Source organism: Ctenocephalides felis, unplaced genomic scaffold (assembly GCF_003426905.1).
Source record: "Ctenocephalides felis isolate EL2017-DRISC unplaced genomic scaffold, ASM342690v1 CF-g0.4_SCAFFOLD_01492, whole genome shotgun sequence".
Taxonomy (NCBI): domain Eukaryota; kingdom Metazoa; phylum Arthropoda; class Insecta; order Siphonaptera; family Pulicidae; genus Ctenocephalides; species Ctenocephalides felis.
In genome coordinates, this window is record NW_020537646.1 from 32,581,267 (window position 1) to 32,725,445 (window position 144,179).

The 144,179-nt window shown below is 28.5% G+C and overlaps 12 protein-coding genes and 1 long non-coding RNA gene across 17 annotated transcripts in view; 5 read left to right on the plus strand and 8 right to left on the minus strand.

Moving 5' to 3' along the window:
* Positions 1 to 1,346: 1,346 nt before the first annotated feature.
* Positions 1,347 to 5,734, plus strand: LOC113371655 (deoxynucleoside triphosphate triphosphohydrolase SAMHD1). 3 transcript variants are annotated; one of them, XM_026612300.1, is made up of 10 exons: positions 1,347 to 1,517; positions 2,275 to 2,449; positions 3,590 to 3,773; positions 3,849 to 4,004; positions 4,189 to 4,300; positions 4,380 to 4,527; positions 4,879 to 4,947; positions 5,013 to 5,178; positions 5,247 to 5,440; positions 5,537 to 5,734. In XM_026612300.1, the coding sequence occupies exons 1-10, from the start codon at positions 1,490 to 1,492 to the stop codon at positions 5,691 to 5,693; spliced, it is 1,389 nt and encodes a 462-aa protein (XP_026468085.1). In that variant the 5' UTR covers positions 1,347 to 1,489; the 3' UTR covers positions 5,694 to 5,734. The 3 variants fall into 3 exon arrangements, with proteins under 3 accessions (XP_026468085.1, XP_026468087.1, XP_026468086.1); XM_026612302.1 differs by lacking the exon at positions 1,347 to 1,517 and adding an exon at positions 1,834 to 2,097 and having other exon boundaries at positions 5,537 to 5,733; XM_026612301.1 differs by lacking the exon at positions 1,347 to 1,517 and adding an exon at positions 1,834 to 1,997 and having other exon boundaries at positions 5,537 to 5,733.
* On the minus strand, positions 5,727 to 12,526 carry LOC113371130 (zinc finger protein 883-like). The gene is made up of 14 exons (XM_026611776.1): positions 12,400 to 12,526; positions 12,192 to 12,326; positions 11,981 to 12,101; positions 11,746 to 11,918; positions 11,420 to 11,672; positions 11,218 to 11,356; positions 10,003 to 10,151; positions 9,738 to 9,933; positions 9,347 to 9,491; positions 9,191 to 9,281; positions 8,034 to 8,200; positions 6,478 to 6,538; positions 6,267 to 6,413; positions 5,727 to 5,916 (listed from the first exon to the last, which is right to left on the minus strand). The coding sequence occupies exons 1-14, from the start codon at positions 12,433 to 12,435 to the stop codon at positions 5,831 to 5,833; spliced, it is 1,899 nt and encodes a 632-aa protein (XP_026467561.1). The 5' UTR covers positions 12,436 to 12,526; the 3' UTR covers positions 5,727 to 5,830.
* LOC113370572 (growth hormone-regulated TBC protein 1-A-like) lies at positions 12,400 to 15,995 on the minus strand. Its single transcript, XM_026611261.1, has 7 exons — positions 15,894 to 15,995; positions 15,650 to 15,834; positions 15,324 to 15,590; positions 14,744 to 14,926; positions 14,565 to 14,677; positions 14,024 to 14,164; positions 12,400 to 12,527 (listed from the first exon to the last, which is right to left on the minus strand). Exons 1-7 carry the CDS (start codon positions 15,911 to 15,913, stop codon positions 12,495 to 12,497), a joined length of 942 nt encoding a protein of 313 aa, XP_026467046.1. The 5' UTR covers positions 15,914 to 15,995; the 3' UTR covers positions 12,400 to 12,494.
* A 141-nt stretch (positions 15,996 to 16,136) lies between these two features.
* LOC113369946 (protein TFG-like) lies at positions 16,137 to 18,305 on the plus strand. The gene is made up of 9 exons (XM_026610572.1): positions 16,137 to 16,252; positions 16,319 to 16,460; positions 16,677 to 16,787; positions 16,849 to 16,989; positions 17,095 to 17,174; positions 17,235 to 17,403; positions 17,602 to 17,676; positions 17,870 to 17,972; positions 18,045 to 18,305. The coding sequence occupies exons 1-9, from the start codon at positions 16,199 to 16,201 to the stop codon at positions 18,262 to 18,264; spliced, it is 1,095 nt and encodes a 364-aa protein (XP_026466357.1). The 5' UTR covers positions 16,137 to 16,198; the 3' UTR covers positions 18,265 to 18,305.
* Positions 18,306 to 18,427: 122 nt separating this feature from the next.
* On the minus strand, positions 18,428 to 26,765 carry LOC113369947 (general transcription factor IIF subunit 1). Of its 2 annotated transcripts, none has more exons than XM_026610574.1 (13): positions 26,581 to 26,765; positions 26,380 to 26,514; positions 23,932 to 23,993; positions 23,735 to 23,869; positions 23,558 to 23,659; positions 23,139 to 23,207; positions 22,315 to 22,442; positions 22,112 to 22,240; positions 21,614 to 21,725; positions 19,815 to 20,056; positions 19,524 to 19,611; positions 18,781 to 18,903; positions 18,428 to 18,635 (listed from the first exon to the last, which is right to left on the minus strand). In XM_026610574.1, exons 1-13 carry the CDS (start codon positions 26,593 to 26,595, stop codon positions 18,428 to 18,430), a joined length of 1,548 nt encoding a protein of 515 aa, XP_026466359.1. In that variant the 5' UTR covers positions 26,596 to 26,765. The 2 variants fall into 2 exon arrangements, with proteins under 2 accessions (XP_026466359.1, XP_026466358.1); XM_026610573.1 differs by having other exon boundaries at positions 19,794 to 20,056.
* Positions 26,766 to 30,441: 3,676 nt separating this feature from the next.
* Positions 30,442 to 31,074, minus strand: LOC113370232. The gene is made up of 2 exons (XR_003366557.1): positions 30,865 to 31,074; positions 30,442 to 30,796 (listed from the first exon to the last, which is right to left on the minus strand). It is a non-coding gene; the product is annotated as an uncharacterized LOC113370232 (long non-coding RNA).
* Positions 31,075 to 35,807: 4,733 nt separating this feature from the next.
* On the minus strand, positions 35,808 to 41,088 carry LOC113370689 (pancreatic triacylglycerol lipase-like). The gene is made up of 11 exons (XM_026611383.1): positions 40,958 to 41,088; positions 39,732 to 39,941; positions 39,569 to 39,677; positions 37,580 to 37,742; positions 37,363 to 37,466; positions 37,152 to 37,279; positions 36,621 to 36,761; positions 36,457 to 36,555; positions 36,272 to 36,383; positions 36,055 to 36,179; positions 35,808 to 35,972 (listed from the first exon to the last, which is right to left on the minus strand). Exons 1-11 carry the CDS (start codon positions 41,028 to 41,030, stop codon positions 35,839 to 35,841), a joined length of 1,398 nt encoding a protein of 465 aa, XP_026467168.1. The 5' UTR covers positions 41,031 to 41,088; the 3' UTR covers positions 35,808 to 35,838.
* A 613-nt stretch (positions 41,089 to 41,701) lies between these two features.
* On the minus strand, positions 41,702 to 43,620 carry LOC113371131 (peptidyl-prolyl cis-trans isomerase-like 1). The gene is made up of 2 exons (XM_026611777.1): positions 43,596 to 43,620; positions 41,702 to 41,994 (listed from the first exon to the last, which is right to left on the minus strand). The coding sequence occupies exons 1-2, from the start codon at positions 43,618 to 43,620 to the stop codon at positions 41,702 to 41,704; spliced, it is 318 nt and encodes a 105-aa protein (XP_026467562.1).
* Positions 43,621 to 44,848: 1,228 nt separating this feature from the next.
* Positions 44,849 to 49,670, plus strand: LOC113371132 (gustatory receptor for sugar taste 64f-like). Its single transcript, XM_026611778.1, has 11 exons — positions 44,849 to 44,955; positions 45,115 to 45,152; positions 45,212 to 45,265; positions 45,327 to 45,518; positions 45,581 to 45,766; positions 46,281 to 46,429; positions 46,494 to 46,616; positions 46,686 to 46,840; positions 46,906 to 47,068; positions 49,387 to 49,479; positions 49,569 to 49,670. Exons 1-11 carry the CDS (start codon positions 44,849 to 44,851, stop codon positions 49,668 to 49,670), a joined length of 1,362 nt encoding a protein of 453 aa, XP_026467563.1.
* An 849-nt stretch (positions 49,671 to 50,519) lies between these two features.
* On the minus strand, positions 50,520 to 55,372 carry LOC113370189 (protein spartin). Of its 2 annotated transcripts, XM_026610861.1 has the most exons (11): positions 55,216 to 55,372; positions 55,002 to 55,149; positions 54,190 to 54,402; positions 53,794 to 53,986; positions 53,455 to 53,583; positions 53,179 to 53,367; positions 52,852 to 53,052; positions 52,650 to 52,771; positions 51,923 to 52,053; positions 51,418 to 51,500; positions 50,520 to 51,018 (listed from the first exon to the last, which is right to left on the minus strand). In XM_026610861.1, the coding sequence occupies exons 2-11, from the start codon at positions 55,125 to 55,127 to the stop codon at positions 50,834 to 50,836; spliced, it is 1,572 nt and encodes a 523-aa protein (XP_026466646.1). In that variant the 5' UTR covers positions 55,128 to 55,149; positions 55,216 to 55,372; the 3' UTR covers positions 50,520 to 50,833. The 2 variants fall into 2 exon arrangements, with proteins under 2 accessions (XP_026466646.1, XP_026466647.1); XM_026610862.1 differs by lacking the exons at positions 50,520 to 51,018; positions 51,418 to 51,500 and adding an exon at positions 51,747 to 51,832.
* Positions 55,373 to 55,681: 309 nt separating this feature from the next.
* LOC113371134 (complex III assembly factor LYRM7-like) lies at positions 55,682 to 57,633 on the plus strand. Its single transcript, XM_026611779.1, has 3 exons — positions 55,682 to 55,810; positions 57,227 to 57,455; positions 57,527 to 57,633. The coding sequence occupies exons 1-3, from the start codon at positions 55,790 to 55,792 to the stop codon at positions 57,631 to 57,633; spliced, it is 357 nt and encodes a 118-aa protein (XP_026467564.1). The 5' UTR covers positions 55,682 to 55,789.
* Positions 57,634 to 81,184: 23,551 nt separating this feature from the next.
* On the plus strand, positions 81,185 to 86,661 carry LOC113371135. The gene is made up of 6 exons (XM_026611780.1): positions 81,185 to 81,286; positions 83,438 to 83,574; positions 83,639 to 83,740; positions 84,074 to 84,188; positions 86,083 to 86,222; positions 86,494 to 86,661. Exons 1-6 carry the CDS (start codon positions 81,280 to 81,282, stop codon positions 86,659 to 86,661), a joined length of 669 nt encoding a protein of 222 aa, XP_026467565.1. The 5' UTR covers positions 81,185 to 81,279.
* Positions 86,662 to 120,553: 33,892 nt separating this feature from the next.
* Positions 120,554 to 144,179, minus strand: part of LOC113370017 (glutathione S-transferase 1-like) — a 24,420-nt gene continuing 794 nt past the window's right edge. Inside the window, exons 2-7 of the mRNA XM_026610658.1 lie at positions 131,135 to 131,279; positions 130,981 to 131,055; positions 130,728 to 130,853; positions 130,152 to 130,239; positions 129,969 to 130,084; positions 120,554 to 120,794 (exon numbers count right to left, since the gene is read on the minus strand). Coding sequence (XP_026466443.1) covers positions 120,636 to 120,794; positions 129,969 to 130,084; positions 130,152 to 130,239; positions 130,728 to 130,853; positions 130,981 to 131,055; positions 131,135 to 131,279 — 709 coding nt within the window. The 3' untranslated portion in view covers positions 120,554 to 120,635. The remainder of the gene's footprint in view (positions 120,795 to 129,968; positions 130,085 to 130,151; positions 130,240 to 130,727; positions 130,854 to 130,980; positions 131,056 to 131,134; positions 131,280 to 144,179) is intronic.

Below are 144,179 nucleotides of genomic sequence, written 5' to 3' on the forward strand. Positions count from 1 at the left end.
ATATTTGTTTATCTATGTATCATACTGATCACCGTTGATGTCCCTACTTAAATACAATATATTTTCAGAACATGATATAATATTGTTTAGGATTATATATGTTAAATGAATTAATTCAATTTATACAATTGCAGATATTGTAAGTTTGTTTGAAATATATCAATTCGAAATCGCATTGTTTTTATTGAAAAGCGAAAACTATTTCGAAATTCGAAACGTTTTAACGTTTATAAATCTAGATTTCTTATTGATTAAAACGACTTGTCGTAGTCCAAACAATCTTTCGAACAGTTTTGGATTTCGAATTGCGGCTAAAACGTGGACGATTTTTTTTTACTTTTCTGATATTTACAAAGAAACGCTAGTCCTCATCGAGTTACATCGAATGGCTTTAAAATTTTTGAAAATGGTCTAGCCGTTTTTGAGAAAAAGTCGATTTATGGCAAAAAATCTGTTCACATACACACACACATGCACACATACACACACACATGCACACATACACACACCACACACACATACTTTTTCCAAATTTGGTCTCATTTTCAATTTACAAACTCAATTTAGATAAAAAAAAATGTCCAAATCCGTTTAAGATCGAAAATGTGTAGTAAAACAAATGCCGTGTAAAACGAGAAATAGGTGTATTTAATTCTTGTCTTTTCGGGAATCATTAAGTTTATATTGTTTTTTTTTTAATACAAACATTTTCAAATCATTTATGCCTTTTTGCAACAAACTTCAATTGGTCAATGATAGTGCGGCAATATATCCGTCAGTGCCCTCGATTTTCATAAATTTAAATCCGGCCCTGTGTGTGCGTATATGTATAAATGTGTGAGCTAGCGTGAACTTAATCACAATAGCTCATAGAATCCTATTGATATTGATGAAGTACAAAAAATATATACAAAAGTGCAAAAGAAATCCATTTTAATACAAACATCGCACGCTCGTGTATTGCGTAACCTAAAAATTATCGCAAATATTTTTCTGAGCACAATAACAATTGATAAGAAATGTTTTCACTAACAATAAATGAATTCGGATAAGTCGTGATATATAAATAAAAATGAACGATACTAGTTTTTATGCGACATATTCTAGTTTACTTCATAGATAAAACAGGACGCAAAACTAAATTTTACTGTTGACGCGGAATTTGCATTTCCTATTAGATAAAAATAAAACACTAATGCTACTCTTTACGCTTACGCATATCTATTTAAAAATCTTTTTTCTGAATTAAATTTTAATTTTAATAAGTGTTTATTATTATCACACATATATTCCAGGAACCTTAATCGGTACTTGAAAACTTATTATAAATAGTTAAGAGGCGTGTAGAATTTTTTAAAGGTCTTATTGATGTAACAAAAATATTGTTCTAATTTTCTACAATTGCGCAAGCGTGTTAGTTTTATGACACGGTTTCTATAAGCTGGTGTTCCCTCAGTCATAGCAACATAATATAAATTTAAAATACAATATGAGTGAGAAAGCTGATCTTGGTGAAGGTAAGTTGATAATATTGTAATTATATTCAAAAATTGCTGGTAAAAATTATTACATAAAACTCACCTTGATCGATGAAGGTTTATATTCTGTATTTTTTGGCCTCTTTTATTAAAACCGTGCTAAAATCCATGTGTTCGTTGTTCCTGATTTAAACTCACACTAACAAGTAACTTGTATACATAGCAACCCATAGCGACATTAACTGCACATAACCTATAAAAGTCAAAACCGTGTCAATTTCATCAATTACTTTACAAGGACCCAAGTAATAAACTATAGTAAATTTTTAAATGATTTTTAAATTATTACCTTGTGTTAAAATATCTAAAACATGTCTTTCTATCTGATGATTGACGTTTACTAAATGCAAACCCAAACCACACTGACATTGTGCATTCTTTGCAACTGCACTATAAACGATGACATTTACCAAATAGATATGAACTAGTCATAGATTGTTTAAAACTAAAAATTATTTGGTAAACATTCTATGGCCGCATTTTAAATTTGTTAAAATTGTGTATTTAAATACATATGTAACCACAAAAGTCAATGTGAATTTTATACAATGTTACTATGGTTACTATACACTTTTCTTTTACCTATAAATGTGTTCTTGTTGTAATATAAATACCAATATACAAAAAAATAATCATTTCTAATTTACACTTGGTTTTAATAATAATTGAGCTTTCAAAAATATTTTCTATCTTTTATTACACATAATTTAACTTAATATTTCAATTACCTTTGCAGCACAGGCGCCTCTCAAAATGAATGATTCTATCCATGGTCACATGCAATTCGATCCTCTGATTTTCAAAATAATTGACACACCAGAATTTCAAAGATTGAGAAATATTAAGCAGCTCGGTTCATCCAATTTGGTTTATCCTAGCGCAACACACAGTCGCTTTGAACATTCTATAGGGTATTTATCATTGGTATTTTATGTATTAAGAGGTATAAAAAATGTAAAAATATTCTGCGTAACTAACATGAGAATAACAGAATTTTGGAGAATTGTTCAGTATTACAATACGGTAGTATTAAATAATAAATTTATATGGACATATATCCTGTAAAGCTTATTCATTGTATAGTAGAGACTGGACAAATTATATATAAACCATCACTCAATAAGTCCATAGGATTATTGACATTTGGATATTGAAATTTTGAATAATTTGCTACGAATATTTAATAATATGAAAAATTTATGGTATATTAAAGATTATGGTAATAGTAAAGTCCACATTTCAACTTTGTAAGAATTATTCAAAATTCCAATGTCCAAATATAAATAGTTCCACAGACTTATTAAGTGATGGGCTATATACTTACATAAATAAATAAATATATATAAATATATATATATATATATATTATATATATATATATTTATTTATATATATTTATTTATGTTATATATCTCTGTATAAATTTATTTCTATATCTAATATTTATATATCTATCTATCTATCTCTTCTATCTCTAAATATATATATATATATATATATATATTTATGCTATATAAATATATGTATATATACATATGTTAAAATATTTTATAATAATTTTAATGTTGAAGTATTATAATCAGGACAATAATACATTAAATAAAAATTGTAGAAATTAATAAAATCTTTATCATTTCCATTCATTTCGACATATTATGAAATCTACAATGAAATATAAATTGAAAGAAACTAATAATTGGAAGTCGTAATATAAAATAACTAAACTACTTACATGACAGTGAAAAAGAAAAATAAATCTGACTAATATATAAAAAAAGTACAATTGCATGAATTAGACTTGCATGTAAACTCGAATGTTCCTAATTAACAAATGATAATAATAATATTTCACACTATTTCTTGTGGATTTAAATCATTGTTTAATCTGAAAAAATATTTTTTTGATTTCAATGAACAAGAAATAGTGAAGTATTATTATTATCACTGCTTAACTAGGTATTTTTACTTGATGTACTGCCCTAAATAATTTGCTTCACTTATTTCAAAATCAAAATTACATTAAAAAAAATTAACACATATAATATTTCTAGAGTATGCCACCTTGCTGGTGAAATGCTGAATAATCTCGAATTGCATACAGAAAATCTTACCATTTTGCCAAAGCACAAAATGTGTGTTAAAATTGCAGCTTTATGCCATGACTTAGGACACGGACCTATGTCTCACTCATGGGAAATATATGTTAGAAGAAATCAACCTGAAGACAATTGGAGTGTAGGTTTTCAAGCAAATCTAAATTTAATTTCAATCAAAATTAAAACTATCTTAATAAGTAAGATCATGTTTTAGCATGAACAAGCATCTGTATTAATGTTTAAGAAATTATTAGAAAATATTAACCACGATTTATCATCCGAAGATATTTCAATGATTGAAAATTTGATAAAGGGATTCGATGAGGAAAGTGATTTTACTGTAGCTCCTGAATTACAATATTTATATGAGGTGAGTTGATAGTATAAAACAAACATGCCAATGTTGCATACAACTGTTGTAGTTATTTGCTAAAAAAATAATATAGTGATTATCCCAAAATGTAATGTTCCAATATATGATATAAATTTTAACACCTACTTGAAGATAATACTTCCACAGTTCTCTTTTTTTTAATTCATAAATTTATTTTCAGATAGTAAATAATAAATATTGTGACATGGATGTTGATAAATGGGATTACCTAATCCGTGATTCAAAATACACTAATATTCCAACCGGTTTTGATCACATGCGATTATTATCAGGAAAGTGTTCTGAAACAATTCTAGACTAGAGACTTATTTCAGCTAATTCAATTAAAATTTGCATAATTCATTATTTTAGGTGTTAAAGTTATTAAAGATGTTGATGGCACAAGTCATATTAGTTACAGAGATTCTGATGCTATTAATGTATCTAGAATGTATATGGACCGTGCTAATTTACACTTTTATTGTTATAAACACAAAGCTGGTCAAATGGCAGAAGAAATGTATGAAGAAGTATAAAATATTAAGCTATATATTATGACTTGAAACATCATGATAACATAAAATTAACATCTCAGATTTTCAAACAAAAACATTTACAAACTTCTCCTTTGGGAAGTTAATCAAATGAAATGGTTATATTTTTATAAAAATATTTATCAATTACTTTCTACAACTTAAAATAATAGCTTATTTCTAATTGTATGAGTAGTTTTAAAACTAAAGTATAAAATTCTTAAAAAATCACAATTAATTTTTATAAAAATCAAAATAAATATCAAATAACCATGCAAAACACAATATTTAATATATATATATATATATATATATATATATATATATATTTCCAACAGGTATTTTGATGCAATTGCCTTAGCTGAAAATGATCCAAAGTTGAAAATACGACTACGATCGGGTGAAGAGTAAGCAATTTATATTCTCAGAATTATTTAATTTTATTCTTGAAACTAATCAATAACTATTACAGGTACAAATTTTCAACTGCTCACAGGAATATGGTTGCTTATGAACAATTAACAGATAGTATAATAGAGAGAATACTTTGGTCAGATTGTGATGAAGCTAAATCATTACTAAATCGAATATTGATAAGAGATTTCTATAAAGTCATTTATAGAAAAAAATTTAGCAATGTAACATATAATTGTATTTAATATTTTTTTATCCGTCTTGCTTAAACTTATATAGTTTTTTTTTTTAGAAAGATGATTTAGATAGAATTGAAGGTGCAAAAAACCACATCTTAAAATATTTATCTGACAAGACTAAGTTGAAACTAGGTATGAACAAAAGAACTATGGCAATGGGAAATAATGGTAAACTTAAAAATACACCATTCCATAACAAATATGGAGAAAAAGTAATTGAGCAAGATTTGCAGTTATTTAGCCAATCGTAAGTTTCTTATTAAAATGAACGATAACCAATTACTTTGGGCTTTAGATCTGTTTATGTAGTTCTAGCCTTTACAATATACAAGATATTTTTTAGAGGTAGTCCTGAACAATTCTGGTATGGGGAAATACTAATATTTAGTAAAGAAAATAGAACAGCTTCAACCGTGTGCAGAAATGTAATAATTGATAATGAAGCAAACAAATGTATTAATGAAATTTTAGAATCAAGTCCTATACGAAATGGAATTTAAAATTTTATTCATATACCGTATTTTTATGTTCTGAGTTTTTATTTAATATTTGGAGTACAAATATATATATAAGAAAATGAAATTATATAATTAATAATAAAAATATTTAGTTATTTTTATAAACCAAATGTTTCATTTTATTTATTAACAATATCCAAAACTTGATTGTCAATTACATCTGTAGCAATCTCTATGGACTTCGAAGTGTGGCTCTTCATATGCACTACAATTGAAATTAAATATTTTGTGATATATGATTATCTTTAAATTGGAAAATATTAAACAAAATATATCACAAACAAATGATTCTAAAAATGTATAGCTGTTTCAATTCTTGCATCTATTATTTTAATTAATATAATATATAATTCTAACTCATTATTTTTTATATCTTTTTGTTTGGACAAAAGATTAAGATTTAATAATCTGTTCAAATATTATTTCAATTATATATAATAACAAAAACAATTAAAAAATTAAGACTAGATTTCATTTCACTAGTTCAAATTATAATTTATTTTGTGTACCATAATTTAATTAATTTATGAAGGATTATTTATAATAAGCACTTACGGTTTAGTTCTGTTGAAGTATAATATCCATTTTGACAAATTGCACAGCAATATGGGCGTTCACCAGTATGCCTTCGCATGTGACCTTTAAGTGCACTGCTTGCAGCAAAAGATTTATCACAAAATGAACAATCATATGGTCTCTCACCTAAAAATAAATTACTTATTTAGTTAAATGATAATTTAAAAAAAAAATGTCAATGTATATTTACCTGTGTGATAACGCATATGCACTTTTAGATCACCAGACTGACAGAAACCTTTTAAGCAAACCTAAAAAAAATAATCAACTTTTTGAAATTGAAAATAAATTCGCATAATTCAAAATAAAGATAAAGAAGTATAAAGAAGGTCAGTTGCCAACAAAATAAATAAAAAACTAAATAACTAAAAATATATAAACTGAACTAGTTGTAAGTGGCGTTTTGCATCAAAGCAAGGTACATAAACTTCCCCAACATGTATAAATAAATATTCGACTTGATAAATAAGAAGTGAGATATAGCAACTATTAAAATTGTGATGATAAAATTTTTAACTGATTATAAAAATAAAGATTTCACTTTTCATGTAAAACTCATCCACGCTAATTCCATTGATATTAATCCAATTATTGCATTATTCTGAGTTGTTTTAATTAAACTACTTCTGAACACTTCTTAGTTAAACTTTTGTAGACCCATAAGTTATAAGATCATAAACTATGATGATGATGATTTCTATTTTTATTTGTTATCTTTTGAACATTCAAAATCAGTTCAGTTTGACGAAAAAAATTGCACTTATCTACTAATTATAAAGAAACGATATTGGTCTTGGTGGTGGATGACCTCTTGCTCATGCGTACGTTGCGTTTATTTATTTATTGGACAATCAGTAAATACAATAATTGCCTATAACTCTTTGTGAAGTGTTGATATCTAATGATTTATTTATGAACTAAATACACTATACTATGTACTAACTCATATCGACTAATAATGTACTCATATTATTTATTTATGACAATTGTGTGGACAAGTGTAGAATGAGAAAAGGCTTTGTTGGCTTGTTATATTTGTACTAAAATTCGGTCCTCGTTTGAAGATGAAACAATTGATCGTTTATATTTTTTAAAAACATATTTTAATAAACAAAATATAACTTCTTAATTGAATTTGTTTTCTTCTTTAAATATATAATTCCATATGAGCCCATTATACGTAAAGTATAACATAAAAGTTAATATATAATTGTTTACTTGCAAGTTTTTTTTTGTATCTATCTAACTCCTATTCTCTATGTGATAAAATATTTAATATGTACTCATTTTAAAACAATAATAATGCTAATATGTCAATATAACAACTGCAGTAACTAAAAATTTGACTAGTAAATTTATCATTGATAATACCGGTATTAAGACCGGGATCCGATATTACAAATTTCAAATATCGAATACCGGTATTCAGATTTTAGTACGGTATTGGAAGGCCTACTTGAAATGTTGACAAATCATAAAATCAGCAAATCTTATTTTCTGAAAGGAACAAATATGGGGAGGTTCCCATAGCACTCGAGACCTTTTTTGTAAAACATACCAGTAATTGTTACTACTACTAACACACTGAAAAGTAGCAAGAACCTCGGAAAACTGATGGGTAATATGTATACAACATTGCTCAAAAGTTCGAATTCAAAAATTAATTATTATAGTATATACAAAAATTAAAACATATTAAAAAGAGAATGATTTTAAGAATATTATTTCGAATAAAAAGATATAAACCTCGCACTGATACGGTCTTTCCGTGGTGTGCGCTCGCATATAATGAGCCCGTGCGTGTTCTGGTCTATTGAAGCTGCGCGTACATCCAGGATGCGAACAAGGATGTAACCGTACAGAACCTGTGTGGAATCTGCTATGCGCCTCCAGTTGACTTCTTAACATGAATGCTGTAGAAAATATATGATATAAAACAACTAATAACATAACTCAAGTGCAGTAAATTTGTTTTGTTTGAAAAATTTCGCCCTGGCACATTCCGCTATAAAGAAACAGCTAGGCCAATTGTCTCTCAAAATCAACATGAGTCCTTATCAGTGTTATTTGATAATACAAGATAAGATGAATAATTTAACCAAATTTAGTAAAGTGAAAACAGAAAATAGGAAAAATAATAAATACAAAAACAATAACAAATAGTTATAATAATAATAATAATTATATATGTAAGTAATTGAAGAAAAGAAATAAGAGAAAGATCTAGAAGAATCAAATAATAACAATTAATTAGTGAATATTAAGAAAAATGAACATTTGTATGTATCGATTGGATTTGTATGTAAACTTCTTCTGCGGGTAGTTTATGAAACATAAAAATAAATCATTTCTGTTCTGAAAAATATGTAATAATAACGCTTCGCATACACTTAATTAGTAAAATGTTATATTAACCTAACATGACCTTATGTAAGTCAAATATATGCTCAGATTTACGATTTGATAAAATTGTATTTGTAGTAACAATAGAAAATATATTCTATTGTGGGTACAAATACAAATTTATCAAATGCGTAAATTTGGGAATATTTTTAACTCATACTATAGTATACACAGAAAACAAATGAAGTAGTGATTTGACCATAAAATTAATTGAGAATTACTTAACTCAATGCATATACCAATCTCTAAGTAACAGTTGCACTGTCAACTATAAGTATTGCTACTTTGAATTTTATTTTTGCGATTTCATTTTTTCAATTACTGACAGTAATATTAAAATATGTGTGTAAGTATTACTTGTACCTAAATTACTTATTCTAATTTTTGTAAAACAATGAAATATAACTAAAAGGACTTCTATAGGTCTATACCGTCTACATGGTTCTACAACAATGAAATAGAACAAAATAGAGGTCTACATTTTTGAAAAACATTCTTACCTCTTGAACAAACACTGCATATATATTGAAAAGCATGGACTTTCATATGTTGTTTCAATTTAAGATTTGATTGAAATTTTGTATCACATACCTACAATAAACTTTAATCAGATTAAATTAAAAAAGTATACATAAATAAGAAGAAAAAACTATTACATTGCAAGCATATGTAACTCCTTTGATTACTTTGTCATCTTTTCTTAATTTTGCTTGTTGCTTAGCTTGTTCTAAAAGAATTGGATCATCACATTTTTTATGAACTTCCCACATATGTTTTATTAATATATGCAGTCTTGTTACCCTAAAAATACAGCATGAATTACATGCAAAAAAATAAACTTATGTAGCCTAGCATTACTAATATGCTATTTGATTTGGTATGTAAAATCTTATAGAGCACACTTTCTAACTCGAATATTTGAATATGTGGTGTGCAATGCTATTATAGATTTATGAATAGCACTTGATTAAGAACTTTTAGGAAAAGAAAAATATAGTTTTGTAATTTCAAATAAATATTATATTAGCCATTATAAATATCAATTACCTTATTCCACATTCTGTGCAAATATGAGGTTTACCATCACTAGCAACTTTATCATCTCTTTTTCCACTATGACAAAGCAAATGTGAATCCAGACCTTGTTTACGATTAAATGTTTTTCCACATTCTTGACAAATGTAAGGCTTATCCCCAGTATGAATACGCATATGTAACGTTAGGGCATATTGTTGTCTAAATCCTTCATTTTAATCTTAAAATCTTAATAATTTGTTCAAAATCAGATTGTTAAAAAAAAGCTTCTAGTTACCTTTTCCACATTCATTGCACAAGTAAGGCTTTTGCCCAGTATGAATTCTTTCATGATTTTCTAAATGATGAACTTGATTAAATTTTTTAATGCAATACCTGCATTTATATTTTTTATCTGATTCTGCTGTATGACATGTTGCATGCAGTCTACAAAATAATAATAAAAAACTAACAGTATGGATACAATGGGATAAATTTTTACTTATTTTTAGAAAAACCAAATAACACACAACAATATTTACATTGTTATTTCAGCTGTAAGTTATTAATACAATTACTAACTGTACGAAAACTATAAATGGATATATAGTTGCATATGTAAATCAATTTGCCTTAGATTTTATACAAATATCTCTTTATAAAAATATCGTTTATTTAATTTATCTAATAGTAACATTATTTTGAAAAATATAGAATTATTTGTATTATATATATATATATATATATATATATATATATTTTGTATGATTCTGAATTTGATGTTGACATATGTATTAACAAAGTCTAATAATCGGGCATAACATCAATAAAAAACATGAATTTCTTTCAAAAATTTATTTTAAATCCATACGTTTAGGCTATAATCCTAGCCTTCATTCAGTGGAAACTAAAATTAAAATTAAAAACTAAAACAATTGAATTGGAGTGAAAAGAAAAAATAAAATAGTAATTAGTACTTACAATTAGTTGATCTTAGTGTTAAATTCGAAAATTTTAATAATCCATGGTATTAGGATATGGTAATGCACTACACTATGTATTATAAACATTAACTTGAAATTACACAATATTTTCACAAAACTGATTTGAAAAAATCACAAATGGATAGTGTGTTATTCGTAGACTGGTTGAAGATGTAATGGAGAAAGACATTTTTTTAAAAAATATTTTTACCAAGATTCTGCACATGTGTGGAACGAATTGTAAAACCTTTGCACAAACGCTTTTATTGTTTTGTAAGAAATTTGGAAATGTTATCTAAATAGAAGAGATTTGTGTCGCACAGCGTGTTGAGCTCATTCCGTTTATTTATTGTCTTATTGTTATAAATAGTTAAAAAAGATCCCTCTATAATTCTTCGTTTAAATAAATTTTGTTCAAATTGTAGTACAGTCGGATTAGAAAAGTCCATATTGTGTTTTAAAGTGTATATATGGTCTGCATATATATATATATATATATATATATATAAATTTATTAAAAAATATCATACCTGAGTTTTCTCTGATTGAGAAAAGTTTTATTACAAACATTACAAATGTGTGTTTGTAAATGCTGTTTCCTAACATGTCTATCCAAATTAGATTCATTACAAAATGACTTATTGCACGAAGAGCACCCATATTTCATGTCTATTATTAATTACACATTAAATACTTGAATACAATATTCAAACATAGAACATTAATGCAAACCTTTAACATGCAGTTTCATATGAGATCTTAATTCTGATAAAGTTTCAAAACAATTTCTACAACTTGGACAAATATGTTCTCTCGAAAATTCCACTTTATCTTCTGAGACCAAAATATCATTGTTTAAAGTTGTATTTTCTGAGGATTTGGAAGTACATTTTCTGTTATGTTTTTCAAGATCTGATAAAACACCAAAGGATTTATTGCATATACTGCAAGTATATTGTTTAGGTCTCTTCACATTCAAAGTGAACTATAATTCCAAATTTGTAGTTGCATTAAATGAAAATAAATTAGTGATTTCAATCAATAAAATATATATCAACCTTGTGGAATTTTCTAATATGTTCATTGTATTTAATTCTCCAATGAAAAGAAATTTCACAATCAGCACAATGATAGGTCTTTTGTTTTTTTTCAACATGATTTTCACAAGTCTGTACATGTGATGCAATATTATCATTATCATTTTTAACATCATTCTCCTTAAATTGTGATTCTGAAACAATTTTTTTTACACTATTTTAAACACTAATAAATTGTGCATTCAACTCAACTCACTTGTACTTTCTCCAAGGATTAATAATGATGCATTATCATCTAATGTAATTTCATCTATAATTACTTCTACGGCTGCATTATTTTTTATTTTTATTCCATCCAAATGCAGTTGATGGGCCGACTTGATTAAAATTAGAACACATTTTATAAAATTGAGAATTAAGTATTAAAAATATATTAAAATTATATACCAAAAATATATTTCACTTACAATATTATTATCAATTTTATATTTTCTTAATAATTCCTCGGAACTTTGGCACTGAATGTAAAACAAATATATTTCTTTAAGTTTTTGCATACAATCCATACAAATATGCTTTGGTAAACCATCTTCAGGTACAATCTATAGGCACATGATATTTATTTGTATTATTTGAAAACATATTTATTTTATACCAAATATTTAAATGATTTACCTCTATACAGCAATTCAAATTTAGAACATCCTTCATTGAAATTATTTTTTGATCTTGGATGAACACATCATCGTATAAAGATATAGATTCGGCATTTAAATTTCCAAGACAAGTTCGGCATGTTTTTTCTAACGAAAAAATCTCCGACATATTAACACGTTCTTAGAAAATTAATTATAATAATATCATTAACGTTTAACCAAAATCTGTGTTTATATTGGAGATGATTTATAGCGAATATATCATCATAATCAAGATTCTTTTACAAACTTGAATAGCCAAACTATTTATAATTTTCACTTTATATAGCATGTTCCAAAGTAAATTTAAAAAAATATATTGGGTTATAAAACTAAATAACTAATAAATACAAATTATAAAAAATACAATTAGAATTTCAATAATTGTTTAAAACTTATTGAAGGCTTTTAACACTCGGCATTGTTTTTCTCGTAATCTATTGAAGTTGAATCATTTCTTAAAATGCTTATCGGTTTCGATAGAAATTATTTCATATAACTATAACCTAACTATTTATAAGCTTAATTAATATGGGTTTATTTCGTTAATTACAATTTATCTATATTGCCGATTAATATTTTCAAACTTATTAAATATTAATTGAAATAGCCTAATAAATTGTATACATATCATTTGACAAAATAATAATATTTTTATATGGCACTTGACAAATGACAAATGAAATGGGTAAATACCAGTATGACCACCATAATAAGTTATTTCAGCGAAGTTCACATTCAATTGAATTAACGAAATAGCAACCAGATTCGAATTGAATTTTCAAAACCTAAATTCGGAATAAGCTGAAAAATAAGTTAAAGATTGTGAAATATTTCTTTTATGAACATTTTAAATGTTTAATAAAATTTCCTGAGTCGTTTGACTGCTATTTATCTACAATTGAGTATTTAAAAACCAAACAACTAATAAATTCTGTAATAATACTATAATTGATTCACATGTCTCTTTTAACATTTTCTAGATAAAGATAAATGCAAACAACTGTTAAAAACAATTATAAAGATATAAATAGTATATAATCAAATTATTGTCTGACAAATGTCTTCGTACTAAAATGAAAGTGCTATCGCGTTGCTTATAGGTATTAGTGGACGAAATATCGAAACGCGGTTGCGCTGCGTAGCAATCAAACGATAACTACTAATTTTTTCAGCTTATAATAAATATTGCACGTGTATATAAACATGTAAACTCATGTAAAAATATCCATATCATAAATATATATCCCATTCATTTTAACAAACAATGAAAGTACCAAACATATACCAAACATATATCTTTTATTAATTTAGATTTTTGTTAAATTGGTTGTAAATATTATATATATATATATATATATATATATATATATATATATATATATATGAGTATATGATACAATATTTACACATTTATGTCATAAAAATATTTGAATGAAAAACATTAATATAAATTATGGTATTTTCTTAAATTGTTCTCGTAACTCATTAATTTCACTATTTGTAATTTTTCCAGGGACAACAAATGCATTCTATAAATAAAGTTCATAAATATCCAGCGGCTTAAATATTTAATTAGACCAATTATAAAAATATTTATTTACCTTCATAAATTCATGGCAATCTAAAACAGAATAATTATCACCCACATTTTGAAAACATTGAAATAGAGATGTAAAATCTGATGATTTCATAATTTGGGATCGAAGTATGTGCACTAAAGTTAAACCAGCGCGAAATAGTATCTAAAAATATAATTATTTATTAGCGCATAAGTTTGAATTTTAAAGATATAGTATACTATAGTATACTATTGTGCATTTTATTACTTGCACTTAGAATTCACTAGAAAAATCATAATTTGCTACATTTTGAATACACCTTATAATTCAATGGAAAAATCATAATTAACTACATTTTGAACATATACAAACTACAAAAATTCTTCAATTAAAATCTGTAAGAACACATCAATATGTACATAAAAAATAATAGCAAAATGTAGTGATTGAATTTTTAAATGTTTTTAATTAATAAAATTGTAACAGATCATATAAAATATCAACTAAGCAGTTAATTGAAGTTAGTTTTAGTTTTACTAATTTGTTTCTTATTTTTTTAATTAACAGGAAAAAGTAAAAATACCTTTGATCCTTCATAAAATAAGCAGTCCCATAATCTTAGTACTGTTTCTGTGGGTAGAACTTCAGCAAATAAACAAACAAACCACTTTGTAAAGATTACTGGCCAAGGCATTCCTGTACAAAAATCATTTCATTTAAAACACATTACCTAAATTTTCTATGTCATCAATAAAATAATACCTAGATCTACTATATGTTTGTATACATCAGGAAACTTTATACGTATTAATTCTGATAAAACTTTTATATCAACAATAAGTCCATCCATTGAACGTGTATAATATGATGGTAACAGATCCTCCACTAAATATTTTAGTAAGAAAAATGATGAACTTTCACAATCAGTTATTAACAATAATAGACCTAAAAGATATAAATATTAGGTGATAAATTTTATAAGAATATAAACAATCGATGTAAATGATAATAACATTATTTAGTACATTTATGAAACATAGGACAAATAATAGGATATAAAAATACTCTAAATTATCAAAAAGAAGAAAAGATTGTAACCAGAGTAAAAAATGAATAAACTAGTATATAAATATTTAAGTGATAATTATATAAATAAATAATATAAGCATGTAAAATGTTAATATTTTACAATAAAATTATATCAAGTTCATAATTTGTTGTGATAAAAATATAAGCAATATTAATCAATAACTCAGGAGATTATAAAATTAAATGAGTTAATCCAATGGTCATCTATTATTTTTAAACCGATAAGAAATAAAAGAATATGTCATATAAAAACCTGCTATATAATTTAATCCTTGACAATATCCTACATTTTTGTTAGCATTTGCATAAGCAACTAGTATGTTGCAAAGTTGATTTTGTCTATTAATTTCTTTGTTAAAAAAAATATTGGTAGGAAAAGTCCGAGGTAAATCAGCCCGTATTACTTCAAATAATTCAGGTTCAAGACTAATATGTAAATGGCTTTTGTAAAAATTTTGTGATGCATTTGTGTCATGACTGACTCCAGCAATAGCTAACCACACACATTTTCTTTGTGAACCTGTAATTGAAAATGGGTATATAATTACAAATTTTAACGCTTTAGGTGGAATGACTTACTCGGTATGCCCTTTCTAATGTATCGCTTCAACAATTTACTTCTTTTCAAACCAATATTTTGGTTTAATAGTGTTTGCCATTTCTTAGATCTTCGTGCTAAAGTACTTAAGTAATTTGAAAAAAATTTCTCGTATACTTCATAATCAAAATTTTCTGGTCTTTCAAATCCATATTCATCAGTGTTACTATATAGGAGAAATATTGATTGAAAATACTTTTGATATTTAAAAGGACCATTACTTACTGAAAATGAGAAATGGCCATAAGAAAATGATGAAGCTATATCAATAATAATCTATGGAATATGAAATATTTAACATAATTAGAGTAGAAATGAGAACTAGTATTACAATTATATTGTCTAGACGACCAAGCGCACTTTTAAATTAGAATAAACCAATTAACCTAAATTTATTGTGAAATGTCATTGAATGACAATGACGCGATATGCATTAGTTATGTTGGTATTAGATTTCTACAAATAAGTAAAGCAAATTGACGTTTTACATTCCAAATAATATTTTTTAATACGAATTTTAAATATAAAAAATGACTGAATCTGAATTTCAACAAATTGACCTAAGTGGCAAGCTTATTATTAAGGTAAAACTTTCATCAAATTTTTGATGTCGTTAAAAATTCATCTATAAATAAGTAATTAATGTTTAGGTTCAACTTGGCAATGATATACGCAGAATTCCTATTCATAATGAAGCCCTAACTCTTGATGAGCTTGTGCTAATGATGCAAAGAGTATTTAGAGGAAAATTATCATCTAATGATGATATTACCATCAAATATGCAGATCAAGGTATTAGACTGGGAATGCCCAACAAACTGGTTGCTTAAAAAAAACATTTACTCTATATTTTTGTATATTGCATTAATTTTATAAAAAAAAAGTTCACTATCATTAGGGCTTCCAATACCATACTAATCTGAAAACTGGTCTTTGATATTTGAAATTTGTAAGCCATAACTCATACATCATTCACTTATTCATTTTTTAAATAGACTTATATTTCAGATGGAGATTTGATAACTATATTTGATAGTTCTGATTTATCATTTGCTATTCAGTACAGTCGTGTTTTAAAGTTAAAAATATTTTTGAGAAATAAAGATACTCTAGAAAATGGTAAGCCAATACATTATTGTCAACTACTGTAAAAATTTACTTATCCATTTTCTGTCTTTAGATAATTTTGAATGTTTTGATTGTTCTGTGATTAAAAAAGAATTATGTGCAATACGGGACCAAGTGAATCGATTGCTGGATACTTTAAGTAGTGCACATAAACCACATTATGTCACGCAAGGAAATAATAAAGAAATCAAAGGTAATTTCAACAATACTTAAAATAACTATTCACGATTTACGTTCATCGTCACTATTCAAAATTCATTATATCAAATAACTAAACTTGTTAAATTATATTTACCAGCTGCTTCCAAGGAATCAGAACATGAGCATCAATCACAAATTAAGCCAACAGCTGTTACTAAAGACTTCGACCCCATACAAGTAAGTTACATAAATAATCTTTTTTTATAATGGTTTATATTAAGTATATCTCTATTTAAGAAAAGTAAAGTAAAAGAGGCAGTAGTAGAAGATAAAACACCAAAAAATACACAAATAAAAACAAATGCAACATTACAAAATAATGTTGAAGTTAGTAAGGTTGATTCAGCTTTTAATTATCCACAAACTCATCTTCAGCAAAATGTTGGAACAACTCCTGCTTTACAAGGTATATATTACTGTGATTGCAATTATGTTCTCTCAAATATCAAATATATCCTTTACCAAAATACATAATCATTTCCATGAATTAAATATCAATAGTAAAATGTTATAAATTCACTTCAGATAAACATTTAAAATATCAATCTTTACAAAAATAAAATGTTGACTAGTAAATATTATTAAAAAATATTCCAATTAACAGGAGAAGTTCCACTAGTTAGCAGCCGTATATTTCCACCTAGTAATACAAAACTACCTCAGCAAGGAACTACAGGGGGTAATTAAAATTTTAATATCTCATTAAAGAAATAACTATTTATAAGAAATGATCACTGTGGGAAATTCAGTTTTTTTTTTTATTAATTTGTTTTCGGCAATAAGCACTTCTTTTTATTCAGTACTGCAATTTTATATGTATGCATAAATGCTTTATTCAAATTTTCTTTTCTGAACCCAACATTATTTTGCAGCGATTTCAATTGATGGAAATATTGCACAGCAAAATTATGGATACATGCAACCACAACCATCTAATGTAGCATTTTCTGATTATTCCCAGTATAATCAATCATGGTAAGAATAACATAATATTATTATTAAACAATTGTTATATATACATATTTGTAATTCTATATGTATGCTTAGTATGCCGACTAGTATGTCCCAGTATTCTATGCCAAATGATACAAAACAAAACTTACCACCTCCAACATCGGTGTACCCAGTTGCAGCTGACATCTCTCAACATGGAGTTCACTCCAGTTACAATAATATTTTGTACTCAAATCCAGCTTACCAAATACCACAACAAGTGCCAACATATCAAATGCAGCAAATGGGATTGTATCAGGATAATAAACAATGAAATAAAAGAATCCATACCGATATAGTAAATAATTTGCCCAATTATTTTATGGACAATTAGAAAAAAATATATATTCTATATCTTAAAACCTATATATATAAAATGTCAAATTTATACAAATTCAATTTATTTTATTTGCTTTAAATGTATATATAAATATATACTATGATTTTATACTCAAGTACATCTTTCCTTTAATTGTTTGCTTAATAGGATTTATTCTCTTCAGAATTTGAGTCATCATTTCAACAAGTTTATCACTTGAAACACCAGTTTTTTTAGATTTGAATTTTGTTAAAAGTTCAGTTGTTGTCATCGGTTTACGCATTAAGTACCTTCGTACAGCATCTTCTGTTATACCAGTATCATTACTAAAATAATAAAATAAACATTTTTCAAATGAATGTAAACTTTGTAACACCATAAAGAGTTTTTATATTAATATCTTATTATTGATGATGTAAAATTGATCACTCATCAGCAGTCTCAATATTAAAAATATATAAATATCCTCACCTTGCTGTATTAAAAGTGGACATATTTTCCATTCTTGGTTTCTTGGCTAAAGAATCATTATTGCCCTGCGAACTTTGAGCAGATTGAGTTAAACTAGGAGATCCTGACCTTGAATTGGGTGCACTAAAAATCGAATATAAAAATGTATAGTTAAAATTACAACTAGTTGCGAATAGCAATTTGTCTTAAGGAAAGTTGTATGAGCTTCTCAATATGAATGCATAATTAACTTAGTGAATAAGAATAGAATTTCAACTATTTATGGAAAATTTTCAAATTATCAGTATGATTTCTAATTGATATCTTGTTAACATACCTATAATAACTGTAATTGTATAAATTAAATTAATTTATTTAATTAAATTAATTTTTTGTTCCAATTAAAATCGCTGAAGTGAGTGCAATTCCAAATTAGATAATTTTTTATAATTAAACCACCTATCATAAGCCTAAAATATTTCAGTATTTTATTCCATACTATAAAAACTATTGTCATATAAAGTTTCATCAAAGAAACGACTTCAGTCCAGCCATTTGAGAAAACATCCATCAAAGGTCAAAAATCGGTGCATGATATAAATATACACACACACACAAACTTTTTGCAAATATTTTTGGTCTCATTCAGTTCAGAATGACATGAAATGTTGAGAAAACAAAATTAGCAAATTGAAATTTTTCGAAAATATAAAGCTCTCCTTCAAAAAACTTAAATATTATTCTATTCTATTATAAATTCTCACCTATTATTTTCCTTAAAACGTTTAGTTTGAGATTTCTTCCTATCTGAGTCAGAATCACTGCTATCAGAACTGAAATTATCACTCGAATCTAAAACATAATACATAATAATTTACACACAAAAAATATAATATTGAAATGATGTAAATATGATTTTTTTGTAATGTTTACTTCAGTTAAAATACATATGCAATAAATGGCTCATCAAGGCTGATTAGCAACAGGCATTTAAGTTTTATAAATATACTAGAAAATTTAACTATTTTAAAAACCTGATATGAATTTATATTTACCTTTCTTATCATCTTTCTTGCGTTTCTTTGGATTCTTTTTCTTATCTTTGACATCTTTCTTTTCTTTATTATCTTTGTCTTTGGCATCTTTATCAGCATTTTCTTCATCTTTATTGCTTTCTTCGCCCGATTTGTTCTTCTCCTCTTCAGAGTCCTCATCAGACGTCAAGAGCTTTCTCAAAGCATCTTCTTCAGCTACTGATTTTAATTCCTTATTAGCTTTGCCCTCATGGTCTGTATCACTGAATGAAAAAAATAGTTAAATATAGAATACAATGCATGTATATTTGTTGTATATAAAAATATCAAATAAGTACACTAATTTTAAGATAAACCCACATTTTTTTATTTTTTACTTTCTTATTTCTTTTTTTAATTAAACAATATACCACCAATGCAGCTAAACCTTGTTTTCGCCGGGAACTCATCATAATAACTAATAATATACGTCGTTTAATATACACTAATAAAATCGTCAATTGTCTCACAAGAACTAACCTGAAAAACGAAGTTTACTTCTATAGCCTTGTTGTCAAATTTACACTCTACCTAGATTAATATATATTAATATATTCAGCCACAAGTGTACATAGCTTTTTAGGGTGTCTAGGTAGAATTGCTCTAGCACCTCTCACCTACTTCTCTCCTAGAGTACGAAAGTGCTCTCGGAAGAGAAAAACTCTTTACAGTGTACAAACAACGGTAAAGCGCTCAGCTAGAGAGTCTACAACACTCTACCTGGATTTTTCTCTACAGTGTAAAGCCGCCTTTAGTGGAAAAGGTATAATTTAATTTAAAATACTAGTGCATGTCATCGTGCTTTACGGCAAATTGCTGGAACTTGCAATACCGCAATTAACCCTCCGTCGGTCGGATATCTATTTACCTTCGAACGGTCGAAGTAGTCTGGCTGGACCACACATTTTTTCGTCCTGATTTTTTCATTGATCGACAGCTAATGAAATTTTAGGAAAAGTCCAGAAATTTCAAGTCGATAGGATTAACTAAAAGTTTGTTTTTTTTTAAATTTCTTGTATTTTACAGACGAAATGTGAATAAATATAAATAAATAATTTAGGCGATGACGCTTATATATTTTTGCAAGGAAAGTAAATAAACAAAATCTAATTTAAGGGGGGGGGGGGGTTTATCTCATATTTCATCATGCTTTAGTGGACCCTATCTCATAGTTTTAAGAATCATATAAACTGATGCTGCATTCTCTTAAAAACTTCAAATAATATACAGATAACGAAGATTTTTGTTCTGTACCTCTGAAACGGCTAGACCTGTCTTTGCCAAAAACTAATCGGCATGTCTACCCGAGAATACAAATCGAATATTTTTTGAATCGTTGAAATCGGTGCTCTGAAAATGTGGACCAAAATTTGCATTTGCACATACATAGACTCTCACACATCGTACATGGAGACAAGAAACAAGAGATAAGCAAAAGGGTTAGTTGGTATTATTTGTGATGAACCCAACATACCCAGACAAAAAACCTGGTCTGGCATGCGTAAATGCATCTCTTTTGCATTTGGATGGCATGCTCTTATGGATTGGATGAAATGTTTATTTTAATACAAATCTTTATTTTTAAAATAAAATATTAAGAACCCAAATAATTTTAAATTAAATATTATTGTATAACATATAGCAATTACATTTAATTAGTTATTGTAATAAAACATGAAAAAATGTAATCATGATTTTAAGAATTATGACGCAAGGAATATCATCAAAAATGGTTTTCTATCTAGTTACTGACTTGAAATAAATAATGGAAAAATATTTACCTATCACTGGAATCTGATATATAATCCAATTCTCGTCCTTCCTCATCACCATCATCTGACTCCTCAAAAGCTTCATCATTAACCTTTTTCTTTTTCTTCTTAGCAGCCTCTCCTTAAAATAAGTATTTTCATTATAATTTTTACTAAAATAACAATGATAGTAACGCATGATTAGCTACTTATTGATTTTAGTGCTAAAATTAAAATTATAACTAAAAGTGTTTGATCAAATTAACATAAATAAATTCTAAGCTCACAAAAACTAAGTTTAACATATTATCTGAACTAGTTATAGTTGTAGTAAATTTATTTATTGTGATATAGAAAAATTCCCTTTTGTATATTAGTCTTAATTTGATTTCCTTAATCTTAAATTTAATTGGTTCAAATAGTTTTCTAAACAAAAATAAAATAATCATTCGGTAGGCACATAAAGGTCGAGAATATTTATAATAATAAATTCTTCATTTATATTACGATTTGTATCTAAATACATACCTTTTTTATTCTTGCCCTTTCCTTTCTTGGAGTCTCCGTCACTATCATTTTTCTTCTCTTTGTCTTCATCAGAATCTGAAGACTCATCATCAGAATCCATCCATTCATCCATTTCAGATATTTTTAAATCTATAACATTCTTTATTTAATTTCATTTCATTCAAATTTCATAAAAAAAGGTATTATGTAAAGTTTCATTTTGCCTTTGCTTTTATTTTTTGAAGAACTTTTCTTAGTTTTTGCTTCATCTGGATCTTCAGCCTCAGGATTTTCATCTGGCTTCAAACGTTTTCGCATCATCAGTGAGAAGTAGTTCATTACTTTATTTCTCCTAAAAAATATGGTACATATAGATTATTTTTGAACTTAATAGAAATGCAACATGAACTCTAAAAGAGCATTTGGAATGTAAACTTAAAGAAGATGGAATATACTGACAAAATAAAACAAAAAATAATCTACTTTACACAATATTACAAGTCAAGTTATTACAAGTAATATTGACAAGTATATCAAGAAAAGAATGTCAGAAGTTTATCCATGGAAAAATAAATGAGCGATAGGACTTTAGTAATGAAAATTGCAAGTGATACAACAATAGTGAAAACGAAAAAATTCAAATCTTAAAATGAAAAAAAAAAATACTGACAAAATAAAACAAAAAATAATCTACTTTACACAATATTACAAGTCAAGTTATTACAAGTAATATTGACAAGTATATCAAGAAAGAATGTCAGAAGTTTATCCATGGAAAAATAAATGAGCGATAGGACTTTAGTAATGAAAATTGCAAGTGATACAACAATAGTAAAACGAAAAAATTTCAAATCTTAAAATGAAAAAAAAAAATGTTAAAAACATAAATTAAATTATAAATTATATAAAGATAAGAAAAGGTACATCTACTTCAAGATAAGCATAATATAATAATAAATATGTGAAAATGGACAACCAAAATGAATACCAGAAATAATTCAATAAATTAGACTATTTAACTCCCATGTATGTACAAATGCATATATACCTTCCAAATTCTTGTTCTGCCTCTTCAGCTGATAGTGCTTTATATCGTTGAATTGGTTGAAAGTTGTACCTGTGCATTAAAATTTTTAACGATATACTCTTTAAATCTATAGGGAAAAGGCTTGTAAGTTGCCACTGCTTGTAATTTGCCACCCCTGCTGGATTTTGACGTTCCAGCATGGACAATACCAAAATTCCAGCTGTCATCGATGGCAAATACATCATAACCAATTTCATGCCATGGATTAAAGCTTTTGAGGTCCTCTTTCCAACGGTACATTCACATCAAGGATATGTGTACTCAATGTCGAGATATAGGCATAAAAACGATGGGGTGGCAACTTACAATCCTTTCCCCTACTAAATAAATAAGAATTGAAAAAAAAAAAATTAATAAAACATAATATTTATATCTTTTACCATTCCTTTAGAGGATATGCATCAATTACACCATCAGGTCCATGAGTGAATACATAAAATGCTGCATTTTCAGAAACACCTCCTTCACGAATGCCTTTAAATCTGAAATTATATATCATGTTATTGAAGAGATCCAAAAACATGTTACTTTGTTAATTAAGTGGTATTTTTTGGTACTTTTTACCGCCTTTTCCACCAGCTTTAAGAATCCATGGCTGATCTTCTGGTTTATATTTCTTGGCAACTATACCAAACTTTTTACGCCTTGCTTCTTCTTTTAGTTCTCTTCCGAACTCAGATCCTGCACCAAACCTGAACCAAATAAAATTGACCAAATAATAAAATAATGATACATAACAGAATGTAATACGTACTTGGGCTGCTCTTCTTCTAAACCCTTAAATTCTTTCATGTTATTTTCCCGTTCCATTTTCACCTAGAAAGTAATAAGTTGTACAAAAATTAAACATAATTCGCTAAAATAATTTTAGTGAGGTTCTCGAACATAAATCAATTCTTCAAATGATAGAATTACTATAATGAAATCTGTAATATTGACAAATATTAACAAATATTATATTATTAACAATATCAGTATGAACTTAGAATACAAGAGCATACAATTAATTTTATTGTACTAAGTAGAATAGTTGAGATATAACACCTCTGTAAAAGTTGATTCACTAAATACTTGCCAATCACATAAAAATCATTATATTTAAAAACTCCCACGTATTTCTCTAGCTGAAAGTAAGCTTAAAAAAATTTCTTCTACATCCAAAATAATGACAAAATGTGTTTTTGAGTTATTACAATGGTTTTACCCCTTGTTATGTCTACAATCAAATAACCTAAGGCTACAAAACATATCAAATTGTCAACTCTTAGTCTAGGAAGCCTATGGAACGTTCTCGAAGAAGTATCAAGTAGATGAGCATTGAAAATTATAACAAAAAACTCTCTCGTAAATCTACAACAACTGGTATAAAATTGATTTGCACAGATTTTGGAATCGATCAATCAATAAAATTACAATTTATCTAAAATTGAAATTGTTGGGGCAAAAAGAACCAGTACAAAAAAGGGGTTACTTTTCAAGAATTCATAAAACAATGCTATAATCATGATTTTATAATAAATATTATATTCATTTTATTAAGTAATATACATTACATGAATCATATGATTTTTTTTTTGTCATAATTAACCGGTAAGTGCTACCTAACAGCGTTTTTTGCAAGATATCCAGGCAGTTTTCTGTACTTCAGATCCGTGCATTATTTTGTGCAAAAAAAATTATATTTGCGATTACTTGCTTTAAGAGAAAAGATATTTACGTATTTACCACATGCAAAGTCATCTTTATTAAAATTGTATGTCTATTTCATTTAAAGAATCTTTGTTTAAGACTAATTGACTATGTGTTTGGATAAATATAGAATTTTTTATCCATAGAATGTACGCACTCGAATAATAAGTATCAAATTTGTTATCTTTTGCATTAGTTTCATCACATTTGTTGAGCTTTATTGCAATTTTACTAATTTTAGATTAAATACAGTTTAATTTTCATAGATTTTACTATATTATTTCTTATTTTATTAGGGTATTGCTCAATTCTGAAACCGTGTTAGGGCAAACCTATGCTTTAAAAGTACCGTGTTATAAGGGGAATGGTATCAATTCTTAAACCGTGTTAGAGCAAATCCGTGTTATAGAAGTACCGTGCTATGCAGGGGTTACATGTATATACATATAAAGGTTAACCTTAAGCATCAAGATTATCAATTTGAATCCTGAATAATCACTTCAAAGTAAATGGAAAATAAAAGCAAAATACCACAAAGTGTTAAGATGAGCTATGGGAAATATGTTACAGATAGGGCTTACAATACCGGGATTCCGTGATCCCGAATACCGGGATCCCGGACAATTTTTGTCCGGTATTCAATACCGGTATTGATAGCAAAAATACCGGTATTTTGGGGTTACCAAAATTTTGTTTGAAATTTAACTTACATAATACACATACACAGTTTTCAAACTTGTCTTTGTCGGTAAGATAAAGCGATTGTTTATATATTATATTCGACCTAATGAATGGAACCCATTTATAAAAATTATTAGTCGACCACATGCATTGTCCTCATATCAAATTCGTTTTCAATGATTTTTAAACAAAATATATAATCAACACGTTATAATTCTCTATATTGTATATCTTCCTATCAATCATTCGTATTTATTTATTATTTTGTTATAACGAAAATTTACAAGTCAAATTATCGAGTGATATATAGTTGTTATATAGCATATGGATATAAATATACTATACTAACACTTGCAAGTACTAATTCATATCAACATGTACTCGGATTATTTCTTTATGACAATTGTGCCGACAAGTGTATAATGAAAAAAGGGTTTTCTCGCTTGAAGATTAAACAATTGATTGTTTATATTTTTTAAAAACATTTTTCAATAAGCAATACATGATAATTAATAATAAGTTATTAATTGAATTTGTTATCATACAAGTTAATATATAATTGTTTACTTGCACGTTTTTTTGTATTTATCTACTCCTATTCTCTATGTAATAAAATACCGGTATTACAAATTTCAAATACCGAATACCGGTATTCAGATTTTAGTACGGTATTGGAAGCCCTAGTTACAGACAATTGGCAATTTTTAGTGCAGCAACCTAATTATGACAAAACATACTATAAATTTTTTATACATAAACTAAAAAAATATTGAGGGGACGTAAATTGTATTCATTTCTAAATTTTGTAATTTATTTAATGAATTACACTTACGGTACTATTCCAATCATTGAAATTGACATTTAAAGTTGCATTAAATCTCATGACATGATACTGTTTCCTTGCATTTTTAGGTACTCGAATTTTGTATTCTTGCACAGAAGTATTTCCAGACGAATTCTGAGATCCCTAAAATATAATTAAAAAATACATATAGTTAAAATCATATAATACATTTATTAAATATTTACTTACTCCGGCACCTGACATTTTTTACTTGGCGAAGTAAAATATTGGTAACGTGTATTAAATTAAAATATTATTTATTATTTTTCAATATACTTGTTCGAAAATAACGCAATACTATAATAGTTTATTGCCAAGTTTCATTAAGTGACAGCGCGAAACGAAATGTGCATATGCGCACCGAAGATAAAACAGGTTCTAAACATATGAAGTGCGGTTAGGTGCGATGGCGCATCAACGCATACGAAAAAACGGTGTCAAAACGGAAAACTACAAACTATAACGACTTTTTCGACTCGACGTTGGTCACAGCTAAGTGAAATACGAATATGTAGCACGTGGTATCACGCTAGAGCGTAAAGCGAAACAGCGCTAAACGAGGCTATCTTAACATGTAAACTAGTGGGGCGAATGGCATCTAGCCTTAAGGCAAATTGCTGAAACTTCCCGTACCAAATATTATTGCTTTTTTAAAAACGATTTACATTTTTGAAAAAAATTGACTTCGAAAAAATAAAGTTTTCTTTATTTTGACATATTTTGGTAATTCTGAACTTTTTTTCAAAGCAATCGCACTGCTTTAACTGCATAGAGACAAAATGTCAAAGCACGTAAGCGCCGCGTCGCCGTCTAACGAATAAACATTGGTACGGAACCCATAGGAATGCAAACAAAATTTATACTTATTGTTAAAATCTCTATAAAATATCTGATAATTTGATGTGCATATGTCTAATGATCATTTTTGGCCGCCAAATGGCATTTTCTTTTACTTTTTTTATTAGATCTCCGAAACCGCTAGACCTGCTTTTATGAAAATCACTTCTTCATCTTGTCAATACAAGTAAAATGTTTTTTGAATTATTAAAATCGGACGTTCCGTTCTCTTAAAAACTGAGTTACCGATTTTGGCACTTTTGCCCCGTATCTTCGGAACGGCTAGATCGGCCTTCGCCAAAAACTAATCAGCACGTCTCCTGATCAATATGAATCGAATGTGTTTTGAATTATTTAAATAGCTTCATCCGTGTTCTCGAAATCGTCGACAAAAATTTGTATCCGTACACACACACACACACACACATACATACATACATACATACACACACACACACACACACACACACACACAAACATCAATCTTTTCTAAGGTATGCCAAAAAGTTCAGAAGGTTTTGAAACGTAAAGATATATAAAAAATTTCATTTTTTATTTTTTTGCGATTACTATAACTTGCCCTACGGGAAGTTAAATATATCAACCTTTATCTGTTTATCTACTAGAACGAAACATAAACAAACACGCGTCAACAAATCGGATGAGTCGTTCTTTCAAAAGTGCTATCCTTAACACTTTTTGCTCCGTATCTCCTAAACCGCCTGGCCTGCATCGCAAAAATGTAATCAATTATTCATCCAATTGACACGAATTAAAAATCGGTTTTCTTATTATTTGTCTCGGTTTGGTTCCGGTAGGAAAAAAACGTTTCGCATCAAAAATTCTAAAAAAAATCAGCAATTTTTACAACAATCGTTATCAGAAATCCCAAAACACATACGAAGGACATGTAAAAAGTAAGGTTCCCAACGTTGCACACCCGCGTGAGATATTAGGAGAAATCCGGCAGCACCATTCTCATTGTTGATCCTTTCCACTCCATTCCAACTACCTGGAAGATCACTGCAAAGCTTAGTGCCAGTCTAACAGCCAGTGCTGGATTTACAGTAGGGGCAGTCGGGGCTACTGCCCAGGGCGGCAAATTTTCGGGGGCGGCAAAATTTGGATAGTGAGAAGAAAATTATAATTAACTCACTTTTTTAATAACATTTTTAATTTCAAGAAATATAATTAACAAAACATTATGCAAATGCAATGCAAAATTTGGCAATTTGGCTAATATAAAGATTCGTAAGTGAGTTGAAACTTTAAGAAAAATATGTTCTTCAGATCTCGAGACCTCTTAAGATGACGAATTTGTGCACTTCCAAGCTCATAGCGCCGAAAAAAATTAATTATGTGTCTTACGGCAAGTTACTGAAACTTTCCGTACTGAAAATTACATTTTATAAAAAGCTTTAAAATTTTTTGAAAAATGATAAAAATTGAATTCAAAGAAAATTTTTTTTATATGTCGAAATTTTTTGAAAATTATTAAGTTTCATCTATTAAACTTATTAAAATTAAATTTTATTTGAATAATTCGATTTCTATTGATAGCGAGACGTGCTGATTAGTTATTGGCCAAGACAGGTCCAACTGTTTCGGAAATACTGGCCAAAATGCCAAAAATAATAATACCGATTACTATGGCAAATACTTTTTCTTAGGACTAATCTCAGTACAAGAAAGCAAGCAAATTATTAAACTAACTTTTGAATAAGTTTCAATTTAAATAATTGGGATACTGATATTGTTATGGTATCGAACCAATATTTTATGACAAAATATTGCAAAATCAATAATATTATCATATTATTATGGATTATAATGTTATGTCCAATTACAATATTCCTATTACTAATAGTAACATATGTTACAAGTACTAAAAATCAGGTCAGTTCTATATTAGTAACATAAAAATTCAAAATAAAAAAAAATGATGGAAAAAAATACAATTGAACATAATATTATGATCCATAATAATATGATAATATTATTATCCAAACCATACACTTGTTCAAAACGTAATATAGACGTTCTTAAAATTGGACATTTTCAGATTGAAAAACAAAGATTATTTTAAAAGTTTTATTATATTGAATATTTGGACATTTAACATCAGCGTATTTTACATTTTTCATTACACATTTATATATTAATTAAATATAATTAATAAAATAATTAAATTGATAATCATTATACTTATAGCTAAGATGCAACTATTTTCCACACCACCCAGGAGGTATAGTTGCCAGGCGCGCTTTTTTTAATGTGGTGTCGCCGTACAAATTGAGTACAGCCCTAGTCCACTTACAAAATAACTTAAATTAATTAACTAAACCTAATTTAAGCCTAACTTAAATGACCCAAATGTAACATGAAAAATACCCCGCGAGATGATTAAATGTATATGAAGATCTTCTTTAGGAAAAAACCGTAGACGATGCAAGAACCTGCTAGAAATTAAAGGTAAAATTGTAATGTACTTTTGTAATTAAAGGTAATTTTGTAATGAAGAGAAAAAAAAGAAAAAAAAAAGAAAAAAAAAAGTATTTACATGATGTACCCCCCTAAGATCCACCATGTAAATACTTTAACTTCATAGGTTCCCAGCACTATGAAGCTTATAGAGGAGTGCATTTATAAAGGTCATAAAATTGTGTATTAAGTATTGTTATATGAATTAATTTTAAATAATTGTGAAAAAACGCGAAATCTATGCAAACTGGAAGGTCCTTGCCGTCTTCCCCACCCATTTTTAAAATAAAAAATAGTAAACTACCAGCCTAATGTATTCTAACCTAATTTTAACTTAATAATATATCCATGTGTACGTCCTCCAATTTTGTAGTCAATTTTCTGGTTGGTTCTAATCTTGTATGTATCTTCATCTCGTATGGATCTTGATGTTGATGTTTCACTGTATGTATCTTGATCTTGAATTATATCTTGATCTTGATTTGTAAATATTAAGGTTTTGCACTGTATATATCACGATATATCATTGTACACAACACTGTCTGGCACTGTATTTAACACGATTTTGCCCAAAATATATCTTATTTATAATATGTATATAAATCCGTCCACGAATCAAATATAAAGAATGAAAACGTAAATGGGGCCCCGATAAAATAATAATATAGTATATAATATAATAATAATATAGAAAATGATCGCAAAAAAACTAATATCTTATGATCTATCGTCGCATGCAAGTAAGATACATATCTTAATATAACAAAATAATATAGAAAATGATCGCAAAAAACTAATATCTTATGATCTATCTTAGCAAGTAAGATACTTATCAACATAACGTTCTCCTGGTCGTGTGCTCCTGGTGGTGGTAAAGTGGTCCATCCTACTTAGCAAAGTGATCTATCTTAGTAAGTAACAAACTTATCTGAATATAACAAACGTTCTTCTGGTCTTGTGCGCTCCTGGTTGCAAAGTGGTCCATTCTATCCTTGTACACTGGTAATCACTAACGTCCTGGTAAACATTCTTCCGTTTTAGTAATAGTGTTTTAGGATCTATTCCTCTGGTAACTTCTGTGTTCAACCTAAAATTAAAATTTTATTTAATTCTATCAATATTAAAAAGATTTGTACATAGCTCAGAGTTTCTTACCATGTCCTGAAAATTGCCAAGTTCAACCACTTATAAATTCAGCATCTTCCACCAGGAGACTCATTGTGCGACCAGTAAAAGTAAAGTTAATTCTTGAAATTGTGTTCATTACATTACGACACGAAAAGTAATCAAAGTAAGTTGAAAACATTATAATAGAATTTTATAAATCTAAAAAAAAATTATTTTTTTCCATGGGCCACTTAGCGAAATAATTAAAAAAATAAATTTAATAATAATTGCAAACAAATAATATTAATTGTTAAATTATGTGCATGGGGTTGCGGTGCTTCTGGGAAAACAACGCAGGGGTCCATACACTCAGAGATACAAAACAAAAATTATTCAATTAATAAATTAAATTTATATGTGAAACCCGACTACTTGGACCTGCCGTGGGGGGTAGGCGGCAGGAACGTAGCTTCAAACGCGCAATTTTCATCATAATACGATTCGTTCGTTTTTCGAAAATTAAAAAAAAAAAAAAAAGTGTGGACCATGTACTCGAAATAACGCAAAATGGTAAATAAAAAATTACTTTTAACACTATATCAAATAAACTAAGTTACAATTAATATTAAAAAAGTTTAATGCACAATAAGCCTCCGAAGTTATTATTCACTGCACATAACACTATTGGCACTGTATAAAATCTGAAAAAAAACGAACTACATTAAAAATTAATTAAACAACTACATTAAATAATTATAAAAAGTCAATTGCAAATAATTCCAACATAAGTTCAGATATAAATTTTAATGTTGTAATAGTTTTCTAATTCTAATCTTTTTTTCATTATTATTGACTTTGTAGTCAAATATATCAGCCATTTTCAATTAAAATTATTTTGTACAATTATTATACAATACTCATAGTTTAATGTTATAAAATTTAATAAAATTTATACAGGTATTTATTAAAATTATACATATATATGTATAATTTTATTAAATACCTTTCAAATTAAATTTAATTATTAAATAATTATTACATTTATTTGAATATACATTTTAATTTAAATATTGAATTATTAAATGGAAAATAGAAATAAGAACATATGCAGTATATATTTCATATGTTCTTATTTCTATTTTTCATTCAATAATTCAATATTTAAATTAAAATGTATATTCAAATAAAATATAAAAAATTGAATTTTATATCATAAAATCATACCTAAATTCTACAGTTAGAATTATTTATATTGTTTAAAATTTTGTATATTGTATAAAATATATACAATATACATTAGATACATATGTACATACATATATCTGTATATATGTACTTGCGCTTTGATTTGATTTATTTTTATTGAATTATAATTAAAAAAAGTTTGAAAATCATTTTTTATTTATATTACTGGATTTACATTATTTTCAATATTTTAATATAATTTTGGCCAAAGAGTTATTTCAAAACCATTACAGAAACTCTTCGGCAAAAATTATTTTGAAATAGAAAAAATAACATAAATCAATTTATATAAATAATGAACGGTTTCCATTTTTTTATTTATAATTCATTAAACAAAATTAAATAAATCAAAACGCAAGCAAACACCATGCATAAATCATATATTCAAGAAACTGAATATATGATTTTTTTTAGAAATTACTTGAAAACAGTTTTAGAATAATATTAGTTATTATAAATGACTTACCTTTCACTGTAGTAACTCCACGAGGTCTCAACACAAAAAGACTTAACATTGTTTCTGTGCCAGCTTTTATGGGGGCAAAAAGGCGCCAAAACAATATAAATCGTTACTCGTCATACTCGTTATGTCGTTATGTTTATGTCGTTACCTACATATATTCAAATTCAAATCTTATATTTCTGTCATAGATCGTTATCAATGATAAAATCATTTATCTTTGGTTGTTATCTTATCAATAAATAGTTTTTGGTATTAGGCAATTGATAGCGCTAGTGTTGGCAAAATCACAGAAAACCTGTCATTGTTTATATACATTTGGATTTTTGAAGAAAATAAACAAATAAATTCAGTCTTAAAAGATTTTGAATATCTTTTGGAAAGATTATAGTGATTATATGGATACATATACCTAATTTTAATTAAGTCATAATTTAGTACACTAATATAAAGTGAACCTCTGGGTTTTCCTTTTGAAATTAATTGTCATTTGTCAAATTAATTATTAAATTAATTAATATGTAGACAGATTGTAATTTATAAGAAAATAAAAAAATAAAAAATGACTACATGAAAAATTTGTGTACTTGGTATGAAATTATATATACTAAAGATAAAATTAAATTTTAAAATCAAAATATATTTTCAATTTATTCAAGAGTTCTATTATACATGTATAATGCAGTGCAGTGCAATTTATTCAAGTGTTCTAAAATACATGTATATACAGTGCTGGATTTACAGTAGGGGGAGTCGGGACTACTGCCCAGGGCTACAAATTTTCGGGGGCAGCAAAATTTGGATAGTGAAAAAAAATTCTATACCATATAATTAAATAATTTTTTTAATAACATTTTTAATTTCAAGAAATATAATTAACAAAACATTATACAAATGCATTGCAAAATTTGGCAATTTGGCTAATATAAAGATGTTCTTCAGATCTCGAGCCCTCTTAAGATGACGAATTTGTGCACTTCCAAGCTCATAGCGATGAAAAAAAACTAAATTAGTGACGCACGTTCGAAATTTTTTGAAAATTATTAAGTTTCATTTATTAAGCTTATTAAAATTGAATTTTATTTGAATAATTCGATTTCTATTGATAGCGAAACGTGCTGATTAGTTATTGGCCAAGACAGGTCCAACTGTTTCGGAAATATGGGCCAAAATGCCAAAAATAATAATTCATTTTTTGAGAAACGGAACGTCCAATATCATTAAAAGAAATTTACATATATAGACAAAATGGAGAACTGATTAAGTTTGTGAAAGGCAGGTCTAGCGGTTTCGGTAACCCAATAAAAAAAATTGAAAGAGAAACATTTGGCGGTCAAAAATGATCATTAACCATATGCACATAAAATTATCAGATATTTTAATAATTTAAATTTTGTTTACATTTCTATGAGTTCTGCAAAATTATTTATCTGTTATTCTGCGAGGCGCCGCTTACTTACTTACGCAGGCCGATCGCTTTAATTTTTTTTTTAAATTTTAATTTTTGGTACTGAAAGTTTCAGCAATTTATCTTAAGGCACGATGCCAAGCATCACTATTTACACTATGTAATGCGTAATAATTTTTTTGCAATCAAATAGTTATTTTAATTTTAGAAAAATGATATATATAAACTATTTTAAGTAAAAAATTTAGGGATGGGGCGGCATTTTTGTCAATGCCCCAGGGCGCAAAATTTCTAAATGCGGCCCTGCTAACAGCCATCTGCGATGGAGCGCACAATCGCCGTCACCGCCAAGTGTGAAATCCGTTCTTGGTAGTAGTAGCTTACACCTATTGAAATTCATAGACAGTTGGAAGAAGTTTATGGCAAAACTTGCATCAGCGTCCAGCACGTCCTCAAATGGTGCAGGGAGTTCTCCGAAGAACGCACAGACGTTCACGACAAGCAAAGGAGCGAGAGGCCATCGTGTTTTGGGACCAAAAAGGAGTCTTGCTAACCGAGTTTATGCCTAAATGGTCCACTATAAATTCGGACAGGTGCTGCGAGACGCTAACGAAACTCAAAAGAGCCATCCAAAATCGCCGGAGAAGAAGACTGAGCAAGGGCGTGGCGGCGGAATTCTTCGAAGCTGGTTTTCAGAAGTGGATAACTTTTTAGAAAGAAATGCGTCAAAATATCTGGCGACTATGTAGAAAAATAGTTTGAAATATAAGCTTTCCCATGGTATACATATTTATCGCAATAAAAAATGCCTCAACCCTGAAAAAAATGTGGGAACCTTATTTTTTACATGTCCCTCATATATACATCACATATATAAATATATGCTTTGGGTCTTTGGTGAATGTGCAGAAAATCGACTATGCAGATATTCAATTCATTACTATCCCACACAGCACAAGCGCGAGTCAGTCTCGAATTGGGGTTCTACCAATCCACCTGATAACGCCTCACTCCCAACCCCGGTCTAATTATATGTTTTATTATTTTCATACAGGATAGCAGCAGTAAACCCTAATCCTTTATTACTCTATTACAAATTAAAATAATCCACATTATTGTCATGCATCCTGTCCTTAAATATATCATCCTACAATTAATTTATATTTCCAAGAAACTCGGATCACCTATACCCGGTATAATTCTACGTTCCACGCAATCACCGGTAAATACCTGATTGGTTGATAAATGCAATAGCCACTGATTGGATCCAAAATTGTAATGGGATGTCGCTTAATTGCACAAAATGAGCCAACCAGAAAAATAATATAAAATTATCAAATCTTTGTAATCAGTCTTAAATCAACACTCAAATCAGTAATATCTCAAACTTCAACTAAGCAACAAGTCTAAATTCAGTATTCAAACAAGTAATAACTTAACCTTACATCAACATATTAGTTTAACTAAATAAACAATAATTAAAACTACTTAACATCTTTCTAATTTAATTGGTCTGATATAGCAGTTATCTAAATATATCTGGTTCTTCGAAAATATAAACAAAGTGTAATTTTTTAATAGAGTTCGGCAGCATCTCGGTGGTTCACGAACTTCTATGCATCTTTTTAATCTATCTTGTCACAATACAATTGTCGCACCAAAATGAACCTAATGTACGTTACCAGTTGCGATATTGGTCGCCCTAATTGGTATATTATAGGTCGAACATAGTTCGATCAGAGGTCAACCTTTGGCATATATGTTAATAGATGAGATTTTAAATTCAAAATCATATGCCGAATTAAAAAATAAATATAGGGTATATATTTATTGAGAATAAAATCACCAGATATATGATTGTTCTATTATATTTATACAGGGGCCTAATAATCTATACTGTCATTTATTTTCATTTAGCAGCATCAAACAAATTTTGTTCTGCAGTTTCTTCCTCTTCTTCTTGTTCTTCCTGTTTTTTTGTTTTTACTGGTCTCCAGTCACTAAACAGGTAAGTCTTTAACTTAGCAGTTTGCGGATTTGGAACTGAAAAAAATATTAAAAGAAAGACTAATTAAAGATTATTTATTCGATTCATATTTCAATTCAAAATATTATAGTAACTAACCACAAAACGGAACTTGATCAGATGTAATTACGAAGAAGTTTCCCCTTGCAGGATTCAGTACAGCCTTCATCCCCATTTCAGTACATGTTTGCTCAGTGCAAGGTTGTTCCAAGACATGCTTAGCACTGAGTAAAAATACATATTGAAAACATAAACATAAAATTGACAAAGAACAAAAGCCAACACCAAATATTTTATCTGATTCAATTTTTCTCACCCATAATAAGTCATATTCCACTTATGTCCGATGAACGTACAATTCTTACTTTGCAAACTTTCAGTAAAATACATGTATGCACGACCGTGACTACAAATGGCCCTTTCCAGTTCTAATTTTTTTACATATTAAGAAATATTTGATTTACAGAAAATGAAATGTTAAACAGTAAAATTTATACTCACTAGCTCTAGAAATTGGAAGCATCTTTGATAGAAATGTTTTTTTACCAAAAAAACATCCTGGTTGTTTCATCCCGCCATTTGGATAGAAATCGGCATGACCTATATTATTTGATATAGTATAATTTCCAACAACTAAATAATAATGAAAGATTTAGTATGTATACCGCAGGGTTCTGGTAAACCGAGTCCAATTCTCGTTTGTAGTCTTCCATTAGTGTGAATAACGTCAACAAAATCAGCATCAGTCTCATCTAAGAGCACATCTAAATCCGTAGTACGAAAGCATGGTTGAGCAGGATCTAGGCCTATATTTTGCATTATATATACATTATCTTTTTTAGAAATTTATTATGTTTAATTTATCATTTATAATTATTTCTACGTTGTAGAGATGTTTTTATATATCTTTTATTTTATCACCTTTTATATATTTTTCAATTACTTTCAATTTACAAATAATTGCAAAGTATACATATCTATATTGAAACAAGTTACAGTTTATAAGGAAGATGACCAAATTCATCTTAATGAATTACAAAGCTCCAATAATATCCAAATTAATAATACAAATAGAAACATAGATTTTTGTAACTGTTTTAAGTCTAGTTTTTTATGTTCCCAAAAAATTAAGGTCAGTGCAGATATATATTAAAATTACTAACTCATTTCAAAATTAAATTTATTGAAATACATACCTGTAATTCGCGCAACGCCCCCAAGTTGAGAAGCGATATAAGAACAAATATGAGCTCCTAAACTATGACCAATCAAATGAAATTTCTTGGTCGATACATTGGTAGCTGCTATCAATTGGCGCATGAAACTAAAGTGAAAGGATTCGCAGCGCATATAGATAATCATAAATCCTATTGGAAATAACTTGCCATTAATTGACTAACGGAATACCTGGTAACATCAGCACCCACTCTCCTTGTGTTAGCAACAGCTCGCCAATATTTCCAGCTGTTTCCTCCAGCACTCCAATCCACTACCAAAACATTGACATCTTCCTAATAGATAAAATTTTAACAAAAATCTCAATTTTAAAAATAATTGGATAGATATAATTTGGAATAAAATTATTCGGAATACTGTTTATTGTTACAATTGGAAGATAACTTACCCAATCTAATAAAGCTTGGGTCATTTCAAGAACCCAGGACGCCGCACCATGGCTCAAAAATCCATGCACAATTAAAATAGTTTTGATGCGATTGGGATCATAATCCGTCCATTCCAAACCAAACTGATCGCCCATGTGCATTTGCATACGAGTTGTTTGTTTCCTGTCATTTATAAAACAATTAATTTAATAGTAATTATAAAGATTTAGCATTAACTAATTAAATAGAAAACGTTATGTGAAATTTCAAATATTTAATAAGACAGTCCATTTTTGAATCAGAGTATTAGGACGAAACGGATGGAAGTACCTATTTTGGAATATATCGGCACCACGCCATCATAAATAACAACACGTTTATTCAAATTACTAAACTCTGATAATATTAAAAAATACATCCGGGCTGCCAAAAATCACTAAAAATATACTTGTTATCAATGTAATTTCAGACTTATATAATTCGCATTTAAGATAATTTACTAACAATAATGTTTTACTAACAAAACGTTTAATAATTATTATTCTTAATATATATTGTCATAGACAATCAATTTATATTAGGTTGTCAAATACCGCTTTTTTGCTCTTGGTTTATAATACAAAAAGGCGGAAGGGAGATATTTGACAACCTAATATATTATCAGTGATTTACTAAAATTTAATATTATAGTTAAAAACATATCACTTTCATAGTGAAAACATATCATAGTTACAGTATTATAACGTAATTTTTAAGAATATTTAATAAATATCTTCGTTACATTTCTAAGCAACTTAAGCTTAATTACTGAAATTCTAAACATTTTTTGTATACATTATTACTAAATAGTACATATACGTTATGCAATTTTATGCTCAAACATACCAATTTTCGAGGTTTGATTTTCAAAGATAGAAAATCAAATTTTTTAGCGAAAACAAACTTCTTCGAAAAGTAATAAAATTCAAACGTTATTTACAATCATTTACTTTGACAATTGCAATGTAGAGTCGATTACATAATAAATGTATTTCAAAAAAAATATTGTAAAATTTACCATGGCGCGAATAGATATATATGATTCATATGCTCAGTTGAAACACGACCCCTATTCTTATTAGCATGATTAAAGTATTTGTAAAACTGAATTGTAAACATAAAACCAACAAAATGCCTTCATTGTCAACCCAAGCAAAATGTTTTTTGAATGATTTAAATCGGATGCTTTGTCTCTCAAAAACTACAATTTGTGCACATTTAGCTCCGTATCTCCGAAAAGGCTGTACCTGTCTTTGTCAAAAACTAATCAGCACGTCTTCTCATCACTACAAATTGAATGTTTTTTTAATTATCCAAATAGGATCCTCTGATCTTTCAAAAACTTAATTTTCATTTTCTGCACTCTTTGCTTCGTATCTCCAAAATGGCTGGACCAAAAAACTACCAGCAGTAATCCCCATAAGTAGGAATAAAATACTTTTTGAATCATTCAAATCGGTTGAGCGGTGCTCCCAAAAACGTCGACGAAAAATTGTATCTACACATACACACGCACATCCAGTTTTTCTAGGGTATGCACGAGATGCTCAGAAACATTTAAAACGTAAAGACATGTAAAAATTTTCATTTTCGATTTTTGGACAATTACAATACAGGATGTTGAAAATATAACAATCGTTTGAAATTGATAGCGTGCAATTTTAGTGCCTAGTTAAACATCATAACATCAAAATCTACTAATATCAAATTTATCAAATCTACTAATATCAAAAAACCGCATGTCTCTATGATAAATACATTTCGAGGAAAACAAAAACAAATACCTGGCATTTTTTGTAAAAAAAAGAACAACCTCCTTAAAATTGTTCTAAAATATTTTTAATAAAAAATGTAATATTTAAATCTTACGTTTCATTCTAACATTTGAAATTTAATTTAACAATTGTTAATCATATTCCTTTTCTAAAAATTGTGTTTTCACTATAATTAAAACGTATAAAATATTTTACCTGGTACTCAAATAAAACTTGACATCGACTTCTTCAGAACTTTGTGGACTCAAATTGAACAACCATCGTAGGCGCGTCGCTAACCAGCCAAGACCAAAACAGTCGACTTCTAAAAATTAATTCATGAGTAAAATATCAAAGAAAATTGAAAATTAACCATCACCTGTAGGAACCACTGTATCATTGTAAAACCTAGTGTAATTTCGGCTCCGAGTTTTACTTTTTTTAATAAAAGTTCTAGGCGTGGTTGAGTACTTCGAACTGCTGCTCTGTGTCGTTTGTGCTGTAGATGGATTTGTAGATATTTCTGGATTTGTTGTCATTAAGGAATCGAACATTTCAATATCTTCTTGACATAAAAAATTCTCCACATCTGAATTGTTGAGATAACAAAACTTTAATATTTTATAATTGCATTATTTACTTTCTCTTTGATATAAATAAATATACCTTAAGTTTATCACAATATTCTTTATTGCCTTGATGTATCATATCTTAGTTATACTACAGTTGAACATTTTAATTAAATGCTCTCTATAATTAGTATTTTACTTCTTAGTAAATTAGTATGAGTATTTTATTTCTTAATTTTAGTTAGCATTTTATAAATATTTTTGAACAAACTTGGCAAATAGGGTAATTTTGCTCAAGTTGTACCACTGCCCAAATCGTATCTCCGCTGTATTTTTCCGTCAAAGTAGAACTAGTAAGCAAAGGTTTACAATTGGAATGCTGGTGAATTTGTGATATGAAAATTAAACTTTTCATAAAGTTTCTACTAATATTTTTGGTTCAATTGTAACCCTACTGTGGAAAAAAAATTACAATATTTTGTCCTTTTTGCAAAAAAATAGAGAAATTGAATATTAAAATCTGAAGATCAAAGTTTTTGATAGGGAACTAGGTACCATACAAATTTACGGTAAAACGGTCACATTCACAAATCTCTCAATTTTTTCCAATCCTATAGTTAGTTTGCTGGGCGTGTCACATAATAATATAATTTAAAAACGAATTATCAGATTTTGCTTTGTAATTCAAATATTACTGATTTGAAGAAAAGCATGGTAATAATATATCACAATCTTGAAACTTTAAATGTGCCATTTCAATTAAAATATAATCAGTTACAGATTAGGTTGGCACTTGCATAGACTATTAAGGGAATTTATATGCGGTGTGCTTTGCAGTGGAAAAACTATTCATATATTTTTTTTGTTAGTTGTCCCTTTTACTTATATACCACATTTGCATTCAGTTATTTTTATACTAATCCTTTTATGCTAGAAATATATTTTATGGCAAAACAATGTTTACCGGGTCAGCTAGTATATATATATATATATATATATATATATAATTAAAAAAGTAAATACAAAATGTACATACCATCAAGATTGCAAACATGTTTAAATCCTTGAACAAACACTAAAAATAAAAAAACAAGTTCGTAACGAAACATTTTTCGATGTACTGAATTACAGAAAACTAAAATTGAAAACACAACTATATTTCGCCGTCATTGCATTGAAATAAGATCTAATTAACAAAAGAACAGTGAGAAAGCACTATAATGAATCATTTGCGCGTTTGGTAATTTTCTGTCGATAATGAACATATAGGTTACTCATTAACAAAAAACAGGAAAGGATTTTAAATTATATTTGATTTTAATAAAATATAAATAGAAAAGGAAAAATATATATCTATTATTTTCAATTGATATATTATCAGTTATGACTGAATCAATAATGGACGAGGAATAATGGACAAGGAAGCACTGAATTACCATAAATAAAGCTTTTTTTAAGCTTCTGATAAGTTTTTTAACTTGATGTCATCAATGTCGTCAATTAACAATCAATTTTGTTTTATATAAAAAAATGTTTTTGACAGAAAAGTCTGATAATGGAAAGTATCTAGTTCAAAGCTTCTAGATTTAACATCTAAAACATTTACTGTTTTTCAATATTTTTAACTTCCCGTAGGGCAAGTTATAGTAATCGCAAAAAAATCGAAAATGAAAATTTTTATATATCTTTACGTTTTAAAGGTTTCTGAACATTTTGGCATACCTTAGAAAAAATGGATGTATGTGTGTGTGTGTGTGTTTTTTTTTTTTTTTGAATATCATCAATTTTTTATTATTCTCGCTTTCAGTATTTTTACATCATCACAAGGTCTATCATTTTTATCACATTCCACAAGTCCTATCCTTTTAACAACATTCATCCCTGAGTACACTCTTCCAAATATAGTATGTTTGCCATCCAACCACTGTGTTGGAGCCAATGTGATAAAAAATTGTGAGCCATTAGTATCAGGACCAGAATTTGCCATAGAAATAATTCCTGCACCGGTGTGTTTAAGTTCTGGATGAATTTCATCTGGAAAAGTTGGGCCATAAATTGATGAACCTCCTCGGCCTGTGTGTGTATGTGTGTGTGTATGAATGTCGTGTGTGTATGTATGTGCGGATACAAATTTTCGTCGACGATTTCGGGAACACGGATCAACCGATTTGAATAATTCAAAGAACATTCGATTCGTATTAATAAGGAGACGTGCTGATTAGTTTTTGGCGAAGGCAGGTCTAGCCGTTCCGAAGATACGGGGCAAATAGTGCCGAAAACAGTAACTCAGTTTTTAAGAGAACGGAGCGTCCGATTTGAATAATTCAAAAAACATTTCACTTGTATTGACAAGATGAAGAATCGATAAAATTTTCATGAAGGTAGGTCTAGCGGTTTCGGAGATATGGAGGAAAAAGTAAAAAAAATGAGCCATTTGGCGGTCAAAAATGATCATTAGACATATGCACATCAAATTATCAGATATTTTATAAAGATTTTAACAATAAGTATACATTTTGTTAACATTCCTATGGGTTCCGTACCAATGCTTATGCGTAAGACAGCAACGCGGCGCTTACGCGCTTTATATTTTGTTCCTATGCAGTTAAAGCAGTACGATTGCTTTGAAAAAAAGTTCAGATCTTCCACACTATTTTTTTTTTTTAAAAAATTTTTTTTCAAAAAAAAGTAATTTTTTGTCCAATTTATAGTTTCTCAAAAATCTTATTTTTTCAAAGTAATTTTTTTTTCAAAAATGTTAATCGTTTTTAAAAAAATAATAATTTTTGGTACGGAAAGTTCCAGCAATTTGCCTTAAGGCACGATGCCTTAATTGCCTTAAGACAGAATTCCACTTACAACTAGTTTGGAATTTATTATTCAGAAAGAAACATCAAACAATACACAAACACACTCATATATATTCTAGAATATATAGTTCTAGAATATATATATATATATATATATATATATATATATATATATATATATGAGAATTTTACTCCACATGTTTCTTTCTGAGTAATAAATTCTAAAAAATATTGAAAAACAGCAAATGTTTTAGATGTTAAATGTAGAAGCTTTGAAACTAGATTCTTTCCATTATCAGACTTTTCTGTCAAAAACATTTTTTTATATCTAGAATCTAGATCCTCCCAAAATTTTGTAATGTAGTTATTTCAAACAGAAACAGTCATATTGCTCCTACTTTTGGTATTTCATTTTTAATCTCTAGCTAACATATTCAAAAACGGTTTTATTTCATAATAAATAAATAACAAAGTTTAGCACAGGAGGGAAGTACAAGCAACACGGGGTTAAAAGTGTTAACACTTTGCCGTCCGCACGTCTTGTAAAAATTTATTCGCTTGGCGCCGGTAGTGCTAATTCGTTATCACTTTGCTTGTCCCCGCCCTTTCTGGATATTATCGAAAAATTACAAATTTTTATGTCTTACTAATGTTGACGGGTGTAACTTTTTGTTATCTAAATTAAAACACCAATAGGATGGAAAGATTTCTGCCACTGGCCAAAGGAAGATACTGTGCTCATGACACCACTGTGGTGTCGCCGGCTGTTGAGAGCTAGTTCGCGCACGACACCACTGTGGTGTCGCCGGACGGCATAGTGTTAAAAAAACTAAAAAAAAGAATATTGCCTCAATATCGACTAACGTTGGCCTGAGCGATTAGTTGACATTATCATAGAACCGACGTTCGCCTTTATTTCTACAATATAGGTAATGACGGCCACAGAAATCCAATGTTGGCAATATATGAAACCGAGACTAATTTCTACATGGGTTACAATATTGACGATACTGAAATTCTAGTTTTCTAACAAATTTCAAAACAAATCTCTATAAATAGATACGGACTTGGACATATATTAAAACAATCGCAGAAAAATCACGTATGTACATTTTTTTTTCCAATGCTCACGCTATTTAAAATAGCCAAGGATGGACGATACTAAAAAAAATACTCACTATTATCTTATTAGTCTTTATTCTTTCAAATTCAAAACATTTTATTTTTCATATTTTATTATTAATAATAATGAAAATTTAATATTCCTAGACTTCTAAAGACGTGGATGTTTTGAAGGTAACCCAACGGTTGACCTATCTCTTTTGTAGTAATGCTATTAGTATTACTAAAATACTTAACTTGGGCACTTATTGCATATATATTTAGTTATTTGAGAAACAATAAAATCCGTAACTGTTAACCTTGAAATAAGACAAAGATAATAATAAATGTGTTATCAATTTCCAGTTTCCCGTTGCGGAAATATCATATACAGCAATTTTGAAAAAAAGTTTGGTAACATTTCTTTTAACATATAATTGTCTACCAAATTGAAACAATTTACAAACTTTTTGAATTAAAAATTACTAAAAAAAAGTACCTAAATTATTATATAAAAATTGCCGTGTGCTGCTGTGCCGCTGTATCCAGAAATGAAACACATAATTGATTCACGATTCGATTCAAAACTACATCCGAAATATTAAAAATAGAAAATGCACGAAACGAAATTTTCACAAAAAAATTATATAACTGTTATTAGAAAAAAAGTTGAAGAACAAATTATAGGTTGATAGGCCCTCAAAAGCAGTATTTGATTGTATATTCGTAATGTATTATACCACGTTTATAGGTTTGATATATCTTGGATCAAATCTTAATTATACATTAAATAACGACCCTTGGCTTACAGAATGATTTCATTCCAAATGAAATTATTGACAAGAAAATTATTGCCTACAAAATTCCGTATACTAATCTAAATAAAAATTCTTATATCTAAATAGGAGTTTTTAGAATGTATCACTTTTGCTTAGACGCGTTACTGATAAGTTATAAAGTTTACTATTTCCTAATTGAATTTTGTAACTTACGTGATTATTTTTTTAAATTACAAAATGAGAAAATCACGTAAAGTTTCCAGTGATGATATTGCTTTTTGGGTTTATCCTAAAGATATGGATTTTAAAATTCCAAGGAAATACAAGTTGAAAAAAAGATATAGGTATGCATCGAAATCACTATATTTATAAAATAAACTGTATCATGAAATATATCACAAAAAAAATCGTTCCATCATACAAAAAATCGTAAAATATAACAAACAGATTTCAATTGAAATAATTCCGTTCATACAGTTAATATCATGTAAATTATATTACAGCGACTTAACGATTGAAAGGATACAAAATTTGAATAAAGGTACTCTTATATAAAAATATACAGTACATAAAATACATTTATTATATTTTTTTTTGTAGGAAATTTTATATCACGACTACGCAGCACCAACTTGCATGAAGCAATTGGACCTAGTAAATAGCTTTCATTCACAAGATTTTATTTAAAATCATAACTAATATTATATTTCTACAGCCCTATTCACAGCTCAACTATTTGGATTAATGCCTATTTCTGGAGTTTTGTCTAAAAATCATCATAATTTAAAATTTCGTTGGTTTGCTTGGAGAACGTTGATAAGTTTAATAGTTTTATTTGGAAGTGGTGTTATGTGTATTTTAGCTACAATCAATTTGGCAAAATTTGGTGTAACTTTTTATAACAATAGTAAGTTATAAAAAGGATTATAATATTGTGGAACTAAAATTGAATAATTGATATTATTTTAGCTACGCTTGTGTTCTCAGTGAGTACGTTTGCATCTATTGTTTTATTTCTAAGATTGGCCTGTCGTTGGCCCAAACTTTTAGGCAAGTTTTTGGAAGCTGACCAAAAAATGGGCCCTGCGTATGGTAATATGCCATTGGGGTTGAGAATGTCACTATTAACGGGTAGCGTACTCATACCCTCTTTAGGTACATGCAAATTCTTTTTTCACGCTATATTTATTACAAGTTATAATTTATACCTACATGAACATTAAAATTGGTGGAATGTCATATCCACTAAATATCGATGTTTAAATTATAAGAGAGATCTTGCTATTTTAATATTATTAATAATTTATAATAATTATTATAAATTATATGCAGTTTTCAGAATATAAGAATATAGATGACATCCATATATGGATTTTAAAGGACTGCTTATTTTTTTAAGTCAAATTATTGACCTGAAACGTCGAAAAAATTTAAAATTAGCAAATCGGATTTTCTGGCGTTAAGAAACTTTTTAAGATGATAAACTAAAAAGCGTTATCAATGTTATGCGTCAACCACATATTTTTTTACTTGAAAAGCATTAAATTACACCTAATTTTAATTTGATAGATTCTTTAATATTCTCACTGTGTTTGTTTATATATTAGTTTAAATTAATATATGTACATTTTAATATTAATAAGTACATTTTAAATTTGATTATCCGTAGTGGAATTTTATTTATCAATAAACAGTAATTATTCCTATGCCAAGAAATGTGCAATTAGTGGTACTATATTAGAAGAATTTTTCAAAGTGAGCTTTCCAGAGGTATATATGTGGAATGGAAATAATATAAAATTAGCAGCAATGTTTCAGGTATTGCAAATTGCCAAAATATCCATTTTAAAATCTAGTAAAATATATTAATTTGATTTTTCAGATATTAAATATAGCAACGACATTCACATGGAATTATACAGATCTATTTATAATTTTGATAACAGCCGCATTAACCCAAAAATTTAAACAACTGAACAAACGTTTAGAACAAGTTAAATATAAGGTATATAAAATACTATTAGCAAAACTCGGATGCCTTTGTTAATATATAAACATATTTTTTTATTTCTAGGAAATGTCTGTACAATTTTGGAGAAATATTCGTGAAGACTATGTCTTGCTGTCAGAGTTAGTAAAAACAGCAAATGAAATTATTGGGCCTATAATACTTATATCATTTTCTAATAATTTATATTTCATATGCTCTCAACTTCTGAAAGGAGTTACGTAAGTTAGATCATGCCCAATAATTTCTTGGAAAATATTAATTTTTTATTTATTATTCCTATCAGACGTTCGAATAGAGACAAAGCTCAAGCTTTTTACTTCTGGTTTTCGTTTATGCTTTTAATGACAAGAACATTTGCGGTATCTTTATTCTCAGCAGAAGTCGCTCATGAAGCAAGAAGACCAGAAGGCGTCATGCGCACGTTGCCATCTACAGGATACTCGCAGGTAAAAAAATAACGTTAACAGTTAATGGCGGAAAGTCGCTATGAAATCACGCGGCACTCAACGTGTTAATGATTAACCGTTGAGGGCCTCGTGGTTTAAAGCAACTTTCCGTTTAGGCCCAGTTTTAGTAAAGTAAATGAAAATACTACAAATAACACGAAATTTGACCTAACAGGTTATAACATTTTGTGAGACTTGCGAGGGCCAAAGATATTTATGTTTAACGTGCTTCAATAAATTTATTAAATTCGGTAAAAATGTTAAATTTTTACTTTTCTTATACTGATAGTATAAAATTTATTTCAAAAATAAAGTTATCGCTTCCAATTAAATCTAAACATTGCAATTTCGAATAGAATTTTCTCAAACACATTTAAATTAACTGTAATTATATTAATTATATGAAACCGACACGTACTTGTATACTCTAAATTTGTAGTTTATTATTTTAAATTTTAATGAATCGACAAAGTTTGATTCATCACATCCTAAAGGCATTAATTTTTAACATTAATCTATTTGTCGTAGGATGGTAACATTTTAGTATGTTTTATAAGACCATGATATCTATTGCCCAAAAAAGTTTCATAAAAATCGGCAATTTGTTTTCCAACAGTTAATTTCAATAAACCTAAAACTAATCAGTATCATTTCCAACCAATATCTTTCGAACAGTTTTGATTTTTTAAAATCGATTCAGAATTAAGAGCTAAAACAAAAACGATTTTTTTTTTTACTTTTCTGCTATTTACAAATAAACGGCTCCACCGATTTTCGCGCTAGTCCTCATCGAGATACATCGAATGGTTTTTAAATTTTTGAAATCGGTCTAGCCGTTTTTGAGAAAACGTCGATTTACGGCACAAAATTTGTTTTTATATTATATATACACACAAATATTTTTTTCAAATTTGCTCTCATTCGATTCAGAATAGCTTGAAATGTCATTAAAATTGATTAATAAGAAGCAAGGGTCGACTCGGCACAGTAATAGCGTCGTCAATAGACGACTTCCGTACACACCTGCGAATCTCGACTATAAGCGATACTCGTACATACAGGTAGTCATAAGCGTTTACTTCCATAAACCCGAAAATAATATTTTAAAACAATTAACTAAAACCGTAAAGCGTAATATATATATATATATATATATATATATATATATATATATATATATATGTGGCGATATCAAGCAGGCTGGTTTTTATTTTGTAAAAAACAATCGGACATGTCATGTATATTTTTGATATCGAAATATTTTTACAGTTAATAAATTTATATTTTTTTATTATGTTGGGAGTTTCTAATTTAATATATTATCATAATCATTACGACTCCCACATTGGTGACCCCGACGTGATAGATGAAGATAAAGGAGTTTTATTTTTCGAAGATTTAAGAAAAATTGATTTTGACGCAGCACCATAATCACTGGTCTTCAGTGACGACCTATAAGGTATGTCCAGTCCAATCCATCATAGTTAACGCACTTACTATCTGGATCAGACTTCCGAGGTTACTCATTTGGTATACCCAGACCTCAGTGTTTATTGCTGACAGAAAAAATAATTTGGAGCCTGAACTTTTAATTGGAATGCAATTCAACCTCTCTTTCTCTGTTAACTCAACAAATCGTCTTATAATGCTACCTCCCATTATCGGTGACAACGACGAATCAAAACAAAATTTGACATAATTTATTGGATTCCACAATTCTGGACTCTTATGTCAAAGAAACCAATGATCCTGATTTGGATAAAGAGCCAACTTCTTTCTCTGATCGGAACTCATCAGATACGAATGCAACGCTTGCAGAAATGGAAACTGTACCCATAAATTATGCATTCTAAACATTAAGTTATTCTGATATAACTAATACCCATTAGATCGAGAACATTATGCAGAATATGGAGTTGATGGCAGGTCAAATCACCACATACGGTGGATCTGCTGACGAAACATGAAAATTTGTAATTGACCAGTATTACAACACTGGTCTGCTATAATCTGCTTTCCCACCACATTTTTATAACGTGTTTCCCTGTATTTTTTTTTAAACTGTGAGATCAACACTGGGCAGGGAGTGTGTGGCGATATCAAGCAGGCTGGTTTTTATTTTGTAAAAAACAATCGGACATGTCATGTATATTTTTGATATCGAAATATTTTTACAGTTAATAAATTTATATTTTTTTATTATGTTGGGAGTTTCTAATTTAATATATTATCATAATCATTACGACTCCCACATATATATATATATATATATATATATATTATATAATATATTATATACATTATGAATTACTTTACAGGATGCGCAAAGATTCTTGGATCATGTGGCTGCTAGAAATGTCCAATTAAGTGGAATGCATTTTTTTTACATATCCAGAAGAATTATGTTAACCGTATGATATATAAGCAAAAATTTAAGAAATCGATTTAAGATCAATTGCATCTTTTTAGATATTTTGAATACATATATTTTTTGTTTCAGGTAGCGGGAACGATAATAACATATGAGCTCGTTCTTATCCAGTTCAATCTCAGCGATCTAAAAAATACTAGAAATTATTGCCATGAATTCAATAGATTTTAAACATTTCGTATAAATTTAATAAAAATTATAGGTATAATGTAAGTATATATATTTTCAGACATTATTAACACAGCTATAAAACTATCAATTAATAACAATTGTTATTAACATATTAATATCACTCAATTTCAATAAATATATCAAATATCAGGTTATTAATATTATTAAATTCAAACTATTTTAGTCGTTTTTTTTTTAAATAATATCATTAGATACAAAATAATATCAAAACACAGCGATTCGAATCTCGTCAGATCTTCTTAAGATCACATATTAAAATATGAGACAAATTCAAAGCCTAACTACATGAATATTTCACATATTCAAATATAAATACAATATACATAATTTTAATTCATTCTCATAGCAAATGAACCAGAATTAAGCGCAATTTGCGTATGACTATAAATTAAGACGAGGGAAGACTAACCCAAACATAAAACTCAGTTGAATACAATATTGCTCATTCAAATGTGATTGCATTTTTATTAAGATCAAATTAAAAAATCTATTTTTGTTGTTGGAAGTTAGGCGTATGCTCCAAATTTAGTTAATTTTGAAACGGAGAGGAGCATTGATTAACCCTAAACACCTTTACAGAAAATTGATGCAAAAATACTCTTAAATATTATGTTTATACTGGTAAGAATTTGTAAATAAATATGGTTTAACATTTTCTATAATTCTTAAGATCTTCATACCGTTTAGATTAGCTCTAGATTATTCTAGGAGGATTAACCTTCTACTAATATCAAAATTTTTGTAGCGATAAAAAAATACTTCATATAAAAATATAATGGGTACAAGATTTATTGTTGAGTTACCGATGTTTTAAAGTGATTTAATAAATAAGAAGGATTTTATGATAATAAATAATAAAATAAATGATATTAAAACAATGAGATTCATATAAATTGGATTACCAAAATAATTTCCGAACCCTTCAATAAATTATTGATTATAAAAGTCTATTACTATTGTTAAAAAAGAGTAAAGTACAGTCAACTTAAATGATGGTTTTTGTCTAAAATAATAGAAATGCAATAGGGCAAGATCTCTAAAACAATACCAAATAAATTTAGAATACGCATCCGAAATGATATCAAACTTGAATTATTGTAAGAAAGCTTATACTTTTTTCAATTGAAAACCACTTATCTTAATCATAGATCTGCTCGTCTTTCAGAGATCTGCAACTGTTTACTGAGTTCTGAAAGATCTGGGTACATAACACTATCATCAATTAGATTGTCATCGTTTTCTGGTGACTTTCCTGATACTTCACTTTCGATAACAGCTTTGCCAGCAGCTTTGGCAGTTTTCTTGGCAAGTTTTTTGGGCTTAAGACCTACATAGGAAATATTTTAAAATAAAGTTAGAGGAATATATTCAAAACAATTGTGTAGCTTATTTCATTATATTGTTAAATTTTTACTAACTACATACTCAATTTTAAATAAAAAAAAATTCATGAGAACCTTAATTAATAATTAATTAATTTATATTGAATCAAAATCATTATGAAATTCAATATTATTCAATATTGCTGAGAATAAGGAGTGAATTTTTTTAAGTCGGAAAAGTGATTTACACGAGTATATATACTATATATATACTATATATATACTATATATTATATAGCAATGAAAGCGCAATGTTAATATTACTTCATAAAGGCATTTATATTTTTGTGATAAAATAAATTGTTTCTTATTACTAATATGTTGATTATACTAAAGTACATTACCTTGAACATTTTCAGAAACAGCAAGTGCATTTCCTACAGTAGATAGAGTTCCCGAGACAACTTCTCCAGCATTATGACCATATCTATTTAAAAAAATAAACAACCCAATTGATTAAAACAACAATATTTATTGGTATTCTTTATTAAAAAACCAGTTACTTTGGATATATCAAAATCAATTTCATATTTGATTATAAAATATATTATTAGTACAAATGTATAAAATTTTATGCAGAGTATAAAAAATATATAGTAAAATCTGTTTTAAACCCTTTTTAGGCATATCACATCAATATATAAAAACACCATGCATTTGCTTAGAGTATAATGCCTGGATATATAATTAAGATTAATAATTTATCCATTAAAATATCACAGAGGTTTTGTCAAAGCTCCAGCAACTTTAGGCCCGTATCTGTTAGAAGCAGTTTATATACAAATTAAAATATTTGTAGTTATTATAGAAAAACGCTTAGAATACAAACATGTTTGCCATTGTACTTACTTATGTTCAACCACTTTTACTGTATTATTTTTGAAGTTTTCGCCTAAAATGGAAGCAGATTGTTCTAAGCCAGAATAAACGGTAGCAAATCCTTCAACTGCTCCAGAAGCCATAGTCAAAATACCACCCATCTAAAAAATGTTGTAAAAAATCATTTCAATGTTACAAAACAAAATTGCGCATAAGAAATAAATAAGAAAGATATTAGCTATGCACAAAATAGCAAAATTTAAAAAATGCAATGCAATAAAACATCATTGCATAACACTATTGGCATTTATTATATTATTTGTCTATGAGTATTGGGATCTATGAATTGAATTTAAAATAAATATATTTTAAAACCAATGGGATAGTATACTGTATGATAATATTATACATATGTGATCAGTTCATTTAATTAAATGAGATTGCAGTAAAATGAATCAAAATTATTTTATAAATTGCACAATTGATCAGCAGGATAACTAATATTTACCAACACATTTAAAATTTTTAAATAAATATATTGTTATTAGTTTTTTGTATTTCATGTAAAATTCAAATTTCAAAATATATCAGGACTATTTTATCTTTAGAAATACTTAAGTTAAAAAAAAAATTAAAATTAATTTATTTATGACAAATAAGTGTTGTTGGCTAGTATTTATCATTTATTGATTTTTAATAATTTTTCATTGCTCTTATGGGATTTAAAATTATTTCTTAAAATAGCATAAGCACTAACCTTGCTCTTCGCATCTTCTTCAGACAAATTAAAACCAGATTGAAGCACTTTAGTACCTTGCTTTTGAATGTGAGGTGCCAAAAATCGTCCTAAGGCAACTGTAGCCAAACTCACTTTATCAGCTTTAAAAAATGATAAAAATGATAAAAATGATGCCATTAAATAATTTATGAACCAAACTAATTTGCTAACAATTATTTACCAACAAATCCAGTTACTTCAACAGCAGCACCAGTAACATTTCTGGCCACATTTATACCAGAAGTTACTTTTTCAGATACAACTTCTTGTTGAGCATCATTAGCTGGACGCATGTTAGAAATAATTTTAGGAGTTACATAATTCATGAGATTACTAGTTTTCTCAGCACCTTTGAGAAGTCCCCAACTCACATATTTTGCACCTAAAATTTGTATTAAAATTATTAGATCTATCAAAATATTTTATTAAATTATTGAGCAAATAACAGGACATGTGACTAAGATATTTTCTGGTAAAACAGTAAATATTAATTTGAAAAAAACATTACCGGTTGTAAGTCCATATACTATTGACTCAGCAGTAGTACATGGTTTCACATCACCAGCAGGAACTTCTTTCTTCACTGACAAAGAATGAGATTCAGCTCCTTGATAGACAATTCCATGTAATATATCTTCCAGAAGTGATAGTAACTGATCATCAAATTTTTCAGGTACAACCAAACCAATGGCATTTCCTAAAATAATATTTATATTTATGTTACTTAGTTATATTTTGAAACTATACATTACAGATTAGTAATTGCATGTTTTTTTATAGTTACCAGGTATAGTTGAAAATAAATCAGGAAAAATAAAAGCTTTAAACTTGGCCCTGTAGCATGGAGATACACCAGGTATCAATGGGTAAACCCATTCACCTGCTTTCATAGAATAAGTATGATCTCGATTATCTGAAAATAATGTAATAGCATCATTAAAAATTCTATTTCAATTATGTCTATTTTATTTGTCAAATCAATATATCGATAAATTGCTGATGAATAGTTATGAAGTAGATTTGGAGAATGCCATTTACATATAATACTTCTTAATTTTAACCATTTTATAAAAATATTTTTTGAATGCTATCAAGCTTGCTTCTTTTAAACTTTTAACATTACCTGTAATTTTCACTACACTCAATTCCGGTTCAATAGTATGAGAGGTTACTGTGCCATCAGCTTTTATTTGAAATATTTTCACATCATTACATTTAAATACTTCTACTGCGGTTGATTCTGATCGCAAAGTTGATGATTTGAGATTTTCTAGAGCCTTTGCTAAATCACTGTAAGTGATAGATCCTTCAGTTCCCTGATAACAAGAAATATTTTAGTTTAGTAACAGAATATTGACTTGGTAAAGCTAATTTTTAAAACATTACTTATTATATAAAATTACAAGGTCTTGATCGTCTTGATAGACAAACGAGTACAAATTAAAAAAAAAATACTATTGCCTGATACTAAAATAATTAATATAAAATTAGCAAAGTAATTTAATAAAGGTGGTTCTACCAATTCTGGTGAAGCGCTCTTCTCCTTTTCGTAAGCAGGTGATTTCATAATTTGAGTAATTCTCTGAAGAACTTCTCCTCTTGTTCCTTTCATCTTCTGCACCATCGCGACAGCTTCTTTGAAGCTATCATCCATAACATTTTCTGGGTATTCCACTGGTATTTTAAGAGCTTGGTCTATGTGATAGATTCCCAATTTGTAATATTTGAGAGCCTAAAAATAGAATTATGATTCAACTTTATATCGGCATTTGAATTTTGAGAGATCGATCCATAAGCTTAACCTTAAACAAATAAATAGTTGTCTTTAATAATATGTACTTTTCTTGATGCATGTAATAAACAATGACAATTCATTTCTTAAAAAATATTAAATATCACCCCAAACTGATATATTTGCCAGATATTATTTAAAAATAGTGTCAAAAAAACATCACATTGTATGGTTATATTTTGATAAATAATTAACGATATTCTTGATTATTATTACTAAGATACCTTAGTAATAACAATCAAGAATATCGAATATTCTATTACATATTACAATTAATTACAATGGAATATTCTATTACATATTCTATTACAATAGATTCAAAAAATATGTTAAATAAACATGCTTATAGTTAATTCTAATATTTGAAATCACCTTGTGAATTATTAGCTAGTAACATCTATGTTACTAGTAATATGATCATATTACTATTATTTTGATCAGAATTATTCTGGTAATATTAATAAATTAAAAAATATAAATATTGATAATGTATTTGCTTAATAATAATTAACATCTAAAAAAATAAATTGAATAGTTACCTCATGTGGTTTTTCATTTTCCTCACAAGTAATTCCTTTTTCAATATCAGTGAAAGCTTTAATATAATATTCCTTTATTTTCTCAGCAGTTTCGTACCAATGTCTTGAAGATGCTTGGTTTCCCATTTTGAAATATTTAATTTAATATCTATATATCAAATAACTTTTATAATAAAATAAAATGATGTAAAGTCAAATTTCTTTTTATAAATACCAATCTTCTGTGCAACACTAATAACAAATTGTGCAATATTCTACGCAATAACTATTTCTGTTGTAATATCAATGTCGAAAGAAAGCATGATATATGTTCAAAGTACAGAACGTTTAAGATTACACAAATAATTATTCAATTACTAATTTAAAATCTTGGATCAAATTATTAATAGACTTTCAACAGGCTTTTAACTAAAATAACAAATCAAAGTGTAATGTGATTGCAAAACTGTCAATGACTAATGTCACGTGTGTCACAAACGTCAAACATGAAACATAACATAACCTCACTTTTATATTTACTTTTTACAAAATTAATCGTACTAAATTAATTTTTATAAAACTTTCGTGTCAAAAAGTTTATTTGTAATTTATACATTTAATAAATTAATTATAATTTAAAATGTCACATTAAAATACAATGTACTTTGTTGTGTAATATGTCGCTAAATTGGAATCTAGTCATGTCAAATCTAATATAATTTTTTAAAACAATATTTATAAATTTAATTTAAAATTTTCAATCGATTTAATATAAAAATTGCTTAAAATTTGTGTTATATTGGAATAAAATGAGTAATTTGCGTGCACAGGTAATGAGTTTCGTAACATTTATAAGGAAATACCAAAATAAACACAGATTAACATAAGCTGTATGAAAATTTGTCCTACACTTTCATTTATAATATTTATTTATCTTTCTGAGGCCCACGTTACAAGATAGCCATATTGCCCATATTCTTATTATTAATACATGTGCATTAATAATTTCTTCATTAAATCATGAATTAAACGGTAACACACATAATTTTTGTCCCTACAAATAAAAAACAGGTTGTATTATCTCTGCATATTATTAATTTCTAATAAAAAAGTGTCTTTATATTTATTCGATTTTTTTTTGCAGCTGCATATCCAATTATCTATAAAATGTATTTCATGTAGATTCTCGAAAAACTTCCATTCTGATCAATGAAGTAATAAATTTCTTTTTCTTCCTTTCTTTTAATGTCACTAAGCTATAGTTTCAGAGCTGTTTTTTGTCACTATTTTAAAGTCTTATTTTTATATTTCAAATATATTTTCATGCAATGGTGTATCATATCGTTCACTCTCATCTGTGTTCAGTTTCACTAATTTACCAGCTTTCTCGTTTCTTTTTATTTTCACATGGCCCAACTGCCTTGTATCTTATATTTATATACTATTCATATAGAAAATATAGAAATAAATATAGGTTAAAATGAGGTATATAAAAATTTGTCCTACTACATTTATAATATTTATATGTTGAGGCTCTCATTACAAGATAGCCATATTCCTATTATACATACATACGTATATAACATTTCTTCATAAAATCATAAATTAAACTGTAACATACATATTTGTCAATGTAAGTAAATTAACAGGTTTCTGCATATCAAATTATCTATACAATATATTTCATGTACATGCTCGAAAAACTTTCATGATTGCACTTTATTCTGATCAATGAAGTAATAAATTGTCGATCTTCCTTTTAATGTCACTAAGCTATGGTCTTAGATTTATTTAATTAGCAGTTTTATTGTCACTATTTCAAAGTCTTATTTTTATGTTCTAAATATATTTTTATTCAATGATGTATTATATCTTTCCCTCTTATCTGTGTCCAGTTTTGTTAATTTATCTGCTTTTTTGTTTCCTTTTGTACTCACATGGCCCAACCTCTATGTGTCTTATAATTATATACAATTCATATAGAAAAAAATTGAGTGTTCAATTCACATTAGGTCAAATTACTTTTGTGTTAATATATTGAATGTTTACACATTTATTTTTTAATAATACAATTGAAGAACAAGCTAGACTTTGTCACCGTAAAATGACATGTGTTAATTTAAATTGTGTTATTTTGAAAAGATCAACTGCAATTTGTAACAAAAACAAATAATAAATAAAATTTAAAACTGATTACTGTATATGATTTTCTATTTGTAATTCTAAATATTAATTAATATGTTCAGCAGGTTCTACGGAGTTTCAAGGAACTACACCGGGCAAGGAAATCAGTTTTTGCTGGAGATGATGTAGCTTTGAAAGCTTGTAGAGATAAAATTAATGAAGGATTCTTTAAAAATAAACATGTAACTAATTCCGATTCAATAAATGAACTTTTAGTGTTTGCAAATGCTGTAGCAAAAGAATTACGCCAGACTGTAATACAAGCTAAAGAAGTTAGCCCAGGAAAATATGGTAATATATAACCTGATTTTGTATATGTTAAATTGCTTAGAAAAGTAATTAATTTTTATATATATTTACAGAAGCTAGAATAACAAAAGATACTCAACTACTTGATAATGTAGAATTTAAGCTTATGCCCGATGAAGCTTACAAAGTTTCGCCTAAATCAAAATGCAAGAAAGATTAATATATTGATGTACTGTAAAATGTTAGACTGAAATAAATTAGATTGTATTTAATTTAAAGGAGTTTAATTTTTCAAAATTCTTTAAATTTGTTGATTTGTATAAACGGAAGTGAAATTCCATTAACGTTTTAATTTGAATTTGAATATTTATTTTCTGCAAAAGAATTATGATTATCGGGTATGATTATGTTTAAATTACATATAAAATACTAAATTAAATTCAATATATAATACTAAATTTTTTTATTAGTCGTTAAAATTTCTTCTCAAGTAAATAATTTCCTGAACTTTATGGAAGAACAAGACATATATTTATAAATAATTTTTAATAATTAATGAAAACTCTAATTTTATAAAAATTTGACCCTTATTGACCCTAAAATTTGTTGTTATTTTGGCATTAATTTGTTGGTTTGGTATATATGTGTGTATATATTAATATTTTTGTTGGCTTGGCAGTTACGGCAGTAAAATCAGTTTCAATTACCATTAAAAAAACAGGTTGAATTTTTAAAGCTATTACATTTTCAAATATATAAATACATTTTTTTCAGATATACTAAATTATGTATAATTTTGCTAATTATGAAAAATATGATACATAATGACTTTATCTAAATTATCTTTACTGGCGTTTTTTCGAGGTAGAATCGCTACTAATTTTTATTCAGCGTTAGGTTTTCGAAGTTCGGTCATTTTGGGGTGTTTCATTTTTATTTTTATTTTTTTTTATCTTAGAGACTGAGATAAATGAATTGCCAAACCAAGAATTCTCTAATAAAGAACTGCTTATTGCAAAGAAGATGAAAATAGTGACCTGACCGTTTATAGAAATCTGCGAAAAACAAAAGTTAAGCCACCACAGAACCTGATGGTGGAAGATGTTTTAATGTGCCCCAAAAATTAGCTACAGATATTAATTTCTCTCGTTCTTTACCAAAACCGGCTGAATCGTTTTCAAAAGTTTAAAATCCATTCAGTATATCTCGATGAGATGTAGCGTTTATCAGTTTTGCGCGACGATTGACCAAGCCATTTCTTTGTAATTAGCAAAAAAGTGTCATTTTTTTGTCTACATTTTAGCTCACAATCGTGATTATTAAAAAATTCAAATATTCGAAAAACATTATTTGGGAATCGTGCTGGACGAAGATCGGCCAGACCGTTTCTTCGTAATGAATTGTTAAAAAAATACGAAGAATTCTAGAATGAGCTGCTGATATTAGATTTTCAATAATATGTAATAAAAAAATTGTACAGAACTTTAAACACGTTTTTCTCAAAATAATGTTTTTAAAATCGGTGACCAACATAACTCGAAAACGCTTAAATCAGATTATCCTCAAATTTTAACAGGATTTTCTTGAATATATTTTTTAGTGATAAATTGAGTGACTTTTCCTATCAGATAAATTTTTGGTTTTTATGAACAATTTGAGTTCAAAATTTCGACAAAAAATCGATTTTTTTAGAGAAACCGTTATTTTGCCAAAAATTATTATTTTTTTTATTTCTTTGATTAATTACATACTAGATTTATCATTTCTTTAGTGAAATCTTTTTGGTTTTTCAAATTCAGATAAATTAATTACTGCAGAGATAGAGTGGTCACTGCAAAACGTGTTTTTCGAGAGGTGCTCCCGCAGATTTGCTGTAGCTTTTTTTTAAAAAAATATTTTTACCTATAATTATTTTTAACAAGATATGCCTTTATGTGTATAAATTTTTGTATCAATAGATTTAATAGTTTACACAGAATTTTTTTTTAGAAAAATGACTTTTTTCGGTCGATTAATTGCGTATATAACCCCTTAAAGCAAAATGCCACTTACAATTGGTCTAATGGACTTGAGAGTTGGGTGCTGTTTAATTAGAGGTTGAAATTTGAAGTAAACTATTCGTACACATTCTTGTATGCTATTATATTTATAATATTTGTATGTTACAATTAATTCTGACTACAAATAAATCTGAAATAAAATTAGAAGAGCTAAATTAAAATACGATACATATACACAAATATCGCAATGAAGGCGTTTCTACCAGTAACGTCTGCATCTCTTCCTTCCTGGTATTTTGTTCATAGGTCCGTATGTTGTTCTAGCATCAAGATGCTATATAATATGTGTATGTATGTGAAGGATGTGGAAATGCAATTTCACTTTACGATCAATCAAACTGAAAACCGACTGGATAAGAACGAATTTTCCTAGATTTTCACGAAAAAACCCTCGACATACTTATATACATACATTCTTGCGTAGACAAACCAACACTGGCAGCATAATATACAATACATAACAATGAGCGAATACAAGACTGTTATGTGCAACCTGGGTGTATGTGAAACGTGAACCGGTGTCTGCCGAATTTATGTCATGTTTATGCCGTTGTATACTTTTGAGATATGAGGATTTTTTGGCATTGAGCATTCCACTGGTATCAAAACTTGGCCCAGGAAATAAAGATCCACGTAGACGGTTTTACTGCTTTTGAATAAAGATTTTATGAAAGATACGTTTTTTATATTAAATTAGATATAATTTGAATTTTACTACTCATTGAGGTGGGAAATTCTACTACTTGTACTTGAATATATATATTTCAATAAATGTAAGTACTCGTATGTACATTGCATTTTATAACATGATTTTTTACCCGTAAGTATAGTATCTATCATTGGATATAATAATTAATTCTGAACATAAAAAATAAATTCATATTTGGGTGACAAAGAAGAGAGGAAAGAGAAATTTTCCTCCAAAACAAAAATCACATAGCACATAAATATATTTATAATAATACATAATTATTCAAAAAAGAAAAACAAAATATTAGATTTATTCGCACTGAAGGAAAATCTGTGTCGAGCCAAGTATCATTTGCCGCTATGGGTCGATCAGTATATAGTTTGGCATGGCGTGATTGCCATATCAAATTACGTCCCTCGTAAACTGCCCGAGGCCCGCGATGTTAGTATTAGGATGATTCCCACATTTTAGATAAAAATTTTCAGTGAGCTTCAGTGAAAAATCTCTTCGATGTACATAAGTTTATATAGTCAAGATACCAATAAAGTGTGTAATTACAATAATTGAAGAGACCCTGTGCAATGTTTATTGTAAAAGTTATTAGTTACACTGAACATAGATACTCTTTATATTTCAAAGAACCAGGTATACTTTTATTAACTCCCCATAGGGTAAGTTATAGTAATGGGCCGAAAATCGAAAATGAAAATTTTTGCATATTTTCGCGTTTCAGAGGTTTCTTAACATTTCAACATACCTCAGAAAAAATAGATGTATGTGTTTGTGAGCATGTGTGGAGACAATTTTTCGTCGACGATTTCGGGGGTATGGATGAACCGATTTGAAAAATTCAAAGAGCAATCGATTGCTATTGATAGGGAGATGTGCTGCTTAGTTTTTGGCAAAGGCAGGTCCAGCCGTTACTGAGATACGGAGCAAGGAGTGCAGAATATAGAAACCGAGTTTTTGAGAGTACGAAGTGTCCGATTTGAATGACTTAAAAAATAATTTGTTTGTGTTAGCAAAACAATTGTTTTTTGAAAAAAAAATTATTTCATTTTTTTACAGGAATTTTTTTTATTGTATATCAAAAATAATTCAGATTCTAATTTTAATTTTGGCTAAAGTTCTGAAGCTCACTTATATACTATAAATAAATAATTTTAACTTTGTAATTCAGTTTATATAATTCTTGTAAATATTAAAAAATGTTACAGTATTTATAATGATTTAAAAACATTTAATATTTCTTGATCATTTCGTTACGGTACGGTAAGTTCCAGCAATTTGCCTTAAGGCAAGATGCCATACACCACTAGTTATTATTTAGGCTATATCTAGACCTTTAAAAACTCACTGAAAAATGATTGGTTTATAATGGTATTTATTTGTAAGATGTGTAGTAGTCAAGATAAAGTAACGAATGGTAAATTTCTTAAAACTAGCTTAGTACCTAAAGATGTAAATTATTTTATTGCTGTTGTGTAAAAGAGGTTTGATGTATAATATTTGTGAAGCAGGTGCGAATATTAATAATCATTTATTCAATACTAATTTTTCATTTTTGAAGTAAAACTTTTTTAGGCGCGACTTGGCTGTAAATCTGTAGAAATGCACCGGAAGAGCGTTATGCTCGAGTCGAGTGCCAATGATTCGTCATTCGCTCTCGATGAGATCATTTCTATACGGGTCGATTGTGATTGGTCGTCGTGCCACGTGAGCGTCCTTGATTGTATGCGCACGTCACATACACATCAAATAATTATAGTGAAAATGAAATTGACATTATTTTTCACAAGAATTTGAAATCGATTATTTGTTTTAGAGAAAATGTGACTAAAATGTTGCACTTATTGACACCATTCTCAATTTAATATCTATCAAAATTGTTTCAGCCTTTTAAAATTGAAGTGATGTTAACCATTTCTATGCTGTTGATTTAGATAACAATACATAAAAATTTTCATTGAGAAACTTTAAAGTCTCATAAGTCTTCAAATTGTGTATAAGGTAAGGGGCACAGTTTCTGACCTTTTTAGAGTGACGGTGGTGGTTAAACTATAATAATTAATATAAAACTTAACTTAATAAAGAAAATTATAATTTTATCTATTAGTTATTAGGATTTTTAAAAAAAAGTAATGTGCATAAAAAAATTATTTGAACTAAATTTAGATTTTAAATTGACGTTTTAAAAATTGACATTAAGAGCTCCAGTTTCTGACCCTCAGAATTCTTCGTGTGGCAGTTTCTGACCCTGACCGTAGCCCAATTTCTGACCCTCAAATTTAATCATGATTAGGTTATGAAATGCTTACTAATTTTAAATAAACTGAAATTATTATTAAAATAAATAAATTAAATATTTATTCTAAAAATATACAGTTTGTTAAAATTTAACGTATAAATAGTTCAAGTCTTGTTATAACATATTACACAAACAAAAAAATTAAAATTAATTATTTAAATAACTTGGACTTTTTTTTATTTTAAGAGCTTTTTGTTTCTTTTTTTCTTCAAGTTTTTCTTTTTTAATTATTTTTTCTGCCTCCTTGATGGCTTTATTTTTGGACCTTTCAGCTTTTTCAATTCTTTTTCTTCTTCTAATTTTCATTTAATTAATTGTAATTGTATAATTGTATAATAATAAAAATATTAGTAAACTAAAACAGTCATAATTTAAGCGTTGATAAAACTGACATTTTTTTATTAATAATTTTATCACTTAAAAGATGTATTTACAAGATTTAAATACAATCTTTCATTTATACCAATGAATATTAAATGTAAATTTATCACTTTACTACGAAAAATAGTAAAAAAAAAATAAGATAACAATAAATATTATTATTTTTACATTTAATGAACAAGTGACTAAAAACATGTGACAGATAACCTAGCTTTTAGAAGGTTAGAATTGCAGGGTCAACAACTGTGACATACACTTAAAACTGAGCCTAGTTATTGACCCTCAAATTTCAGTAATAAAACTAAATTTAATATGTTTTATAAATATTTTAAAATAAATTTTAATTAATTATTGACTTATTTGTATATTTTTAGTTAGATTTTTGTACTTACATCATAATTAGTGCACGAACTCAATTGTCGTAGCTCCTTACATAAACTGTTTAGACTAAAGCTAAAAAATGGCTTCCACAGTCACTTTTGGTTTAAAAAATCTTTTTTATTTAGTTAATATTTTTTATATTTTTTTAATTGACATTAATGAGGCATAGAATAAATTACTGTCAATTAAGAAAAAATTTATTTTCACATTAAATGTATAGTTTTTTAATTAATTCCAAAAAAAGTTGAAAAGGTCAGAAACTGGGCCAGGGTCAATAACTGGGTCTTTTACCTTATATACACAAAGAATAAATTTATTTGAATTTGAATAACTGTAACCCAGAACCCAGATAATGGATTGTAACAATTTTTCTGGTAGAAATATATGCTGTTGAAATGAAAAATGAAAGTTTCACTAAGTTTCATATTTTCAATAATAAAATGAAAGTGAAATAAAATAGCTACTCATTTCCTTAAACTTTCCTGCGGCTAAATGATTAGAGGTATGGACTTAGAGAAGTTCCAGGTTTGATATAGTATCGTATTTTTTTTACTTGAAAATGTAGATAGAAATATGTTACCAAGTGAAAATAGCTCTTATCCGATATTGCTGCATCTAATCAAAAGTCATCAGTACTAGAATTTATAATAATAATAATTCATCGAGTAACAATGGGAGAACCGTTGAGGTGCCATCTACAAAATAAGAACATCAAAAAGTCGACATTAAAATTAGAATTAAAGAGAAACTTACTTCGTTACTCAAATAATCCGTATGATTGAATTGAATTATCAGAATCATTTGTGTTATTATAATCAGAATGCCAAAATGCAACTCAAAATTCTGTGCTTACTGGAGAATGTAATATTTAGAACTAAGTTTCACCATATTTAGAACCAAACTAGACATGAATACTAATTGTGCAAATCAAATTACGACATGCAAAATATTCGTTTTCTGTAACCTGACCTGTAAAGTCTTTATTTTATTAAGTGAATCAGTATTGTAAAATTTCACAAAATCAATATCGAAATTGATGGTGCTTTCAGCCAATTTTCTGTGTATGCCGTGATTAACCAATGACATTTTAATTAAATTAACAGAAAATTTAACAAATAATTAACTAGGATCAACAAAAAGTTGATGGAGAAGTAATCCCGACATTTACGACTAGAGTATAAACAATGCTCTAGTCAGGAATAATTTTGTCGTTGTTTTTATTACACTCTGGATGCGACGTGAGACATTCACGTTTTACGTGAAACATTTTATGTTGGATAAAACTTTACACAGGAAAAATGATTTTGGAATTTAACTAAAAATATTTTATATCCATACTCTATTTAGTTGTTCCATCACAATAACTGTTGATAAAATAAGCGGTTTAAATACCAAATAAATATTCAAAGTCAAAGATAATTCACAACAAATAACCTTTGCTAGGTGAAAAATAGAATGCTGATTTTTTATTATTTTTGCATTTCAAAAAAGACTGATTGTATATAAGAGTGTGTGCAGTATATATGCAAATATATGTAAGTTTTGGTACAAGTGAATCGATTTAGATTTTTCAAAAAACTCACAAGAGTCATGAGAACGTATCGAAGTTTTGAAGAGTTGTTTAGTTTTAGTGAGTGTTTGATTTGGAGATTTGAAGAAAAATATGTTGAAAATCCCATTTATGACGAATATCAAATTATCAAATTTTTAGTTTAAGTTTAAATCGCATGCATGTTTTTTGGTAATATATACTTCAGTAAGTTCAGTACTACTACTAAAGATTTTAAAAATTTACTTCAAAACTGCAAAAAAACTAAGCTATTTTTTACCTTATTTATTTCTTATTAATTATATTTTAGGTAACATGCTAAAATATTTTATACAAATATATTTTATGTCTAGAAAAACAATCGGATGAAAGTTTATGAAATAAATAATATTAAAAATGGGCGTAAGTGGCGTTGTGTCTCAAGAAATGATGAATCAACTTCCCAATATGCGTGAATAAGATCATCAATAAGAAGTGAGTTATTTAGCGATTAGCAATAAAATTTTTGACGATCGTCTCGCAAAATTGACCAACGAGTTTTTTTCAAGTTTCATCAAATGGATTTTTTATTTTCGAAATAGGTTTAGCTGTTTTTGAGAACACGCCAACAAAAGGAAAAATATAGGTTCATTATTATATACACACATGTTTTTTCCAAATTTAGTCTCAAACGATTCAGAATGACTTAAAACATCGAGAAAACATACAATTAACAAATCGGATTTCCTGCCGAAAACAAACTTTACCTTCGGGAAAATTAATATATTAAAAATATATAACTGTTTGAACTTTTGCAATAAAATTTTAAAATCAATATTTAAAAAAAAATCAGATTTGATTTTTAACTTCCCGTGGGTTAAGTTATAATCGCAAAAAAATCGAAAATGAAATTTTTTATATATATTATTTGCATTTCAGAGGTTACTGTTTGTGTGTGTATATGTATATGTATGTGTGCGGATACAAATTTTTGTCAACAATTTCGGTAATACGGTTCAATCATGCTATGCAGCATATGCACCACAAGCTTTCAATAGACTTTAATAAAATATATTCTTCCAAAATTAGATTAAAGAACGGGAAAGAGCACATATTTACCTTAGCAATTTGACATAGAATGCTAATTTGTTTTTAAAATAGTTATAATTATAATAAATATATTTGCCTCAACATCACAGATGTGTTATAAATGTACTTGTCTTGGTCATATTACTACATATGATTCAAAATATTAAAGTCAAAATTCTGGAACCAGCTTTAAGGTCTTGAAAAAAGCTCTAAAAAAATTATCATGACAATTAATGAGTATATTATGTGATTCTACTACAGAATTATCTTTATATAACTATGTATCACAAATTGAGTCAATAATCAAAATAAAATGTTATAGAATCTGCAAATTAATTCAGTACCAACTCAGAGAGCCCTAATTCTTTGCATATTTTTTATCGAAAAAATATACCTTATCGATAATAACATAAATACAATGAATATTACACTTAAAATTGATATATTTTTATAGGCACTGGAAAAATCCATCACAGAATCAAATCTCTCTAATTTGTTATTTAAATTTATACTCGGTGTTACTCGTGTTATACGTTGATTTAAAAATAAATCGTATTATACCGAGATAGGTTTTATAAATACATAAAGAGCATGGACCGAGAAAAACACACAAATTTATTTATTGAGACTGGCAAAGGGGGGCCTAATTCAAAAATTTGATAAACTCACGTATATACAGTTTGTATTATGTGTATATATATTTCACAAGTGAGCACATATCATGTTACCTGTAACCCTATTTCCAAACAATTTTCTTGGAGCGACTGGAAATTGAGTTACCAAGATTCGACAACAATACTCTTCTTTAGAGCGCTTCTACTATTTCATAGAAAGAATCTTTCCTTGTTGGAATTGCACTAGTGGATTTCCTAGATTATGAACTGCCTTCGAAGAAGTAAAGTACCTTCTATGTAACTATTATATATAACAGTGAAAGACTTCATAAAGTTTGCTGTAACATTCTTTGGTAACAGGTATGCAAAATAATAAATTTTATTGGTAACAATAGTAATGAGCGATAATTAACTTGAAATATCAATATATGCACTAAAAATTAAACTGAATTAAAATAGTTTAATTATAATAGTTTTGCTTAAAACTAGTGCACTATTTTGTTTTTGTATTATGATTAGCATTATAATATTGACTAGCCAAGGCATATGTTTTGATCATAACAATAAATCATTTATTGTAAGAATCAGCTCAATTATTCACGAATTAAGCATGTGATTATGACTAGAATATTATGGATAAAGTTTTGAAGTTTAATAATAAACTTGAAGTATTATTGCACATGGAGCGCTAAAGATTTCTTATCTGTGAATGAGACTATGGACCAAAGAATATATTCTTTGGAAACCGAATTCTCTTACGGATTTCTAACTTACTTATATTTTGATGAAAAACAGAAGAAATTGAAAATTCAATGTGTTACATGTTGAACATATTGAAAAATTAATAGCTCAATTTCAGCATTAACAGCATTTATATAAGGCAAAAATAAATCATAAAGTAAAGTATTTTATTTAAACCAATTTAGAATAGCAAACGTTTATTTATAAAAAACCACATGCCAAATGTGCTTTTAAATAATAACTTAACGGTATCTGGTGTACTTAAAATAAAGATTATATTTGTTTGTTAAAACTAGTTCCATGCTCAAATTCGATGTTCCATATTCAAATAAATATTATCCTAGATGATTCTCTGTTTATCAAATGTACTACTTTTACCCGTAAGGTAAAAAAAATCGTCCAAAAATCGAAATTGAAAATGTTTGTATATCTTCACGTTTTGAAGGTTTCTGAACATTTTGGCATACCTTATAAAAACGCATGTTTGTGTGTGTGTTTTTGGGAGCACAGATCAACCGATTTCAATTGATGGTACTGATTAGTCTTCCTCAAAGACAGGTCCAGTCGTTTTGGAGACACGGAGCTAAATGTGTTAAAAGGCAGTTTTTGAGCAAACAAATCATCCGATCTGGAAGATTCAAATATCTTTTTGTTTTTGTTGATGAAACAATTATTTTTGGGAAAATTTTTTTTTGATTTCAAAATTTCAAAAGAAAAAAAACGTAATTTCCCAAAAACATTTTTTCTTAAATTTCGAAAATAATTCGGATTTTATTTCTAATTCTAGCTAAAGTTCTAAAGCTCACTTATATAATTCAATTAATTAATTTTAACTTTACAATTTAGTTTATATAATTTTTATAAATATCAGACAATGTCTAATAATATTAGACATTTTAAAACCGATTAATTAAGTTTTTTTTACTTTTCATGTAAACATATATAAATGTAGTCGTTCAATTTATAAACTCATATTTTTCTATGTAGTATTTATAAAAATCTATTTGAAAACATTTAATATTCTTCGAATTTTTCATAACGGTACTGGAAGTTCCAGCAATTTGCCTTAAGGCACGATGCCATACACCTATACATCACTATTTAGTTGTATGTTTTTAAGAGCAAGTTTCAAATTTTTTTCTATATAATAAACAAACCTCTATCACATTTTTCTCTCTCTCTCTCTCTCTCTCTATATATATATATATATATATATATATATATATATATAATCAATTTTAATCTAGATATTAAAACACATTAGCGACTATTACTTCGTCTAAAATAAAATCAATATATATTATAAGATATAATATTTTAATATTAGAAGCCATATGAACATTTTAAATATAATAATCCATTTGTTTGGACGGTTGTGCCACTACCCTTTTCTTGTATGATAATCCATAGTATTTAAGGACAGAATTTCAGTATTTCTATGTAGACAAATATTCAAATAAGCATTTTATTTACTTTTCTCTCAACTAACTGGTAAATTGACAAAATTATGGCTGATCAAAAAAAGTGGCACCGTACCCAGCCTTCCGTATTATTTAACAGAATTAAATGATGTAATTTATAATTATTACAAAAAATCCAGTTGGAGAACGACTTATAGGGGGTGGTACGATTTGATCAAAATTACCGGTGTCGAATAAATCAAATTATAATTTCAATTTTTTAGTTTCTACAATTTATTTATACTATGAATATAGAAAAAAGCTCGAATCAAACTCAATGGATATATAATATGTATTCAAAAAAAAAAAAATCTCTCGGCCTCTTCACATGACGATACTCGAACAGTTCGCACTCGCACCTTGGCACGCTGTGCCATGCCTTTTCTTGTATATATTCTAACAAGCATACCCACTTACAACTATTTTTCCTTCTTTTTACACGTACACCTCCTAAATGTGACTATTGAGTAGTCACATTTCGCTGGCGGTGGAAAATATTCGAATCACGCACCATTCACAGATGAATAAGACTTCGAGGGAAAAAAATGAACTACCTTTAGCCGAAGAATTTCTCTATTACGTTGAAGATAGGGAAATTCTGATGTAAATAAAACATGATAATATTAGCGGCTTATTCAAAATATATCATTGATGAACGATAGTACTATTGTGATTGATAATATTTTTATATCTTTCATTTGTCATATTATTTAACTTCCCGAAGGAAAAGTTTATATTTTCATAAAAAAATCCGATTCGCTAATTTTATGTTATCTCGACGTTTCAAGCCATTCTGAATCGAATGAGAGCAAATTTTGAAAAAGTATATGTGTGTGTGTGTATGTGAACAGATTATTTGCCGTAAATCAACGTTTTCTCGAAAACGGCTGCACCAATTTCAAAAATTTAAAAGCCATTCGATGCATCTCGATGAGGACTATCGTTTGTCACATTTTTATGTTTTTTTTTGACGGTAGATATCATAGTCTTACTAGATCATACTAAAATATTACGGTCCTACCTCAAGTCGTTTAATTTTAAAAATTCTTCAAAGCTTGCAAAAATTAATATCGTTTTTTTTGGCATTTGTCAAAATTAGACCTTTCATCGACGTTTCCTCAAAAACGTCTGAACCGATTCCAGAAATTTAAAAGCCATTCGATGTATCTCAATGAGGACTATCGTTTGTTGCTTTTGTGCTGCCACGCCTTTTCTTTATAATTTGGAAATAACTGTTAAACTTGTTGTCCACATTTAAGCTCATACTACCGAATCGATTTTAAAAAATCAAAAACTGTTAGAAAGATATTAGTTGGGAATGATACTGATTAGTTTTAGGTAAGAATCTACCGAGCCGTTTTCTTGTAATTAACCGTTGAAAAAAAATTTAAGCCGATTTTTATGGAACTTTTTTTGGCGATATTATATATCATGATCTTATAGAACTTACTGAAATATTACGGCCTTACGACAAGTAGTTTCATTTTAAAAATTTATCAAAGTTTGGGAAAATGAGTAGTTTTTTTGAGTACTTGGTCTTAATGAACATACTAAATCATTAAAGTCTTACGGAAACTGGTTCAATTACAAAAATTGTTGATTTTTTAAAATTTGATTTTAGAAAATACTCCGAGTTAACGTGATCGTTCGTGTTCAATTATGTGTATTAAATCCACTCGGAATACTTTCAATCACTCATAAATTAATTTATATTTTATTGATTAAGTCTATTATTTACACATATCGGAAAGTTCATGTAACTTGCCTCAAGGCAAAATACCAATACCAACTAGTTAATTTTTCAAAAAAAGCATTAATATCACATAACTTAATAATAAAGTACAATGTTCAATCATGATACTACCAATATAATACTAATATAGGTAAACGTTCAATCAAAAAACGTTCAATTAACTTACTTACTATTATCATTAAAGATCTGACTGAACTAAAATATTTAAATAAATTAAAAAAATATTTTTTATGATGATTTGAATTTATGAATTTGTTAAGTTAACGAGCTTATAAGATTATGCATTTATTTTATATAGATAGGTATTTCCATAGCCAACCTCTCTAAAACCTTATTAAATGCAAATACTAGATGCATTATCCACCTAACACCTAGAAAAATACCTCGAAACATAAACATATATTAACATTTTCGCGTGCTTCAAACCATGCAAAGGTTTTCGAATAGTTAGTGTGGAGGAGTATATGCTTCGTGTGTATATTTTACGACTATAAATAAAGCCAGAGGCAAAGGCTTATATGTAATAATAAAATTTCATTTTAAGAACAGAATGCTGTGGTGTGTATAATGTACATTGTATTTTATACTGTATAACCGTACGGGGTATTTTTGGATCATAATAAAATATCGGGAGTTAAAGGGATGCCGGCCGTGTGATTGTGTGGGTAAGAGCGTGTGGTTAAGCAAGGGTATTAAGATTAAGTGTACAGCCTAGCAGGAAACTACACACGTAGATCTGGATGTATCTACTACATGGTTACTTATACTGACATTTAAATTAGCATATATAAATTTTTATTATGCATTAACCAGTTAACAATAATTGACGAATATACTAGTTCTGTAGAATTAAAAGAATTTTATATATTGACAAGTATACTCGCCATGCGTAATCTTTGGCAAGAGTCTATTTTTTTATTATAATAAAACGTGTTCTCAAATTCTAAGATATTTAGATATTCTGATGATATAACATGAATAGTTGTGAGTGAAAATCTACTGGAAAGCAACATTTTATCTCGTTTAATTAGTTAAAGCTCGAAGACCTAGTTTGAGTAGTTTAGTTCACTTTGCTTACGTTTCTATATAAACCTTGGATCATTTTCAGAAAAAAGTTATCTGTATTGGGTGTGCGACATATTAAGGTAAAAAGGGTCAGGAAACGACAAAAATCATAAGATTTTAATTATCATGCAGAAAAACTATTAGACCAGAGATTTTGTCGTTTTTCTCTTTTTCTCAATTTTTTGTAGTTTAGCCTCGAATTTTGTTAATAAATTTGTGTTAGGCGGTAAAAACTACTATAGATAACATATATGCCGCATACCCAATACAGAAAACTTGTTTTTTGTGTACCTGTATAATTATTAGATATGTCTAAATAATCTTAAACTGCTAATATAATTTCCATATTATCGCAAAAACCTAAAAAAGTTAGGAAACTTGGGTGTATGGCATCGTGCCTTAAGCAAATTGCTGGAACTTCCCGTACCGTAACGAAATGTTCGAGGAATACTAAATGTTTTGAAATAGATTATTATTAATATTGTAACATTGTATAATATTTATAAGAATTATACAAACTGAATTGCAATTGTGCAAAACAAACTGAATTGTTTAAAGTATATTAGAACTTTAGTCAGAATTAAAAATAAAATCTGAATTATTTTCGATATACAAAATTTTTTTTTTTTGAAAAAAAATTGAAAAAAAAAGTTGAGACAATTTTTTTTCCCAAAATCAATTATTTTGTTAAGACAAGCAAAAAGTTCTTTGAATCATTTAAATCGGACGCTTAGTTCTCTCAAAAACTGCCATTTTCTTCGAAAAGGCTGGACTTGCCTTTGCCAAAAACTAATTACCTCTTCTCCCTATCAATAAAAATCGAATGTTTTTTGAACCATTCAAATCGGTTAATCTGTGCGCCCGAAAACGTGACTGGAAATTTGTATCCATACATACATACACACACAAACATACACACATCCATTTTTTCTGAGGTATGCCAAAATGTTCAGAAATCTTCAAAACGTCGAGAAATGTAAAAATTTTCAATTTCGATTTTTGGACGATTACAATAACTTACCCTACGGGAAGTTTATAATGACTTCAGTTATAATGTAGAGCCATATAAATATAAATTTTGTTACATTCAACATTCTGGTTAATATATTTACATTTAATATATAAACATCAGTCTATAAAAATACAAAAAGACGTAAGAAAATGAAATACAAAATAAATTCGACATTTGTATTCGTAAGTCAAAATGTTTTACAATAATAAACATAATAGTTTTAATATGTATATGGTTAAACTCTTATCATGTAGTCGTTATACATTACATTCTTATTTTTTGACAATGTACTTCATTAAAAAGAAAATTTAAATATGTATAAACCACATACTATAGTTTATATCTGCTTGATTTGGAATCTCTTCAAATTTGTAATATCTATTAATTTTTACATTACATTGATACTATTAGCTATCATTGCATTTTAAGAAAAATCAGTTATACACACACTCATATTACATATTATTTATGTGGTTAAAATAACATTTTTATTCGCTCTGAATATTTAACTATGTATCATTTTATAAAAGAATGATAGGAAGTAAATTTATCAAAATTGGTGATATTTGATTTCGAATTTTTCCAATTATTGTTATCTTATTTTAAAGTACTCTTTAGTAAAAAGTGAGATAAATTGTGAAAAAATAAAATATCACAGATTTTATCAATAAATACCAATGGCGTGTGAAAATTGGATATACAGATTTCCTAGAATTATTGAAGATAGTTCAATAACAGATTAAATTATTGTTGTATCATTAATAATACATAAAGTCTTCACGAAGTAAGTTAATTTATTATGTTCGCCTCTGTGTGGTTTGCATATTTCATGTGCCGAGTATATATGGTCAGCCTTGTTTCAAAGTAATCCTTTGAGATTAGTTAGCAAAAGAAGATATTATGTCCTTACATACACACACACACACACACACACACACATATATATATATATATATATATATATATATATATACGAGATGTGTTCAAAAAGTACCCGGAATTTTTAAATTTCGCGGGTCTGGAGTGTCTGATTGTCAAAATTTTTTTTTTATTGTGTTGGTATACATGCCCCTAAAGTATGATGAAATTTTCAGCTATATTCACTGTTTACTTTGTCTGTGGTAGTCGCTAAGTTCGACGTGTTTTTCTGAGCTCGGCGATTTTTACAATGGAAGAATTGAAAAGTCAAAGAATTTGTATTAAATTTTGCGTAAAAAATGAAATAAAGTGTAACAAAGTGTGTGAAATGTTACAAAAAGCCTATGGTGAGTCTGCTATGAAAAAAACAAGTGTTTACGAGTGGTATAAGCGTTTCCAAGATGGCCGCGAAGACGTTGAAGATGACGAACGCTCCAGTCGACCCAGCACGTCAACAAACGATGAAAATGTGAAAGAAGTGGAAAAAATGGTTATGAATGATCGCCGAATCACAATTAGAGAAGTTGCTGATGAAGTTGGCATATCAATTCCTTAACAATTCATGGCTGTTGCACCACGATAACGCACCTGCTCACTCGTCGTTGCTTGTTCGTAATTTTTTGGCCAAAAACAATACCGTAATCATGCCCCAACCTCCATATTCACCAGATATGGCTCCGTGTGACTTTTTCCTATTCCCAAAGTTGAAGAGACCCATGAAAGGACGGCGGTTTTCCTCGATTGAAGAAAATCGCTGAGAGTGCTCAAGGACATATCAAAAAGTGAATATCAAGGGTGCTTCGAAAATTGGAAAAAACGCTGGCATAAGTGTATTATATCTGGGGGGGACTACTTTGAAGGGGACCACATTAATGTAGACGAATAAATAAATATTTTTTTGAAAAAACGAAAATTCCGGGTACTTTTTGAACAGACCTCGTATATATATATATATATATATATATATATATATATATATATTTAGTTAAAGCCAAATTCGTCGAATTGACAAAAAAAAGTACAGATAATTTTTAATTTATAAGCTTCGGTAATAGATTTGAGTCATCATTGAACTAAATTAATACAGAACAATGAATAAATACCTAAGAAAAAATAATATCAACCAGTTAAATAATGTCAACCAGTTAAAAAAGCAAAATATAAAAATGATAAATGTCTCAAACATAATTTGTTTTTGAATAAAGAACTATGTATGAAGTATGACAAATTCAGATTAATTAAGTAATAAATATAAAAATTAAAATTAATACTAAATATGAAAATTGGAAGTATTAAAAATGAATAAGAAGAAAGTAAAGAATTTAAATTAAACTTAAATAACAATAAGACAAATACAAAAGAGAAAAGCAGTGAAAAACTCAATTCAAGCAAAAAGATTTCACAAAGTTTATTTGTTAACTTTGTTAAAAAAAATTAAAATGTTTCGTTATTTATTATAATATTATAATCATAAGCTTGTCGTTATAAACCAAGAACAACAGCTATAAATACCAATTTCGTTTACCATTTTTGATCTACTTTTATGTCTGTAACAACCGTCCTGGGGGTGTGAAAAATTGTAACACGCCCTTCTCTAGTATGATTTGATTTCATGTCTAATCCATCGTATTTAAGGGCAGTATTTTAGCATTTCTACGTAGACAAATGTCTGAATAACCATTAAATTTACTTTTCCCTCAACTAGCTGGTGAATTAACAAAAATTATTGCTGATCGAAAATAAAAGTCGCACAATCGTACCCAGTCTACTCTAAAAATTACTATTTAAAGTTTATTTATTATATTATAAATTGCTCCAAATTTAAGGTTTATATTATATTATAATTCATTTATGTACACAATAAGATATTTTACATCAATTAATAATAAAGTTATTTTACTGACTACGCCCTTGTCCCGGATTTTGGTTTCCGGTAAAATCCGTTTAATCCGGACTTCGAGGGGAGATTTTATGTGATTCTACTTCAAACATATAAGTTTATGAGTGTGTGAGTCAGAGTATGTGAACACTCGAATTCTTCTTCGAATGTTTTCTTTATTTTTAGAGATTTTATGATACATATTAAAGTCTCAGAAAGTTGAAAAATTCTTATTATATTTAGAAATCATTAACACTGAAAATGTTTGAAATAGGTTTCATCTCGCAATACGAAAACAATATACTTAATTTTTTATTTATTGGACTATTCTATGTACAAAATGATTTTTGCAATTTTGCTGTATATGCTTTTATAAAAAATGAGGACAAATATTAGTGTAAACTAGTGGTGCAATGCGTCGGGCTTTAAGGCAAATTGCTGGAACTTTGCCGTATTAAAAAATACAATTGAAAAAAAAAAATGAAATCATTGAAAAAATATAATTTTTGAGAACTTTAAAATTTTTAAGAAAATTCAATTTTGATTTTTTTTTCATTTTTTTCAAAGCAATTGAGCTGCGTAGAGACAAAATAAAGAAGCGCGTGAGCGCCGCGTTGCACTCTAACAGATAAAAATTGGTACGGGATCCATAAAAATGTAAATAACATTCATACTGTGCTAAATAAAATCTCTATAAAATATCTATATAATTTGATGTGCATATGACTAACCGTCTTTTTTGACCGCCAAATTGCATTTTTCACGGATTTTCGAAACCGCGTTCACAATTTTTCATTTTGTCAACACAAGTAAAATGTTTATTGAATTATTGAAATCGGACGCTCAGTTCACTCAAAAACTGAAATACCATTTTTGGCACTTTTTGCCCCGAATAATTGAAACGACTAAACGGTCCTTTGCTAAAAGCTTACAGCACGTCTCCTTATTAATAGAAACCAAAAGTTTTTTGAATCATTCAAATCGGTTGATCCGTGTTCTCGAAATCGTCGAAACTTCCATACGCACACACACATCCATTTTTTCTAAGGGATGCCAAAATCGTCAGCAACCTCAAAATCGTAAATCGATTTTTTTGTGATTAAAGTTGAGATTAAAGATTAAATTAAATATTAAAGTGAAGTTAAAAATTGTTTAACACGTTCACGGACAGTAGAAGTTTCAGCAAGGTACAAAAATTGAGACTTTTTATGTTAAATGGTTATTATACACAAAATTTGATTAAAAACTGTTTATAAGCGTCTTCAGATTTTCATATTTCTGAATAGTTATGTACTATAGATGCTATAGCATCCACGTCAAGTATTGCCATTCTATTTTCCGCAATGTTCGTGTTCAGGCTAATTTAGTGACTACGGGAAAAGATAAGGTAATACCAAAATACCTAAAGAATCAGTTAGTAATTTCATTAACAGGTATAATAATTGACATCAAAATTTGAATGCTATTGCATTCATGTCATTCTGCATCACAATGAAAATGAATGCTATTACATTCACGTCTGTGAACTTGTTAATTTATATATCATTCATTGTTGCCTATTGTTTTGTATTATTTTAACTGAATCCATACCCAATATAATATATTATTAATTACTTAATTACTTAATATAATATAATAATGTATATATTAAATTTAATTAAATTAAATCGAAAATTAAAAAAAAATAATTTGAAAAACGCAAAACAAAAATTTATTGATTTACATTTAAAATATACTATTTTTTGGACAATTATACAATAGTCATTAAGTTAATAATCTGCTTTTCTCATTCAATTTGTGGTTATAGAATATTTTTTTACACATTATCAATTATTGCAACCAAAAAGCAACATTTATTATAAATGTTATATTATCCTTAGAATTATCAATGAAGTATCATTATTATCTTACCTTCCATCTAGGTTAGAAATAAAAAACAAAGTTACTCCAATAATAAAGATTTTTTTTAAATTTAATTATTGTGAGTTCTCAAATATATTAATTATAGTTAGCAAGAAATTGCAATAAATTTTGCAAGTAAATTGCAACCAATTTACTTGCCAACCACATCGTACAATATCTTCTATAGTTGCATTAGTTATTTCACATAATGTTACTCACTATAATGTGAATAAAAAATGTACAAAATGTAGTAAGCATGTTAATTCTTATGTTTTATGGCTTCTATAAGCTTGCTATTGTCAGATTAAAATTATTTCAGTTAAAGGACGATATCCTTGCTGGGTTTAGCGAGGTATTACATAAATAACTATATGATCCCATTTAAGTAGCATTAGTACTTGTGCTAGTTTATTATTAGGCAAATCTTAAACCGTGGAACAATTCGCAAAATTTCTACATACTTCACTCACACCTTATTCATACATATTATATTCACTTTTTGATCTCATAGTCAAATTATATTTTTAAAGTACTAAATATGAACCCAGATTATACATTATAGTTTAATAAGTATGCTTGTTTTTTGGATATAATAAAAACTAATAATATCGATCAGAAATTTATATTCTTATTTTAAATGTGCTATTGACAAATATAATAATTAAATTAATTGGCCATTTAGGTCTGAAACAAAGCAGGCCAAGCTGTTTTGGAGATACAGTTCTAAAGAAAAACATGAGGCTAAAATGACCATTAAAAATGAGTATCAAGTCATTATTTATTGTACTAAACTTATTAAATTATTTAAATTTAAAACCTCAGAGACAATATTTTTATTAATAATGTGTGTGTATGTGCGTTTCGGTTACACATGGAATTCGATTCCTATTGATGGGTGGACGTGCTGATTAGTTTGCTAAAGGCAGGTACAGCGGTTTTGGTGATATGAACTAAAAAATGCCAGTTTTTAAAAGAATGGATCAACCGATTTGAATGATTGAAAAAGCATTCGAATCCTATTAATGGAGAGATATGCTGGTCAGTTTTTGGTAAGGACAGATTACAGAGCAAAAAGTGCACAATTTAAGGTTTGGATTTTTGGAGTTGCAACACAAAAATATAAAAAATTGGCATTTGGTGGTCAAGAATAATCATTACAAATCATTATTATTGATTCAAATACAAATAGAATTATACGTGTACAGATGGGATAATTAGGTGGACACGTAGACAGATATACTGATACATAAGCTGACACATAAATTAGTAAATGTATCTCACCAGGTGGAGATGGGCATACACAGAGGTAGGTGGGCAAACAGGTTTGTCAGGTGGACAGGTAGACAGATATATAGGTAACCTGGTAAACATGTTATTAGGCAAACAGATAGAAAAATAAAAAAATACATTGATATACTGGTAGAATGATACACAGATTGACAGATAGACAAATTGAGTAGTTCATGGAACTGGACTCAAGGCGAAATGTAATATACAATTAGATTGTGATTTTATTTCAAATATTTGAGAACTGAAAAAAATACTTCATACAGTGAAAAATAAAATTGAAAAAATAAAGTTTTTTTTTCAAATTATTAAAAGTAAATAAAATAATATCTTATTTGGTTTCAATAGTTCCTGAAGAAGAAGATATGCCATACCCCGAAACCGTTGAACATAGTTACAAAAATTAAAATTTAAGCAAATATTTATTTAATTTTTATTATATATATTATTAAAATGGATTGTTTACAAAATAATATAAACATTTTAAGATAATACGTACAAAAAGTTCAACAAAACATAATTTTTAATCAAGCAACCAAACTTATAGAATGTGATTGCAACGTGTTACTAGTAAAATTATTATATTATTTAATTGATCCATTTACTATCATCACATATCATGATATGTGAAGGCAAATATTTAAGTAATGCATTGAGTATAAATAAGCTTTATAAATTCAAAACTTTTACCTAGAATATGTTTTTATTTATTTCGATATACGCTTGAGAAACCGTGGACGGGTACCCAGATGTTAGAGTAACTCCCAAACAAATTAAAAGTTTTCATAAAAACACTTAAATACAGGAAAATACAGTCTCAAACACTTGTGGACTCTTTTTGTAAGGTCGAACAAAAAATGTATGTGTAGATAATGGAAATTGCTGTGTAACCTACGTTTATAATAGGAAGTTGCACTCATATAGAAAAACAAAGCTGATGTATATATATATATATATATATATTATATAACGAGTGGTACTGTTCTAGGGCAGATTCGCGAGCTGAGTTAAACTCCAACTTTCTTCAGGGAAAAATAGTGTGAGAGATTTCCCATTGTCATTTCACATCACAGTGCCCGAAATAGACTTATTTTTATTTGAAAACATATTTTTGATCTATACATCTAAAATAGACATCGCTGCTGCCAGATGTCAAATTGCCAGAGCATTATTCTCTCTTTGTTACTACATTACCTTCTATTCTTAAAATCATTTGTATAGGAAATGTATAAGTATGAGGAAATATTGACAAAAATTAAAAATTAAAAGATGCAAAATATTGAATGATTAAAAAAACATTCAATTTGAAATGACGAAGGGAAGTGGTGATTAGTTTTTGTCGAAGACATGCCGTTTCAAAGATAAGGAGCTAAAAGAGCAAAAAATGGTAGTTGTTGTGAGAACAATTTTTTTATTTAATTTTTTTTTTAATTTTCAAATTTTTTTTTAATACCGGAAATAATTTTGATCTTAATTTTAGTTTTAAAGCTCACTTTATATTCAGGTATATAAATAATTATAGCTTTGGAAATTAATTCTCGTATTTCTTAGAAATATGAGATAAGGTCCTTTATTATAACTTATTCTATCGATGAAGTTTTGTTTTTTCACTTCTTATATAAATGTATATAAACGTCATCCTTAAATATATAAGCTCTTATATATTTAGTTAAAGTTACAGTATTAATAATAATCTATTTGAAAACATTTAATATTCCTCGAATATTTCATTACGGTACGGGAAGTTCTAGCAATTTCTCTTAAGGCACGATGCCATACACCACTAGTTTAATATTTACATTTATAATTCTTTGTCTTACAATAAATTTTATTTTGAAATTTATAACGACTTTAGTATTTTATTATACATTTAAAATCGTAATAATAGTAATTTATTATACATTTAAAATCACTAATTGTAAGTTCAAAATATAAATTCAATTTCATAAAAATCCTTATAGGAATTGCTAAAGTAAAAATAAATTAGGACCGATGGTTATAATTCTAGTTGAAAATCACACAAGGACCTATTATAAAAATATTTGCGTCTTTTAAAATTTTACAAAAGTCAATCTACTAAAGCTCAGCTACCAGATAGTGCAAAACCTGTTTTAATTTAGTTATTAAAAGCTCAACTTTAAAATTATATTTGCTTCCTATTTTTAAATAATCAATACTTTTAAAAATAAAATCTTACCTTCGTTATAATAATAACTTCTTTATTAATAAAGAATACAATTCAAAAAGTAGGTTTTTTATTGTATCATAAGTTACGATTTATTATTATCAATTTAGAAGATTACATTCATTACATTTTAAAATAAAAAGTTTCATTTGCTCTAAGTTGCAAAAAAACTGTGTACTATTCAATAATTATTCATTATTGATAAATATTAGTTTAAATGATAATAATTCTGTTTAAATAATTACAACATCTACCTCAGAGTTATTGAAGTTCGGTTATATAAATCTATCAAATTTCAACGCACAAAAAATATTTACAGAAACAAATTGAAATTCAAATAAATTTATTAACCATGCAAACAATTTTCCAGCTCAACAATGTCAATATTACAACAATGGCTATATTAAATTGCTTGGTATATAGAAATTAAAAAAACATATTCAACAATTTGATATACTTCACGCATCGTTTGAGTCGATTGAATGATTTATATTATTTTTTCTTTATCGATTTGTTTAAGCAATGTGAAAGTTTACTCATAAAGCTTATGGAGATTTATATTGTAATGTGATCTGACTTGTTTTAAAGTTTAGTGCTAAAATTTATTTTAAAATGAAAGGTAAATTAAAAACAATAGAGAAATAATATGTAAATTAAACTGTCTGGTAAAAAAAATAATAATAATAGTAACTGTCTAGTGTAGCACTAAAAATATCTCGGCACACAGACTGTTTTGCTTTTTAAAAAAATTATATTCATATATTAGGTTTGTTTAATAATATTTCAAAATAATCGATAACTAGTTGGTATTGGTATTTAGCCTTGAGGCAAGTTACATGAACTTCCCGATATGTGTAAATAATCGACTTAATCAATAATAAACGAATTAATTTATGAGTGATTAGAAGCATTCCGAGTGAATTTATTACACATAATTGAAAACGAACGAACACGTTAACACGGAGTATTTTCTAAAAGCAAATTTTCGATTTTTATATTTGAACCAGTTTCCGTAGGACTTTAATGGTTTATTAATACCAAGTACTCTAACGTTATACCAAGTAAATCGTCTAATTTTAATTTGTACAAACGCCAACAAAACTACTCATTTTCTCAAACTTTGATGATTTTTTAAAATTAAACTACTTGTCGTAAGGCCGTAATAATTCAGTAAGTTCTAAAAGACGATGATATACATCGCCGGAGAAAGTTTCATAAAAATCGGCTTATTTTTTTTTTCAACAGTTAATTACAAGAAAACGGCTCGGTAGATTTTCACCTAAAACTAATCAGTATCATTCCCAACTAATATCTTTCGAACAGTTTTTGATTTTTTAAAATTAATTTGGTAGAATGACCTATAAATGTGGACGAAAAGTTTAACACTCTTTTTCAAATTACAAAGAAATGGCTCGGCAGATCGTCGCACAAAACTGACAAACTATAGTGCTCATTGAGATACCATTCAATCGAAATGGCTTTTAAATTTCTGAAATCGGTTCAGGCGTTTTTGAGCAAACGTCGATGAAAAGTCTAATTTTGACAAATGCCAAAAAAACGATACCAATTTTTGCAAACTTTGACGAATTTTTAAAGCTAAACGAGTTGTCGTAGGGCGGTAATGTTTTAGTATGATCTAATCTAGAAGACTATGATCTCTACCGTAAAAAAAATCATAAAAATCATCGATTCTTTTTAGAACTTTATTACAAGAAAACGGACCGGCCGATCTTTACCAAAAACTAATCAGCTCGATTCCCAACTAATATCTTTCGAACGGTTTTTGAATTTTCAAAATCGATTCAGAATTGCGATTGAAGAGAAACAGAAAGTTGGTAAACGCTAGTCCTTAACGAGATACATCGAATGGCTGGAAATGGAATTTTTGAAATCGGTCCAGCCGTTTTTGAGAAAACGTCGATTTACGGCAACAAATCTGTGCGTGCACACTCACAGACACACACATACTTTTTCCAAATTTGGTCTCATTCGATTCAGAATAGCTTGAAACGTCGAGAAAACATAAAATTAGCAAATCGGATTTTTTGATGAAAACATAAACTTTTCCTACGGGAAGTTAATAAGATAGAATTATCAACTAAATATTTCGAAAATAATGTTTTTGCTTTTACTAACAGCCAATCTATGCGAATATCAATTGACATCTTTCAATTATATAATTATACAAATTTATAAAATCAGTAATAGTATTTATTCTTATATTAACTTCTAAAAATTGATGTAGGATTTTTGGCTAAAACGTTGACACACTATTGCAATATAATTTGATTAACTATGTTACTACTTATTCATTTATTTACTGTAAACTTAGTTATATTTAGTTAATTTTAATTATTTTAAATATAAATAGTTTGTTCCATGAATATTAGTGTTTTTAAAATGCAAGTATTTTTTTTAACAATTTAATAAGTATTTTAATAAAGTATTTTAATAAAAAAAGGCTGGGCCGATTATCGTGCAAAACTAATCAACGCGAGTCCTTATCGAGTTACATAGAATTGTTTTTTAATTTGTTGAAACGTTGATAAAACGACATAAATTTGCTCAGATATATACACATACATTTTCTAAATTTGGTCCCAAACGATTCAGAATGACTCGGAACATTGGAAAAAACATAAAATTAGCAGCTCCGATTTTCTGGTGAAAAAATTAACTTTGCCTTGGAAAAGTTAAAAACTTTAATGAATTTAATAAAACAAATAAATACATATTTTAATTATTTTAATAATAGTTCGATGATTTTTAGTTTTCAGAAATCTTATTTTAACAATCCTAATATTGTGCATTCAAGATTGTATGTCTGATGAGATTGTTAAAGCAAATGAAGCTTCAAAACAAATAGAATTGCATGAAAATGAAATCTGCGAATATGTGGAAAACGAGGTAATCTTATTGCAATTTTACATTGAATTATTATATAAGGTTTTAAGAAATACTTTTTCTGCAGCATTTGAACAATGGTGCAGGCTTTTGGGGCGCTTACAATTGCTCAAATTTTAAAGATGATTGGACTTCACAAACTACATTAACTTGTATAGAAAATTTGCAGGTAAAATTTGAAAAAAAAATTAAAGGTATGGTAACAATTTTTTTATGTCCATCCAATTACAACTGCCTAGAAGGCATTCAGTAGTTATTATGACTTATAAATTATTATAAAGTGTAGAATAATATTTTAAAATTTTACTCATTGGTAGTCATTTTAAGTTTGTAAAATATATATAGAAAAAAATTATAAATCTAAATTGTAAATTAACTATGCTAAATATAATGGGATGCAACCAAACTAATGAGAAATTTTAAACCTATTAAAAATTATGAATCAACAAATTTTTGCCAAAATAAAACTACGTTCAGCTAATATTTTATACGTATATTTCAGGGTCCAGTTTGCTCGCATGTGCACAATAATTCTAAAGAATGGAGAATGTTAGATGATACCAGTTGTATGTTAGAAGTATACGATTTGGTAGATATTAAAGAAAAAATTAACGTAGGTAAGTTAAACTATAATTTTCCAGAATAGAAAAGCGATAATTAATAATAAATAGCTATACATATAAATGTGATTTGAAATTAATATCTATATGATACCATTATATGAGACCAATATCATATTTGGACGGTAAATTCGAATTCTAATCAAAATTGGTAAATTTTTTACTTGTCATCTCGAATCATTTTAATAAGTGTCTGTTTACAAATTGCAAAGCTTGAGTTGTCATATGTACAACAACCATTCTAAATGTTCTACACATTTGGACATAATATCAGATATGCATAAAAAATATCTACGTCACTATTGATATTATATTTCTAGCTTAATATCACGAAGATAACAGAAAAAAGTTGCCAATAACACGGCAAAATTATTTAAAATATTTTATAGACAATCTTTCCAAGTTTCAGAAGTAATATTATTTTGTTCTATGTTTGAAATATAATTGAAATACATAAAAGTAAATAAACACAATTATTAAAGTTCTGAAAAATTATAACATAATTCTTTTTAATGTATAGAGCTTTGTTTTTATCGATTATCCCTAATTAATTAATTAAGGATTTTTAATTTGATTGTACGTTGCTAATTTTGAATCCAAGAGCAATTATCTATCGAGTTCTTACTTCTATAATATATCATAAAAACTGACTGAGTGAACTGAGTTTATTTTTTTTATAACAATAGTAGAAAATATTTAAACTAGGTCCAGTTAAATATAAATCTTTATTTCAAAAACTAATTTGTATAAAATTGTTATACAGAGTGTAAAGCTCTATAATAACTTCCCGTAGGGTAGTTATAGTAATGGGCCAAATATCGAAAATATTTTTTTTTTGCATTTCTCGGCGTTTTAAAGGTTTCTGAACATTTTGGTATTTTGTATGTTCGCATTTTTTCGTCCACGTTTTCGGGCGTACGGATCAACCGTTTTGAATGATTCAAGAAACATTCGATTCCTATTGATAGGGAGATGTGCTGATTAGTTTTTGGCAAAGGCAGGTCCAGCAGTTACGGAGATAAAGAGCAAAGAGTGCAGAAAATAGTGTAGATATCGAGTTTTTGAATAAACGGAGCCACCGATTTGAATGATCTAATGAACATTCAATTAGTAATGATTGGGAGAAGTGGCTATTAGTTTTTGGCAACGACAGGCCAAGCCATTTCGAAGATACAGAGTTAAATGTGCAAAAAATGGTAGTTTTTGTGAGAACTAAACGCCCGATTTGAAAGATTTGAAGAACTTTCTGCTTGTTTTAACACAATAATTGATTTTGGAAAAAAAAGTTTTCAATTTTTTTCAAAAACAATTTTTTTTTCAAAAATTTTTTTTTTCGTATATCGAAAATAATTCAGATTTTATTTTTTATTCTGACCAAAGTTCTAATATACTTTAAACAAATAATTTCAACTTTGCAATTCAGTTTATATAATTCTTATAAATATTAGACAATGTTACAATATTTATAATAATTTATTTGAAAACATTCAATATCCTCGAACATTTCGTTACGGTACGGGAAGTTCCAGCAATTTGCCTTAAGGCACGATGCCATACACCCCACTAGTTTTTGTTATAATTGTTACATATGATCCATATATGATAAAAATGATGTAGTAATCTGTACGAGTATAATATAATGCAAATAGTATGAAAAAAAAACTATTCTCATAATTTGTCAAATTATTATGGGAAAAACTTATACGGTATAAATTTAACTATATGAGTGCAAAAACAGATTTTATATCTTGCTAAATTTGAACTTTTCGCAAATAGACTGTTACTGATACTTCGGTCTCGACTTATTGTCAAATGAGCTTCCTCAAATTTTTAACATTAAAAGCTAGTTTATCTTAAATAAATTATTACTTGATATGAATATAATTTTCAGATTACACTGCCAAAGTCCAACAAAGGCGATTTAAATACATATGTGATACATTTTTCCATCTGACTCAGTCGATTGATGTTCTTGCCTCCCAAGGCACAATCGTGAATCCGGTTATTACCAATCATCCACTTTTCCCCGAGGTGAGTTATTGAACTTATAAAGAATATTGATTTTAATCATAATTTTTAACTTTCCATAGGGTAAGTTACAGTAATTGAAAAAAAAATTAAATAATATTTTTTGCATATTTTTACGTTTCAAAGATTTCTTTTGCCATACATTAGAAAAAATGTACATATGTATGTGTAGATACAATTTTTACGTTCGGATTAACCGGTTAAACTATCTAGTAACAAATAAGTAATTTTTCTATTAAGTTTATCAAATGACGATCCTTTTTATTTATTTCAGCATTTGAAAAGTTCACATAGTTCTACATTCAGTTATACATCCAATTTCGAGACAACTGTACACGTTGATTCTGGTGAGAAAGACCTGGAATATGAACTACTGTTCGGAAAACTGGGCTCAGACTCGGAGAGTAAATATTATCAAGAAGTAAAAGATGCTTACAAATGATGCATATAAGTGACTAGATATTTTATTATATTGTTTTATCAATATCAATATTCAAAATAAAGATACACTATAATGTTTTGATTTATTTTAATGTGGATTAGAAAAAATTCTTATAAAAAAATTACTTCGTAATCTTCAAATTTTCAGACAAACAAATGCATATTTTCACGAAATTGGGTTAGTTTACTCTTATTTGAGTCAGATAACTTAAGTTGTGACAAAAATGGGTACGAAACATACATGAATATCAAATTAATTTAGCTTTCTTTTGGTAGCCAATGTTATAGCCTCAAATGGAAAACTAGTGGGGTGGGTGGCATCGTGCCTTAAGGCAAATTGGTGGAACTTCCCGTACCGTAATGAAAAGTTCGAGGAATACTGAATGTTTTCAAATAGATTATTATTAATATTGTAACATTGTCTAATATTTATGAGAATTATATAAACTGAATTGCAAAGTTGAAATTATTTGTTTAAAGTATATCAGAATTAAAAATAAAATATGAATTATTTTTGGTATACAAAAAAAACTAAAAAAATAAAACAACAAGCTGAAAGTTTTTTGAATCATTTAAATTGGACGCTTAGTTCTCACAAAAACTGCCATTTTTTGCACATTTAGCTCTGTATCTTCGAAATGGCTGGGTCTGCCATTGCCAAAAACTAATAATCACTTCTCCCAATCATTACTAATTGAATGTTTTTTAGATTATTCAAATCGGATGCTCCGTTCACTCAAAAACTCGATTTCTATTTTCTGCACTCTTTGCTCCGTTCACTCAAAAACTCGATTTCAATTTTCTGCACTCTTTGCTCCGTATCTCCGTAACGGTTGGACCTGCCTTTGCCAAAAACTAATCAGTTCTTCTTCCTATCAATATGACATGTGACTGGGAATTTGTATCTGTATATATATATACACACACACATTCAGAAACCTTCAAAACGTCGAGAAATGTAAAAATGTTCAATTTCGATTTTCGGCCCATTACAATAACTTACACTACAGGAAGTTAATAATATTAGTATTATTGGTAGAAATTTGAATAAGATTTAATTATTTGAATACAAAACGTTGTTTGAAAATATGTAATATAATCTATTTTGTTCTAAAATATTTGTTATAATAATCGATTTTATAGCAATGTGCAGTCTACATATTCAAATAAAGTGGTTAAGCAGATGATGAACTTGTAAACACCTTACTGATTTACATAGTTTTTTTTAATAAAATACACTAATGAAGGTCATAATTTTATAGACATATATAAAGCAACTTACATTTCCTAAATGATTTAAAAATTTATTTTGTTGCTTGTATTTATTCGCTATTCCTGGTTTTCATTTATTGTGTTTATTGCATTTATTATGAAAACTACGATTTTGTGTAAGTTATATGTTAATTAAAATAATGTAGGGCACGAAGGTCCAATTGGACTTTTGACAATTATAGTAAAAATCTAACCAACTACATCGAAACAAATACAACTTATCCAAACAACTATCTAACTATGTTCAGTAAAATACATAGCTAATCATTAAATAATTATATTTTTTTAGTATTTTTCAAAAAAAATTGTTGCCTGAGACTTTTTACCTCTAGGCGTGGTAAAATGTTACAGCCAAGGGCAAATAGATCCAATTATCCAATATCTTATTTTTAAATTTAATGGGATTCAACTAATACAAAATACAAATTTAATGGGCATATTTTTTACGAAGATAACGCTGTATATAACTTAGACCTGGTATTTTGTCAGAAATATTCATCAGCAGCGTTGGACTCACTATTAATTTGATTGTATCTCTTGTAAAAATGATTTTTTTAACTTAATTTACTTTTTTTGCACTATTTTTTATTGTTTACACCTTTGTCAGGGTAAGGGTTCAATCGGCAATTTTTACCACACCCACGTGAAGAAAAGCTTTTATAGAGGGTAAATAAAAAAATGTTGAATTTATTTTAAAAATGACAATACCTCTTATGAAATAATTAAATGATGTATTCTTAAAAATTATATTGAGATTTTGTAAACTAAGCAATAGTGCTCACAACCACCAACCAACCAAAAAACGAAAAACGAATAAAACTTCTGTTAAGGATTTTCAAACATTGGCGTTTTTCTGATGTCGTAAGAATAAAAGTGATAGCTGGTCATGCTTATTTTACTCTCTACTTTCAAATATTGTTGATAAAAATTCTTAATTTTACTTTCTTTTGAGACATCATATTATTTTATTTATTTATATTGATAGTGTATTGGTAAATACAAAAATTCCAATTTATGAAAAAAACGAGAATAAAGTTATATTTAAATATATAACTTTGATTGAAAGATACTAAAAGTGAGGTACTATTGTATAAGTCCTACTTACTTAGCTGTCGTGAATTTATTTGAATTTAACATCAAATAACGTTGTTAATCGTTTACTAGAAAGTTATTGCCTATAAATAATAGATTTTTCGGATCCTAAAATTTATTATTCTAATTCAACTTAATTCAAGAAAAAACTTTTCCGATGATGATTTCCGACAAATGATTTATGTTTGGTACACCGACTTTTGTACTTAATACGCAGCCTCCTAATCTATGTAAATATTTTCCATCATTATTTAATAAGAGCTTTTGGAATTTAATTTTCCGTGTTCCATCACATCTTCATCTACATTACGAAAACATTTTAGTATAATTACTCGCCGAAAAGAAATTTTTCACTTTGACAGATCGTGTCCGTCACCGTTCACTCAACGAAATTTCAAATTATACAACCAAAAGTTTGTACGTAATTTAATTCTTAATATTTATGCCCTCATTTTTAATTATTTATTATATAAAAAAAAACAAAGAAATCTTGGTTAGAAAAAAACGTGTTTAAAAATATACCAGGAAATTTGCAAGCAATTTTTAAATTGTACAACCACTTTCAGTTTAATATTATAAAACAAGAATAACTTAATCTCATAAATTTTGCCTCATTTCAATTTATAAAATCCGACAAGAATAATCATAATACTTGTGCAATAGTAACTTTAATTTCTCTATTTTTTACAAACGAAATAAATTTTCTAAAGAAATGTTGCAAAAGCAAACAAATGCATCGATAGAGCAAAAAAGGGATAAAGTAATTATTAGAGATAAAAATTTTCTGAAAAAAGTAAATTAAGAGTATAATTAATAGAAATCAAAACATGTATAAGAACTATTTAATACACACGTAGCTTTGTTTAACTAGATTCAAAAAATCTTTATCATATATAAAAGTATAATATTAACTAATCAATATTTTTTGTTGAATTTGTAAAAGAAAGACAAAATGTAAATACTTCAACGAAAAATATTTGATTATTATACATACTAGTAGGTAAATACGTATATATTCTGTAATCCATGGGCGTGCAAAATATATATAACAATAAGATTGAATTAAATATTTTTGAAGTAAAACTTCTTTAGGCGCGACTCGGGAGTAAATCTGTGAAAATACAACAGAAGTTGCGTCAAATAATTATAATAAAACTAATAAAACAAACGAAATATTTCTGCGATGTAAGAAACTTAAGTTTAATAAAATAATTTTTATATCATTCGTAGTTTCTATATATCTTTGAAGTTATTAAAGTGTTAAATATTTTTATAGGCAAGACAGATATTGCTGCTGCTTAAAGAATGAGAATGTATGGCAAACGAAAAAGTAAAAAAAAATACAAGCAGTCAATGAATGTATGTTAATTTTAATTCCATGAAATTCTTCAAACACAATTACATGATGAGTGAAATTGTGAAAACAATATTTCTTTAGTAATCCACTGTGTAAACGAATATTATAGAATTAATCAATCAGCAATTACTTTATTTGTCTAATGAAGCTTCAAGTCCTAAATACTAATATGACAAACCGATCATATCATATTTGAAGTATGACTTTAATTACATTAATGTTTTCAAATTTTATACAGTTATAACGATTTTAATGCTATTATAAATAATGGTTGACATTGATAAATTTGATAAATGGACTAATTTGAAAGCTTAGTTATCCAAAATTATTAACTAAGCGTTTTTATAATCATTGTAAAAATTTTAAATTTTAAATTTTTAACAATTTATGATTATTGTCTAATTTATTTGATTAATTGTTATCTATGTAATTATATTATAAAGAATGATAACTGTACACCATTAATAAACTAGTTTCTACTTATAATTTTTTTTTAATATCTTATATAAATTTTTACTTTTCTTCAAATCTTGAATAAAATATTATATTTTTATACTTAAAGAAAAATATAATCTACAGTTTAGTTATTTGAAAATGCAATGTTCTACCTATCTCATTTACAGAAAATTATTCGGAATTATAAATTTGGAGATAATTTAATTTAATCTGCGATAGTTTTTGATATTTGTCTTCGGCTAAGTATAGATAATGTAGGTCTATTATTTGTCTTGCAAATACTAAGCTCTGTTTGATTCTGAATTTACTATGAAGTTCATTGAGCTTAGCTCTGGCTTGAGAATATAAGATACAATTTTAACGTTTATTATTCCAAATAAATGATGTTTGGACTATGAGTTTAAATTTATACGGCTATATTTAAAAATCTATAACAAAAGTATTTTCAGTCGTTATGTTTTTTGGTTTACTGTTGTTTAGATGACGTTACTTTAGTATAACTTTGAAATATACCTTATTTGATTGTTTTATAAGATGAATTGTTAATTTTAGGTTGGTATCAACTTTTCTTTATATGACCTCTATACTGGCCTACATATGAATGGGGTAAAAAGGACTAAATTAACATGTACCCTAGCAAAGATAAAAAAGAAGAAAAAAATAGTAAATATATATAAATATATATATAAAATATAAATTCAGTTAAAAAAATTAACAAGAAATAAATTAATAGTTATTCCAACACCGCTGATGAATATTTTTGACAAAATACCACATTAATAATGTATATATTGTATTGTTGTATATATTTTGCATAGATTAAATATTATAGCTATTATTTCGTGAAATCCATTTAAAAGAAATAATAAAACATTAAATTTGTTTATCCCCTGGTTGTCATATTTCACTTATGGGGTAAAAAGGGACGGATGATAAATTTTAGAAAAAAAATAATAAAAGAATACATTTCTATAATTAGGAATTAATTGGAAATTTTACTGAACATGTTTATTAGTTGTTTGTTTGATATCTGTTATGTGTTGTGATGTAGTTTATTTGGTTTAGACAGTAATTTAAAATTAAAATTGATTCTTTTTATATATGTACAAAAAACTCCTGCCTTTACTGTAATAGATCATATTTTTATATATTAGAGCTTAATTATTAAAATAGACTTCCAATAAGAAAATATCGCATTTAATTAAAAGTAAGCTGAGGATTTTAAGTTAGTGGTCGTAATATCAGTTTTCCTTATAAGAAGACCTACCATAAATAGAGTTAAACCTATAATGAATTCTCGGAACAACAAGACATATGCTTTTCCAGAGTCGCACTTCTAATCAGACATAAAATATTACATAATAGTTAAAATAGAATATGTAATGTACTATTAAACCATTTCTTTTATTATGCAGAATAACCAAAAAATCAATATTTTCATCTCGTTTCGGCTTGATATTGAGTTTTGAGGCACCCTGTATATATTATATAATTTTTTTTAGACCATGAAAGACATATAATTAAATTAAAAGCATTCACTCCATTATTAAAATAAATCTAAATTATATATAAAATGATTTTTAAAAAACTTCCATACATTTCGGGTTCCAGTTTAACTTGTCTTTAGTTTATAAAACACACATAATATTTAAAAAAACTCACATAATGAACAAAATCATCACATTATATGAAGTATATTGAATATAAATATTTCTTAGAAAAACTTTTTGAAATCTTCGTGAAAATATTTAAACTACGTAATAACTGCTATAAATATAATCATCCTAATGATAAAATTCGAACAGTTATAAAAGAAATGTTTTTTTTTATTACTTATAACTTAGTCATAATAAAATTTATTTGTTCGGGATATTCTATTCTATAACCATGTAAAAGTTATTCGGCTACACATATGCTCATAAGAACCTAAATGTGTGAGCGTAGGGTATATAACTCGCATATACCCCATGTTAAGGGCTGAAAAGTGTTATATAATTGCAGTCGATTTATAGCCCATCCATCTGAAAGCCACTGAAAATATATCTATCCCACGGAGCAGAGCGGGACCGCACAATTTGTCATCACGTCAAATCTCTATTATATTTAGAGAAATATATATTTTTGCTCATTTTTCAGTTTCATGTACGATCAACTCCTCGCTTCACACTGACTGAATCAATTTTTTATTTATTGAATACAAATAGCTGGAAAATAAGGTGTTAGAAACGATAGATTGGATAAAATAGATTTTCTAAAGATAGGTGTTATAGAAAAGCATTGGAATATAATTCAGAGTTTGTTTTAAAATTGTAAAATGAATACGACTGAAGTGCAAAATATTTATAAACTTAATATGAATTAAAATAAGGAAACTATTATATACTGGACTCATACTGAAAAAAATGAACAAAATAAAATTGGGAAAAATCTAGAGACTTGGAAAGAAATAAATGTAGTTGAACTTAAGCGTGAAAAAAATACAGAAAATTGAAAACCAATGTAGAAGAAACAGAAGTAGAAGATTAAAAAAATCATTATTAATTATTATTACTACTAGTAAGTAAATATTAATTTTAAATAAACTTGAATCAGCTTGACAAATATTAACGACCAACTAATTCGCTTCTATATATTCGTGGAAACTATTTATAATATAAAGTTCTACAAAATCCAACCATATAAACTTTATATGCATTTTTTACATTGTTAAATTTGGGGATTCTAAATGACATCAAGATATGCTGATATTTATTTCATTATTTTATTAAAAAAATTTGAATTATGTATTTTTTAGGTTTAAAATGTATAAGTATTTTATTTATATTACGAGCTTTCGGACACAGTATTTATAAATTATTGGAGTGAATTAGAGTGAGTTACTGATATATCAAGTAATAGTATTTTTTATTCTAATAGTTTATATATACTATTAACATGAAATAAATAAGCAAAAAAACTTTCCGTTTTATATTATACCCTAAATAAACGATGTGGATAATTTTTATATTTAAGCTTTATAAACCTAAATTTTCTACCCGAAATTTGAAGATTATAATAAACGATTCAATAATTAGTTCAATTTTAGATTTAGTTTATATTAGATATTAATAGTATGAAAAGTAATAAAACCGGTAAATGCAGTTAAGTTAATAAGAAATATTACGTGATATGATTTAATTTATAATTTTGTAAAAAAAATCAGCATCAAGTTTTGTTGAAATATTGAATTATAGAAGGTAATGTTATAGTAATCAAGTAAATGATTAATAAGTACTTTATCAAAGAACATGTAGAATAGGAATATATATTAAAAAATAAATGAACAGAATTATATCTAAAATTCAGATATTATATTTTACAATATATATATATATATATATATATATATATATATATATATATTTACTCAATATATTATATTATAATAAGTATTTTTCAATAAAATTCAAAAGCCAATTCTAATATATTTTTATATGGTAGGGCAGGGCTTAAAGGCCCGAGGGCAAAAAAGTTCACCACTAATATTTCAAAAACTAGTAAAGTTAAAACTTGTTTTAATAACAATATTCGAAAATAGAGGGAAAAAGATGTGTAATCAGCCATCGTCTCAAATCGAGCTAAGTCGGCTATGTTTGAAAATCTACTCGTATAGCAGAAGTATTTTCTTTTGTGGATAGTTTTCTGGTTGTGAGCAGTGTAGATTAGTTTACGAGACCTTAAAATAATTTTTAAAGATACTTATATAATTGCTTCAGAAGATGTATAGTAAAGTTTAAGTTAGATTTAACAGATAGTTTCATATAAGCCATATTATATTATATATTAGCGTATATTTGAGTAGGGTGAACAAGACCAACTGAACCTTTACCCTGGCAAAGGTATAACCTATGAAGAACGATAAATAAAAATGTAAGTTTATATTAGTAAAACAACTTTACATACAGTAAAATAAATTAATATTTAGTACAACTCTGCTGATAAATATTTCAGATGAAATACCAGATCATAGTTATATATATATAATGTTATCTTTGCCAAAAATGTGCCCATGAGGTTTATATTTTGTAATATTGAATATTGAAGCTATCATTTCGTAAAATTTATTCAAAATTAAAAATAGAACACTGAATTGTTTGTAAAAAGGGGTACATGACAAATTTTTGAAAAATAGTAAAATAGCAAATTTTTGTAATTAGGAATTACCTGGTGATTTCACTGATTATAGTCTGATCGTTGTTTGTTTGATATTGTTATTTAAATACACGATCCAATTTAAATCTAAATGTGGAAAAATATTTAATTTCTATTAAAAAAGTGGTTGTGAAAAACTAAAGAACTTCAAAAGAACAGATACTAAAGTGAACATAATTCAAGCAAAGTGTACAACTCTGACTCTGTATTCGGAACACGGCTTGTAGCATGTAGCGGATAGTACACTAGATTTAAGTGGAGAGTAAGTAGAATGAGAAGTAGAGGCTTAAAACAAAATCATCATTTATTAAAACCGTTGAGGAACGAAAGGAGGTGCGAATCTGCTAACTAAATCCTGCCAGAGAAGGAAATATGTCTTCGCATCATTTATGCCACACACCGCACTCGGCCTGATACCGGGAAACGCGTATCTGACGCAGAACTAATTCTGAGACTGATTCGTTGCCGAAATTCCAACGATAAAGTATTATGTTTGAACATCGTTATTTATTTAAATTGATAAGTAATTCAAATTTAAAATATTTGAAAAGGGTATTTGACGAACCTCGATAAGGACTAGCGTTGATTAGTTTTCGAGAAGATCAGTCGAGCCGTTTCTTTAGAGCCTGGGCAAAAACAATTCAGGCTTGCGAAACAATGTTTTTCAATCTGCCAATTATAATAATTTAAAAACAGTTAGAAAGATATGAGTTTGGCAGTCTGGCTAATTAGTTTTTGGTAAAAACTGGACTAGCCGTTTCTTTGTAATTATTTCATTTTACTTTGGCGATTTTGATGAAACTTTGTACGAATAAAGTCATAGTCTAAAAAACTAACTGAAGGAATAAGATATTGGAATGATTACATTTCAGTACGAACAAAAACTTTATCTTCTAAATATACAGGTAAAGTTTCAATTTAAATAGATAATCTTAATTATTATTGATGCAGTCGATTTTTAAACTTATTATCGAGAACTTCATGTTACCAACTATCCTCAAGTAAAAACGCCATTAACAACAAGTTCAACATTCACTTAAAAAGATTTACAGTTGTTTACCTATTTATTTATTTAGATAAAATTTTAGTTATAAATTGTTAGGAACACCGTTTTCTAAAATGTATTCTGTGCATTGATTAAAAATAAAAAGTGATTCATAGTCTCTATAATGAGGTGTTCTATATTATAATGATTAAGCTTACAAACTCATGTGAACGGGGTTGTGAGTTTGAACCACACTCAAGAGAACCTGACATCGTGCAGTAGCGATGTCCGTTTTCACGTACAAATATAGATCAAAGTTATGTTTCCAATTGAAAATATTTATTTCCGGGGACTATGGTGTGAAATGGCAATGAGACATCTTTCACACTAATTTTCTTAGAATCTAGAGCAGTACTACCCATTTAAAATTACTTATAATTTTAAAATTTTAATTTGTTTTATCAGAATCTGATAGAATTTTCATATTCTAAGCTTCTTTGTAGGTAGATATATATTTTATTCAACTGTAGATCTTTTTTATTATTATTTAATATATTATTTTTATATTCTGTGATATTTGATAACTTTAATAAAATACAAAACAATAGTTTAACTATATGAATATAGAGAAACTTTTGTGAAAGGAATTTACATTGGATGGAATCGAATTGCATGAGGCAATAGTTGCCTTGTATATAGAAATCAAACAATGTTTTATTCACTATGATAATACAATGCAAAATAGCTTTGATAAAATAAAATAATTTATCTATTTTTTATGAAAATTCAATTGGCGTTTGAAAATTCAACAGACTCATGGTCCTCCGCTTATTATCGTTACATATTACATACTTTAACATTTTAGTTAAGTGAACTTTGCATAAATTTTTCAAAAATTCTGCTATAGCTTTTTACATTATTAATATTTTCGTTAGATTTTATGATTCACATCTTGCACACAATAATGTTTGTATTTGTACATAATCTAAATAACTGTGAAAATCTATTACATCTCATTAATTATATCATTCACTTTCCGTAGGGTAATAGGTATAGTAATCGGCGGTCAAAAATGACAATCAAATTATCAGAAATTTTATAGTGATTTTAATAAGTGATTTTGTGTTATTTTTTTTGGGTTCTGTACCAAGATTTTTAATTACGGTACAAGAAGTTTCAGCAATTTGCCTTAAGGCACGATGCCATACACCCCTTTAGTTTATTTACAAATTATCAGTAATCACAATTACCATTATATTATTAAAATAAAACATTTGACAAATGACATTTATTCAATCGACGATTGTCGGCAATGCTCGTTCAGCAAGTGACGTCACAGTCTCTTCTAACTTTGTACACTTTCTACAATGGGACTAGCAGTACATGTAGTATGAGGTCTATGAACCTACTACTTAGACCGCATAGAGTAAAATAAATAAATTTAGTATCCACAAATAGAAATACACGGCAATTTTTGTTTTCAAAAAATTTAATCAAGAAAATACAACATGACAAAACTGTGCCCAAGTTAATTGCACGGACGAATGGATGTATCGTCCGCCGTCCATATGTATGCGACCATATGGGCGATATGTGGAGGACCGTCCGCCTGCCCATGACAGATTTTACACCTATGCACATATCTAATCGGCAAAGCAAATATCGTTGTGGAAATACATAATGTTTTGCTTTCGATCATATATTAATTTCGCGGTTAATCCGAGCATATATTGCGTTACAATTTGGTGTGGTTTGTTTATTTATATAATAGCGATTTATCGCCAGGTTTATATAAACTATAATCCCATTAATTTACATGCGGTGAAATCATCGCGCGGAACACTGTGTTTGGCAAAAGTAATTATTTGATCACGTCAATTGTTGCCTTGAATTTGATAGAACAATTTTATTTTCGAAAAACATAATCAAATATTTTTGATAAAAAATCATGGTTTTAATGACATTATGTCTGATATGATTTTGAAATAAATGAGCTGTTGGTATGTGATAATATCACATAAAATAGTCCTTCCCGGCATTACTTCATTCTGCATCAATACATTTTTTTAGACATAAATAAATTTATCAAATAGAGATAGAGTAACCAATGGGTTGCTTTCTGAATTAAAATATTAATTTCTTATTACTGTTCAAACTATTAAAAAATGCACTTTATTCGTGTTTAATTATTCATTTCTTCTCAATAATTTTTAGATAAGATTCACATCTATAAAACTACCAATAAAATCTCGTAGATTTCAAGGATTTTTTTACGCAGTATTCTTCACTAAACTAATGAAATATAATTATTTTTTAGTTTGCTAGTTAAACTAACAATCAAATAACAACCCTAATGTTTTGGAAATCTACTTAATAATTATTAACTAAATTGACTTCAGTTGTATTAGTTTTTTTAATAATTCATGATTGGACATATATTTTTGTTGTCTGAATTTGATTATTGTCTAAAATGAACAGCAATATTTTTAATGCACCTAAATTTATGCTTATTTGTTTTAATAATCGTATAATTATTTAATCAGAAATAATACTTTTATTGAACTGAAAATTATGCATAATCAAAATGCAAAAATTATCAATGCAAAAATTATATAATTACAATTTCATTAAAATTTATGTATTCAGAATATACACTCAATCTAGCTTATATTCAGTTTCAAAGATGTTTAACTCAAAAAATGAAATGGAATGAAATATAAAAAAGTTTATATATATATTGAAAATTATTAAAATATTTGTGTTTGAAAATCTTAAGAATTCGTTTCGATGACTGTAACAGAAAATATTACTCAAAAACAAAATTTGTTTTTTTACTTATGTTTCCTAAAAATTAACTGATAATTACAACATAATAATGATTAATAGTCTGCCCGAATGCAGGTCTGCAGGTCCATGCTGAATTCACAGATAAATGATTCTCTTTCCTTCCATTGTTTATGTGTCCTATTATCGTATTATTACGATCAATCATTTTTTATACATTTGTATTAATTTTGGTTTCCAAACTTCTTGTTTTAAACTTCCTGATCCTGTGCTTCAGCTTTCAGTTCCCTGTATTTTCTCTTATTAACCATCTGCATTTTTCTTCTTTCCAATGCTTTTACTGTTCCTCCTATGACTTTTTTCAGAGACACTCTTTTTGCAGTAAGAGTCCGATCCAGTTTCCTTTTCTTTTATTGATTGTGGTCAGTGGAGTTCTTTCTTCACTCTTTCATTTGTTACCTTGTCTGTCCACTTTATCTTCTCTCTTTATATCCAGCACCATATTTTAAAACTCTACAGATAGTTTTTAACGGGTATTCTTATAGTCCGTGTCTCTGATCCGTACAGAGCCTTGCTCCGAACATAACATTTATTAGAATCTTCGGCAAGTAGATACTGTCATTGGCTTTCTTTCTTCCGTGAACACTTTGGAGTTGACGATCCTTACCCTGATTTTCTTCGTGCAGTATCTGGTTCTGGTCAGTGGTCATGGTGCTTCTCCAGTACTTCTCTCTTGTAAGATGTCGCCAGACGATATTTATTAGAGTCGGACAATACTTAGTCTCTGGTAATACCGAAAAAATAAGATTTTGGATATAATCGCTAATCTGACGGGTGAACAGGATCTCGCGGTCTCGCTTGTCACGTACGCCATTTCACTTGTGTTCCGTATGAGTTTTGTTGAATTTTCCGAGTGTTCGATGTTATTTGTGTAAATAAATACGTTATTAATCATCCAGTGTTTCTTATTGTACTTCTGGAGTCAATTCCTACCTTAGTATCCATTCCTTATAGCGATCTGAGAATTCCAGACTTGAATCAACCATCCGACTGGGCCGCCGACCAAGCAGAGACCAATGAGTAATTTTCCTTAATATATTCAGTTATACAAAATCCTGGGAATAACTATTGATTCAAATTCAATTAGCTATTCCGAAAGGGTCTAAACAACCCTTATCCGTAACAGTATAATAATTAGAATTCTTCCTTAAAACGTGAATGACAAAGGCGAGCAATTTTTCTTATATATGCATTTGAAAACTCACTAGACAAATTACTAAAATTATTTGCCGACTATATATGAATTTTTAAAAAATAATCAGATTAATTTACTTTATATACTGTAATATTGTTTACCTATATTTTCCAGTAAACCACTACTGCTTGATATCACGCTGTCCAAGATGTAATATATCGATAGATTAATTATATATAGTGAACGTTAATAGTTACCCTGCAGCTATCGGAAAGTATGCTTCTGCGGGTTTCAATAACTTTATAAACTATTCAGCAGTATTTACTGCAATATCCTATTGGTGCATTTAAATAATAATTCTATCGTCATGAAAGTGTTAAACTCATACCGGTCCATGTCGGCGTGCGGTGTCGGCTTACATTTGGGCGCGAAAAAGCTAAGCTCGCGGCTTTGATGAACGCTAATTAACGCCAGTTTTGTGTGTTTTGAAATATGCACGACACGTAATTCGACGCCTCCACCGCCGCCACCCCGTCACCCGATGTATGAATATCGGGCGAATATAAAAAACGGAAGGGCGGCAGAGGGGGGCACGGGCCCCGATCTATTCATTTGTTTATTTTGCGTGGAATTCGCTGATGTAAAAAATCAACGTTTGTTATATAGGATTAAAAAATATTTTTAATAATGGTTTCGCAGAACGGTGATGTTTGCTTTAAATGTTTGTGTTTTGTTTCTATTTTCGCAAGTGTTGATATAACTGTGTTTGCTAATCTAAAATTATTATCAAAACACATTTTCATTAAAAACATTCATTGTTATTTCTTAAAGAAGAGCGAAGGTAAAATAGAAGGGCTAAAACGAATCGGAAGAAGAATGTAGTTGGTTGATGACTTACGTAAAAAAAGAAAATACAGGGAACTGAAAGCCGAAGCACAGATTCAGAATGCATGAAAGTAAATGCTCGGAAAGAAAAATGCATAAAAGTGAATAAAAAAGTAAACTAGTGGTGTATGGCATCGTGTCTTAAGAGGCACAACTAGTGTAACCGCCTAAAAAAAGATGAATTTTGAGAATTTATATTCAAAAAACTACTTCAATCATTTCAAAATTTTAGGAATTTTTTATACATGTTTTAAGAATACATAGTAAAATTTTTGAAGATAAAAATTAAATATTTTTTAACTTATCGTCGATCTTCAACGGCGCGACAAAAAAGGCCCTTCTACGTGGATGAAATTTAAAAAAAATCTTGTTAAACTAGATAATATTGTTTGTAAAATGAACTACGATAAAGAAAAAATCTAAAACTGACAAAATGACAGCGTTTTTTAAAAAAATGTCGAATTTTACCCAAAATTTTGATCGTTTTTCGACTGCCAAAATTCGATTTTTGATCCGATCAAATATTCATATAGATAGTTCATTTCACGGAGAACTATATTTAGAACATGTAAAAAAAAATCGATAGTAATCGGATCATTTGTTTTTGAGGAATCGCTGCAGCAAATGCGGAAAATGCTGTTTCGAGAAAAACGCGTTTAAAGATAAAACGATCGTTATACTATATACTATATATATACTTTTTAAATGACTGTAACTCAAAAACTATTCAAGATATTGATTTAAATTTTTGATATGTTATTTTTAAAGGTATAACCTATCGAAATATGGAAAAATTGATTTCACACTAGTTGAAAAGTTCACACTAGTTGTGCCCCTTAAGAAAAATTGCTGGAACTTCCCGATAAAACTGTAATGAAATTAGAAGAATTTCAAATGTTGTCAAATATTTTATCATAAGCACTGAACCTTTCATTATTCTTGTTTTATAAACAAAATATAAGAGCTTATGAATTGAACGATGATGTTTATATATGTATTATAGAAAAGTAAATAAATAACACTTAATCAATTGATTTTAAAATAAATGACATTATCTTATTTAAAATAATTTATTTGACGTTTGTAGCGAGCTTAGAACTTTAGCCAGAAATAAAATTAAAATCCGAATTATTTTCGATATATAAAAAAAGTTTTTGAAAAAGAAACAATTTTTTCATTTTTTCATCAAAAAACCCATTGTTTCATCAAAACAAGCAGACAAGGCTTTGAATCATTCAAATCGGATGCTCTCAAAAACTGACAATAAACTGAGCAAATAATGCCTGCCTTTGCCAAAAACGAATCACTAATTCTCCTCATCATTACGAATTAATTTGAATTACGATCTCTCAAAAACTCGATTTTTATTTTCTGCACTCTTTGCTCCGAATCTTTGAATCAGCTGGACCAGTAGTTGCCAAAAACTAATCAGCACATCTCCCCATCAATAAGAATCGAATGTTTTTTGAACCATTCAAATTGGTTGATCTGTGCATTCAAATGAGTGGAAAAAATTGTGAATGCACAAACACACACACATTCACGTTCTCTTAGGTATGCCAAAATGTTCATTTCTCAATTTCGATTTTTTGGCGATCGCAATAACTTACCCTACGAGAAGTTAATAACAGTAATAAAATTATAATGGAAGTACTAAACAAGGGAGGGAAAGGGAATAATTGATTTGAGATGCTCTCACAATATGGACCTGCCTTTGCGCAGAATACTATTTATTATTATTATTACCGTTAAAATATTATAAATTTTATTGCATAAGTTCGAAAAAATTCATATATAATCATGATAGAATTATATTATAAATGTTTTTATTAATTTAATTATAGTATAAGTATTAATTTAATTATAGTATAAGTATTAATTTAATTATATTATAAATATTTGTAAAAGTGATATAAAAATATGCGCAATAATGCTCTTAAGACATTTTTCATGTAATATCGTATTTTAGATCGATAATCTGAAGTAAAAGACAAACTAGAAAGATCAAGCTGATGACTAAATGCTAGTTTCGAACCCGGAATGAGTTGTTACTTCACGTTTTTACCACTAAGTATAGAAAGTAAGTTCTTATAAAATTAAGAGTTTAAAAACAACATAGTAGCTAAAAACTATGTTATAGATATAGATTAACTCTGAATAGATATCCTAGATTCTTTGGTCCAATATTTTCTAACAACAATTCCTAAAACCTTGAACAATTCGTCTAAAAATAGACACTAACATATTTTTTTCAATTGCATAGATTTATTGCCGATCAACATAATATACATTTTTTAAGTCGATATGCTGGGTGTAAATGTATTTAAGAGATTATCTTCTATAAGATATCTTTTTTTTAATTTTTTGACAGTTTTTTCAATTTTCTGGTAGGAGATTTCTCGCTAAATTCTTTTAGTTATTTGTTTGGGTGACCTGGTAATTTTACATGACCTGGTAACATATGAATGCATATTCTTTATGATATATTTGCAAATTTATAATTTAGGATCAGGCTATTTTGAATTTTATAATGCGTGGAAACATTACAAAAAATGACAAAAGTATTAATTTGTGAAAATTGCAATTCATAAGTTATAAATCTATCAAAAACATTTAATCTAACAATGCTTCAAAATAGAAATAGTTTTGCAAAACAATCGGATAATTATAAATTACTAGCATGTTAAATAAAGGGTTTCAGCTTCCAAAAGTATCAAAAATTGTTAAAATTTCCATAATTATTGAGCAATTTTCATAAATCTTGAGATTTATTGTTTCCTAAAAACTTACGAAATTTGATGTGAATTAAATTATTTGGTATAATTGAATTGTTGTAATTTATTGCTGTATAATTTCAAATTGATCCATTTCTGAATCACAGTTTTTGATTTGATATATAATATAAATTTACAAGTTCATACACTTATGTAAATGTGTATCATAAAAGCAGCCAAACATATATCTAACAAATTAATTTGACTGTAATTAGTTTACAGTATACATTTATATTACATCAGAATCAGAAAATGTAAAATTATGTAATGCCTATATATAATAATTGATCTTCATACACGGTAGTATTTTATGATCCCCAAATATAATAAAAATCGTAATTTCAAAACGTTCATTCGTATTATAAAGCTTAAATTAGCACAAACCATTGAGCAAATCCAAGCTGCAATACATTTTCAGCCACACGCCCCGGAAACACGAAATAACTATATGCAAAAACGCACTTTGTTTATTTATTGTTATTGTTATTAATATTATTATTATTATTAGTTTATTCCGGACGATCTGTGTGCATTATAAATTGAATTCTATTTGAATTATCGGAAATCTATAAACATAAATAATCCCCTTTTGTATTGTTCGTTTCTATCATTGAAACGAATATTAAAATAGAGATGAAAGTAAACAGTTATAATAGATATTTTGTTTTTCAAGCAATACCTAAACATATGCTAAAAATCCAATAATTAAATTGATGCTATACGTTATTATAACTTTGTAGCAATGTCATTATAAATTTCAACACACTTTATATGTAAAATTAATAAATTAATAATGTTATATGTAGAAAAAGCTATATATGTACCCATAAAACATATTTTTAAATCGCTGCACCATTTGTAAAAAGTCTTAATAAATAAAACATTTTTATCGCTTTACATTTAAAAACTATATCTGAATTGTATTATTAACTTACTATAGAGTATGTTATTGCAACTGTCCCAAAAACGAAATTAATTTTTTGCATATCTTTACGTTTAAAAGTTTTCTGAGCATTTTGGCATATCTCAGTAATAATGAATGTGTGTGGGTTTGCATGTTTCTGTGGAAACAATTTTTGTCAAAGTTTTCGAGAGCACTGTTCAACCGATTTGAATGATTTAAAAATTATTCGATTTTTATTGATGGGGATTAGTGTTGATTAGTTTTTGGGTTCAGCCGTTTCCGAAATATAAAGCAAAGAATGCAAAAAATGAAAATTATGATTTGAGAGAAGAGAACATCCGATTTGAATGATTCAAAAAACATTCGATTCGTAATGATGAGAAGACTTGGTGATTAGTTATTGGCAAAAACGTAAGGGGCTAAAAGTGTAAAAAATGACAGTTTTTGAGAGAACAAATATTACTTATCACAGTTTTCCGATTAGTATTTTAAAATAGAAAGTAGATTTTTTACTACAAAATGCAAGGAACATTGAAGATACACAATTTGTTTGAAAATGTACTGCAATACAATAAATAGAAAAATAATATTAAACAAGGTTGATCAAGATGCAAGTTCCTGGAACATATCTCTCAAAACATAATAGTGGATCACTTGTGGAAATATTATTTTATAATACACAAAAACTTCACTGCGGATTAAAGAAGCATTAAAGATACTAATATTCAAATTATTGCCGAAGTAAATTGTCAAATTATTGCCAAAAAATGGTTTTTGACTGAAACTGATTTTATTAATTTAGAACATTGCTCATTTTTGTGTCAAAATACACATTGCAGAGACTTCAATCATGTCTATTTTTCACTCAAATTAATTTATTTTAACATACAAATGTTAATTATTTTTATTGTTTTATGCTGTGGTAAAACAATAATAAATCAATTATTTATATATCTGAAATTATATTTAAAATACTTTAGTTTCAAATTAGAGTTGACATGTATTTAAATCACAAATTTTCAAGTTTTATTATGATAGAGGTGTTTACGTGCTCAAATATTACCCTTGATTATAGTTAAGCATATCTATTATTTTATGTTATTTTATCATATTGGATTCAGTCGATATCGAAAAAAAAGATCCAGATTGGTTGAGATCTACGCAGAAATGAAAATGAATGGTAAGCATTTCTGTTAAATCCGAACAACTTTCAACACATTCATATAAATCTTTTTTATATCTGTATAGATCTCAATAATGGAAATTATATTTAAAATATATTGGTTCCCATAAACTCCGTTATAATTTACATTTCGTCTCAAAAATCAAGTTTCTCTGAATTCATTAATAAGTTAAATATTTCAGTACTTGAATAGTAAGAATTAATACAATAACCATCGCTATGATGCAAAATAAAAATACTTTTTTAATAACTCAATATTTTAATATTTTACAAATAATCAAAATTTGCTGAATTCTTGCCATGAGCTTTCTGTCTAAAAATATTTCTCATGAAGATTCTATGAGTCCGTACCTAGCAGCAAAGCAATCCATTACAATATGCTTTCAGAGGCGAAAAGGTGTTTCAAACAAGAAAACTGCAGGAAAAGAAATATTTCTGTTATTATTATAAAAACTTTTCTATTCACACTTCACTTTTATGCAGTATTAAAGTGGAAACAAAAACAAATGAACTAAAGCATTACCAATATATAAATTGATTTGAGTTGCTATTTTCACTTTGCTGAGAGGTAGAACAAAGAACTACTCTAACTCTAATGCTTACAAATAAATAGATTGCAGATGAGAGGTAGCAGATTAAATAAGGATTATTTTATGGCTGCTACTGGTAATAAGAACAGCAAATATTATGGTAATATTCTGTAAAAAATATCGACAGATACCTATATTAGTGATAATGAGAGATTTTGGAAGTTTCATAATATATAGGGTAGGGCGTGGCACAAAGATTTAATTTAAATTTGAGCAATTATATTGCAAAAATTAAACCAATTATATCACAACAAATAACACGTATCAAACAAACAACTATCTGACTATGCTTAGTAAGATCCAGCTAATTCATGATTGTAAAAATGTGATTTTTTTGCTTAGGGGTCCATTGTCTTATTTTAATTTTGATGGGATTTTACAAAATAATAGTTGCATTATTTAACCAATGCGAAATATAAATTAGATGGGTGCATTTTTTATAGAGTTAATACTGTAAATAACCTTTTTCTAGTATTTTGCCAGAAATATTCATCAGCAGATTTTGAATAAATATTTATTTAATTTATCTTTTGGAAAAATGTTTTAATTAACTTATTTTTTTTGCTATTTTCTATTTTAAGGAAAGATTCAACTGATCCATTTTACCCCACCCAGATGTAAGCTTTTATAGATATAAAAAACGGTATAATCTAACTTAAAATTAACATTACATCTTATAGAACAATTAAATAAATTATTCTTAAAAATTATCTTGAGGTTTTGTAAATTAAACAGCAGTATTCACAACCAAGAAATAACAACAAAAAATACTTTTCTTATGGGCTGTTTATCTCTCGATAGCAGTGTCGTAAAAATCAAGACCGACTGTTTATATATCTTTTTCCGTCTACTTTTAAATATTGTTGGTGATAAATGCTTAACTTTACTGGTTTTTGAGATTTTGAGAATAGATTTTTGCTAAATGAATTATAAAATTTTTGTTTTTTTTTGCAATTTGTATTCCTAAAATTTTACTTGTTCAGGATAGTTGTAAAAATTACAGTATAATAACCAAATGCATATTATCAATAATAGAGACAGACTAGAGTCAAACATAGAAAATTATCAAAAAGCTAGATTATATTAAACATAATATTAGTATTTTAATGATTACAAGGTATCAAAAAAACTAGTCTAATCTGTTATCATCAAAAGTTACTAAACATATAAAATTTGTCATTGGAAAAATTTAAGGTACCATATATTTTTAATAGATTTTCTGTATTTTTATCTTTTTTGGGTTAATTTAACATTGCTCAATATATTAGAGAATACCTTTTAGAATGCGTATCTTGAAAAACAAATATATCTTCATATTACGTAATTCATTATTTATAGTTACAAATATCCAATCTCTATGGAAGCAAGTCACTATGCTATATATGTATATGTTGTACGGGGTAAGTTATGGCATTGTTTTGTTTCGCAATAATTGGTAAATACAACTGTCAATAACAGAAGAAAATTGTATGGAATGCAGGGAAACCTTTTATGGTTGATTAAACCGGTTCCACGAACCGTAAATCTAGTCTACGAAAAAACACACGAGACATACGCCTACAGCTGCCAACTTACAAATGTATGTATATACATACTATATATATATAATATTATAACCACCCTGATATATTATATATATATATATATATATATACATGTATATATATATATATTAGGGTGGTTCTTAATATGGATATTTTCGATTTTTTTGCCTGCAGAGACTCAAATAATAAATAAAATTAATAAATAAAAAAAAATCTCTGAAAGTGTTAGCTTTTAATATTAACTTTATGATAGTCTCCACTATAACCAAAGTTTCTTATAGAAAATAACATGGATAAAATTTTATCCGTTTCTTAGAATTTTATAACTTAGCGATAAGGAAATCAAAATTTTGAGAATACTATTGTATTTGCATATTTTGATCATAAATAAAAAAATTGCAACACAAATTTGATATATTGTATAAAATAAGTATCCAGTATAAAGTTAACATTAGGAGCTAAAGCTTGTAGATAATTTGTTTTGGGAGCAAAGAAATACGAAAATATCTATATTAAGGACCCCCATATATATTCATACTTGTAAATATAAAATCTTTTATTAATATTTAAACTTTTATACATTTCTATGCTTGACATTAATTGTTTTTCTAAAGCTTTCAAATAATTGGTTTTATCAATTTGGAAGCATTTGAGTCTTTGAAAGTAAAGAAATACAAAAATATCTATATTAAAGACCACCATATATATTCATATTTGTCAATATAAAAACTTGATTAATATTAAAACTTGGGAGCAAAGAAATTCTAAAATATCTATATTAAGGACCACCATATATATTCATATTTGTCATGAATTGTCAAGATTTGATCATTCAGTACAACAAATTTTTCAGTTTGTTTTGAGTGATGATGTATTGCATGACTGATTTAACTAATTTCAATTTAATTTTAATTAATAGCTAATTGTCTTGATATTGATTAATAACTTTTAATAAGCAGTTTATGAACATAAACTATAAATTCAAACTTAAATTCAGCTTTGTGTCCAAAATAATAAAAAAAACTTTTAATACCTATCATCAATAAAGTTAAGAAATCTAGTTACTAAATAAAAATAAACTTCGCAAAGTATTTGAAGTTTGTTAACTCTCACCGGTTTTTTTGTTTAAACGTGAATTTTTTTGAGACTAACAAAAAAAAAACTATTACAGAAAAAGTCGAACTTTTTGTGAATATTTCAAAAATAGAGCTTATGAGTTCGGAGATAAAAAGGTTCATCACAGATTTCTAAAAAACAAGTAAAGTTAAAACGTTAGTTAACAACAATATTTGAAAGTAGAGGGAAAAAGATGCATAACAAAACCATCATCTTAATTCTTAAGACGTTGCTATCGGGAGATAAACGGAAATGTTTAAAAATCCGTAACTAAAGTATTTTCTTTCGTTGATAGTTTTATTGGTTGTGAGCGCTGTTGTTTAGTTGACGACACCTTAATAAAATATTGAAGTATACGTTATTTAATTGTTCTATAAGATGTATTGTTAATTTTAAGTGAGACAACAGCCGTTTTAAATAACCTCTATAAAAGTTTACACCTAGGTGGGATAAAAAGGACCAACTGAACTTTTACCCTGGCATAGTATTTTACAAGAGGTAAATTAAATAAATAGCTATTCCAACTCTGCTGATAAATATTTCTGTCAAAATATCAGATTAGGGCTACATACAGTGTTATCTCTACAAAAAATGTACCCATAAATTTTATATTTTGTATTGGTTGAATAATGTAGCTATTATTTTGTAAAATCCGTCTAAAATTAATAATAACACATTAGACCTGTTTGCACTCAGTCCTAATTCACCCCGTCTATGAGGTAAAAAGAATTAGGTGACAAGTTTTTGAAAAACAGCAAAATAACACATTTTTACAATGATGAATTGGCTGGGAGTTTTACTGAACTTAGTTAGATAGTTATGAGATACGTGTTATTATATAATTGGTATGGTTTTTCTAATATTATTGCTTAAAGTAAAATTAGACTTAACGTGCCCCGCCCTACCCGATGAATAAATTAAAAAATAGTATTGAAAAATAAATATTATACTCGATGAATATAACAAAATTGGTAGTTACAATTATTTTAGATTTGTAGTTACGTTCTGGTATTATTCTTGATATCTATTTTTTTAATTTACTGTATGGTAACACACATCAAGACTCGAAACCTTTAGTTAGATATTTAACTAGACGAAATGGCTGCTAATTATATCAAATATGTTTTATGATCGAAATTAAAATCGAACTGGAAATTTGCTATATATTGATATGTTTTTCAATTCAAATAATAATTTTTATATAATATTCACTAAAGAGCATGATAAAAATTACCACTTAAGTTATTAATACGGTTGTAAAAACCAAGCATGGAGTAAATAATCCTTTAAGTCACATCTCATATTGCTTTTAAAGTAAAACTCAAAATACATAAAATGTTGAAACATGGTCAGAGATGAAAGTAGCAAACCAGAACTGATAAATTCTTTATGAGATCTATTTTACGGTAGCATGTGCATATCAAAAGATTCTCCGATAATGTACTAAGAAGTGAATACGTGTAATCCTCAAAATATTTTCAGTGTACTCTCGGCGAAGGATGCGAAAGTGGATGGAATAGCTCACAACCACATAATATATATATATATATATATATATATATATATATACCTATATATTATAGTCTTTAACTTGGATTTCAAAAAAGAATTTGTGTCACATAAGGTTAAAATTTGACCGTTATCATTTGATATATGATTCTAATCTGCCTAAAGAAAAAACAGTCACGACCTTCTCGAAGAAACAGAAGTAGAAATATAAAGAGAAACGAAAACCTCGTAAATACAACCATAAATCGGATATAAAGTTATGTATCATAAGTAACTAAATTGATTTATAATAATTATGAAGTATATATTGAATGATTATTTGATCTCGTTAATTGTAAATTATGTGATTAATAACTTAGTACAATAGTGTACTGCATAAAGCGCAGGAACTATTTTAGTTTGTTCGCTTCTTATTCTCGTAATTATCAGTGTCCAAATTGATTAAACAAAAACTGTTGCTTCTTTAATTTTTTTAACGAAAATGATAACTTGTGAGTCGTCTCATTAGCAGTTGTGATGATAATTTTTAACAATGCCGATTTTTTAGAAGGTAAGCTAATGCTATCCTGGGTATATTTATATTAGAATTTTCTTAATAGTAAGGTGACCATATTTTTTAAGTCAAAACCCAGAGATGCAGGGGGCTAAATTTAGATCTATATTTAATTATATTTAGGGTTTTAGTAAGGGTAAGCGCCTAGTTTTCCTGATAACTTATCAAGTTCCCTGACAACCTTGATATTCGGATTTCCAATTGTCTATATATTGATAAATAATTCAATAAAGTTTGGTCATCTAGTTTATATTTACTCTAACTAGTCGAAGTATGTTAGCTGTCACATTTTCAAAAAATCTTGTGTATCTATTATAAGTTACAGTAATGAGCCAAAAATCGAAAATGAAATTTTTTCATATCTTCACGTCTCAGAGGTTTCTGAACATTTTGGCATGCCTCAGAAAAAACGCATGTGTGTGTATGTATATGTGGTTACAATTTTCAGTCGACGTTTTCAGGAGTACCGCTCAACCGATTTAAATGATTAAAACTACTAATGGGGATTAGTTTTTGACAAAGACAGGTCTAGCGGCTACAGAGATATAGAGCAAAAAGTGCTAAAAATGTCAGTTTTTAAGAAAACGGATCAACTGATTTGAATGACCCAAAAAAATTCGATTCGTAATGATGGGTAGAAGTCGTGATTAAATTTTGGCAAAGACAGGTCCAGTTGTTTCGGAAATATGGAGCTAAATGTGCGAAAAATGAAAGTTTTGAGAGAACTAAGCATTTCATTTTAACTCTGATTGATTAGGTTTTGTTTATTTACTTTTTATAAAATAATAATAATGATAATTACATTATTTATAATAATCTATTCGAAAACATTTAATACTCCTCGAATATTTTAAGGTACGGAAAGTTCCAGCAATTTTCCTTAAGGCACGATGCCATATATCACTAGTTTAATTTTTTAGACTAATTTTGACCTAAGTAAGTCCAAATTATTGTGATTAATAAATAAAATAACTAATAGTATTGAAAAAGCTATAAGCTTCAGCATAAAATTATTATACCGTATAAAAAATATACGGTACTAATGCAGAAAGATTTAAAATTTGAAGACAACCTTTAGTGTTAAAATGAATTTTGAAAAATAATTAATTATGTATTTTAATAAATATGTAAACAATTTTAAAATTCGCTAGGAGTGATAATAAACAACCTATCCTCGTCGCCTATAGGCGACGTCAAGTGTACCGATTTTTTATTGAAGATTTGAGTCAACTCTCTGAGTAAGTTAAGAATTCTAATATATCTATGAAATATTTAGATCTTTGGAAGGGTAAGTTTGAATTTTTAAATATATTTCCATTGATAGTGATTGGAAAATCTTTAAATATATTGTGCAACAAGAACTTGGCTGGCTTCCTGGCTCGTATAAGAGAGTCACTTCTGCCCAAATCACTTTTTTAACAAAATATTATAATAGATATGTGCACGTCAAAGTTTTTACACCTCTGTCTCTAAAGATGTTGAAGTTTCTAATATCATCATCCAAATAAAATGTACTAATTCTTATTTTAATTTGATATGTGGTTTTTCATATCATGTGCTTATAAAGAATACATTTCAAAAAAGTTTACCAATTTAAAATATCGTTTAATTAACTGAATAAAAATATAATGGCTCTTTGCCATATAAATGAAAACAGTGTGAATGTTAAATATTACAAATAGAACGTAGAAAATCTAATTCCCATCAGAATCAAACTTATACAGGGTGAAATATATGTAATGTTCGAATGAATCGAAAGGGAATGTATTGGTGGTACACGTTCGTGCGTTCGAAATATCGGCTTAAGAAAAGCTGATATGAAAGCGACTTATGCTATGTGTACGAAACGTTAAACTTATGTGTATTGACAAGCTGAGAAATACGTATGGTTTTATAGCAAATCGTTACATGCTGAAATGACTTCATCCATTCGTATTTGCTGCCAACGTACAGCTAACTTATATAAGAACATATCCACACAACCACACACACACACATACACAACCCATATATACACATATGTATTTAGGATAATTAGTTTTATTAAAATATTTCAATAAAATCGAAGGCAAAACATAAAGAAAATGAATAGATTTCAGAAAACAATTACTGTTCCACAAAAATTCGACATAAACTTCATATCATCTTGGGTTGCCAACTCTATAGTTTTAACTGTAGATCTAGTTTATTTGAAATTATCTAAGTTTTACAGATTTGACCTCAAAATCTACAGCTGTTTTCGTAAGATGCTAGAACAATTATTTAATGTATTTTTTTGCTTTGTACTCAACTAGTTTAAATTTGATTGATCTACTTTTATTAACTCTAAACCTACCATCGCCGGTCAAAATGTCCGTTTCAATTGACTAAAGTTAAAATGCCATTATTTTAGTTATTTTTTTCTACTTTTCGAAAAATGTGGCCTAACTACCGCAGTCGGTCAATTTGACCGATGGAAAATAATGTAATTTTGGTTGTTGATGCCATCGAAATGTTCGTGCGATTTATACCAAATAAACTAAAGAAATTTAAAATAAAGTTTTGGAAGGGTTCATATATAAATAGGTTTTCCAATTTGGTAAATGATAAGAAAAAATATTGTTCAATTCTTCAATTGGATAGAGTTCGTAGTTCTAAAACTGAAGACTTAATTCATAGATTTTGCAGTAATTAGGATAAATCAAATTTCATTGCTTTTGCAGTGTATAAAAGTAAACCAAAAAATTATTCATCCCAAGTTTCAATAAAATTCTATAGAATAACATAGAAATAAGAGATGCAGCAATGCGATGCAAAAATGTATGGAAAACTATTCGATTTTCTATTAGTAGATTGTTTGGTAAAAATGCCATATTTTTGGATGGCATCTCAGATGGCTGAGAAATGTAATATTATCATTAAATTATTGTCAGGGATTTTATCATTCTAATATGCTAGTAAGCTAGGAATATAAATTACACGTAGTTTGCATATTGGTAAATATTTGACATTGTCAATCAATTTACCATCATTGAAATTCTATCCATCAGGTTAAAATAAAATTGGTCGATATTATAATGTGCCGTCATTCATATTGGTTTAACAAATGTAACTTCTGTGTGTAACACAATGCAATGCAAAGATGTGTTTAGTTAAGTGATGTTTGCAAAGTCAAAGTTATGCTAACACATCGTTTTGTGAATGTAGCAGAATGCCAAATAATGCTACTAAGCGTTGCATAGAGGACGAGGAGCAGGACCAAAATGGGGGTTATACAATATAGTTTGAAACGAATATTGGAACAATGTTGTTGACTTCCTATAAGGTTAGTCATAGTAATCGCAAAAACGATTACTTTTACTTTTCCTGTGTATGTCCGAAACCGCTAGACCTGCCTTACCAAAAATTTCATCAGCTATTCATCTCGTCATTACAAAAAAAATGATGTTTGAATCATTCCAATCGAGTACTCCGTTCTTTCAAAAACTGAATTATCGTTTTTGGAACTTTTTGCTCTATATCTCTGAAACCGCTAAACTTGTCTTTACCAAAAACTTATCAGCACGTCTTCATATCAATAGGAAACGAATGCTTTTTAAACCATTCAAATCGGTTGATTTGTGCGCACGAAATCGTGGACGAAAAATTGTATCCAAACATACATATATACTACACACACACACACACACACATACATCAATTTGTTCTGAGGTATGCCAAAATGTTCAGAAACCTTTGAAATGTAAAGATATGCAAAAAAATTTAATTTCCATTTTTTTGCGATTACTATAACTTACCCTAAGGGATGTTAAAAACTAGTTGAAAGTGGCATTCTGCCATGAAGCACAAACTTTCCGAAATCGAGGTTTAGATATTTAGATAAAATTTTCATCTACACGATTATGTATATCATACACGTAGTCCCTGATTTTATTTAATGATTTAAATGAATGGCAACACAACTAGAAAAGTTTTGAATACTTATTTTTCCGCTGATTCCAAAAAAATGACTTAAATTTGTGATATTCAAATTTTGTCTCATCACATCATTAAAGCGACCTTTTTTTGACACAAATTTTGACTCATGTTTTTTTTTCAAACTTTGAGGGATTTTTAAAATTAAACTACTTGCTGTAAGGCCGTAATTTTAGTAAGTTGTTTAGGAGCATGATGTCTATCAATATAACAAAAATTATCAATTTTTTTTCTAACAATTAATTAGGTAAAACGTGTACAAAAATTTTTCACCTTTCTCTTAATTCCTAAGAAAAGGGAACCACATCTAATATAACTTATGTAGATTTTTTAATTAAGGGGTATGTTAATCTTTAAATTTTTCCAAAAGTGTGAAAATGGATATACAGCGCTTTCAAAATTTTTTTGAAAAATTTCAAAAATTCAAAAGTTTTTGATGTTTGAGTAACGGTTAAATATTTTAGTACTGTTATTTCAATAACTTCTAAAATATATGTATACCTATATATTGTTTAATATCAACTAATAAAATGAATACCTACATAATGATCAATATCAAAATATAGAATTTTGAAAAAAAATCAAAAGTTAAAAATCAAATTGATCTATATCAATAGCTCTATACCACTTCTAACTTATGTATACCAAATTTCAAAATTACAGAAAATTCACATTATTTTTCGGTTTTATGGAATCATACACCTAATTATATATAATTTTCTGTAAACCTAACTACTGCTATATATCCCAATGCGATGAGCTTAAACCAATATCATTAAACTGTTTTTAAGGCAATGAATATTTGCATAATTTGAGTTGCCGGTGTTAAATGAAACTATGATATATTCATTGTAAATTTCAACATGTATGTAATTAAGCATGTAATTATTCATTTAAAATATCCTTGCAAAATTAGGATAATATCTACAGATAGATTTCAAATACTGATTCCATCGTAATAACATAAAAACAGCACAAATCCATAATTTAAATAAATTGGATAATTAATTTTTTAACCATAATAATTTATGATTATATCGATTATTTATACTCTATGGAATATTTTTTTAATAATAACATTGAAAAGTTACGTTTAATAAATTGAAAAGAAAATCATATAAAAGAACGTAATACAGCACAATATAAATTATATTTTAATCATTTTATATTTATTTGTATTTTGTCATTTAGTAGAGCAATATAATTATATTTAGGCATTTATAAATATGAAGTTCAACCATATATTATAAAACTATAAATAAAGTTTCTGGATAATTTGATTTAATTAAATATTATTGAATTGAAAATATATTTTACTCTAGAATAATGAAAAATGCTACCAGTAATAGAAAAATGATTGTTTTAAGAGTATCAATGCTATTAAATTAAAGATTTCAAATGTTTATGAAACTATTATAACCATTACTTCCAAAAATTAATAAAAAGAAGGAGTTTTGAAGTGACAAGATATGATATTAAATACTATATTAAAATATTATATAGTTATTATTATAGGATGTGCGATTTACATTTGAGATCGATCACAACTATATAAAAAAGTAAACTTCAAGTAATAATTTCAGAAAAAGAAAATAAAATTAAACTAATATAATAATATAATAATATAATAATATAATAAATAATCAATCACAACCATATAAGAAAATTAAACCTAATTTTACAATTAATTAAACTATTAATAATTTCAGAAAAAGCATAAAAAGCCCATGGAGTTAATATAAAGAAAATATATATATATATATATATACATATATATATATATATATATATATATATATGATGAAAAGTAATGTATTCGTAGTTTCATAATTATAAGCAGATTGCTGAAGTTTATATAAAATTGATTGCAGGTAAAATATTTGCAGAAAATAAAATGAAAATGATTCTGTTATGCCAATAAAATTTAAAATTTTTGTAATAAAATGCTACTTATACACAAATAAGTAAGTTGCATAAAATTTCTACCTAACTAAAAATTAAATAAACTTGATATGATTTCTGCGACAATCAATGTAATATAATATCCATAGAGAAATACAGAATTTGCTATTCTCCATTTACAACGACAGTCGGAAAACAAAATTTGGAATCAATTAACTATCCCGATTTGTTTGCCAAGTAAACTCGACGTCTGGCGTTTTGACATTATTTGAATTTGTCAAACATCGGTTTTAGTTTCAGATTCGCGTTATTTCTACCCAAAACCGCAGGCTGGGCCATGTTGTCAAGCGATATTCAATTTTCGAGCGAAAAAAATGTCGAAAAATAAAATAATACGACACGCCGAAATGACGGAAATGCATGTCTAAAATTGATTGATGGAAAATTTGCTGGGAGGTGATTTCAGGGTGGATACGCAAAGAATGGTGTGATTTGACACATCACATACTGTTTTTATGATAGTTGGAAAATTACACGGAAAAAATTCACGGAACGATAAAAATAAAAACAAAACGCATATATTCAAGACTAACCTCGTTAGTTCGATTTCAGACATTATTTATCTATATGATATTATACTTATATATTTACCAGAATGTTACCGAAACGTCAAGGATGTTTTCTCCTTTTTGTCTGAAGAAATAGCTTTCTGAAATTCTGACGAACATAGTTTTTATTCATAAGTTTGATCATCAATCATTAAATTAATTGTATTTAAAATAAAAGAGAATAAATTCAAGTACAACGCCTTGTGATGCAGCCTCTTTTAAAGTTGTGATTGTATAAAAAAGGAACTAGCTGTAAGTGGAATTCTGTCTTAAGGCAATTAAGGCATCGTGCCTTAAGGCAAATTGCTGGAACTTCCCGTACCAAAAATTATTATTTAAAAACGATTAACATTTTTGAAAAAATTTTTCTTCGAAAAAATTAGAGAGAACTATAAATTTGACAAAAAATTACTTTTTTTGAAAAAAAAAATTTTTTTTGAAAACAAAATTTTTTTAAAAATAAAATGTTTTTTTCATTTTGACATACTTTGGAAATTCTGAACTGTTTTTCAAAGCAATCGTACTGCTTTATCTGCATAGAGACAAAATGTCAAAGCGCGCAACTGCCGCGCCGCCGTCTAACGGATAAGCATTGGTACGGAACCCATAAAAATGTAAAAAAAAATTTTACTTATTGTTAAAATCTTTATAAAATATTTGATAATTTGATGTGCATATGTCGAATGATCATTTTTGTCCGCCAAATGGCATTTTTTTTTACTTTTATCATTAGATCTCCGAAACCGCTAGACCTGCCTTCATGAAAATTCGATCAATTCTTCATCTTGTCAATACAAGTAAAATGTTTTTTGAATTATTGAAATCGGACGCTCCGTTCACTTAAAAACTGAGTTACCGTTTTCGGCACTTTTTGCCCTGTATCTTTGGAACGGCTGGACCTGCCTTCGCCAAAAACTAATCAGCACGTCTCCTTATCAATACGAATCGAATGCTTTTTGAATTATTCAAATCGGTTGATCCGTGTTCCCGAAATCGTCGACGAAAATTTGTATCCGCACATACATACACACACGCACATACATACATACATACATACATACACACACACACACACACACACACATATATATCCATTTTTTCTAAGGTATGCCAAAATGTTCAGAAACCTCTGAAACGTAAAGATATATAAAAATTTTCATTTTCGATTTTTTTGCGATTACTATAACTTGCCCTACGGGAAGTTAAAAATATACCTAAAATAGGTTATACAGATTTATTATTTCATTCCATTGTCATTCAATTGATCTATGCAATCTATGCCAAGGTTGACCTTCAAGATAACTATTTTTATGTTGAATCAGCAAAAATTTTATACTAGTGTAATAATCTCTTTCTGTATTTCATTGATGGAAGTAGTTTCCGGAAATTCTGATGAACATATAAACGTTTAAATTTTCTAAGTTGTTTAAAAACTTGTGTACACCAATTTAGAAGACTTTAATGATGAAAAATCAATTGCTTATGGTTATGTTAGACATCGTGATTATGGTTTGTCGTCTTTTTAAAATCGGTTTTTGAAAACCGGTTTTACTGTTATAAAAATGTTTACACACTTATATATGAAAATTATGCATAAACAACGAATAAGTAGTCGTACTTAGAGTTATTTAATCCTCGTTAATTAACCTTTTTTGTTTTACTAAATTGCATAACAAAATTCATAATCAATCAAATTTAACAGTAAATAATTTTAGTCCAAAACAGCTTCTAATCACTGGCAATTTTCTGTTAATTTTTGTTGTTCGAAATATTCTAACACGGAGTTATAATTTTTTTCAGTGTTAAATTGTCCTTAGCAAGTTGGAAAACCTTCAAGATTTCCTTTAATTATAAGCCGTCAATAATCTATTTATAATACGTGATTGCCGTAATTTCACGTCGATAATCTATTTATAATACATGATACTTTAATACTTCAAAATATATTAAATGTTGTACAACTAAAACGATCACTCTAAATTTAAGTAATTTATAAATATTAATAATATCATTTATTTTTTGAAAACAAAGCGTTAGTGAAATATATTTAAGTCCTTAGGGTTTTTCCGCTAAAACGTATAATCATCAAAAATAATCCTGACAGAAAACAAATATATAAATTTTACTAGGTTAATAAGTTTGCCTTTAATAAGAAAGCAAAATATTTTCTGTAATTTTTTGTAAGATAAAACTTTTGTCGGTTTAATGAAATTTGATGGTCTTGACAAGTTTTATAATTAGATATTGATTATTAATTATGGGTTAAAAAATTTAACTGTTAACCGTTTAAGTTCAATTTGAATTGATAAATATAGTATAATATTGATGATTAACTCACCATAGGATAAGTTATTGTAATCGTTCAGGAATCAATTTGAAATTTTTTGTATACTTTAAATAACTTTAACTTACAATTCAGTTTATATAATTCTTAAAAATTTTATGCAATGTCCTTCATTTTAAATCCGATTGAGGTTTTGTTTATTTACTTTTCTGTAAACAGTTTATTAGCTCTTATATTTTGTCTATAAAATAAGAATGATGAAAGTTACAGTATCTATAATAATCTATTTGAAAACACTTAATATTCCTCGAATATTTCGTTACGGTAAGGCACGATGCCATACACCACTAGTTTAGCTTTGTTACCAAAGTTTTTTTTAACATTCATATATTATTTGATCATGCACATAAGGCTTCATGTAGAGTGCAACAATGTAGATACATATCCTATAAAAATATTCTTGGTTTAATCAAATCTTATATGCAGTTTTAACTCATCCTAGGATAAGAAAGCTTTCCATCTTGAACATGTAGTATGTATTAGTAATATCCACAAATTGCATTTATTAAAACATTAATTAATATAAAACAATATTTATTCTAAAATTCACAAAATTTATTCATTACTTTTCTGTTATTAATTAAAAATATTTATATAATAATAATTATTGCATTTAATTACCGCGGCTACAGCAACGCTACACTGGGAATGACAGCATATAAAATTATTTTGCACAATTTACGTGATTATAAAAAAATATTAAGTATTACTTTTTTTCAATTTAAACTGAAAAAGTTAACAGTAATTTCAACATTTTGCTCGTATTACGTCCGTAATTTACTTTTTCTCGATTATTTTCTTAGGATGTATCGGATGATTCAAGTGTCCGAGATCCGGCGGGTTGGCATTAAATTGTCTAACTTCTTGCATGCCCGCATCGGCGATCGCCCAAAGCTGAGGCTGCTCTTTCTTGAAAGTAGCGTACCAAGCCGATACCTTTATCAGAATTATTGAATTTTTCAATTTTCAGATAAAAATATAATAGATAAGTTAATAGATCGATGAAAATGTTTAATGAAAGGCAATGAAAATATGAAACGAACTACTACATTCAATTAGTAAGGATGATGATGATATGTTAAACTACCAAGTGCTGGCAAATATTCTTGTTAAGCAAATTTGTTCCATGCATGTTCTATAAATTTTGAATGAGTCAAATTAAGGGACCGATACTGCCGCACAACAGACCAACGTTATGGCAAGGCTATGTTATGAAGTTTTTTCCATACAAATTCGTTCTAAATATTGACAAAAGCCATGTGGTTGCTGTGCAGGCAGGCGATTTCCTCATGTTGTCAGATAGAAAACATAACCTATAAACCGCAAAACAAATGTCAAAAAATAACTATGGTATATAGCAGGGTCTTTCTGACTCATGGTCATAACATAGGAATTGCAGTTAATGTGTAAAATGGCTAAATTCACAGCAAATAAATGACATTTTGACAGTATTCATTATGATTCAGTAGCATCGACAACATTCGAGTGGAAAGGGTTGAATGTAATTTTGGTATTATATCAATTTGAAAATTATTTTGCAACCAAACTATATTGAAACATGCTCAGATCTATATTTGTTAAGTTCTTGATGTAAAATAAACTTTATTTTCAATTTATATTAACATTTAGTTAATATGGATGATGATGATATGATAAATATATGGTGGCGTAAATTGTTATAGTTCAAATGTTAGCTATGAATGACGTTACTATCTTAGATGAGTAAAGTTAAATATTATTGAGGCTTTTTCGAAACTACATTAACTTCAAAATTATTTTGTAACCGAACTATATTGAGACATACTCAAATCAATTGCTGAATTATTGTTATAATATATTATTTATTTTTAATTCATTCATGCTATTCGGGATTTTTTATAATTATATTTTATAGTTTTATGCTTCATTGTATTTTTATTAGTTAATTGGTGTATCTGAAACTTTAGTACATTAGTAATATTGTTTTTTTTTTCAAAAGTGCAGAGCATAAAAATGTACCTTGTGTTTGAGCAATTAATTAGACGCATAAGGATATTTTATATTTTTACAATAGGTAAATTAAACATACCTTTGAATCCAGAGAAAAATTTATGACTTATTGAGAATATTATAGAGACTTGACGAATTTTTCGTCTGCATAGTCACAAATGACAGTAAATTCCTGAATTCTATGAGTATAGATGTAATAATGTATTCGCACTTTTCATATTTTTCAATTTTACAAGTTAGTGTCTGAGACCATCAGTCTAAGAACTTAACCCTACCTGATGTAATCGTACATCTCAAATATTTTAATGAAGTATATTTCAATCTCAAATATTTTAATGAAGCAAATGTTTGACCATCAATTTGAGTTCAGTACCATCAGTACCAGACTCATGTTTTTTATATATCAAATTAATAATAGTGTTCAATAAATTGACAAATAAACATTATTTTTTGTGTGTTGTCGTTATCATTACAAATAATGACAGTTTACACCAGTTTTGATAAAAGAATGTGTAATTTATTAATTGAATGAAACGGCAAAAGACGCAGTTACAAAAATTTAGAGTCTCAATAAATTGATATTGTAACATTCTATATTTAATTAATATTAGTCATGTAACAATTATTATTTTAACAAACATTTCGTAATATATTTACAAACATTCGAAATGTATTTACAAAACATTCGTAATATATTTACAAACATTCGAAATGTATTTACAAAATATTCGTAATCTATTTACAAAATTCGCTGTACGTAAATATTTTGTCAACAACACACGAGAATACGCGTGACGTCACCAAAAGTGAAAGTTTACACATACCACTATGAGCATAGGGTCCTACGCGGAAGCAAGATGCAGCATACACACTAGCGCAGGTACAACAAGGATAGAAGATTCTACTACGACTACGCACGATCCCGTTAGACCTCAGGCGCAAAGACAGAAAGGGACGAAGAACTTGTGCAAACCGTGTCATCTGTGTAAGCAAGCGATAAGATGCCTTAATCCATGAGCAAAGCTAAGTAAAAGGAAGATAAAAGATAGCTCGATACGACTTTTGCCCTGTGACTCAAGCGAGGGTGTGAGGAAGATAATCATATATACACATTCGACGTCACCGAAGGAGAAATTTGTCTTAGCCAATTATCGATGACCTCAAGCGAGATGAGTTCATCATAGACCAATGACCGTCTCATCCCCCGAAGATTTTGGCGAGATGAACCGACGACGACCTCCGAAAGGATACGAAGGAACCACCACCCTCGCCAAGAAATCAACCCCACTACAGGAGTAGGAGAAGCTCAATTAGTATATAAGGTCATAGAAAATTAAGAAATTTGTCAAAAAGTGTTTAGTCGCGTTTGCCCTAATACCTTAAGGACTTGTTCTGACTGCATCAGCAAACTTAACAAGTTGACTTAAGATATTAGTATTGTTTTGTTAAGATTAATAAAAACGGTTGAAAAGTTATTAAGTGTAGATACATTTAATACTTTTCTAGTGATTTTGAATGCAGAAGCATTTAAATAATTTTGGACTTAGTGATTTTGAATGCAGAAGCATTTAAATAATTTTGGACTTAGTGATTTTGAATGCAGAAGCATTTAAATAATTTCGGACTTAGTGAAATTGAATGCAGAAGCATTTAATAACTTTTTTGAACTTTGTGAATTAAATGCGGAGGCATTTAATTAGAAAGCTGTGTAAACTCTTAGTGTAATAAAGTAACTCTGACTTTGTTAATTTTACTCCCTGTGTACGCGTAGCATAGTTTGACTTAGTGACTATATATATTTATATCTGTTCTTTCCGTATTCTGTACCTACACACCCAAAAATAAAGTGACGGTAGTGTTGAAATTTGTGTTCATTCATTGATTCTAACCCTACCCCATTACAAACTGGCGCCCAACCGAGTGGCCAGAAACGGAAAAATGGCAGTTACCATGTCAGAAGAGATGTTGCAGCGACTGATCGGAGTGATAAGCACACAAAACACACGGACGGACTTGGTGTCTGGCAGCTTTGCCAGGTGCACGGCCAGGTTCAACGGAACGCGGGTTCCTGAAAAGGTGAAAGATTTCACAACTACCATCGTCTTGTACAAAGACGTGGAGGGCATCTCGGATGAGAATGCGCTAAAGGGGCTACCACTACTTCTCGAGGACACGGCGGCTACGTGGTGGGAAGGTGTGAAGTCGGAGGCCAATACGTTCGACGAGGCGATTCACTTAATAAAGACGTCGTTTGCCCCAAGTAAACCCCCGCACAGCGTCTATATAGACTTTTTCGGCACTCGTCAAGAAAAGAAGGTGAGTACCGACTTATTCGTTTGCCAAAAGAGGGCACTGCTGGCGCAGTTGCCATACGATATCGCAACAGATATACAGCTTGATATGCTTTACGGACTACTGCATATGCGGATCCGTGAACGCATCCCACGGACAACGGTCAACACATTTGACGAACTGCTTCAAAGAGCTCGCGATGTGGAAGCTAACCTTTCCGAGGCAGAACAGGGAGAGAGTAATCCGGCGGGAAGACGGAAAACCTGTTCTTTTTGCGGCCACACTGGACACACGGTCACGGAATGTCGCAAGCGCCAAGGGACCAAGCAGACTCCTAAGAAGGAGGAGCCAGAAACTCGCAGCGAAGCGAGAATTTACTGCTATGGATGCGGCAAGGCAGGGGTTATCCGCAGCAAGTGTCCGGTCTGCTCTCCCCCAACAACCGCACAGACAGCAACAACGCAAAGAGTCGGATTCTTCAGCCTGACCACGCAAGAGCCAGGAAAATGCAGCTACTGCAAGAAGAACGGGCACTTAAAAGAATTCTGCCCTAGACGCCTGGCCTGGGTAAAGAAGCGTGATCTAAAATGGAACCGCCAACCAGGAGGAACTGCGGCTCAAGATCCTTGCTCCAGGCCCGTTATTAAAGCACAAATCCAAGGCGTAATGGGTTACGCACTTGTGGACACCGGCGCAGAAAAGAGCATCGCGGGAGAGACTCTATACAAATTACTGCAGTCAACGAACCATCAATTTGAACCGTCAATGATGACAATGACGATGGCTGATGGAGAGTCGAAGCTTCGACCCATATTAAAGACAACGACCATTGTGCGGCTGGAAGGCAGACCAGTGCCAACGGAATTTGTTGTGATTCCGGAAGCAAAGGGAAACTACAGCCTGCTAGGCATGGATTTCTTGCACAAGGCCGGTCTTGTGCTAGACATAAAGCACCGCATGTGGAATTTTTGGGACCAGGCACAAAAGTACCCTTTCGCAGCAGAGGATGAAATTTTCGGGACAGTCGAAGTAACACGGTCAGCAGAGCATGTTAACGAGGCTGCCATGAGCGTACCGGTACCAACACAAGAAGAAATGGACACGGATGAAACGGATGATAGACAGGAATTAGACGCGCTGTTCGATGCCTGTTTTCGCTCAGCTACGCCAACGGAGAAGAAGGACGAACAGCACACTTTGGACGCGCTGTTCGACACCTGTTTTCGCTCGGCTACGATCATCCCTACAGTTCACATAGCCTCTCTGAGCGCCAAGGAACTGAGTCTGCGCGAAAATGAGGGACATCCAGTTCCAGAAGAAGATCGATGGAAGGTGCAGCAGCTACTCTCCAAGAACGGTGATCTCTTCAAGGAAGCAGAAGGCCCGTGTAACCACGCCGAACACTATATCTTTACAGGAGATCATGCACCCATCGCAGTCCCACCGTACCGGTTATCACCTGCCAAACGCATGGCATTAAAAACTGAACTAGACGAGATGATCAGGCAGGATATCGTCGAGGAGTGCGATTCCCCGTGGGCAGCTCCGGTGGTAATGGTGCCAAAGAAGGATGGCGGCACTAGAGTTTGCGTGGACTACCGTAAACTCAACGCCATTACGACAGCAGACAGTTATCCTCTACCACGAATCGACGACCTGTTACATCTGACCAACCGAGCCAAGGTCATGTCGACCATAGACCTCAAGTCGGGGTACTGGCAAGTCTCCGTAAGGCCAGAGGACAGAGACAAGACGGCATTTGTGACTCCTTTTGGATTATACCGATTTAAAAGAATGCCGTTCGGGCTGAAGAACGCACCAGCGACCTTCCAACGCCTCATGGACCGTCTCCGTTCCAGCCTACCCGACATACCAATTTTAAGCTATCTGGACGACTTAATAGTGTTATCAGAAGACTGGATTCAACACCTCCATCATCTAGACTACTTGTTCACGAAGATTCGGGCACTTAATCTTCGAATGAATCGTGAAAAATGTCGGTTCTTCTGTACCGAAGTGAAGTACTTAGGACATATAGTGACGCCCGAGGGAATTCAGACGGATCCAGAGAAAGTCGCGGCTATTGTAGAAATGAAACCACCCAGGAACGTTAAGGAATTACTGACCTTTCTACAGACCTGCTCGTGGTATAGGCGATTCGTACCTGACTTTGCAAAAGTATCCCAACCTCTGAGCCAGCTAACGAAGAAAAATATCGATTGGAAGTGGGGACAGGACCAGGACAACGCTTTTCGGCACCTCAAGGAAGCATTAATGACGAGCCCTATCCTGAGGCAGGCAGACGAGACGAAACCGTACATCCTGCGAACCGACGCAAGCAGCTACGCTCTAGGGGGAGTATTACTACAAGGAGAAGGCGCCGACGAAAGGCCGGTAGAGTATGCAAGTCGCCTATTGACTCCGGCTGAAAGGAATTACAGCACCACGGAACGCGAAGCACTGGCGGTGGTATGGGCCGTTAACAAGTTCCGTGGGTACATCGAAGGGGCCAAGATAACGGTAGCCACAGATCACAGGCCTCTAAAATGGTTAATGACCCTACAATCGCCCAGCGGTCGACTGGCGCGATGGGCATTACTACTGCAGCAGTACAACCTGCAAATTGACTACACCCCGGGAAGGATTAACGTAGTAGCAGACACGTTGTCACGACCGAACATCGAAAATCAAGAAGTAACATCCGCACGGATTGGATTGGTTTCAATCAATTACCCAAGCAGAAGTGCGGCTGAAACAAGACGGGGTCAATTTGAGGACAGTAAATTGCAAGAAATAATCAATGCGTTTGAAACGACCGAAGACCGGCAGGACTACCAAAGGTGGACAGAACGAGGATACCTAATGTATCAAGGGGTATTATACAGGTACAATCCAGACTCTGACGCGGAGGAACCACAGCTGGTAGTCCCGGCACAGGAAGTTAAAGACATTCTGCACGAATACCACAACGCCTCAACTGCAGGACACACTGGTATTGAACGTACAATAGGACGAATCAGCCAAAGGTACTATTGGTCAAGCATGCGACGCGACGTGACGGCTCACTTAAAGGATTGCGTGGAGTGCCAGCGGTACAAAGCCACGAATCAGAAGCCGGCGGGATTGATACAGACACCGCCGCTACAACAAAGGTTTGAAGTCATCGCCATAGACCTATTTGGACCTCTACCAGCGTCGGAAGAAGACCTGAAATGGATATTCATCGTCGAAGACCCAACGACCAGATGGGTGGAGCTCTTCGCACTGAAAAATGCAACAGCTCAAGAATGTGCGAAAACACTAGTGGATGAAGTTTTCTTGCGGTTCGGGTTCCCAAGAAGGCTTATCAGTGACAACGGATCTCAGTTTGTGAGTGCAGTCATGCAGCATACGACGCACTGCCTAGGGATCAAACAGCACCTTATTCCGGTGTACCACCCACAAGCTAATCCAGTGGAGAGACGCAACCGCGATCTAAAACCTCAACTAGCCATCTTAGTGGGTGAGAAACACACGACTTGGCCAGGGAAGTTACCTGCGATAAGATTCGCGATGAACTCAGCCATATGCAAGAGTACGGGGTATACCCCGGCATACTTAAATCTGGCGCGCGAACTTCGAACAACAGACGATGTCTACAGAGATCTCAGGGCGATCATCGAGAAAGAAAACCCCATACCAGACATCACACCGTATCTACTTAAGATGGCTGACACTTTCAAACAGGTACGAGAGACCCAAGAAAAGCAGCAAGATATGAGAAAGAAATATGCGGACAAAGAACGGCGGTCTGGTCAAACATACAGTCCAGGAGACAGAGTATGGGTAGCCACGCATACACTGAGCAACGCGAAGAGAGGTTTCACGTCAAAACTCGCTCCACGACGCGACGGACCGTATATCATATTACAACAGAGAGGACCTACCAGCTATGAAGTAGGACGCCCTGATAATACAGACGAAATCATAGGCACATTCCACACATCTGCACTATCACCTTTCTTAGGTAATGAAAACATCATACCTGTGATTCCGATAAGAAAGCGCGGTCGACCCAAGAAGAGGACTACGACCCAATAGAATGTTTTATGTATGGACTCTCCGCCGGGACGACTGTAGGTCCATAGGGGGAGTCTGTAACATTCTATATTTAATTAATATTAGTCATGTAACAATTATTATTTTAACAAACATTTCGTAATATATTTACAAAACATTCGTAATATATTTACAAACATTCGAAATGTATTTACAAAATATTCGTAATCTATTTACAAAATTCGCTGTACGTAAATATTTTGTCAACAACACACGAGAATACGCGTGACGTCACCAAAGTGAAAGTTTACACATACCACTATGAGCATAGGGTCCTACGCGGAAGCAAGATGCAGCATACACACTAGCGCAGGTACAACAAGGATAGAAGATGCTACTACGACTACGCACGATCCCGTTAGACCTCAGGCGTAAAGACAGAAAGGGACGAAGAACTTGTGCAAACCGTGTCATCTGTGTAAGCAAGCGATAAGATGCCTTAATCCATGAGCAAAGCTAAGTAAAAGGAAGATAAAAGATAGCTCGATACGACTTTTGCCCTGTGACTCAAGCGAGGGTGTGAGGAAGATAATCATATATACACATTCGACGTCACCGAAGGAGAAATTTGTCTTAGCCAATTATCGATGACCTCAAGCGAGATGAGTTCATCATAGACCAATGACCGTCTCATCCCCCGAAGATTTTGGCGAGATGAACCGACGACGACCTCCGAAAGGATACGAAGGAACCACCACCCTCGCCAAGAAATCAACCCCACTACAGGAGTAGGAGAAGCTCAATTAGTATATAAGGTCATAGAAAATTAAGAAATTTGTCAAAAAGTGTTTAGTCGCGTTTGCCCTAATACCTTAAGGACTTGTTCTGACTGCATCAGCAAACTTAACAAGTTGACTTAAGATATTAGTATTGTTTTGTTAAGATTAATAAAAACGGTTGAAAAGTTATTAAGTGTAGATACATTTAATACTTTTCTAGTGATTTTGAATGCAGAAGCATTTAAATAATTTTGGACTTAGTGATTTTGAATGCAGAAGCATTTAAATAATTTTGGACTTAGTGATTTTGAATGCAGAAGCATTTAAATAATTTCGGACTTAGTGAAATTGAATGCAGAAGCATTTAATAACTTTTTTGAACTTTGTGAATTAAATGCGGAGGCATTTAATTAGAAAGCTGTGTAAACTCTTAGTGTAATAAAGTAACTCTGACTTTGTTAATTTTACTCCCTGTGTACGCGTAGCATAGTTTGACTTAGTGACTATATATATTTATATCTGTTCTTTCCGTATTCTGTACCTACACACCCAAAAATAAAGTGACGGTAGTGTTGAAATTTGTGTTCATTCATTGATTCTAACCCTACCCCATTACAATATGAGATATTTATTGAGAATCTTTGTCATATCGATTTTCTTCAAAATTAGTATCAACGGGGATGAAATTAAATATTACGTTTATTTCTAATAGTGAGGATACGAAGTTAGTTAATAAAGCTATATGATATATATAATATACTATATACTACATGATATATGTTAGTGCAATTCAATATTAGCTGTTATTGTAGACTTATACAAAATTGTATAAGTAAATTATGGCAGCATGAATTAAATAGAAATTAAATAAAGAATTAATTAGATTATTTCAATGTACACACACATGCACACACACATATATATATATATATACACACACACACACACATATATATATATATATATATATATATATATATGAGTGGAAGTATTTACATATATATAAACCTACCTTGGGGTAATTCTCCAAACTGAAACCTATGGCTTCTAAACACATAGTAGCAGCAGCAAATTGAATATCACCAAGAGTTAGGTCATCACCAGCGCTGTATTTTTTTCCCAATCTGCCTAAAAATAAAAAAAATAATAATATCAATAATTATCTAAACTAAAATATTAAATTTCAAACACTTACTCAAATATTCTTCAAAGCATCTAAGTCCAATATGCACTTTCTTCAATCCGAGTGCAGTTCGTTCGTATCCAAAGAATATTGGTGCCATCTGAATGGACAGATGAGATATATCAGAAAAACATAGTTGTAATTTGTAGAAGATTAAACTAATGTGATAAAATAAATTGATGATAACTATTCATTTTAAATTTGAACGTTTTTCTATTAGATAAATAAAAAATGTATACAGGTTTATCATGTGGTGGCAAATTTTCTTGTACAAGTATGGTTTATGTAATTCTATAAAAATAAAAATAATACTCCATCACAATAATAGATAAATATAGATTTGCCAGTGCTCAATATAGGCTGCACAGCAAATATCCTATACTTTTTTAGTACAATCAATTGATGTCTAATCAAGTTTAAAACTAATAACCAATTTTGCCAAATAACATTTACCATCAATTTCTAATAAATTAAAAATTGAATTGAGCATCGAAATAGTTGCTCTTGAAAGGATTTAGTTAATACGTTCCAAAAGTTATATTGAGTAAAAAATACAGATAATAAGCCGTAAAAAATTAATATACTCACAACATACTCCATGATATATTTATAATATGTAGATAAGTTGAATGATAGTCTGTGATTGACCAATGCTCTGGCTTGTGGATCTTTTGGATACAGGGAACTCTCTGGACGATATTTGTCACAAAGATACTAAAAGATTAATATATTATATACAAAAATCACAATATATAATAACTCAAATCACAAAATTAGTATAATTAATATTAATTAATATTAATAAATATTGATAAATAATATTGGATTTATTAGGATTCACCTGCATAATAGCATTGCTTTCGCTCAAAAAGAAGCCATTGTCATCCAAGACAGGAATTTCCTTTTGTGGATTTTTCTATAAAAAAATATATGATTTACTTAATATAAATTTACATGTACTTTAAATATTACCATTGGGAATTATTAATAATTACCCTGTCATATTCTTCAGTCATATGTGCTCCCGCAGCAAAATCTACTTCGACCAGTTCAAATGGAATGTCCAAGGCCTTCAGGGTCATTCGAACGGCCAAACTTGGAGGTCCATCTGACACGCTGTATAGTTTAAGACCCATTTTGCTAAAAAAAAGGAAAATTGTAAATTTAACAAATTATATTTTTAAACAAATTTTATTTTATTAATATCTTACAGTAATAAATGAACGGTATACAAAAATTAAGTAATTCATCGTTCATGCAAATTTCAAATATTATTTGTTACTAATATGAAAATCTCATGAGTAGTGCCTATAGGAGCCAGCTCTATAGCAATTTTTTTTAATATTTTTATATGCTACATTTCACATGATCTATACACATAATTAAGTTGTATTCAATCTTTAAAAATAGATAACTCTGCATTGGTATAAAATCTAATACCAATAAATGTTTAAGTATTCAAATGGCATTTGCAGACTTTGATTTTGTTTATTATATAAATGGTATAGAATTTTAATGTATGTTTTACGGATTGCAAAATGACAATCGACGGTTTTCTTTTCCAATAGTGATTATATCCAAAAAAAACTATTTTCATTTTAAATCATATTTAAATCTATTTTGTTTGAACTACATTTTTTGGATATAACTACTGATTGATATCAGGATGGCCGAGGCGCAAATTTAAAAAATATATATGATATATTATTATAATTATGACAAATTTAATTATTATTATTATATTAATAATACCAATTACCCTTGTCAAAATGTACCGTAATCGTTTACTATGCTTTTACTGCACATAAAATTTTGGGTTTCATTTCATTAAATAATAATTGTAATTATTTTAATGTTTTTATTCCAATGATAAATGAAGTTAACAATTTGTGAAGTAACAATGTATAAAATAATAAGCCAGGGTCAAAATTATTAATTATTAATAAACATTGGTATGCATTTGTGTAAACCATTAATAAATTTATAATTATTATTGGTTTACACATTTACCTACCAATGTTTGTTAGTAATTGATAATTTGGACCTTGGCTTATTATTTTATGCATTATTTCAATATTACTTCATAAATTGTTAATTTTATTTATTATTGGAATATATATATTAAAATAATTACAATTTTTAATTGAAAGTATGAATATTTCATGTATTCGTTAGATATATATTCATGTAAAGTTTATTTTTAATTTTTACCTTTGTAATCAATCTTTACAGTTACTGTTTGAAAAATATGATAAAAATATTCAAAATGTACAATGTTTAAAAAATCTATCTAAATCTAATCCAAGTCTTTTATTTAGCAAGACGAGTCACAATTTTAACCGGCAAATCGCTAAAAACTTTCACCGGATATAAAGTAACACATTCAAATATATAAATTTAGATCAGTTTCCAATACATCTTCTGCAGTACTTCTATATTATTCGATTATTGCAGATAAAAATAACCATATTAAAACCAAATATTGTCTCAGATTAAACAAGATATAATATATTATGTGTATTTTACTTATTTGTATTCCCATGATTGCATTAACATTTTGGACTTACATTCGGTAAGCAACAAAAGAAAAATTTGAAAAAAAATCACTTGATTTATTATATTACGTTGAAAAATTACTTGATAGTATAAATTCTATTTATTAACCGGCACAATTTTATATATTTCTTACCTTTTAGCACACAATTCACAACAAATACTGAATGAAAGTATTCAACACACAAATTCAATGTCATCCGCTTGTGTTACGACTACATCAAAAATTGCAGAGATACTGAACCTTAATATGATACTTAATTATAATTATAAACTAATTGTTCTACAAACATATTATTTGAACACAGGTTCTATAAACATTATATTTGAATACGAGGTTAGCAAAAACTAATGGTGTGAGATATTCTCACTGTAACTTATTACCAATCGTTAGAATTTAAATTTTTTAATAAATAGAATAGATAGAATAAAATTTTAAAATCAAACAATAATAATCTATTTTTTTTAATTTAAGGAAAAGATAATTATATGTATTTAAAACTCCGAACATTGCTGAAAATAAAAAAAAAATAGTTAGAAAATTATATTATTTGTTTCTACACTTAAATTAGTTACCCCACGATAAGTTTCCTTAAAGGATGTTAAATACAAAATAAAAATAATAAATATAATGATTAATCTATTTTGAGTTTTTTATCGAGTGTTTTGATTTAAAAATTTCATTTTAAGTTTTACTTGAGTCACATCCGACTAAAATTGAAATATCAATGATTTATCTATTGACTGTAATTTCTAAGGTAATTAGTTTTTCATAATTAGTTTCTTGTAATTAGTTTTTAAGAATCTATTTAACTGTAATAAATATGATTTATTTTATTAGTCTAATTGATGTTCTGTAACAAATTGAGTACATCAACATTATGAAAACTATTAAATTTTCAGTTTTTCACTTTTTTAAAAGTTACGCAAATTCAAACTTATTATATTCAAAGTTTTCATTAAATTGAAACTTTTATTTATAAATCTATTGATTTTACACCAATATAATAATTATAACGATTTTAAACAAGACGTCGCCATCGAAATTATTATGTTTTGATATTAAAAAATAACATGTTGCATTGCAAAAATTATAATGCTTTTATGTGTGTCTAAAATATGGTGAAATAATTATGAATAAAATATTAGGTAAAAAAATAGTTCAAATAAAATTAACATGGCTATTGGTTAGCACACTTATGGAATTGCATAATGCATAATGCAATTTGCATTCTTATATTAACGTTCTTTTTATATATTTCATGTTTTCAAAAAAATCTAAGTTTCCATAAAGACAAATTTTTCAATGTTAAAAATTTCAAAATGTTTTCAAAATATTCAAAAATTATCCTAAAATTTAAAAATTATCATATATTATCTTTTTTTTCAGAGATTTTAAAATTTTAAAATACAGCACGGGAAGATTCAGCAATTTGCCTTAAGGCGCGACACCATGCTAGTTTTTAGATTTTTTTCATTGCTATACTAATTTAAAAAAAATTTGGTAATGTATAAATTAATTCACTTTTTACCAACAATTTTTCACTCCTGTAGGTATATGACACATAATGAATATTGTTATACATAGGTTCGTACTATGAAAAGTGATTACTATCATATTATTTTCTAAAGCTACTTATAGATGCCACTAATTGGTACGCTCAGATTAGGTTCCTAATCCCGGTCCTAACACAATCATTCAAACAAAACCAGTTAGTCTGGCGGTGGGAGAGGTTATTTTCAATCAAAGGCATTTATTATATAGGAAAGCGTTGCCTGTGTTGAGTATCTTTCGGATTTTTGCGTATATATGTGTAGCATGAGTTGATTGAACTATTATATCTGATATTTTTATATTGATTTCCACTTATTGTCATCGGAATGAAAACAAGAGAATAATTAAAATGATTCATTAAAAAATATCATGCAAATCCATTCGCTCTTATTATCACTGCAATTAAAAATAATTTTATCAATTGCAATGCAAAATACAAAGACTATATTCTAGTATTGAATTACACATATTTATAAATTTTTGTTGATAATTGGAACAAGAAGCCAGCGCCTATGTGCACTGAGGTTTATGAGTTAAATTTACTCAACTTTAATTACATGCTTGAGAAGCTTGAATATACGACATTGAAAAATCAAATTATACATTATTTTGCTACAATAATTATATTGTAATATACAAATCTTGTACTAAATTGTATACCTTTATTTCCTTATTTTTTATATGCCAATACTTTTGAAGAGTAATATATAGTAATTGCAAAAAAATTGAAAATAAACATTTTAGCAAAACAATATGAAATGTTAGTGAATATTTTGGCAAATCGGTGTGCATGCTTTGTTGAAATTCAGTTTGACGATTGTTGACCATTTCGAGAGCATTGATTAATCGATTTGAATGATTGAAAAATTATTTAATTTTTATTTTAATATGTATCCTTACTTTGTGCTGATAAATATTATTTTTGACAAAGACAAGTCTAGCAATTTTGGAGATATGGGGCATAAATTGCAAAAAATTAAAATTCAGTTTTTGCGAGAACGGCATCCAATTAGATTGGATGGTTAAAATAATATTCTATTTGTATTGACAGTAAGATGCGCTGTTATCAAATTTTAGCAAAGACAATTCCAGCCGTTTCGGCGATACAAAACAAAGAGTGCAATAATAAAAACGAAGCATCCGATTCGAACAATTCAAATAATATTTCAGGCAGACATGTAGACTTGTGGACAGGTAGACAGGTTAAAATGTAGGTAAGTAGATTGGCAGAAAAGTAGACAAGTAAGGTGATCTAGTTCCAGGTTCGCTGGATCGATTTCCGCTACCGCCAAGCCTGACATCAGGCAACTTTGATGTCAAATTTGCACTTGAGGTCATAGATATCAAATATAGCCTCAAGTGAAAATCGCCTCTAGTGGGTATAGTTGCACATATAATAAAAGATATCAGCAAATACTTCGAGTATAGATAATTAGTCCTTATACCTAGTAGACACGCCACTGGGTGATGCTACTATCTACTGGTTTATATTGTAAGATAATCATTGTTAGCAATCTCTGCTTAATGTTGCTCATGTAAAACAGATTGCAGAATTAAAAAAAAAAGTAAGCTGACTGGTAGGCAGGGAAACAGATAAATAGGTAGACGAACATGTGAAACAAATGTGCAGGTACAAAAAAAGATAAGTTGAAAACTTAGACAAGCAGGCAGATGGACAGGTAGATCATATACGAATCAAATATTTATTCAATAAATCGATAATTTACACACACAGAAAGTTCATGCAACTTGCCGTGAAAAGAAAAATGCCACTTCCACCTAGTTTAGTTATAAAATATCAGTTATAAATATCTGCCATAATACGCGAAGCTCATTGTATACCGATTTTGATAATAAATTTCAAAAAATGCCAACTTGCAATCTATTTATGGATAATTTTAATTTAATATTATAATTTTATATAAAATTATTCATGATTATGAATAACAAAAATGTAATATTTATAATATTATTGACGAAAACCAACTGAGATGTGCCAGAAATTAAAATAATATGAGATACAATATATGGTTTGGCAGATGAAATTATATAATTTAGTTTAATAAATAACACAATACATTCAAAATTGCATATACATGATTTTTTAAAATTTTTGTTGAATTTTGCTTTACTTTACTAAATTATTTAAATACAAAAAAAAATTTTACTTATTGAAAAAATGATTTAGAATTTTGTTTAATGTGTCAAAAATTTACAAATTAATTCACCTAAGATTTTAACTAAAGTAATAATATTGTTTATTAAATTATTAGTAAGAAAAATGAAATTTAGAAATTGTAATTGCCAAAAAGCAACTAATATAGGGTACGCGATTATAAAAATTATAGACTATTATACATCATATAAATTATTGAAGCAATTATATTGGTTGGAAATAACAAAGGTGATATTGTTCTTTTACCACAGGTACTATATTTATTCTTTCTGAATTTCTTATACTGATAAAAAAACTGCAGTTTCCAATACGTATATAGCTTATGCTAAGGCCCTAAATGGAAGGCAAATAAATAGAATATTGAAAAGTATAGAATAGGATATTAAAAAATTTGGACTTAAATTGTAGACGTGGGTACAGGACAAAGACTGCCGGGTCATCTAGTATATATATGTATATATATATTATAATATAATATAATATTAGGCATATATAACCTAACAAACAGTGGTTACATGTAACCCGCATGCATAGATATATCTGATTCAATAAACCGTATCAAACGAACCAACGATATATTGTCTCTTCTTTCGCAAATCTCTCGAGATAAATAAACGCCTGCATATCTATACATATTTATATAGAAAGAATAGAAATATATATATATATATATATATATATATATATGAATATATTATACATACCTCGTATATGTGAGGTTTGTTTCTGCTGTCTTGTGTAATTCACGCCCGAATCAACTTTTATCCGATGAGCGAACAGAAAAAAATTGAATCGCAGTCAGAAAGAAACACTGTGAAATTTTCCTACGTAAAACTCTCTATTGGAGTGTGACAAATATACATTTGTCCCGAAGACACATATTCACTATATATAATACCTAGATATTATATGGATCACTGCTAGACCCCATAAAGTGTCGTACCATAAGAATCAAAATAGCGACCATTGGATCAAGCTTTATCCTTTTTTTATAATATACACTTGTATATTTTAATAAAATATTCAATCAGCAAACTTAAATTTTTAATTCGAGACATCATGCAAAACCATCCCTAAAATCCTCACTTACTTAATTTCCAACGTAATACGAGAAATATATCAATTATCGACCCAAATTTCATTATTATTTGGGTAACACCGAACCCAAATTTCATTATTAATTTAAATATATGTATATATATATATATATATATATATTTATATATATATATATCTAATACAAAAACACAGATTACAGTTATAATAGTCTTCTATACATACAAAAAATAAGTTTTCCTTACATAATTTTAGCTGCACTAATAAAATACTTGGAATAGCACTTTAAACTTTACGTAATCTTAATATACTCTGTAGTATGCAATAGATAGAAATTGATTATAAAATAACATACTTTAACGAAGAAAGTTCAAACTAATTTTACTATTATATAATAACTTTAAAGTGCTGTTAGAACAGCATTTTAGGAATGGTTATTTTCCAACTTAGCATATTGAGGAAATTCTACAGACAGTGTATAAAAAATCAAAAGTATATAAGATATAAAAATGTAATTAACTGATTATAATAATAATATAGATTGATTTTAGTTTTATATATATTTATACATTATTATTGGTTAAGTATTCATTTGAAGGACATAATTTATAGTAAAAATATTATAAATTAATATAAAATTTTGTATATATTTTTAATAGACATTATATATTTTAACAGAGTCATATTTTCATATTCAAAAAAAAATAGAATACGTTCTTAAAAGTATAAAGAAATTGTTTTTAACACATTCTTCGATATTGTCATCGATTATGTAATTAATTTTACATATGTGAGAACAAAAATATGTGTGAAATATGTATGTTCTTAAGTTTGTTTACGTACCATTTTTCTGCTTAATTTAAGAAAAACCGATCACTACCTATGATTATTCAAAAAATTTAAAATATATTTGCCTGATCTAAAAAATTTTGTCGATATCTTTTGATTATATAAAATGCAATTTTTTTTTAAATTCAAGCCATTATTATTATAGTTGCAAACATTTTTGAAATTCGTAAGAGGTAGTCGTAAGAGGATGTTGCATGAATTTTTTGATACAAGGAATCGACTTTATCAATCAGAAATCAATATATTAATTCATGAGTGATATAAAAGTACATTGAGTTGCTGTAAAACGTTTTTTTATTACACCTTATTGAAATACGAACACGTGTCATGTACTGAGTATTTTCTAAAAGTGCGCTCAATTAATTCAAGTTTTAGGATTTCTTTATAATTGAATCACTTTTTAGGACTCTAATATTTTAGTATGTTCATTAGTTTAATATGATACGACCCGGTATTCTTTCTTTCGCCATACAAAGATTCATTAAAATCGTCAAATTTTATTTCAACATTTACAAGGAAACAGGCCTGGCCGATCTTTGCCAAAATCTAATCAGCATTATTTTCCCAATTATATCTATCTAATAGTTTTTGAAAATTCAAAATTGAGTCAGGCTTAAACATAGACATTTTTTGTACTTCTCTGCTAATTTTAAAGACACGGCTCTACCGATCGTATCATAAATCTAACCAACGCAAACTCCTTGTCGAGTTAAATCGAATGGCTACCAAATTTTATATGTTGATTTTGCCGATTTTGAGAAAACGTCGACGAGAGGCCTAATTTGGATTCACCTTAAACAAACGCCTCTCATTTTTTAAACCTTTGATGAGTTTTTAGAACTAAACAATTTGTCGCAAAAGTATAATATGGTACGTTCGTTAAAGCAATAAACTTTATCGCTGAAAAAATCATAAAAATCATTGACACATTTTTTTTTACAGGTAATAACAAAGAAACAGCCAATTCTTAACAAAAACTTTGTCCAAATTGAGTCTCATTAAATTCAGAATGACTTTGAATATCGAGAAAACATTAAATCAGCAAATCGATTTTTCTTGCAAAAACAAACTTTCTTCGGCAAATTAATCATTTCGCTACAACTCGTTGCACTACTGTACCGTCAGGTACAATGATACGTTTTAAAATATTTCTATCATCGTTGATAAAAATTATTAATCACGCTTCTAATGAACTAGAAATTACAAAAACATACTAGAAATTTCAATAGTTCAACTCATAGTGATAAATCTTGAGCAAACACAAACACAACATGTTGTCCATGGACGACATCCGTTCACCGACATGCGGCTGTCGTTCATGGACGACATAAAAACTATAATTTTTAAATTAATCCAACTTTTCCAAAAAAATAAAATTTTCAAATAGTTTTTTTAAATTTAAAGAAACATTCAAGACTCCAATTTACGGGGGTTTGTGAAATTTAACATAAGGTTTGTTAATAAATAAAAACTAGTTTTATCAATGAATTAAATTTGTTTATATCACCGAATCAGCGATACCACAATCAACCAGTTAAATAATTAAATCCATTTATCTTAATATAAAATAGTGTATTGCAGTCTAGTCTCGCACTCCATACTTCTATAACAAAATTGATTAGATTTGCAATCAGTCGGCTCGGGTAAAAATTTACACTAGCGAGTACGTGATCGAAAAATTATATGTAATCACCACTGTGTAAAGAAATACTTCTTAACAAGAGGATCCATTGACGAAATAAAATAACGCCTTCGCTATGTACACGCAGGGGCCCGCAAAAGGGAATCATACAAATCGCATTACGGCGCGGAATTCCATTAGACGCCGCGCCGATAGGATCACGTCCCGTGAAAAGCAAATGCCCTTGTTCAGGTTTTACAGATTCATATCGGTTTAGAAATTTTAATAATATTGGGTATTATGAATTATATGGAATCATTGCTTATGAAAAATAAATGTGAAAATATGATCAAAGAAACGTTAAAAGTTTTTCTGTATGAGGTATTGAAAAAAAAAACGTAAACAAAATTATAACTGATAAACAAATGCCTATTGGCTTTCTTTTACTTTTATTGGCTTCTCGTTTGATGAGTTATAATAATTGCTATAAAAATCAAAGTTGAAAACATTTGCATTTATTTTATGTTTCAAAGTTTTCTGAATATTTTGATATAATTTAGAAAAAATAGATGTATGTGTATAAATAGTATACATTTTTTTGTCAACAATTTCGGGCGCTCAAATCAACCGATATGAATAATTCAAAAAACATTTGATTCCTACCAATATAGAACGTGCTGATTAGTCTTTGGCAAAGGCAGGTCCAGCCATTTTGGAGATATGGAGCAAAATAAAAATCGAGTTTTTGAAAGCACATAGCACCCGATTTGCATGATTAAAAGAACATTCAATTCGTAATGAAGGGGAGCAATAGGTTTTTTTAATCACACATGCAGACACACATCCATCCATTTTTTCGGATATGCCAAAATATTCAGAAGGCTTTGAATGGTTATAAAAGTGTTCATTTTCGAGCTTTTTGCGACTACTATAACTTGCCCTACGGAAAGCTAAAAACTGTCATTGACAAATATACCCGTCATGACGAAGTGGCAAAATTTTGTGTATTGACGACTAAATTTGTCATATGCCTATAAAACAGTGATCTTTTTCTAGTAAATTGCAATTTTTGCGAAAATATGGGGACACAAAGGACCAATCTGAATTTAAGCAATTGTAAAAACCAAACCAATATTATTACACCCAACATTTATCAAACAAACAACTGACTAGGTTCAATAAAACTCCCAGCTTCATTGTAGAAATCATTGTAGAAATGTGTTTTTTTACTGTTTTTCAAAAATTTGCCAGCTAACCTTTTTTTAGAAATATTCATCAGTTGAATTAGTAGTATAACTATTTATTTAATTCATCTCTTGTAAAATAGCTTCTTTAACTCAATTTTCAACTTTGCCAAGGTGAAGATACAGTTGGTCCTTTTTGTCCCACCCACGTATAAGTGGGTGGCGCAAGAGAGATTATATAATTTTTTTATAGAGACTTGTTGAATCTAACTTAAAACTGACAATTCATCTCATAAAACAATTCAATAACATATACTTATGGCATATTAGGGCAAATTGCTAGAACTTCCCGAGGCATAATAAATGTTTTAAAATAAATTAGATTATTATAAATACTGTAATATTGCCCAATATTCACAAAAATTATATAATTGCAAAGATACAATTATTTATTTGAATTTGAAGTATATAAGTGAGCTTTAGAACTTTCATTTTTTTGTTCGTTTAGCTCTATATCTTCGGAATGGCTAGATCTGCTTTCTCATAATACTAATCATCAGTTCTCCGAATCAGTACAAATTGAATATTTTTTGGATCTTTCAGATCGGATATTCCGTTCTCTTAAAAACTCGATTTCTATTTTCTGCACTCTTTGCTCCGTATCTCAGTAACGGCTGGACCTGCCTTTGCCAAAATCTAATTAGCACATCTCTCTATCGATAGGAATCGAATGTTTTCTTAACCATTCAAATCGGTTCATCTGCGCGCCCGAAAACGTAGACGAAAAAATGCGGACACACAAAACACACACACACACACATCTATTTTCTTGAGGTGGCCCAAAATGTTCAGAAACTTATACAAAAAATTTCCATTTTCGATTTTCAGCCCATTACTATAACTTACCCTACGGGAAGTTAAAAATTATATCAGGGTCTCGTAAATTAAACAACAGTGCTCACTGTCAAATGAAACTAACGATGAAATAAGGGGCCGTTCAGTAATCACGTGAGCGATTATCAAGTAATTTTGGGCCTCCCTTTCCCCTTGCCGATACGTAGTAATATTTAAAATTAACCCCCCTCTCAAACACCACATAGCGGTATTTTTAGTATCTAGAAGAATTCGTAATTTTTTAAAATTATTTTTGAGAAAGTTAAGATTTTTTTTCCAAATTTAGGTAAAAAATAAATACAGGATGTATCTTATGCGACTCCTCCTGCCTTAAGTTATATTTCGTGATTTTTTGTCAAATCCCCTCTCTCCCTTTAAGGCTTACGTGATCAATGAACGCCCCCTAAAATATTTCTGTCAAGCATTTTCAATGATTTCTGTTTTTACTTCCAAATTGCTGGAGATATATTTTTTCCCTCTACTTATAAATATTGTTGTTAAAAAATTCTTAACATAACTTGTTTTAGAGATATCGGTGGTGGACCTTCTTACCCTCAGACCTTGAAGCCCCGTTATACCTTATATATATATATATATATATATAAATATATATATATATGTATATATACTCGATGTTGTTATCTGCATACTGTTATGCTGAAAATGCACATCTATATTTTTATGATTCTTGTACATATAGTAGGTACCTCTATCCGTAGAATAGATGTGCAAATATGTGAATCTCGGAATTCGATTTGTCAGAATCAGCAAAAAGATGAAATTCGCAGTGAATGTGCTACTGTAATATCTAATAAATATAGTTTATTTGACCGTTTTTGTAGACGTGCAGCGGATGTACCTCTACGTAGAATGCGAATATAAAGGATCTATTGAAATTAATGTTCATGGATTGCATTCGAAAGTATTTCATGATTTGAAATTTTTGCGTCGAAGACGAGCGACGCATTTTTTGGTGTTGAAAAGGATCTTTGAAGCGACATTTTTCGACTCCATATTTGACACACATAATTGAAATTTTATCCAAAATTGCCCAATCATAGTTTGTCTTATATTATTGGTTATTAGGAAAATAATTATAGAAGATCCAAACCTTCATACATCACATACTTCATTATAGTAAAACTTACTCTGTTGTGGTAATATATATTAGTTGTATAATGAAGTAAACGATTGAAGATCATGATTTGTCTCATCATCTGTGTTAATAACAATAATTTTAAAAGAAAAATAATACATTATATGAAGTCAAGTTTTATTAGTACTATCCATAATTAAACATATTTTAATAAAATAATTTTTCAAAAATTAAATTTTTGACGGTCATTCGGAGTGCGTTAAAATTATATCAAATCTTGCTAGTAAATAGCTTTATTTCATGGTTAATAAAGAAGTATTTGAAACCGAAGAAAGATTATTATTTAATGAATTTAATCCTTTTTCGAAAAATAGATTTCGAGAAATATTGAAATTTGTTGCAGTCAGCAAGTTAGCATACATACAGGGAGTTCTAGAACATAAATGTGCTGAAAAAAATGAAAAAAATCAAACGTTGTTTGAAAATTATGAGCTTGATGCTTTTATAATCGAAAATTTTAACAACAAAATATTAACCTATTAAACATTTGACATAATTGAGAGTAAAATGTAATAGCAAAAGTTATGTCATTCTTATGTTTTTATTTTTTACTCAAAATTTTTCAATAATAAAATTATCAAGTATTTTACCATTTTATAATCCTGATTAAACGCGCTAACTTTTGCCAACACATTTTAGTACATTTTTTTAAGAAGGGACTATCAAAGTCGACCGATTTTATGAATTTTAAATTGATAGTTCTACAAAAAGTCTTAGTTCTTAAAAATTTGTGGCAATTGTGTTATTGTTTTCGACTGTGATTCTAATCAAAGTTACGGTTCGAAAGTTTAAAGGAACTAAATTAATAAAAAATTAACCACAATGATCGAAAAATTGTATAATTGTAAAATTTTACAAAAGCTCTATATCGAACTTAAGTTCCCATAATTTCCAAACAATGTAAAACCCTTTTTCTAGCTTTTTTAACGACAGTTAAGGCTAATACAATCACCCCGTTTCGGCTTGACGTTGAGTTCTAAAACATCATTCAAATTC

Coding starts and splice junctions, on each gene's coding strand:
- LOC113371135 (XM_026611780.1), top strand. Junction 83,741..84,073: donor CTTGTATAGAAAATTTGCAG/GTAAAATTTGAA, acceptor CGTATATTTCAG/GGTCCAGTTTGCTCGCATGT. Junction 86,223..86,493: donor ATCATCCACTTTTCCCCGAG/GTGAGTTATTGA, acceptor TATTTATTTCAG/CATTTGAAAAGTTCACATAG.
- LOC113371134 (XM_026611779.1), top strand. CDS start 55,790: ATGAGTAATTTGCGTGCACAG. Junction 55,811..57,226: donor TGAGTAATTTGCGTGCACAG/GTAATGAGTTTC, acceptor TAATATGTTCAG/CAGGTTCTACGGAGTTTCAA. Junction 57,456..57,526: donor AGTTAGCCCAGGAAAATATG/GTAATATATAAC, acceptor ATATATTTACAG/AAGCTAGAATAACAAAAGAT.
- LOC113370572 (XM_026611261.1), bottom strand. CDS start 15,913: ATGGCCATTTCTCATTTTCA. Junction 14,927..15,323: donor AGGATTAAATTATATAGCAG/GTTTTTATATGA, acceptor TATATCTTTTAG/GTCTATTATTGTTAATAACT. Junction 12,528..14,023: donor ATTGCCATGAATTTATGAAG/GTAAATAAATAT, acceptor TTTTTTCGTTAG/AAAAAACATGCCGAACTTGT.
- LOC113371130 (XM_026611776.1), bottom strand. CDS start 12,435: ATGAAGGATGTTCTAAATTTGAATTGCTGTATAGAG. Junction 11,673..11,745: donor ATATTAGAAAATTCCACAAG/GTTGATATATAT, acceptor TTGGAATTATAG/TTCACTTTGAATGTGAAGAG. Junction 9,934..10,002: donor GTGCAATGAATGTGGAAAAG/GTAACTAGAAGC, acceptor ATTAAAATGAAG/GATTTAGACAACAATATGCC.
- LOC113371655 (XM_026612300.1), top strand. CDS start 1,490: ATGAGTGAGAAAGCTGATCTTGGTGAAG. Junction 3,774..3,848: donor AACCTGAAGACAATTGGAGT/GTAGGTTTTCAA, acceptor ATCATGTTTTAG/CATGAACAAGCATCTGTATT. Junction 4,528..4,878: donor GGTCAAATGGCAGAAGAAAT/GTATGAAGAAGT, acceptor TATTTCCAACAG/GTATTTTGATGCAATTGCCT.
- LOC113371131 (XM_026611777.1), bottom strand. CDS start 43,620: ATGTCAACTAATCGCTCAGGCCAAC. Junction 41,995..43,595: donor AACTAATCGCTCAGGCCAAC/GTTAGTCGATAT, acceptor ATACACACACAG/GCCGAGGAGGTTCATCAATT.
- LOC113371132 (XM_026611778.1), top strand. CDS start 44,849: ATGAGAAAATCACGTAAAGTTTCCAGTGATGATATTGCTTTTTGGGTT. Junction 46,841..46,905: donor CAACTTCTGAAAGGAGTTAC/GTAAGTTAGATC, acceptor TATTCCTATCAG/ACGTTCGAATAGAGACAAAG. Junction 49,480..49,568: donor CCAGAAGAATTATGTTAACC/GTATGATATATA, acceptor TTTTTGTTTCAG/GTAGCGGGAACGATAATAAC.
- LOC113370189 (XM_026610861.1), bottom strand. CDS start 55,127: ATGGGAAACCAAGCATCTTCAAGACATTGGTACGAAACTGCTGAGAAA. Junction 53,584..53,793: donor GAGTGTAGTGAAAATTACAG/GTAATGTTAAAA, acceptor CATTATTTTCAG/ATAATCGAGATCATACTTAT. Junction 51,501..51,922: donor GTAAAAGTGGTTGAACATAA/GTAAGTACAATG, acceptor TTTTTTAAATAG/ATATGGTCATAATGCTGGAG.
- LOC113370689 (XM_026611383.1), bottom strand. CDS start 41,030: ATGTTTCGTTACGAACTTGTTTTTTTATTTTTAGTGTTTGTTCAAGGA. Junction 37,467..37,579: donor CCCAAGCTTTATTAGATTGG/GTAAGTTATCTT, acceptor TTTATCTATTAG/GAAGATGTCAATGTTTTGGT. Junction 37,280..37,362: donor GTGGGTGCTGATGTTACCAG/GTATTCCGTTAG, acceptor CTTTCACTTTAG/TTTCATGCGCCAATTGATAG.
- LOC113369946 (XM_026610572.1), top strand. CDS start 16,199: ATGACTGAATCTGAATTTCAACAAATTGACCTAAGTGGCAAGCTTATT. Junction 16,253..16,318: donor GTGGCAAGCTTATTATTAAG/GTAAAACTTTCA, acceptor ATTAATGTTTAG/GTTCAACTTGGCAATGATAT. Junction 17,175..17,234: donor AAGACTTCGACCCCATACAA/GTAAGTTACATA, acceptor TCTCTATTTAAG/AAAAGTAAAGTAAAAGAGGC.
- LOC113369947 (XM_026610573.1), bottom strand. Junction 23,660..23,734: donor GGTGGAAAAGGCGGTAAAAA/GTACCAAAAAAT, acceptor ATATAATTTCAG/ATTTAAAGGCATTCGTGAAG. Junction 18,636..18,780: donor TCCACTTTTAATACAGCAAG/GTGAGGATATTT, acceptor TTATTATTTTAG/TAATGATACTGGTATAACAG.